Genomic DNA, 113,995 nt, shown 5'->3' on the forward strand with positions numbered 1-113,995 from the left:
GCATATTTTGGGAGATTCAGTTGTCGACTATGGGTGATTGAAATGTCAACTACAAATATGCATGAAAGTGCTGAGTCACACTTTGAACCTAAATAGTCGATAGCACACAATATAAACAAGAAATTAAAGGAAGCTCACAGCCAACCGCAACGAGTGAGGTTTAGAAACAAGTTCTCAAGCCTGTCGAGGCACTTAAGTGTGCGAACAAAAGAAGAAATAACAGTAATGTCTCGCTTCATGACACCAAACGAAGTTTAGAAAAGGCAGTCAATAGATACATACTCCACTGCAGTGAAGTAAAAATATATGTCGGGAATGCTTAACAGCTTCGTTGCTATTTTGATTTCTTCAATGTTGTCAATTAGTACTAGATTAAAAAATGGAGAAAGTTTATTTTCATTTTCTTCCTTTGAAGCTGCGTTTAAAAACAGACAAGATCTCGTACGCAGTCAGCAATGTAATTAAATCATTATAACAGCAGAAGCTAGCAGCAATTGCTTTGCGGCAACTCTTATCTTTTAGAGCGTTATCTCTTGTTAACTAGTTCCTTAGTTTCGCGCCATAACTGCCGTCGGCGTCTGCAGTGTCACCTGCCACCAGTATCTGATAGCAAGTGGCAACCAACCAGGTGGCACCTGAGGCAGGTGTCAGGTGACAACGTCGAGAGAGGACGGACAGACGGACGGACGGACACAGACGGACGGACACAGACGGACGGACAGACGGACGGACGGAGACGGACGGACAGATGGACGGACGGAGACGGACGGACAGACGGACGGACAGACGGACGGAGACGGACGGACGGACGGACGGACACAGACGGACGGACGGACACAGACGGACGGACGGAGACGGACGGACAGACGGACGGAGAGACGGACGGACGGACGGATGGACGGACGGACACAGACGGACGGACACAGACGGACGGACGGACACAGACGGACGGACGGACGGACACAGACGGACGGACAGATGGACAGACGGACGGACGTACACAGACGTACAGACGGACGTACACAGACGTACAGACGGACGGACACAGACGTACAGACGGACGGACACAGACGGACACAGACAGAAAGACGAACGGACGGACGGACAGACGGACGGACGGACGTACAGACAGAGAAGACTCAAATGAGGGGAATGGCCGCTAGCAAACTAAAATGCTAGCACAATAAAAAAGGTACTGCACACCCGTAGTGAAACGAGTTAGTGACAGCTAGGAAAGAGATCGTATTTTGTTTTGGGATCATGATTCACTGTAATTTAAATGGGCGCTGTGCATCTGATAGGCGCTCTTAGCGCATGAATGGCAACTTGCCAATATCCCGTTGGAGGAAAGTGGGAAATCCTTGTAGCTTGCCATTACTCACTTCCGAAGCAGAAACATGGGCGATTGCGAAATGGGTTTGAATTGTGCCCGGCACAGCGATCCGTGGAAAGGAAACTAATGAAAAGCAAAGGCAGGCAAGAAGACAGCATAAAGAAACCAAGGCCAGTAATATCCCAGCTTAAATAAAGAATACGAAGTCGTCAAGCGTAGGGTATACAACGCGGAGAGTAGACAACAGATAGCCCCTTTGCATGAAGCTCTCAGTTCTGAAAAAAAAAGGACAAAATACGAGCAGGCAGCAGTATATTAGGTGAGTAGATCAGTCTAGAAAGTTTGCTCATACGGATTGTCACGAGAACAGGGTTAATTGACGTCAGCGTGATAGGCGTACATGACGAAACGGGTGTTAGTGGGTTCGGAGTGAAAATAATGATAGTTTACGAGTCACGTGACCACTAGTCCAAGCACTGTGTCATATATACCATCCACTGATTATGGACCTACCACGACGTCACTGATAACGGTCACTTGCTAGTGACGTCATTTCGTTTCCAATGACGCGATGCCCAAACAAAAAAGGAAAAAGTTGCCAGGTATTCATGCTCTTTTGTACATACAACACGCTGAAGTTGACGAAACCTATCACCGCGCTGCTGCCTGTCTTTGGCTGGTGCCTAAGACCTACAGACTTAAGGAAACCCGGGCTACCCCAACTATCCCAAAGGGCGCACGGTCGTATGCCTGGCACTGGTCACGCACTGACACGAGAATAGGTGTTGACAGTCTACGCCAAGGAATCCGCCACGCAATTTTCCGTATATCATCATTCGCTGCGAAGGAAAAGCGCACGCTTCGCCATCTCCCTTGGGGCGAAGACAGGGACAGTAAAGAGCCTTGGAATAGAGGTCCCGTGGCTGGGATGGGCCCCAAGAGAAGAAGTGGTAGGGGCTTAACGTAGTTAAACCGAGTAGACGTACGAAAGCCGGGGACACTTAACTCCGCCTTGAGGGCTTTAATTGGTTAATGCCTATACGTATATGCAGAAACGATCATTCTCTACTTAACTTTCTATAGATCGCGTGGGGTCCTCATACAACTACCATCGCAGTAGCGCAGCGGTTAAGCAATGCGCTATCGGGCTGGCAGGTGGCCGTTTCTATCACAGCCACCGGTAGAGATTGTGAGACCCATGTTGCTCTTCCAGCGCAACCTCTCGGGACCAATCATTAATATAAATGCCACCTGCCAGAACAGGTTGTGATGACGTCACAAGGGTACGGACCTAGGTGGCGCGACGCCCTCCTCCTATCGGCTACAGCTGGCCCAACGTTCCTCCGAATTTACCCGAATTCACTCGGGTAAGCTCGGGTTAGTTCGGAACACAAGACAAGACAAGATTCTTGCTCGGTGGTGTTACGCCTGGAATAGTGATTTTGCACTAATAGCTAGCCTCAATGATATCGAGGAATTTTAGAATATGGCTTTTCTGTAAGTAGCAGCACCAGGCTTTGGTTCGCGGACTGCAGCACTATTGCTGTAAGAAGCGAAATGCTAGAAATAAAATTAAAGATATCAAAATGTGTCTGGTTTCTACATCTGGTATCTTTGATGCCGCACTGAATTCGGATTTAATAACCGAATGAAACGGAACATGCAAGGAGTATTTACGGCCTTTTTTGGGGGGGCTGTGTGCACCATCTCCGGCGGAACGCGCAAATTACTACATAAATAAGAAAACATTGTGTTAACAGAGTGAAAATTCTTTGTGTCTCCTTTTTCGATCAAACTTGTTAGCCTGTTAACCTCCCGCTCTTTCTAACGTCAGGAGATGACGCTCTCGCTAAGCCTAGCCGCTCTGTAAATGCGAAAGCAATCGGACAGTCTGGCGCGCTTCATCAACGGAATTCTGTGGTGCAGGCATCTGCAGGCAAAGCGAAAGCTGCGTGCGCTGTTAGTTTGCCGTGAACAGGAGTCTTAGTATAGCAGCGACGACGATTCAGCGACGAAGCAAGAGGTTCTGCTTCGACGTGCGCCGCCATGTTGGCCAAATGTAAAGTGACGTTTGGGGTGCAGGCTGTTTTGGCAAAATAGCGCACCCAAGACTCAAGGCGTGCCTTACGTTCTGCGCACGCGCATTTCGAAGCCTCAAACTTTTTTGGAGCCCCATGGCTTGAATAACACAATCTGCTGGGCTAGTTGGTTGCTTTTCATATGTATAAGCAGCGCGAACCCCATCAGGAAAAAGATGCAGATAGGACAGAGCGCTGAACTTCTAACTATATTTAAAAAAACTTAATCCCGCTCATGATGTAAAAAATAGCGCACAGGGAACACACGGGACGGAAAGTAAACGACGCAGACAAGCGCTAACTCGCAACTGAGGTTTATTGCTGACGCGCGCAATATAAGGTAGTCACTTTAAAAACATAAAACAAAAACAACCACAAACAGTCCCTCCTGGAAAGACGAAGTCAGAGGAAAAAATTGAAATTGAAGCATCAGGCGCCACTCATCGCTGTGGAAGATCAGTTAAAAAACCATTATCAAAAAAGGAATTCAATGCAACGCTGAGGCTAAAAAATCGATTTCACAGTCTGCCAAGTTAACAGAGGGCTCACTGATACACGGATTCCGACATTTCCTAATATGGTATGCCTCCATTATCTCGCGTACACGCTGATCTCGATGTCTGAAAAGTATGACAGTACTAGAAAAAATCGGTTTACAAGTTTTCCCCTTCTGCTCTTCTTTTTTGCTACATTCCCGGCAATGCTCAGGAAGATTGCCATAATGATCTTTTAGGGAGTTACGGTGTTCACCAAGCCTAACGTTGAGGCATCGCCCCGTTTGTCCTACAGAGACAGCTCCGCAGGACAACGGTAGTTTGTACACTACACCCAAGCTGCAGGGAACAAACGGGGCGCGGAGCCTAACGGTGCATCCGGGTTCTATCTTTCCTCAACCGTCATCGGATGGGAAGGAGGCTTGTTCATTCAACGTACAGGGGTTTGCATCGGTTCGTGCGTAGCCCCCATTCTTAGTAACATTTTCCTCGCACAGGTGGACCGAAACATTGAACTTAATTCACTAGGTTTGGTTAACAAAATTTGCAGATATGTTGACGACTACCTAGTGTTTTCATATCAGTGTGATCTAACTCATAGCATACCTGTCATTTTGAACGTTTTTAAAGAATGCAGCTCAGGTTTGAATTTCACCGTTGAGTCACCCAAAGAAGGGGTGCTACAGTTCTTAGACTTGTCGTTGTCCATGTGCAAGGATCACATTTGCTGGACTTACAGCCCCCGTTCTGCCAAGGCCCTTCTTAATTTTGCTTCGGGACACTCAAAAATCGTGAAGAATGGTATCGCGACGTCCTGCATTAAGGCAGCCATCACCAAATCGTGCATTCACTCCTTCCAAAAGAGCGTCTCTGCACAGGTGAACAGGCTCAAGGAATCAGGGTATCCCATGCATGTCATCTCGATGACGTGCGGCAAACTAGTGCGCTGGATTAAAAGTGCACAAAAATCCCAAGACGTTGGAAGGGAGCGGCAAAAAGTCGGCGTGGTGCCCTACGTGCATAGAATGGCACATGGGTTAAAGAAGGTAGGGAGCCGCTACGGCGTCCAGGTGGTTTTTTCCGGGCCAAGCAAGCTGAGCAGTTTATGCTCTCAGATACGGAACAGGCAAGAAGGTGTTGGAGATAAGCGAAAAAAGCGCGGATGCACCGTTAGGCACCGCGCCCCGTTTGTTCCCTGCAGCTTGGGTGTAGTGTACAAACTACCGTTGTCCTGCGGAGCTGTCTATGTAGGACAAACGGGGCGATGCCTCAACGTTAGGCTTGGTGAACACCGTAACTCCCTAAAAGATCATTATGGCAATCTTCCTGAGCATTGCCGGGAATGTAGCAAAAAAGAAGAGCAGAAGGGGAAAACTTGTAAACCGATTTTTTCTAGTACTGTCATACTTTTCAGACATCGAGATCAGCGTGTACGCGAGATAATGGAGGCATACCATATTAGGAAATGTCGGAATCCGTGTATCAGTGAGCCCTCTGTTAACTTGGCAGACTGTGAAATCGATTTTTTAGCCTCAGCGTTGCATTGAATTCCTTTTTTGATAATGGTTTTTTAACTGATCTTCCACAGCGATGAGTGGCGCCTGATGCTTCAATTTCAATTTTTTCCTCTGACTTCGTCTTTCCAGGAGGGACTGTTTGTGGTTGTTTTTGTTTTATGTTTTTAAAGTGACTACCTTATATTGCGCGCGTCAGCAATAAACCTCAGTTGCGAGTTAGCGCTTGTCTGCGTCGTTTACTTTCCGTCCCGTGTGTTCCCTGTGCGCTATTTTTTACATCATGAACGTTATCCAACTTGCCCAACTTTCCGCTTTACTTAATCCCGCACTTGCATACACACCAGGTAAAACACCCACCATAGGGAATAATCAAGGTAACGTGACAGTCAGAGCGGTCAACGGACTGCGGAGCGTACGCTGTCCAGGACATCAAAAGATAGCAAGAGGAACATCATTGCTAAAACCACACTGGACAATGAATTCCATACAATAAAGCACAAATGGCGTATATATTAAAAAAGAATGAAAAAACAGAGTTGAGGTCGTACGAAAGACAAATGAAAAAAAATGACAAAGGTGGAAAAAAAGATTAGAGGGCGCGATTTTGCTAAACCATGAGAAGGCGAGAAAACGGTAATAATCATAACACAGCTGACTCAATCATAACCATAACTTTGGACCCCATGTTTTAAAACTCTGTAGTAACCGTTTTACCACGCCCACACTCCAACATCCTTCCCATCTGCATGAGAGCATGTTGGCTTGTCTCTCAGCGGTGCGGCGCACTTGGCCAGCCATCTCTTTCAGCAAAACGTCAAGTGGGAGTTCATGGTTACTGGCGACTATGACGCTGATAGCACTCTGCTTACGCCGACGAACTCCCTAATGCAGCTATCTCCGTTAAAAAGAAATAACATAATAGTCAGTAGCGAGGAACCTAACTTTCAGTTCGCCACGTTTCGAGCTTCCCAAGCTCTTTCTGAAAGTTTAAAATAACAAAAGGAGAAAAGCACCGACAAGTGTAAACGACTGGCTTTCTCCCAACCCTGAAGCATCGTCCTAAGACGAGCCTCTAGAGGGCACCAGAGAGAGCTAGGGGCGCTCTTAAAGTGGCTTCTTTACGATCCTGCCTATCGCCTTAACTGCCAATTGCGGTGTCTCATAAACGCCACAAAAAGTAGGGTTTTTTTCTGGCTGTTTTAAGCCATGATTTGGAGCTTACGCTGATTTTGTTCTCTTTGGCTGCTTCGAAAGTTACTTTGGTGCCGGCTCAGAGTGTCTTGAATGTCCTTGGTCCAAGAAAATAGGGCTGTAAGGAGAGGTCTGCGGTCACGTTGGGAAATACTGGCAACATGGCAACATAGGAATAGCCAAAGTGAACTCTCAAACGAATGATCTGCAGAAACATATTAGGCAAGAACTAGAATTCATTATGATCATTAATGGCTGCTTGCGATCACTGTTAATTTAGTGAAACACTGAGCAGTAGCGAGGAAAACTAGTAAATGCAATCTAACATAGCTTGTTTGCTTAAAGGAAAATATGGCTACACGAAGTGACTGGAAAGGACATCTAGTGCGCGCCTCTTGGAGGTTAGCCATGGCGGCAGCCAGAGACTAGAGCAGGGGAAAAAGCTCAGAATTTGCGGTTTAAATACTTTGGCGACACTCTCTCAGCGTGCGGATTCACTCGAACTCCTCCGTTATACTCAGTGGCATGGGCTGGGAATCTTTTTTCCTAATATTTTTTCTTAGTCGCAAAACAACTTTTGCCTCTTACTGGCTTGTCCCCTGAAGCGCTCCATCAAGCTTACTTGCAGACAAACTAAACCAAGAAGAGACCTTCGTGTCATGCTCACATGATCTGTAGTGTGCTCGCTGCGTTGGCGTATCAAGTTCCTTTTTCGGTGTGCAGCTAAGCAGATAACAGTCATCAGGAGAACTCACTCACTCACTCACTCACTCACTCACTCACTCACTCACTCACTCACTCACTCACTCACTCACTCACTCACTCACTCACTCACTCACTCACTCACTCACTCACTCACTCACTCACTCACTCACTCACTCACTCACTCACTCACTCACTCACTCACTCACTCACTCACTCATACCTGCTCCCTCCCAGTATTCTCTAATGTTTTATGTGCAGGCACTTTCACTTACCCCTTCCCTCTCTTCTACCACCTACAGCCACACCCCAGCATACCTGTAGAGCGGAGACTTCCCCGCGGAAATAGGTATCAGAGCTCCTTTCTGGTCCTTGAGCCACTCCACGGAAAAGAAAGATGGATGATCTCCGTATTGTCGGCAGGCTCCCTGACTATCAATACGTATGAGTACGTTGTTTGTAGTAGGTGGCGTTGAGGTGATGGCTTTCGCGATGACCAGCCCATCCGCTGCCGTCAGAGAAGGCATTACTTCGCATTGTGTGGTGTTGATATAAGACTCTATGACCACCGCACTACGATCGTGCCCGTGTCGATGGTTGCGTCTATGTGGTGATGGCGTTGAATGGCACCGTTCTGGCGGGAAATATGCTTAACGTGGCCATCTCTGACGAGAAGGCGCCATTCTGCGGTAATGCTGTAGGGGGTGGAGATGACACTGACTCGAAGCTGCAGTTGCCGCGGTAGTACGTAAGATAGTAAGGAGGACACGAGGGGATGGCTCAGTGATGATGCGAAAAACAATAACACTTCTGCTCGGGTGTTTCGAGACTCAGTGTTGCCGGCATGCATGTGAAAATGTTCATCATCATCATCATAAGCTCAAGTACGCCAACTGCAGGGCTAAGGCCTCTTCCATATCTCTCCAATCAACTATGTCCTGTGCAAGCTGAGGCCGCCTTATATCCGCCAACTTCCAGGATAGGCTTGCACTTCGTCCCTGATTTATTTACATTTTCATTTATTCTTGTTGAAAGAACAAAACTTCGTCAACTTTATCACACGAATTTTTTCAAGAGAGCAGCTCGAAATAATAATGTACGAAGGAATGAAAATAAGCCTTTTTAAATGGCTTCACATAGTGCGAGATAAATTGCCGAGTTGTTAACTTTGGTAATAAATGTTTAGGGTTTTTTCCTTAGTGGGTCAGATAATAGTTGCATACAACGAAGAGCACACATGAGACAAACACAGCGCTGTGCTTAGCAGTGTGATGCGTAGAGCCATCTATATTCTTTTGCTTTTGTCTCCTGCGCTGCGTCCAGTAGGCTCCATTGCTTTCTCCGACTGCTTCCACCCAGCGTTGCCGTTCAGTACCAGAGCTTCACTTTTATAGAAAAAACATAAGAAGCTGAAACCAGACCGAGAATTTAAGTCAAGCGAGAGTGTCAGGATACAGCTTTCTCAGCCGGCTTATCCATTTCCTCAAGGGTCACTTTGCATTAAGGGCTTCAGTACATCGGAGCTTTAGAATCAAGTGAACGGGACGCAACATCAGGGCCAGCCTGTTAAATAAAACGGACTCCCTAGTTTCTTTTCTTTACCCTTCACCGTTAACAAGCGATGTCAAAAGAAATAAAACTGAAAAAAGAAACGGCGAGCATGAAAGCGAAAGAAAAAATTAACAATAACTGCGAAGAAAAGAGTTGCCAGCCTCAAAAGACGCCACAGAAGAAGCAAAAGATGGTGCGAATCCCCTCGGGATCCGCAGCGGAAAGCCGGCAAGAGAGGTGATTTTACAAATGAGCTTTTGAGGGCCCCATTTTGCCCCGGCAGCCGAGCCTAGTCGGTCGGAACTATGACTTGGCGCAAGGGCCGTAGGAAACGCGCTCCGTTTGAAACACCAGCGGTGAGCGTGCGGGCTCCCGAGGATCTCCTTAACGGGCCTTTATTTGGACGTGCTCCCTTTTTATCTCAATCCCTTACGCGCGCTCTTGCGTCGTAAGCGGAGCCCGGGGAAGTGCGTCGTTAGAATGAAAGACGCTGCCGTTGGCGGCGGAGTCGCTCTGCGCTTAGCCCCCTGACAAGGTGTGGTGGCGGCAGAGGAAAGCTTATTCGTCGGAAGGGTCGGATTTGCTGCCACTACATTCGAGACGGAAGAGGCGAGAAATTAAGGGGTGAGCTGCTCCTCGAGTGAACTCTTTCCTCGGCACATGAAGGCTGCCTTTAAAGTCCCTACTGCAAGGAGGTTTCCTATTCCTCCAAAACGGCTTTCTTTCGCAATGAGGGCATACAAATCGTCAATCTCTGAGGTACTTCTTTCTGTATATCCGCATACCAAGCAGGCCATGTTCTAGCTCAAAACAAAAAGATGTTTTTAAAAAATGTTAGGGTTTTAACGTAGTTAAACCCAGTAGACGTGCGAAAGCATGATCGCGTGAAAGCATGCGTGTGAAAGCATGCGAAAGCATGATTGGCTCACGGTTTTGCTTTGCTGGGCGTTGGCACGTCTGGCGACGATATTACACTCAGGTGAAGGTCTGATCGAGGTTAAGCTGATGTGTGTCGTTCGCGCCCCAGATGGAAGTTGATAAAGACGACGATGTGCAATGCATAGCGCGAGCAGTTTATCACAAGGCGTGACCGGCTGCGGTGATAGCGTGCCGCTCTCGAGCAGTAGTCAACGAAGCTGATCTGTTCGCACCCCCCGAGGTTCGAATCTCATTAGTGGCAGTATTATTCAAGGTCCAGACTTCAGCGAAAGGTGGATTTTGCAGCTTTGGTCACGAAGTAAAGCTTTCGCTCTAAAAAAAGTGCATTGGCGATCATTGGAATTCATGCAGTAAAGCTTCGTAAGCAGTTGAGAGCAGGCTGGTGGTGAGTGGGGTTATGGATGTCAGCTGGGGAGGTGGTTCGGATGTGAAGATTGGCGTGTGGGTGGATGGGTGGCGCTTCTGGAGAGTGGACTGTAGGGAATGGGCTTCTAGTGAAGGCGTAGAAGTTTTGGCAAAATGGCACTAATACTGCTGTCGCATTAAAATGTACATGCTGGACAACCAAACATGATTAGACGAGGCCAACAGTTGGCCGCCATGATAGCCTGTGGAAATTTTCAGTAACTTCTACCAGCTGATGGATCAAAGTAGGAAAGGATGGAGGTCATTGAGAGGGGCCTTTGCCTCGGCATGAAGTCAGCTCGGATGAGGATAATAGCGAGTGTAATGAAATACCTTTTTGGAGCTTTGAATATTACTTTTTCAAAGCGCTCACGCCGTGGGCAGAAATAAGCTACACTGATGTGAACTTTCATGTGTAAAGTTATCACTTTTTGCACAAGGGTGAATATCTTCACATCACAAATATGGCGACACTATGATATATAAAGATTATATTACAGCGATTCGTTTTGCCTTTTTATTAGATCAAAAATATTAAAATGAAACTAGCCTGTCTTATTATAAGTTGAATTTTCTTGCATTAGAAATAACTTTTCGAAGCTCGCTGAATACCTATGTGCTTTTCGTGACAATCAGTGTAAAGAAACTGGACATTTTTTTAAGAGAACCTTTGTGGCTTTCCGCGCCTTGATTTAGTATTCCGGGTACGACTATTTAAATCGGAGCAGTGAGACGCGATGCTTAGAGCTTCGCGTTTAGCAGGTTTTCACGGGAACCAAGCTAAATAAAGCTCAGCACTAAGGTGTCGAAAGAGATGTTCCTTGGTGTTCAAGTAAAGTAACTTAATTTTGTAAAATATTCTCGGCCAGCGTCAATTCCGCTCCTCACTCATTCGTAGCAATTGTCAAAAAGCTACGCTCACTCTCAAATCAATTTCAAAACTACGAAATAACTCGTCTGCAAGCTGCAAACAAACACACGAATCCATGAAACGCGAGGCAGGAAATTCGGAGCTTACTAGAACACACCTGAACGGGGGAGCGTATTTACAATTTCCTACGCAACATCGATGCTTGATCTGACAACGCAGCTGTCAAGACATCTATAGTTGAGGTATATAGCCACTCTATGAATGTCGGTAGATCTGAATCTATCGTACAAGGTACTACATCTTTAGTTGGAGGCCGCCGCTTTGGCTCAGTGGTTATGGTGCTCGGCTGCTGACCAAAAGACGCGGGTTCGATCCCGGCCGCGGCGGTTGAATTTACATGGAGGTGAAATTCTAGGGGCGCGAGTACTGTGCGATGCCAGTGCAAGTTAAAGAACCCCAGGTGGTCGAAATTTTCGGAGCCTTTCACTACGGCGTCTTTCATAGCCTGATTCGCTTTAGGACGTTAAACCACATGAAAACAAAACAAACAAAATCTTTAGTTCAGGAAGAAAGCCAATCCATGAATGTCGGCAGTCTTGAACCTCTCTTGCATGCCACTTTTCCCCTTCTTCAGAAATTAAAAGAAAGTTTTGGCTACTGAAAACCACGTTACACTCCCGCGCGGCGTTACGGGCGCGGCGATCGTCCCGAAGACATAACGCGCACCGAGAGAGGTTCCATAGACGCCCTTCTCTCATCCTCCCAAATCCGTGTTCTCCAGGCAGCGTCAAGTGACGCCAGCGTCGGCCGCGGCAGCGGCGGCGCCTCGCGCGCGCGCGCGCGCGAGGCGCTCACGCATGCGCAGTGGTGGCGCGGATTCCCCTCTCTTGAGCGCCCATCTCCCGCTTCCAAGAGTTCCCGCCGCCCTGCTGTCAACACAAAAGGGGGCTCGTGGGAAGAATATCAGCGAGGGCGAGCGGCGCCGCCGGAGCAGGCGTTCGGCACACGCGGTCTCGCTTCTTGCTGCGCGCCGGCCGCCGCTCTCCGCATCTCTCGGCGCGAGTTCTGTCGCTCCGGCTGGACGACCAGCTGCCGTCGCCGCTGCTGCTGCTCCACATCCTCGGAGCGGCATGCGACAGCGGCGCGCTGCGCGAGCCGCGGCCCGGCGTTGCTCCGCTCTGGGAAGTGCCCCGCCACGTGATAGCCGGCTGTGACTTCTCGCCGCGTGCGCCGCTTCAGGACGACCCGACGACGCGTTCTACTGAGTCGCTGCTTGGAGCAAGCTGCTTGGATTTACGCCCCTTTGGGTGTGTTGAGAGCGTAAGACAACTCTTAAAGATATAAAAGCTTGAACAGAAGAGTAAGCAGAGATGGTGACAGGCATGACTGTGTCATATCTTGCTTCGTGGACAGCTTCGCTGGGGCTCTGGTGGTGCTTGTGTCTGCACGCACGGTGCCTGCTCAACGTAGGCCTGGTCAACGCGGCATGGACCGTTGGAGGTGAGCTCTTTTCTTATTCAATGCACTGTATGTACGATCGGAAAAGCCGTTGTGCTGACGATGATTTTGCTTTCAAATGAAAAATTCGGCAAAAAAAAAACGACTCCCGGAGTAGAAACCTGAACAAGACGATGCCGGTAGTTCCCATGTTTCCTTCTGCTTGCCGGCTACCCTTCTACTTTTTCCAGTTGAATATGAACCACGAACTTGCCGGGCGAAATGCAATGCCCGTTGATGATTTCTTTTAGTGTGGTTTCTTCGGCACAGAAACATATGTTGCGGCTTTCTGAAGTGATTACTTCATTTGGTAATGTGCATATTTTAGCGTTTGCGCTTGAATGTCGATTAGTGCGTAGCTTGTAGAACTTAATATGTACAAAACGAACTTATCATTTAAAATGGTGGCTTGAACAGCGAATTTCTAAATGCAGTCAGTAGGATGCACTGCGAGTTCTAAATGTATACTATTCTTGATCTTCTGCGAAGGGTGCCGGGAAAACGTTTTTTGAGAATTCGGGGGAAGGATCATTGGCCGTATAATTTTGACAGAAAGAGTTGTCGTGAAGTCCTTGAGGCAACAAGCAGAAAATATAGGCATTAGGGGCGTTTTTCTACTACGGTGCCGTTAATATTAAGCCTTGTTACTTTGCTTTATGTCACCTGTCGCTTTTTCCCCCCTATCTCATGTTCAGAAACTTTTTGTGTCTTAACCACTGGGACAGTTATATGTAAGCTCTTTTCAATTTTGACGCCACGGTTTCAATTAGTTTTTAATACTCGTAATGTTCACCACACACAAACGCATGCATTACGATAGATGGCATTATTGTACAAATCTTGGCGCATGGTAATAAAGCCTAACACCCGCTGGAGTACAAACAGAATCAAAACTTACTTAATTTGTTAAAAAAAGAATTCCTAAAACAAACAAGAAGCGCTAGTTCGCACTGCGACAGAACACAAGATAGTTTAGACAGGGAGGGCAGTCTCAGGATTACGGTATTACTGTTTGTCCAACTGCACAATTTTCCTCCAAGTCTTGTTTTCTGTTCTTTCGCACAGGCAACAAGAGTATCATGCACCACCACCTTGGCCGGGTCTTCGCGCGAGAGAACAGCTACCTCGACTCCCTCTACAGCAGCTCCAAAGGTGAGCACCCTGACAAGCTTTGACAGGAAAACCACCAAAACGGCCCAAAAGTTGTTAGAGCTCAGACGTTTTGCACGTGCAAACATGCAAGTTGAGTACTGCGCCGGGAATAACGGTAAAACGCCTAATTGCGCTAATTTGTCGGCAGTTTCAAGTGAAGCAAGTGTACAAATGTGAACAACGCACGCGCACCAAGCTGTTATCGACCCATTTCCCAAGCAATTCACCCTAAAGAAGCCGAGCACTAGTCCAGGGGAAAGTTGTTCTCATTGTATCACCCATGGGCACTCGGCGGCACTGGGTATCGAACACCGCACCTCACGCAGGCTAGGCGAATGCTCAAACCACCAGGCCACTACTGCCACAAATTGCAGCATTTTATTGTACGCGTCCAATCTTCGAACACGCAATTCGCATCACTTACGATGAAATGAATCGTGAGAAGATATATGCTGTCGTATGTATTTCTTCGCGCGCAGTATCGCAGTGTAGTATCTACATGCAAAATTTTCCGGACAAGTACGGTCTGAGGGAGTCTAGTTGCGAAAATGACGTCATAATTGTGATCGATCTTTATGCTGTAATTTGAACGAATTCGGTCACAACAGTTTCTGCCGTAGAGTTTCTCATACATACCTAGAGGGAAAGCTGGGAGCTCTGCACCGTACCCACCCAGGGCCCGTCAGGAAGGTGAGTTTTCGTATTTGACTTGGCTAATGATTGGCCGGAAACGTGGATGCAATTCTAAGAATATACCACTCTTGTCGAGGCAACCCTCCGTGCATATCCCCCATAAATGCTTTCGACGTCAGCCTTACACCGAACTTTCGCTCCTGTTAAGTTTATTCAAGAAGTGAAAAACGCACTATTAAAATAATAATTATGATTAAAATAACTAAAGAGAGACTGATTCCGAGGCTGGATACGCACTTTTTTGGCCCAACACTAGCCAAACCAAGTACGAAACCTCCTGTTCCCGGCATGCCCTAGGGGGATGAAGTGCTTTTCAAAAAACTCGCATTACGGTGGCGACACTTTTCTCTCGGTAATTTTGAGAAACTCTACGGTTTCTGATAGCAAACTCGTGAAAAGGAAAGGCACGGCCGCATTTCTTCGACTGCCCAAGAACTGCAGGCAACTCGACCACACAGAGGGCATGCAGCGAGTAACGGCATGAAAGGAAGGTGGCTCACTCTTTCACTCTTTCATTTCATAATGCGGGCTGCTCACGACCAGTACATATGGGCACCAGAACGCGTAAGCTTGCTTACTGCGCAGAACTGCCTAGTTTTGAAATGAGTAATACCACTGTAGAACACAACGGACGAGCCGTTGCAACGTGGTTAGCGTAGTCGCCGATTTAACAGCTATGTTTTGCGTTCGTAGAGCTTTTCTTTCTGGTGTACTGCTCTGAAGAGCCGCAGTTTTTTAAGTTTAACAGCGCCACTTCATCTCCGCAGTTGCCTGTGAACGTAGCTACGAGCAGTAATTTCGCAGTACTACGGGAACCATTAAACCGTTGATGTTGCAATACGGGTTTTAAATTAAAAGTCGTTTGTTGATATTTCGCTTTTTTTTTGTTGCTCAGGGGAGACAGACAGAGCTGAAAGCTTTGCAGAACAAATTGCGGTTACGGTGTCAAGAAAACACTCCTCGCGCTCTCAAGGGAGCAAGTTTTGTTTCATTGTATGACGTTTGTTCCGGAGAACCAGCCGCGCTGAGTGTAAACGTATTTATCAAGCGTAATGTAAAGTAAGTCCCATAGTAGACGTGCGCGTAATCGATTCCCCGTATTTTCGAAAAACTGCGCCAGTAAACGCTTGCAATAATTCTTTCCTGTACTTTCAAAAAACTACGCCGGTAGTTTTGCCAGGCTGAGATGTGTTATAATTTAAAACGCTTGAGTGGTCTGTCAGGACAACTAACGCAAAACATCTTTCGAGTGAAAAAAAAAATGCTTCTTCATGTACTTCAAGACATATGTGCTAGCTTACTACCGTGCACGACTGCCGTTGTGTGTGCTTCAATGAGGCTTCGCCTGTTTTTACGGTTTAAAGGTGAAAAGCGGGCGTGAATAGGGGAGATGCAACATTCATTAGTGCTTTCCCACGTAAAAATGTTGCTCAAGCCAAGATCGAGGAGTTCTTTATAAAAAAAAAAACAGTGAAGACCACAGGGGACATGCTAAGGGTATGAAGGGAATGTATGATTCGTATTTTCGAAGAATCGAAGAAAACACTAATCCTTCTTGCTTTGTTTCCGCTGGAAATGCGTGGTTGGGCATCTTGTCTTGGACAACATACTTATGTGGCAACGTTCATTTAGGGAACTTTAAAATGGTAAATTGGTTTTTGAGGAAAGGAAACGGCGCAGTATCTGTCTCACATATCTCGGCGGACACCTGAACTTCGCCGTAAGGGAAGGGAGGAAGATAGGAGTGAAAGAAGAAAGAGAGAAAGAGGTACCGTAGTGGATGTCTCCGGAATAATTTCGACCACCTGGGGATCTTTAACGTGCACTGGTATCGCACAGCACACGGGCGCCTCTTGCGCTTCGCTCCAATCGAAACGCGGCCGCCGCGGTCGGGTTCGAACCCGGGTACTCTGGCTCGGTAGACGAGCGCCTTACCACTGAGCCACCGCGGCGGGTTACAGAATTTTGCATATCCACTTTTCCGGAAATGCATGCCATATTGCACCTGGGAAGCTTCCTTTGGTGGTACTACAAGTATGGCTCCATTGTTTCTATAAAGAACTCTGAGAATGCAGTGTACACCGACAAGATGCAGGCTTGGGAATGACAAAGGGGACATCTGTAAAAGTACTAATCGTCCTGAGCACGGGCTGTCCATGTTTAATTCCAAAAATATTCATTCTTGTAGTTAAATAAAGAACACTGATTCAGTGCAATTTTGATAAAAAGGTTGCTGCGTATCGTCTGCTGCGCTAGACAAAATATGCGTCGGTACGGTAACGTGCGATGAAGTTTGCCGCCTCGACCGCAGCGCCGTGAAACGCAGCCTGCCGAGAGAAGAGCAAGCATATTTTAGGTGTTCCCGTAGTGCTTCACACGCCACCTCGCTACGCTTACGGGCATTAGCTGCCGCGCTTTGTCAAAGCCACACGTGGCGTGCGTCAGCAAAGCGGGCTGCGGTCGAGAGCACCTAGGCGAGGAAATTTATCAGCCAAGCACGCGCCTGTAATCTTCCAGAATGTGGTTTCGCGTTTGTACCGGCCCTAGCAGCTGGCGGCCGCAGTTTTTAGGCGCACAGTGGAAGAATTTCAGCGTTGCCTGAGCACTGCAGGTTCCCCATAGGTTTGACATCGAAGAATCTGTGACCAATTCAACGTGCCTAAGCCCGCCCCTTAATGCAGCAGCTGTAGAGAAAAATCAGTACACACAATATCGAGGACAAAAAATAAATAAAGAACAAGTCGGTGCCGGCGTTAAATACATACGCGCCTTAAAAGAGAGCAGTGCCATCGTAGTGAACAAGCTACAGCAGCATATTTAAGTAGAGCAAAATTGCCTTGGCTTGAAGTGAACAACTGAGTAATCTGTAGAGGTTAATCTGTGTGCTGAAATAAATTTTGCAACAAAGTTCTCGTGATGCGTCCACAGCCAACTAGGTAATAAAACTGAATGAACTGAAACATAAAAACGCTTTCAGTGGTCCACAAGCGATAGGAATTTAATTGGCAGTAAAGAACGTGCAACTTATACGCGAGGAATTAATTTTAGGGTGAAGATAACATATTTTGGCTCTCAATAATTTTTAAAGAGTCTCTAGCAGCTTCGCGGTACAATACTGCGGGGAAATCTGTCAAAAGAGGACGTATTACGTCACCTTTGTCGTTGCCGTCGATACACCAGCAGCCTATACGGTTATCTGCTTTTGGGTGCTGTAGTTTGTCGTCTGGTACGTACAGCGAGTAAACAACACTTTACGCTGTAACTACAAAAGCCACATTACATTAATAAATAGTGTTTTTTCTGTTCTTTTTTTTGCGCAAAGGCACCTCTGATCTTAAGAGCGCCAAACACATGGTGGCTGGATGACTCAAGAAATTTAAGGAAGCTAAAACTTGCACGCCAAAGAAGTGCACGCATTAGCCTCACGCAGAGTTGTCGTACTCGTCCAACTTGAACCTATTCCTGCAGCCGCTTGTTTCGTGCGGCCGCGATGGAAACAAGTAAAAAACAACGTTTTTGTCGTAACTATCTTCAATCCGTCACTTGCAAAACGCCGCAGTATGTCTTTAGTTTTGGCATTTTTTTGGTTACCCTCCTGCTGTTCTAGTCGTGAATCCTTCGCCCTAAGGAGTAGTTGGGGCGATGCCCGCTACGCGGCGTTAGTGGCAGAGGAGAACACTAGAGCAGGTTCTATATAGTCGACAACACACTACAGGGGGTAAGTACATTATCGGAAGCACACAACCGCAGGTGCCACATTGTCGAAGGCACAATATTACAGGGCCACACAGTCAAGAGTGCCTACATCTCGTCCTGCAATTCCCTTATGGCTTATGCCCATGCAGATGGACCTCGGATATAAGTGGCACATGATACGACCACTATATCGGCTCTGCCTACCACAAAGGGTCTTCAATACAGCTGCAGCAATATAGAAAAATAAAAACTCTTTCACGGAGTAAATCAAGAATCAACCTTGACCGCGAAGTAGACACATCCCATTGCTTTACTCCGTTTTCTTCGTTTTCTCAATAGCAAGGAAGAATATGTTTGCATCAACATTGCGCGCACATGACAGGGGTCCTATATATGTCCACCTGGTATAGCGCCAGTTGCATGTACCCTCTACGTTCCACAAAGGGCCACGCTTTTTTTTGCGTTTTTTACAAGGTGCGGATTTTCACGAAAACGGGATTTTCGACTGTTAGCTCTCCTTAGCTCGTTCCGCAGTTTCTCGCCGTCAGCGACACCGGCGTGGTCCGCAGCACACATTGTGAGGGAGACGATAAAGACCAAGCGCCAGCCCCCGTTCTTCGTCATCGCTGATTCCCCGAGCACAAGTCTACAGCTTGAGCTGCGTACAACTGTTTGTGGTCCCTGCCCGATATGCCTTGGCTACTCCCGCGTGCTTGTCGTTTCCACATCAATTGAACCTCTCTTCAAAGAGAACATAGGTTTCAGAGCTTTAGCTCGTCTAAGTTGGTGCCTCAGTTTTGCGCCGTTGGCGTCGGCGCCGTCCGCAGCGCAGGCCCTGGCAGCGCGCCAAAATATTGTGCGCCAGTTCCTGCACAACATGTTTATGCTTTGATGGGAGCACCGGAGGCCGTGGCTCGCTCGGTGAATTTAGAAGCACACCAAGATGCTGCTGCTGCCGGCTACGTCAGTGCATGTATGTACAAGTGTGATCAGAAAGTCGGCAAGACAGTGCGCAAGAGTCTTGGAGCACTGACAGAGGATATGCATCCTGGAGTATGTACACTGAAGCATTAAAAAGGAGACGAGTAGTTTAAACTAGTATACATTATAAATTCATTCCTCTCATACCACAGATTATTTGTACCTGTGTGTGAGTATTTTTCAGTTCAACTTTCTTATATACTCCGGCGAAGTTACATTACGGCACTCTACAGCCTGATTCTAAATCTGGTACCTTTTAGGTTCCTTTAAGATTCCTTGAAGTACCTTCAAGGTTTTTAATCACTATCGCTGTCGCCGCTGCTCAGGCCCTGTTCTTCATCACCTTCATAAATGAAGTCATCTTGGGTTCTACCCACTGCATCAGAAATGTTTGAAACTTTAGAACTTTTAACAGTAATGTCTGGGCACGCCGTTCATCATGAATTCAAGATCCATTAGCAGAGCAGCTTGCCTGATGCTCCTCTTATCCGCTCTGTGGGCGCCATTTCTTAGTCAACGGTTGCTATCCAGAGTGTTATCTGATTTCCGCTTTGAATGGCGCACAGCTGCACAATGTAGAGAGAAGGCAGGTAGATGGATTTCTTGCAAACAAACTGAACAAGGGAGGGGAAAGGGTCAGGGTAGTTGCCAGCGTTTCGACATGAGTACTTGTTTCTGTCTGGGCGAGGACAAGTCCACAAAGTCTGCCGAGAGGAAGACAAGTCCTGTAGTCGGAATGTTTCCAAGCTACCTGAGACCGCCGCCCAATCCCCCCTCTTTACTTTGCGTATACAGCTGCATAGCGGCGCATACTGTAAGACAATAATAGTGATACCAGCAGGAAGCTGTCGTCATCTGGCAGCTCTTTGAAATTTTCACGCATGCAAAACGCAGTTGTTCCTAGAAAATTGTTTCCCCACATTGTCGGCTCTCAAGGGGAGGGGGGGAGGTAGTGACTCGTACACGGGCGTGGCGCTAGTAGAGTGTACTAACTTACTAGGGAGCGCAAAAATTTTTATCCTTGACCCTTCGACGACTTCAGTGCACCATTAGTAACTTTATCGCCTTTTGGAAGAAGGTGTGTGCGAAGGAACCTTGTCGCATTGTGCGCAAGCTCATTCTCTTTAGCGATGGAAATTAAACGCTCTTACGAGCAGCTCCGGCTAATAAGCTTCAGTTATTTTGACTCTGGAATGCTAATACTACCTATCCGGATTTGGCATGTGGGAATAATACAACTAGTACGACCTGCAAGCGCATTTCATCACCTGTTACAAAAGTAGAGTTTTCTAAGCATCTTTGACATAGCCACTAGCAAATTATTCTGATACCTTGAATGTGACTGACACCTCCGGCTTAGATCATTTCGAATTTAAATAGAGCTTTGTAAGGTACTGTTACATTCTGCAGTGATGCACGCTGCGGACAGTTCCGCAGGAGTTCCTTCAAAAAGAAGCAGACATCAATGTCGTAATCACAAACAACCCATAAGTACGGTTCAGTATAGAACGAATTTCAATTCTCATGTCTGTCTTTTCTTGCCCCATGCTATGCTTCTTCCTGTGTGTCAGATGAAGCCTATAGATTTCCAACTGATCCGTCGTTTAAAGCAACCAGACGCACGAGTACAGCTAAACAGATCGAATGTTTGTGGGCTCGTTTGTGCGATTCCCTTTGGGTTGGTCGGCTTGTACATATTCAGGCGTATAATGTCCCGTAACCACTACTCACTCTGTATATTTTATTCATAGTTTCGCCTGTACTTGTTTGAAGTTGAACAGCAGCGATCTGACCTACTCTTCTTTTACGTCCATGTACCAATATTTAAGCTGGTCCACCCAAACACCATTAAACATGCTGCCAATAGCATTGTTACTAGTCGGCCGTTTATGCGCCGCTGGTTACGGAAGGAACAGGTGCACGGCATGATAGTTATAAGATCAAAAGTGACTGATCAATACACGCTGCGAATAATTCATGACGACTACGTAAGGAAAAGCATGACAGAGCCAACAGCGCGAATGGATGCTTTTTCGTTATTGAACTGTTGAGCTCCGATCACAAGCATACACGAAGAAGCAACAATTCTAGCAAAAAAAAAAAAATTGGCTGCGGTTTAGCTCTCGTTAAAGCTGGTAGAGTAGCGAGAGGCACATACTCGTGGCTACGCTTAGGTTTCGCTTGAAAGTAAGACACACGGTTTACGGAACGGCTCGAACTTTATTGTTTATACTAATGAAGACGCTCCGTGGCCAGTAAAGTAATCAGACTTTGTTTCCACTTAGTCGATATTGAATCAGCAGAGTTTCGCTGAAGCATTAAGTCTAGAATGCTTTCCATTGCATGGCGGTAGTCGGTTGCAGTATGCGCACAACTGCCGAGGCGGGCGGCTAGAATTTCGATGGAGGCTAAATCATAGAGGCCCGTGTACTGTGCGATGTGAGTGCACGTTAAAGAACCCCAGGTGGTCGAATTTTCCGGAGCCCTCCACTACGGCGTCTCTCATAGCCTTAGTCGCTTTGGGACGTTAAACCTCATAAACCACAAACCATTCCTTTGATCCCACTGTTTATTTATTCCTTCCTATAGGGCGTGGTTCGGGTGTCCACAGAGATATGTGAGACAGTTACTACGTATTACCTTTCCTCAAAAAAAAAAAAAATTCAATTTTACAAAGGAACGCCGAACGGTCGCCACGCCTTGCCCGTTGGACAAATTGGTGGTGCCACAACTCAGCGCGCAGTCACGCTGACCTCGCGAAGCGGCTGGCGTAGTGTAGCTATCGCTACAAAAACTATATGTTTAAGCTGCACTTGGAGGAAGCCTGTTTTGGCATTCGGCATAACTTAAAGGCGTACTTTTCCATAAAACATACTTTTCTTTGAACTGTGGATTCGCGGATTATCGACTTGGAAACCCTATACAACTCTGTATGACGTCTGAAGTCTACAAACTTGCTTCCCTGTTTAGAGAAGGGTGAATGTTTTTGTTTGTTTCTTGTTTCCATGACCTAAACACTAGCGTCATCTTTATTTCCCTTTATCTCCCTAACAATGGCAATCAAGCATATGCCAGAGTAACTATCGCTGCATTTTTCTCTCGTACTATTGATTTCGCTAAGAAACAACTTTTCACAGAGGTAACTAAGGTACAGCTTCGAGGTGACATCATAATCGTGCGGAAGAGTTTACTTAAGGTTCCGATGAAAGATTATTAGCTATGTACGCCGTCGCAAAAATTGATAATTGCCTACATAATTTCTCTTCCGATGATACTGGTTTCAATACACTTCTGCAGTCACTCGCATTGAAGAGTCCACGGTAATAAAATCGGTGGGTGTAATACTCGCCCTTCTAACCCTTACAAAGTCGCTGCAAAGAACGCGAGATTGTTGTTGCACTCATTTGTTATCGAAGTAAACATAGCAGTTTGTGCGTGCATTCGTGCGAGGTAGATAAAAAGACATTTTCCTTTTCGAAACTATTGTTATTTTACAGACATCATTCAATGCACTTTAACGTTAATGAAAAGCTAGCTGACCTATATGAAATAAAGTAAAAAAAAAATATTGTTGTCAAACTGCAAAAGGCAGCAGCAAACATGTAGCAATCAATCTGTAAATTGCGGCTCTACTTAGTAAACTGTGATGTTATATTAGAAAACCCTTTTTCTAAACTCTTGTTATTTAAGAAATAACATTCTAGGCACTTCAGTGTTATTAATAAGCTAGCTCACAATTGTGAAATAACGAATTGCCAACTTGTGGATGAGTAGCCAGAGCGCGCATGATAACTCCGTAACAAATAAAAACAAAAATAAGCCTACTGATGGATGGCTGGTGCAGTTTTATTTTTGTTTGCGGATTTCCTGAGCCCCTATGATATCGCGTGTAGGGCTTTTTATCTAGTTAAAATGGCCGCGTTAGGAAGTAATGCTTCGCAATTTTCTCACGTTTCGTGATGATCAGACATGCGCAGTTCCACTTACGAACTTCACTAAAAGTTGTTCTTTTGTGAGTGCGCACGCGGTCTGTCTATTCTTTCCTTTGTCTTCTGTCAATTTAACACTGTTTCTATCCCGCAAAACCAACCTTGATACTTTACTAAACAAAAGAAGGTTTTCTGGGAGCGCGAAGCCAGGTATTGCATGAAACTGAAGTCTCGTACCTGCGAAAGCTGAAAGCATGCTGTGCCAAAACATCCCTCACACGGCGTGCCTTCGCTGATTGCAGAAATTTTCTACACTTTTTTTTATATTTCGTTCCAGACATCTTCTACAACAGTAGATGCTCTCACCAGCGGATTTCACGCGAAAAGTTTACGACGACTTGCTTCTGAGGCCAGCTTTTAGATGCCGAAACATATCGAGAAAAAAAACGCTGACCCAGCATAACGTCATTTTTTGGCAGCGTTCAATCATTTCCGCTATTCTTGTGCATTTTAAACGTCCCTACTGGCTTCTAGAAGGAATGTCTATCCAACTAGCCAGCTGTACACATTGTTGTATTGCATAGGAAGGTCGTTTTCGATAAAGATATTCGTTGTGTAAGCTTGCCTGCGAACATCGCCGTTCCATAACACATGCTATACATGCATTAAGAGAGTAATTATTCAATGACATCCACCCAAGCGCAGCCATATAGCTACAAAAAAAAGCTATATAGCTTTCTCAGAAACTTCGTAGTTAAAGAAAAATTCGTCCTGGTCTGCGGTTCGAACCCGCGGCCACCACTTCAGCGGAGCAGTCGATCTACCAATTGAGCTAACCGGGACGGCGAGCTTATGGTAGGGCGAGAGAGAATTGATGAAGAACTCGAAGTGGGAACCGTGTTGGTCAAATGTTTAGGGGAATCCCCCAAGGTGGAGTCGATTTGTAATAAGTGAGTAATTACTCAATGACATCCACCCAAGCGCAGCCATACAGCTACAAAGGAAAGCTATATAGCTTTCTCAGAAACTCCGTAGTTAAAGAAAAATTCGTCCTGGTCTGGGGTTCGAACCCGGGGCCACCACTTCAGCGGAGCAGTCGATCTACCAATTGAGCTAACCGAGACGGCGAGCTTATGGCAGGGCGAGAGCGAATTGATCAATAACTCGAAGTGGGAACTGTGTTCGTCAAATGTTTAGGGGAATCCCCCAAGGTGGAGTCGATTTGTAATAAGGGGTAATTACTCATTGACATTCACCCAAGCGCGGACAGATCTCTACAAAGGAAAGCTGTACAGCTTTCTCACAAACTTCGTAGTTAAAGAAAAATTCGTCCTGGTCCGGGGTATAGCTGCAAAGCTTTTCTTTCTAGCCGTATGGCTGCGCTTGGGTGGATGTAAATGAGTAATTACTGCCTTATTACAAATCTACTCCACCTTGGGAGATTCCCCCAAACATTTGACCATGCCATAGATGCGTTCAATGCTTCGTTCGTGCAAGACACACCTTTTTGGGACCCCGTCGCGGTGGTTCAGTGGTTACGGCGCTCGGCTGCTGACCCGAATGACGCAGGTTCGATCCCGGCCGCGGCGGCCGAATTTCGATGAAGGCGAAATTCTAGAGGCCCGTGTGCTGTGCGATGTCAGTGCACGCTAAAGAACCCCAGGGGGTCGAAATTTCCGGAGCCCTTCACTACGGCGTCCCTAATAGCCTGAGCTGCTTCGGGACGTTAAACCATAATAAACCAAGCCAAACCAAAGCACCTTTATGTGAAAAAAAAATCGAGAAAAGTAAATGACGCAAAAAGAGAAATATCTCAGTGGTGCAAGTGTTAACCATTTAATGCATCGTGCCTCGTTGAATAGCGCAGAAAAAAGCCAGCCAATTAAGGTTACTGAGCTGCGCTATTTGCGACCAATGTGCAACAGAGGTCGCACGCGATGAAAGCGTGCAACCGTAGTAGTTGCGGGACGTGAACGGTGACGCCGCGGGTGCACCGGCCGCTGGCGTGGGCTTCGTGGTATACGTGCCTTGCGCCCACTCCCCGAGCCACGCGCTGAAAGGTGTTGATGGCCGCGCCAAGCAGCCAAGGTCACCCCACGTCACGCCGGTGACCACTCGCTCGAAAGTCAGACGCCCTGTTTTGTTTGTCCGGTCGTATTTTACCTTTACGCTTCTATTTTACCAGATGGATTGCACGGCTGCAACGCCCCAAAGCGCGAAAACGTGGCACCACTTTCTGTCTGTACACCGCTTTTGTGGCACCAGACTAGGCGTTGCAGGAATTACTGATAGCTTTCTGCCACTTTCGCTACCTGCCCTATACTCCCACGCCCTTCGTCTAAACTGACATGATTTGCGAATCTTGATTGCTTTGTAATACAGAACTTTCTGCCCCCCCCCCCCCTCCCTCCCCCCCCCCCTCTTTTGTTTCCATCGTGCTCAGCCTTGAGTTCTTTGTTTCGATGAAAGCGGCTGATTGGGCAGCCAAACCTTACTAAACGAACGGATCGAATGGAGCACTAATATGTGAAATAGCGTGATTTTTTCATTCCGCAGAACAACTCTGCGGATTTTTCCTCAGTAGTAATATGATTGTAATGTAATAAGACAATTTGTTCTTATTTAGAATATTAATTAAGTGCAGTCAAATAGTTTTCACTTAGAAGTTGTTCCTTGCAGAAGTTCCGCAATAATAGTGTTTTTTTGTAGATTTCTGCATCTCGATTATATCCGTACATTAAATAAAAAACTGGCGACCCCGTACATCGTACGTAGGATTCGCTACAGCGATAGCTGTTAGCTAACACTTTTGAGGACCAGCTCTTTAGATGGGGCTGTCGAACATTACAGGGCCGGTCACAGATGCTGCCAGTCGCACAGTTTGAATCAGCATCGGTCGGTCGTTCAGGGCGGCGTTGGTCCTGTTTTGTTCTTCAGTATGAGAGAAGCGTTTGACCCATGTTTAGCTCATAATGCGGACGCTTGCTGGCTCTCATATCACCCATGCCCAACCACCGGTTGCAGCACTGCTGACTACGAGCGTACATACGGGGTTCATGTACAGATTCGTCTACCTTTAGGGTGAACAAGTGAGCGCATGGCCGCGCTCTTCGGATCACCAGTGCTTGCGACCCAGCTGCGCATCCAAACAAAGTGGCACAGGCGCACGGGATGTGGGGTTTCGTGTCGTATGCCACTTCGCTTTGATGCGCGGCCGCCGTATGCACTGGCGTTGCGAAAAGCGCGACCATGCGTTCACCCTAACAGTGAAAGACACTGCAAACAAGTACCTGTTAAACATGTCGTTAACTGCCTCACAACCATAGTCGAGCGCTCAATGAGGGCAGCCAAGCGGTCTACTGGCTCCAAGCAGGAGGATGTTGAAACCTTTCTCCAAACTGGCTTTTTTCTCGTATATTAAAGGACGCCATGCACTTTGATGCTCCTTGAAAGGAAGTGGACTCAGCTTGGCCGCTTGCAGAGCATCCTCAGTATCCATTTTGTAGTATACCCAGGGTTTCTTTGTGTGATCGCTATTCCCTTCTCTTCCTCAGTTTCGCACCGCACCCGACGCGGGTGCCCATTAGTGTAGGCCAGTTTTATTGCGAAAGCAATACTACTCCCACTTTCAAGCCTTCGCGTGACCCGGCCGCAGTTAGGTTTGACATTTAGCGGACTGAATATGGGCGACCAACTCGCTCCTTCAGATAGCCCGGCTTGAGTTACGCCGCGCCGCGCACCTGTGGCGCTGCTGCCGCTGTGACATCATACCAGCCGTAGATTATGGGCGACCAGCTCGCTCCTTCAGAGAGCCCGGCTGCAGTTACGGTGTGTGTTTGCCGCGCTGCGCACCTGTGGCGCTACTGCCGCTGTGACGTCATACCAGCTATAGATTATGTTTTCTTTCTCTCAGTCGCAACAACATAAAAAACAAAATATGAAAAAAAAATTTCCGAAGACGCTTTGAGTCGTCGCGCAGCGGCGGCCGCTAGCCACGCGTGACCTGTATACGCGGCGCACTGCGTTCCTTCAGTTGGAGGCGCTGCGCTTTTGCTTTCGCAACCTACCAGGCTTAACCAAAGCTAAGCCCCCGACAATTTTTTTTTGCTCCTCGCAGTTTGGGGCCGCGACCGCGGTGAGGCTTTTAGGTTTTGCGGTCGGACGGCTGACGCACCTGAACAGATGTGCATAGGTGATAGTTGTCGCTGTGCAATCAGCTTTGTTTGAATACGAATTCGAAGTGAAGTGCTCAACCCGCCGGACTGAAAAGCAGAAGTATGATGCGAACGTGATACCCGTGAAAATCACTGATATAAAAAATATACACAGAGAATTTCTGTATTTTTGCGAAAGGACATCTCTATGGTGCGTCGTTATTCAGAATTTGGTTTTTTTGGTATCCCTGGCTTACAAACAATCCAATTGTAGTTATTCTTTACACTTTGCTTCCTAAGTTAATAAAGCAACATCTATCTTATGACAACCGATAACAGACCGAACTGGCGGCGGATTTGGGTGCCAATTAGTTTTAATGCAAATTAATGCACTCTGGATGAATAGAACACAGCCAGTAATAAAGGAGGTGCCGCTCACGCATATATTCAAAGCATTTTTACAAGCTTTGATATCTGGGTGATTATTATTGTTAATTAGTTATTTTAAACAGTTGTGTACTAATATTTCGCCGCATTCAATTACGACTCCACTGTATTTCGACTTACCCACACTCGCATCTGTTAGTGAGTGAGTGGAAGAGTGTGGGTGGATGCGAGTGCGAGTGCATAAGATTGCAAGAGGATGTGAATATGAGCATAGGTGTGTGGATACGACGAAGAGTGAACTTGAGCGTGAGTGAGTGCAAAAGGTTGTGAATGAGTGGGTGGAGGAGAATGTATTCGTGAGTGGGTCCCCTGGAATGGTGCTGAAATAATTTGGACATACGTGAGAAGTTTTCACTACGAAGATTTATAGCGTCGTAAGAATCCTCGTTAGCGTCTCAAGATATGACGCTGCTACTGCAATACAACATGCCCCTTGCTGTTTGTCTATCTTAAAAGTGTTCCGCTGTTTCATCATGCCTTTAATTTGAAAGGCTAAACGGGTCTCCTTCTTTCCCCTGTTTGTGAAATCAGTAGCTTTTGACAAATCACTGACAAGAACGGGAAAATCTATGGCGTTTATTTTGCTTTGGTTCGCTAGTAGACATTTTGTTAAAGCAGACATATTCTATGTACAGGTAGAAGCAATATGAGAGGGAGCATGGGAGCGCTTGGGCTCCACGCTTCAAAAAGCGCTGCCGCTTACATACGACGAAAATGGGCCTCACCAGGGGCAAGCGCAGGAACTTACTGTGCATGCGCCTCTGCCCCGATTCTCGCCGCCTGTCGGCGACCGGCGGTCCGCTAAGTGCGGAGGCCGAATACTCCTGTGTTTCCTCTCATATTGCTGCTACCTGTACTCCCAGCAGGCGCTTAGTTTTTTTCTTCAAGGCAGAAAGCCTATTGGTTAAAAGGCCTTCTTGGCCATTGCTGCTCGCATTAGTAACTGCTTTCGAACGGCAAGATCCTCTGTCACATTATGCTGTGAGGGAATGCATTGAAATGACCTATAGATATTACTCATTAATATTAAACTACGGTATGGCTTCCCGTACTACATTATGGCTTGTTTTTTTTTTTTTCAAGCTTTGGCGAAACGAGCATAGAAATGATCCACGCGAGCTGAGTTGATGTTTGGAACGCTGTCACTATCTCAAAAACACTGTCGCTTGCATGCACTACCAGCTACAAGAAGTAAAAAGAAACAGACACCCAAATGCGTTTGCACATTTCAGAGGTAATATGTATTGTATACCGTGGCGTCAATTTGGTGGAAAGAGAATAAGGATTTTCTCTTTTTTATGGTTACTTTCATCGCTTGAGATGGTTCATTGAAAGGAAGAAAAAAGCAAGAAATTTAAACTGAAAGAGAGAAAAAGCAAGAGAAAAAAAATGCGCAGCATAAGAAGCGTCAGAGAATAGAGGCGGGAGAAGAGGAGTCAAGATGTCAGAATAGAATTGAGTTTTGATTGTAGAGCAACACCCCTTTTGTTTTAGACAAGGAAGTGCCGCAAAAGAGCCGAAAGCGAAGGACCGGAAGAGCTTGTCAATAATTTCATTTCGCAAGCTGTCACAGGGAATCGATTTTGTGCCGTATGGGCTGGGCGGGACTAGAACACTGTGTTTCTTTATTTTCTCCCTCCCAGTCGATATTATGCTATTATTGAACGAGAGCAGTCGCCGAAGCAACAAGAGCTAAAAAAAACGTAAACTCGATAAGAAGAGGAAAAATAAAACAAAACATGGGAGTCCGCCAGAAGCCTGGCGCTGAATTCTTAGCGCATCCTGGCATGAGCAGGATGGCTGGTGAATTCTTATGAAAAGCGAAGAGCACACCATCTTTTATTTAATTTTTTTTTGTTCGTAAGTAAAACCCAGGGTCCAGAAGTTAAGGCGGTGCCGATGAGGTCGAAACCTGAGCTTGTGAATAAAATATGCAACGGCCTTCGAAATGGCCGCTGAAAAAGGAGGCATGCTTTTTAGCCTTCAAAACTTCTTGCCTGCTAGACGCGTTCTGCGCGGATGCGTTCACCTTTTGTTCTGCGTGAAAGATGCAGCACTTCTTTTTGAAAGGGCAAAACAAACCTACGGTTTTCAGTGTCACGAAATATCGTCTCCATATAGTTATCAAACGTGTTATTATGCAGCACTTTGCAATAGGTAACTTTTCTCGGTGCATCCTTTCTTCCGACCACAGTGTTTACGGGTGCAATGAAGCAAACTCGTGCGGATGTAATACACAAGGGTCATTTTGTTGCGGCTGTAATACACAAGGGTGATTTTGTTAAGGACATGAACAATTCAAGACCAATCTCAGTGTTTCCTATCGTTGTGAATATAACAAAAAAAATATTCTACATGAAAGACTTGTTGGCTTTCTCAGGATAATATAACAGCAAGTGGTCACCTCCAATATCATGATTTTGTTTATGAGCGCGCCAGTTTGGGGCTAAACAACGGACATGGATCATCCGTTAAAGACCACTTCGTAGAGCCGCTACAGTTCATGCCGTATATCCGCCGTTCTGTGTGTTCGTACGGACGCTATGGCACGACTCTCGGGTCATCAACACTGTCTCTTAACACGTCGAACCAGTGGAGAAACGCTCACTACTTGAAGTTAAAGTTTTCGATAGAAAGCCGTCCTAGAATGTGCTACTACTTTCATGCTATGCGTTTTATACTTGCACCGAGTCTCAACAAACAGATAGATTACACTTTTGTTTGTATTCTGAGGAACGAAAGTACGCTTCAGGCAGTTAAACGAAGGATTTTCTTCATGGATTATGCTTCGCGTAACGTCCTGAGGAGTGTGCCTGCATTTCATTCGTCTACAACAACGTACTGTAAGTGTTGTATTCCTAGCTACTGAGGCGTTATTGAAGAGATGCAACTATTGAAAACTTGCTTAAAGCTATAGGATGGATACATTCGAACATAAAGCCGCATTATTGTAAATGTATAGCACCTAACTGCCATCGCGAAAATAAACTTTCTCAAAAAAGATGAAAAAAAGAAGCCTGACAGAATTTCGTACTCTTTTACTACACTGTTACGGTTCTGTTATAACTTTTATTATCACTTCGTTAGCACATAATAATTTGGATGACTTGATTGCATAAGACTCCTGGTGAATCTTTGTTCAGCCCCAGAAGAAGCAATAGCTTGTCCATATCAAAGCCTATGGCTACTGACATTTGGAGCATCCAATTCTCACTAATTGTGCGCTCTCAATACTCGGTTCTACAGACTCTTCGTCAGCCATCCGCGCTGCATTTCCCGTAGGCAGCTGTGAGTGTATTATGTTTCGGGGCTAAAATGTAGGGCTACACTATGAAGGTCTTTCACGTGAGATCCTTGATTAGATATAAAAATCTGATAATAGGCCAAAAAATTTATTCTGTTTTATTTACGCCCGTAGAGCTGGCTTCCAGTAAAAATAGCTGGTAATATTGGTTATCGCCGTCACAGTACTTCATTCGTAAAAACCAGAAATAACATGAACGCGGGATCCGTATCAATTGCAGAAGAAACCGTGCCTAAGACGTTCGGTAAAGAAACCGGCAGCGTTTTACCAACAAAAAGAAAGAAAAAATGCCTTTAATTTTATGATAGCCATTCCGCACCGGCTCTGCACCTTTACACAGCTGGTTTAGTAAAGCCGTTATAAATTTTACACTGGATTTCTTAAAGCTTGGAATGAAGATGATACAGCACCGCCACCAACGACGACGAAGCGCTAGCGCCGCCCGTAGGAGGCTCGTGCTGGAGAACTGCCGCTTGTGTGCCGGTCCCTCATCTCGCTCGTTCCTAGACTTCTTGCGCCAGGGTCTTCGTCGCCGGCGCTTGAACGTGCCAATAAACCGCTCTACATTTGGTGGAGGTTGCTGCGGTCACCACCGTTCCCCCTCACCGTGGAACTTCGCAGTCGCACCATCCCGATGTCCAAGGCCGGTCAGCAGCCCCCCAGTCAACAGCCAGCCCCCCCGCCGGAGCCAGTCATCTGCTCCGGTGCCGTCCGGCAGCGGGACCCCGCTGTTTTCAGCGGCCACAGCGATCAAGATGTGGAAGATTGGCTGGAGTCGTATGAACGGGTGAGCCGCCATAACAACTGGGACGACCGCGTCTAGCTCACAAATGTGATACTCTACCTGAGCGACGTCGCTAACCTGTGGTTCCGAAACCACGAGGCCGACATTCCCACCTGGGCCGTTCTAAAGACCACCCTCGCGGAGGTTTTCGGTCGTCCCGCCGTGCGGAAGCTGCGCGCTGAGCAAAGCCTGCGTGTCCGAGCTCAGCACACCAATGAGACTTTCACGAGCTACATTGAGGATGTAGTAGACCTTTGCAAGCGTGTTGACCCGTCTATGACCGAGGCTGAGAAGATCGAGCACATCCTGAAAGGCATCGACGACGACGCCTTTCAGATGTTGTTGGCGAAGAGCCCCACCACCGTTGCCTCGGTGTACACCCTGTGCCAAGGTTTCGATGAGTTGCGCAAACAACGCCTTTGCGCTCGTCGCCCTCCCCCGCCTGCCGACTCTATCTCCGGCCTGGGCATCAACAATGAATTACTCGCTACCATCAAAGACTTCGTGCGGGACGAGGTTGCCAGGCAACTCTCGCTCCTATCGCATCAACACCCGTCACCGCCCGTCATCAGTCCTGAGATCCGGCACGCCATCACGCGGGAGGTCGCCGATGCACTTCCTAGTCTTCGGCAACCGGCACCCTTGGCTCCCCAGGCCGGTCTTTTCCCAATCCAGCCCACTCCTGTTGCCGCCCCGTTGAGCTACGATCCTGCAGTAACAGTGCCGCCTGCGCCCGCACCCGTGCCTCTCACATATGCCGACGTTGTCAGAAGACCACCGCCGCCGCAGGCCTATGCATACGCTCCTCCTGCGGTGTCTGCGCCTGCTGCTCCCCGGCACCGTTTCGCGCCCGTTGCCTACAATCCTTGGCGCACACCTGACAACAAACCTATCTGCTACGCCTGCGGTCGTCCCGGCCACGTCGCGCGCCTCAGTCGACGTACTCTGCCTGCACCCCTACACCCCATGCCGGATTACCCCGCTACGGATCGCACCTTTCGCCCATCTTTCGAACCACCCCATCGGGGCACCTCACCTGATCGCGCTCATGGTTGTCAGCCCTACGTTTCCCACCGATCGCCGTCCCCTCGCCGCCGCTCCTTGTCGCCCATGAGGCGTCGCACCGTCACCGCCGATTCGGAAAACTAGCAGCCGCAGTTCCTGGGGCACGAACTGCGCTATCATCGCCCTGTTCAAGTCCTCGCCTTTCACCGCCAAATCTTCTTGACGTGTTTGTGGACGGCGTACCGACACTTGCGCTTGTGGACACTGGGGCCACCGTTTCTGTGATTAACGAAAACTTCTGCCGTTCGCTTCGAAAAGTTACGACTCCATCTTCTGGACTCTCCCTCCGTACAGCTAGCGCCGAGCCCGTTCATCCTTCTGCCGCCTGCACAGCCCGCGTTGTCATCGCCGATGTTTTCTACGTTGTCGAATTTTTAGTCCTCCGTGCAAGCTCCCATGACGTAATCCTTGGCTGGGACTTTCTATCCCGCCATAGCGCCGTCATTGACTGTGCCCGTGCGCACGTCGTCTTTTCTCCTCTCTGTGATACACTTTTCGACGCACCTCCGATTCGCTGTGATGATAAGCTTGTTGTTGCCGAGGACACCGATATTCCCCCTGAGAGTGCTGTGTTCGTCCCTGTGTGCGCCGCCTCTGTTTCTGACGCCACCGTTCTCTTCAAACCTTCCACCCTCCTTGCCTCTCGCCGACGTCTCTCTCTTCCCTTCGCCGTCATCGACATTCACCATGGTGCTGCCGCAATCCTTGTCTCCAACACCTCATTCTCTGCGTTTCCCCTGCTTCGTGGCGAGTGCCTTGGTCATTTTGAAACCGCTGACTTCATCTCTTCCCTGGACACCGATGCGCCCTCCTCCAGTCTCGACCTCGCTGCCCTCACCCCACGTGGCGCTCCTCCCGATCACCCACTGCCTTCGGACATTTTCGACCGCTCTATTGATCCCGCCCTCGACACAGCTCAACACGCGCAGCTTCTTGTCCTGCTCAATCAGTTTCGCTCATCGTTTGACCACCAGTCCTCTTCTTTGGGCCGTGCGACCACTGTCGAGCACCACATTGAAACTGGTACACATACTCCTCTCCGCCAGCGCCCCTACCGTGTGTCCCTTCCCGAGCGCCGCCTCATCGCTGAGCAAGTGGACGACATGCTACAACGCGGCATTATTCAGCCATCTGCCAGTCCTTGGTCATCCCCAGTTGTCCTGGTGAAAAAGAAGGATGGCTCGATACGATTTTGCGTGGACTATCGCCGGCTCAACAAAATTACGCGCAAAGACGTCTACCCGCTACCCCGCATTGACGACGCCCTTGACTGCTTGCAAGGCGCCGAGTTCTTCTCATCTCTGGATCTTCGTTCCGGCTATTGGCAAGTCCCGATGTCTGCGTCCGACCGTCCTAAAACGGCATTCGTTACCCCTGACGGCCTCTATGAATTCGCCGTAATGCCTTTCGGTCTGTGTAACGCTCCCGCCACGTTCGAACGAATGATGGACAACATCTTGCGCGGCCTCAAGTGGAACATTTGTCTTTGCTATTTAGACGACGTTGTTGTGTTTTCGCCCGATTTTCCGACGCATCTCCAGCGCTTGCGCCAGATATTGAGCTGCCTCACCCGTGCTGGCCTTCAACTTAACCTCAAGAAGTGTCACTTTGGCGCCCGGCAACTGACAATACTCGGCCACCTCGTATCCAAAGATGGCGTCCTACCTGATCCTGACAAACTCCGTGCTGTGGCTGACTTCCCTAAACCGACCTCATTACCGATTCATTAAAGCCTGCCCCCCAGCTCAATACAGTTTAAGCAACGTTCTTGCTTAAAATTGCCCTTATCTGCTTTGACGCTTTTTCTACGCTTCATATTTCTAAATTCGTTTTCTACCCAAGGGGACTCTTGGCTATTCTGCCATTATTGAAAAAGAAAAAAAAAATAATTTTAAGAAGCAAAAAGAACAATAGAAAGGGAGCACTGGGATGTCGGTTAGTCAAACTAACATAATATGGTTTAATTCTACGGACAGAATTACCAGGCTTGCTATAAATTAAAATTTCTTTTTTTTGTTTTTAAATACTACGACCGTTACTGCGCCCACATGAAGGCCTTCTTTCCGTCGCCATGCGCAAAACGAAGCGGTTTCCGTCGTCTTTTGCGGAGCTCAAAAAAGAAATGCCAGCGGATATATTGAGACACGTTCCCATTTTTTCTTTTTTGCAGTCCTCTTTTGTTTATGTTTTCTTTAAAATTCATAATTCTACTTTGTCATTCTAAGCAGCGCTTTATGACGTCAGAAGCAAGATCAGCCAATCGAACGCCTCCCAGGTGCCGCCTTTGTCCGTAAAGGCAGATGAGCAGAGAGCGGTAGCTGTGATATACTAACAACAAAGTGCGTTCCCCGTTCGTCGCGCTTTTTTGACAAAAAAAAGCATCCCTAATAAAGAAAGGAAAAAAACCTTTTTATTCAAATCGCGACCGCCTACGAATATTTTCGTATGCCGCTCTGCTTACGGTGTTACCTCCATACTTTTTCGAGAAGGAAAAGCAAGTTAGCAATCATCTCGCTGAACGCTCGGGCAACTTTTGTAATCACCGACCATGAGGGCGTGTGTTTTTATTCGCTGCCGCGAGTGCCTTCCGGCAGCTGAACAGATTCGGGCGTCATTTTCTCATCATGCGTGTCCCTGGAGAAAAAATGAATGTCATAAGAACGGGTAAACAATGGGGCGTCCAGGCTGGGTCACCAATTATACTGTAATCTGGGGTTGATTAAAAACTAGTTATTCACACATTCTAGCTTAGTGACTGCTAATTTGCAGGCGCCAAGGTTTTCCTTGATAACGCAAGTTTAAAGACGACGAAGAATTTTGTTTCCACGCTCAACTGCAGTATAGTGGACACTTCCGAACAGCGGTGGCCTACTAATTCTTTTTCAGCCAAACATAGTATGTGTTGATCACCTTGAGCGCAAAATAATTAACCTAAGTAACGACATTTTTCAAACGTTGATAAGCATATCTTTTTTTTTTGTGAGGTATTTTTCGTAAATATACTGTCCATTTATCCCAATTTCTTAGCATCGTAAAGAAGGCACCCGGAAGTCAGTGTGTCTTGCAATCCCGTCTAGTAAAGCAAGTAGTACAGCGTACGATAAAGGTGACTATTACATTCTATATTTACTTATTCTTGCATTGATCTTTGTATTTAGCACTATAACTACTGAGCCGCCGCGGTGGCTCAGTGGTTATGGTGCTCGGCTGCTGACTCGAAAGACACGGGTTCGATCCCGGCCGCGGCGGCCGAATTTCGTTGGAGGTGAAATTCTAGAGGCCCGTGTACTGTGCGATGTCAGTGCACGTTAAAGAACCCCAGGCGGTCGAAATTTCCGAAGCCCTCCACTACGGCGTCTCTCATAGCCTGAGTCGCTTTGGGACGTTAAACCCCATAAAGCAAACCAAACCATTGTATTTATTTCAATAAGTTTTGGAATCAAGTAGCAATGTCATCTTACGGGTTACCAGGGGTATCAATAAAAACTACTTAGAGTTTACCGACATTTCCTTTTCGTACAAAGTGGGCGCATAGTCAAAAAGAAGATTTTTGTGATTATAGTTAACAAGCTAGCTGATAAATGTGTAATATGTTCCTACCCACCACTGTGAATTTTACTGACGCTCTTTACAATCTAGTATTCTTAGAGGCTCCTTTTCTACCATTTCTGTAATGCATACTCCACAACTAGTGAGCACTGTTTAGAAGTTGATTTTTTTCCCGTCCGTGTAATTGTTCCGCGAAATGTAAAACCTTACGTTCTCACAATATTTTGGCATTTTTGCCGAATCTTCCGGATTTAGCATTGTTGCCTTCACCTACCCCTTTACAGGATCCAACGTCTTCTCACTTTCATCAACAAACAATAATAGCCCTTTCTATATATATATATATATATATATATATATATATATATATAGAGAGAGAGAGAGAGAGAGAGAGAAAGGGCTATTATTGTTAGTTGATGAAATTACATTTATATAATACAGTGATCTACCGGTGTGTGTAGCCTTTTACATAACAGCTCTACATAACTAGAAAAACCACGTTTTTTTGAAGCGTGAATCTAAATGTCATGGTGGTGCTGTTCACTGCTGGAAAATTTCAGCGCTGCTTTAACGTGCTGCTTTAAGTGCTGCTTTAACGCAGCACTTTCTCTGATGCTTCAACTTTTCATTGCTAAAATGTGCGCTCACGCACACAATTTAACCTCGTGCTCGCAACTAGTCAGATGTTCACGGTATATTAAGCCCATTCAGGCGGCATATACAGCAGGAGTGAGGTCTCGACAGCCTTCGTAAGGGGGCGCCCCCATGCAAAGCGGCAAGCTTCGGAACGCGAGGCGTGGTCTCTTACTTTCGCCCACTACTGTACATAAATCTGCGCAATGTTTATTCCTAGCTTCTTTTCGAGTGTGGTTGAGAGCAGTGATTCCTTTGTCTCAGACGAATTTGGTTTGGTTTGGTTTATGGGGTTTAACGTCCCAAAGCGACTAAGGCTATGAGAGACGCCGTAGTGGAGGGCTCCGGAAATTTCGACCACCTGGGGTTCTTTAACGTGCACTGACATCGCACAGTACACGGGCCTCAAGAATTTCTCCTACAAAGAAATTCTAGCCGCCGCGGCCGGGATCGAACCCGCGTCTTTTGGGTCAGCAGCCGAGCACCATAACCGCTGAGCCACCGCGGCGAATTTGGCAGTTTTCATTATGCAAGTGGGGTGCTCTTTCATGCTTGCCAGTGAATGCAGTAAATATTATTTCCCAGAACAGTGAGTTTGCCAGTGCGTTCTATTACATACTTTTCTAGACAGATTTTACTCCAGCGTTATATTTAATTTTCCTGTAGCATTTTAACCTTAATCTGCGCCTTTGAAAAAACTATATGATTCCTGTATTCTTTGAGCATTTATTTCACAAATTTTGCTGTTTCCATGTTGCACTTTCGAACTTACTCTTGCATTTTGCAGAAAGATTTTGTGCATGCGTTTATAAAAAGAATTGATGTGCCACGTTGGGAACCTGCATAGAGAATTTCTTGAGCACTGAGCAAAAATTTCAAGCGGCGCCTGAAAAAGATCAGCATGTGGGACCGTAAACACAGCTTTTCGTGTGAATGCCAGGTAGCGACTGCTGTGAGCGATGTAAACGCGGGAGTGAAAAAGGCGACAGAAAATGAGTCGAAAATTAAGCCATTTAGATTTATAAGTGACAACAATCCCAGTACAATAGTGGACAATGTTTGAGGCTTGAACGCATATTTGAAAAAAAAAAAAGAAGTCGGACTGCTCAATTTATATTTTAACTATTAGCCTAGGCCCCACCTTGCCTTTCTGGCTGGCATTACAGGTGAATGCGCCGACAAATATCGGTAAGCCTAAATTTTGGATACACTTCGAATGAATTGCAGTGGTTACAGTCATGACGAAGAGCTAGACAGCTAAAACATAGAAGCTGTAATCTATTCACTGAGGACCAGAATTTCGCGCTATCTTTGTATTGAAAGGACTGCATAGATTTCGCTCGTCCCACGTGGAATAGTGGATATCCGTGCAGTATCCATGCACTATCATGTATTTAGCGGTTAGGGTGAAATTCGAGAATGCCTCCATTGGCCATTTCGTTTCGGTCTAATAAAAATCATTTACTCCCCTCCTACTGGATACAAAATTTCTTGTATCTTTTTCTTTGTTGCGTATTCAAGAGCAAGTTCCCGCTAATGAACCGTATCCTCGTGGGAAAGACTATGTTAGGTCAGTGTTGGACATTGCAGACATATTCAATAATCAGTGCCGGTGATTGTTTTTTTATGTTCAGTATGCCATTTGAGGTGTCTAGCAACAACATCTATCTTCGCGGGCACCACCTCTTCACGAGATCATGAGCAGCCTTTTGAGTAAGTCGCTGTCATCGAGGTTGCGGGGGGGGGGGGGGGGGAGATTAGTTGTCCGAAGTCGATTATCTCTTTTCTCGGTCGCACCAAGCCATTATCTAAAAAGAGTGTAGTTTCTCTCTCATATTTATTGATGAACAAAATTCATATCAACGTGTGTAAATTTATTGCTGCCACAGGCCATGATAGACGGCACGCGATAGCGGATGCAAAACAGCCAGACAGGAGAACGCATAGCTCTGCGAGTATGGTGTGTGTTTCTTCAAAAAGCATAAGCAGAAGATATGTCCTTATAAAGGCCATGTGTTCATTTTTTCATGCACGTGCTTACGCCTCCCACCGCGCATTAATATTAGCTGTCCTTCAAAACAAATCTCAAACCCGGTAAAATATGGTGCGCCAAGCAACACTAAAAGCAAAGAACTGGCTTCACCGCACATACAATACAATAACTATGGGGTTGGACGTTTTATTTTTCATCTGAAAAGCCCAACCCCTCGAAATTTCAATTCATAAGGACCAAATTCGTTTTCAACCAAGAACGCTCAATATTTTTTTTATTTCATACCTCAAAGGCCCCTGGTATGGGGCATTGCAGGAGGGATTCATGAGATAGAGGCTTCATCTAGCTGGCTATTGCGTAGGTGTTACACTCAGGCAATGGAAAAAATAAGAATGCACTTAATCCAGTGATGTGGTAGAACGGTGGTACAGTCAGATTAGCCTGGTTGTGCGTTTTGAAGCATTGCTTCCGCTAACTTACACGCCTCTGCAGACTGGACGACTACCTGTCCTCTCCATCTGCTGCAAAACACCGTTTGTTCCCTCTGTCATAACGTCCTTAGAGCAGTTACCTGGTTAAGCAGGTTTCTGCTGCATGTAATCACACTGACGGGAAACCATACACGCGAGTAAGCGTCAAGAGAAGGTGTTAAGTGCTGGCGACCGCGCAGGTTCAGCGGCAGTTTCGTACCGTTGCCGACAACGCGCAGAGCACGGGATGCCTGACCACTTCGCTCAACCCTGCGCAATATGTCAACGATCATAGGGCAACCTAATTTTTAGAAGAAAAATTCCATGTGTTTTTGTCTGCGGCACGATTAATAAAGTTTAGTTACTTTTTTTTTTAATGGCGACGGCACTACCACTTTCAAGCACAGCCCTAAGTATGGCCATTTTTTTTTCTGCGTTAATGACTAGTAAATCGACTGCTTGTGATAAGAGAAACGACAAGATACACTCCAAGTGGCATTTGACCACAGAGAATTACTATATTGTGTCACCGAAAGCACCAAGTATTTCACCCGTAGAATGCAGTACTCACCGAGAAAAAAAATGCCCAGGCTTAGCTTGGTTAAGCCAAGAATGCGTTGCATATTGCGCGGTCTTTTTGCGCAAGGTATTGCTTGGCGGCACTCGATTTTCTCAGCAGCTTTTCCTCCGTGACGTATGGATGGATGGATGGATGGATGGATGGATGGATGGATAGGAGCGCCCCCTTTGAAACGGGGTGGTGGCAACCGCCACCATGCTCAGCAGTTCTTTTTTTTTTCTTATTTTTTTCTTATTTTTTCCTTTCTTTCTTTCTTTCTTTCTTTCTTTCTTTCTTTCTTTCTTTCTTTCTTTCTTTCTTTCTTTCTTTCTTTCTTTCTTTCTTTCTTTCTTTCTTTCTTTCTTTCCTTCTTTCTTTCTTTCTTTCTATTTTTTGTTTTTTTTTCTTTTCCTTGTTTACTGTGTTTGCAATTCTCACCAAGAATCGCCATCATCTTTACCTACGGATTTTCCTGCGGCTGTCGTGACGTCACGTCGCGTGGTTTGGTGGCTGCCCGGCCGCGCCCAAGGGCTGAACAGAGTGATTGCGATATGCTACGCATAAAAAAAAAGACTCCTTCGTTGTGAAATGAACAGAAATAAGAGGTCCCTTTCCCCCCATATAGCACTATGTAACAGGGACACGCATAAAACCGATGACATATAACCTGCATAAACTGCCGCGGCATAAACTGGGCGACATTCCGCGCTGGCGACCCTAGCCGCAGAGCGACGTGACAGTCACGTGACTATCAGTTGTCCTGGGGCGCCCTCTTGACAACATGTCACGCCATTCTTAATAGAATCAGAAACGAAAATGATGGGCACGGATAACGGCTGAATTTATGATTTCTGTTCCGATATTTCTGAATTCCGTTTTCTGCTGCGCCTACTACCATGGACAACATTATTGGCCAGCAGAAGAAAAAGCAAAACGACACAAAAAGTAACCGACTAAACCAAAAAACAAAACCTGAAAATTTATGACAGGAATATATTCTTGAGTACAGCAGGACATCAAGAATCGCTTGCTCTCAGCTTAGAAGTTGAATATTAGCATGGCCTCTGCACCTGCTGCACAAGTCAAAATGGAACCACAGGCCCTGTTGAAAAACTTTTCGAAGGCCAGAACGCGTGGAACTTATATATTGCTTAGAATAAACACCGACGAAGCGCGAGAGTCCCAATAACAGCTTGCGCAGGTGAAACCATAGCACCGCCGTAGTTTTCGTTTAAATTTCCGGCTTTCAATCAGAACAGCGCTGAATAGGTTGCAAGAACTGACCACGATAAAGTGCTCAAAAAATACACTACAAATAAAACACTCCGTGGTTGTATTGTGTTATCAGCTTGGACTCTGAGCTTCTTATTCAGAACTCACTTCCTATGCAGCTGGGAACAACTGCTGGGAAGAAGCAACATCTCTTAAGTTTAGGGGACGCTCACGACTTACCAGTTTAGTCATGCACTGGCAGAAAACTACAAGACAAAAGCATTCAGAGAAACTGCAAGGAAAAAAAAATCGTGGCCAGTATATATTCAGTCCTACCCTCAAGAAGGCGCAAATTGTCAAGGGCTGTGGGCATAACCTCACGCATAGTGGCATTGGTTTCAACGTGTCGACCGTGCTTTGCCTGCGGAACAGGGAAATCCTTTGCACTGTTCGCGCACGACAAAACACTCGTCGGGCACGTTCAGTGCGCCTAGCTTTCCCCAGCCTCCTTACCTTCCCTATCTCCCCGCTCCTTCCTTCCGTCTTTCCCGCCAAACTTATTTTCCCCACGCAAAGCTCCGCACATTTCTCCCGGCTTCGAGCGGCCGAGTCCTCTCGCACCAAGAAAGGAACTGCGTCGGAATCACTTTGTTTTCGAGAGCATCGAAGCCGATGGCAGCATTGCCACGGCTAAGACCCAATGGAAATAAAAACACTCGAAATCGGTGACAAGAGGCTGAACGAAAGCCGGGCCAAACAAACAGGCCTTCTTTTGTTGCCTTGAAATCATACGCAGCGCGCACGACTGGTTTACAAAGAAACCGGGTGGCGCAGAGACAGAAGCTTACAAGCGTGGAAATCTACAGCCAGAGCGGGGCTATTCCCTTTGCCCCACTCATCGCTATGGAAAAGAAGGAAGCAGGGAGAAACAGAAAGAAAATGGAGAGAAGAAAGGCGTGAACTGAGTGTTTTCATTTGGCGCTCGGGCAGCAATTTACATAGTGAAACCGGACCAACAATAACCCGAAAGCGGAATAAGGGAGTAAACGGTTTCTCGCGCGCGCTGAAGTAGCTTGCAAATGATCCCCAGTTGAAACGGACGGCGGCCCAAGGAAGTGGGATTTCGCACCACCGAGTCTTTCCTCTTCGTTTTCTTTTTCTAGCCTCTCCCTCTTTCTTACTCTTCTCGGCTGCTTGAAAGCAGTGTCAAAGGCGATTTCTGTCGTTCCCCCTTTCGGCGAAGCTGTCCATGTCAGTCACGCAGCGAGTCCACCTCCCTAGATTTCATCTTGTCCTTTATCTTCTTTTTCAATTCTTCGTTGTCCGAACGCACGCGATGTAGTACTCGCAGGAAGTGGGATTTCTTTTTGTCGTATACTTTGTGTGAATTTTGTACATTTCTCCTGACTGTGCCTGCGAGCTGCCGTGTGTAGTGGAGGGTAACCGGCATTATTTCTTTTCTTCCCCTGGCCGAGTATTAGAACTTCTCGCGGAAGAATTGTTTGTTTTGAAACAGAATGTAAAGGAAACGTTTTATAAGGAAAATGAGCTTAAGAAGCGAATGTGTATACACTGGTACGACAGTCGGCTTGTATTGGTCTATTTCCTCCTTTTTTTCTCCGTATGACATACTAGATGTACTTGTTGGCCGTCCATTACACGGTGTGTGGAATACGTAGGTCGGTGAAAACCTCGGCGGGGTCGCCTTTTTCTTGTTTTATCAAAAATATCAAATTCGCTGCTTTACAGTCCCGGCTATCGACTCATTTCCGGGTAGCAAGGTGTATTTTTTTATTTACTGAATTGTCGAATAATAAAATCAATGCCAGAATAAGAAATGTGGTAGTATCTGAAGCTCTAGTGATGGCAGTTAATGAACAATAAGAAAGTAAATAATCAGCTGCAGTCGCAGAGAAAAGAGAGGCCACTGGGGAGGGCAGAAAGCGAAAATGAGCTCCCTTGTGTTAATTTAGAGTGCTGTCTAAAATACCTTTACAAGCACTCGGAAACAGTAATGCAAGTAAGTAATACAAGTAATCAGAAACAGACTTGAACAAAAGAACATAAATCCGAAGCTCGGTCACTAAGAGGCAGTTATAAATTGAAGTGATTGGACATCATTACGTCCCTGTAAGCATCGGAAGAGGGTGAACACGTCAAAGTAATTTCGGCGGGGAATTAAGCCCACTGGGGACAGCATTACGTCCCGAAATGGCCGCCGCCTTAGTTGCTGAGAAGGTAGCTTATCACGGACAACTTCGTGCACTTCTTGTTCCGTGACGTGCCGAATGCAGAAAAGCTGGATAAAGCAACATACCGAAGAGCAAAAAGCACGTTCCCCGACGAACACAAGAAGAAAGTTTTTTTCGCAAATACGCAGGTGGTGCGGAAGAAGCAAAGGAAGAAAGAAGGAAATAGAAAGATGGAAAGAGGCGGCGAGACCGTTCACCTATAGGTTGGCAGAGCTGAAATTAGAAAGAAAATAAAATAGGTGCCCAGCGAACGGAGGAGAGCCTCGGCAAGGTAAGGAAGATGGGTACCGGGGCTGGAATTGTTCAACACGGTACGCTACTCGGCCTCGGCGTTCCATCACAATCAGTGTCCTTCAGCTTTCGTTTGGTCGATACTCCTTCATTTGGTTCCTTGTCTCAGACCTCCCGCATTTGTTGGTCTTGGTTCTTTCGCACGACTTATTCTTCGTCCTCTATCTGGGGCACATGATCCATCCTGGACGGCAAACAGAACTCACCTTTGCTACCGGATAGAGGGCGAACAAGGCGGCCTCTTCGCGCCAGATGATACCCGAACCCGGCACGGGAAAAATAGCAACCGGCCCGAACTGGGCGATAGGGAGGGACGGAGCATTGCAATTTGTGTTCCCTAGAATCGGTCTTCATATGCCGGCTGCGTACTTTTGAAAATAGCAGTAGCGGAAAGGAAAAAAAGAAACGACAGTGATAGTGTATTTATGGCCACAACAACGACTCGTGTGTAAGATCATGAAGTACCTAAATATCGGAGCGGGTTAGACCTGAAACCTGGCTAACCCGGGAGATTGGGCTTCAGAGCAGAGATGAGTGACGTTTTTGAGTAAAGGTTTATTTATTTTGTAAGAGGGCATTTGGGCTGAGTTTCATCTGCGTGATTTGCGATGTTGAAAACAGTCTAGGCAGTGATTCGGTCTCGAAGCGAGCCTCGCTCTTCGGGCACATCATATTCTTTTAAAACATAAACGGAGCACGTCGGTTGCACTAGAGTTACCTCCCGGTAGAAAAGCAGACATGCAATGCTCACAACAGGCGTATCGTAGTATGGCTGGAGGTGGTAGAAATGCACGCTTCTTACACTTGATTCCGTACTTTCCTTCCTTTCACAACGGAGCTTAATAGCCGCGCCTCAGCTACGGTTTCCGCCTTGCGCGAAGCCATCATCCAGGCTACTGTCCATCCCTTCATGTGCCAACCCTTGTTCCGGCAGGCCCCGGCAGTGCGACCTCAAAATCTTCACCGGTACTGAAGACAACAGTGTCCGCGACTGGTTGGCGTACTTCAAGCGCATCGACACTACAAGTGGGACGGTGCCACCAAACTCGCTAACGTCCTGTGCTACCTCACCAAAGTGGATGACTTGTGATTGTGCAATCTGGAAGCCAACCTGCCTACCTTGTCTTCCTTCAAGTTCAGTTTTTCGGAGATGTTTGGCCACCTTGCGCGCCGAACCATGCCTCCACGCTCTCAGGACGCTGACGAAACTTTTACGAGGTATCAGCAGTCTGAGGGAACTTTTACGAGTTGTATAGATGTTGCCGATTTGTGCGAGCGCTTCAACCCGTAGATGCTTAAAGCCGAGAAAAATGTCATCCTGAGAGGCACATCCGACGAAGAATTTCCCATGTTTGTCATCAAGAATCCGCAAACACTCGTCGACGTCATACAGCTTTGTCAAAGTTACGATGTCCTCAAGAAGCAAAGGGCTTCTACTAAACGTTCCGACGTGCACGACATGTCACTACCAGCGCCGACGGATTCCGGTCGGTCTCGCAGTTTACCACACCTCACTCCTTCCCGATCATCAACGCGTTCATACGGGAGAAAAGAGCTCGCTAACTACCGCTCCTGTCTGTGTCTGGAGACTCTGCGCCATCCTTGAATCCCATGCTTCCACATGCTATCCAGGCGCGGGCCTCGAGCCCAAGGCATCCCCGTGTGACGGCTCCACTTACCTACGCTGATGCTGCCGCTATACCACGGTGCCACCCCCCCCCCCCCCCCTCTCGTGCGAAGAGCCAGAGGCTCCAATATTGTGATTGTTCAAAGTAAAAAAGATAAAGAAAGATTTCTCTGTCGCATGGCTTCACACCAACCTTAAAGCAGCACTCAACACGCTCGGAAATATAATTTGGTCGAAAAATAATTTCATTACGGAGGTTCAGGTGGTAGAACAGTCTATGAAATAACTTCAACCGAGAATTTTTTCGCCGTGATGCTAATGACGGACGGAGAATATTCGATTTCATTAATGTTATACTGGCAGTGCGGGCATAGCAGGAACAGATGAAACAATCAGAGTCATGCTGTAACATTTCCAGTGAAGTAGTCCAATTTTCAGTTGCGTATTCAAATTTAGATCGGTTGAATGTTATGTGTTACAGGAGCCTTAAAGAAAATGCAGCCCTAAAAACATTACTGCGCGGGTAACGAATATATAAATTATGTGTGACTGGAGAATGGGAGCATTGTTATCAGCAGCAACATCAAGAAAAATTGCAGTCATCATAAAAAGGTGAATATTAGACGAAACTAAAAAAAGAAGGTTGTTAACGTAAATGAGGGCTGTACTGAGAGGAATGACCATTGACTGCATTATATTTCCAAAGATTAGAAAGAAAGTCTTTAATCTGCAAACAAAAGACTGCCGTCAATTTTAAGCCGACGAGGTATGTGAAATAAATGTATGTAGAAAATCTTCTGGAAAGGTCTAAATATATATAAGTATATAGAATCAGCTAACGAAGAACGATCAAGAATACGGTGTAGTCTATTGTGAATTATATGAGTTGGGTGTCTCGTGAAAATGATCCCCGAAAGCCATGTTGCGTCATGTTGTCTGCGCTTATTTTATTTCTCGTTTTATTTATCGGCGGTTGAACTTCTTTGGAGGAGAAATTCTAGAGGCCCGTGTACTGTGCGATGTCAGTGCACGTTGAAGAACCCCAGGCGGTCGAAATTTCCGGAGCCCTCCACTACGGCGTCTCTCATAGCCTTAGTTGCTTTGGGACGTTAAACCCCATAAACCAAATCAAACCAAACCGTTTTATTTAAAAGACGGCGAGGCCGAAAGTTCACCTATGCATCGAGAACATGAACTTCAACATGAATGGTAATACACCTGATGGTTCACGTCCGTTCTGTCATGAAAAAAGGGATGAACACACAAGTGCGCTGAACTCGAATACACTGCAGTGTAGTGCCACAGAAAAATAATTTCAGCGAGTCTTCACTCCGTCTTTTTTCGCTTGGGTCATTGGTTGCTATCTGGTCACATTGCGTGTTCGTGCAGAAAACTCGCCCCGGTTTGCAATTTCCGCTTCATCAAAAACGCAAAACTGGAGAAATTAGTAATATCTCGTGAAAAGCAGCAACCTTTAGCTGAGATGGTTACAAGTAGCGACCGTGACTAAAATCTTGCATGAGAAACATTCAGTCCAAAAACAGCATATGGCGATTAGCAAATGCAAAAAAAAAAAAGTAGAAAACGAAACCTCACCACGGTATGACGGTGCTTGTAAAAAAATCTATAAACGCGGAAGGTCGAAGTCCGATTGATATTGTTTGGCGTGGCACCTAACAATTGCACAGTGTTGTTGTACATGAAAAACGCAGAGCGAAAGTACAAGGACAGAAAAAAAATGGCAGTGGCTTAGTTCGGCTATGCCAGGATATACGTAGCGAAAGCGAGCGCAACGACGAGGCGCGTGGTGTGACGTCATACGAAACGGCGGCGGCGGCTCCGCGCTGTGACGTCATGCCAGATGGCGCGGCGAGTGCGCGGCGTCCGCCAGCTGCGGCGATTGCTAGGCAACGGCTCAAGGTCGGTCTCTGTGACTCCGCGGAGCACCGCCACAGCAAAACCGCAAGTTCGTGGCCAATGTAGGTTTCGCTACAAGAAAAAAAAATGCTGGTGGTTTAGCATAGCTAAGCACGAAAAAAATTACGAGGAACTTTAGCGGCTAAAGTGGTGAAAGGCGAAAGCCTGAGTGCTGCCTTCTGCTGCGCAATTATTCACTTCACATTCTGTTGGTGCATTAATTAACTGCCAATTAATGACGCTTAATCTTTGCCTTTAGAAGTGGAAAGCGACGGTGTCTTGCAGCGCTGCCAGGGAGTCCCGTTCGGCGCGATGCATTGTCCTTTGAACGCAACGCTTTTTGAGGAAAGGAAATGGTGCAGTAACAGTCTCACATATTAAGGCGAAAGCCTTTAATGCCTGATACTGTCGTTAGCAGACGCGTCGGCAGCCGTGTCGACAGACGCGTCGGCAGATTCGTCCGCCTTTCGGCGTCACTGCTTAAAAGGTTCAAGGTTCCAGCACGAATAAAGGCGCATCTAGTGAATGCATGGGCTTCATAAATAAAATAAAAGGAGTAAAGTCAAGAAAAGGAAAATAAAAAATAAGAAAGAAAATAAACAAAATAAAAACAAAATAAAATTAAGATGTGAAAATAAAAATAAAAACAATAAAAATAAGAAAAGGACCAAAAAATAAAAACCAAAATATGAAAAATAAAAAAAAAACAAATAAAAACAAACAGTGGTCAGGAAACGCTTTCGCCTTGCAGCACTTTAGAGAGCCAAAGTGCCCCCTGAATTTTTTCTGTGGACACCTGTCAAAATTCGCGCGCAGTGACGTCACGACCATTTCGACCAACCTGAAGCATGGGAAAATTTGCTAACACGTCTTGGTCACGACAGTGTGAGCCATTAAAGGCTTTCGCCTTAATATTGTTCGCAAGCACGTTTTTTTCAGGTGGATACCAGCACCATGTACTTCAAAGCGCGATTGTAGTTTGGTTTGGTTTACAGGGGTTTAATGTCCCAAAGCGGCTCAGGCTATGAGGGACGCCGTAGTGAGGGGCTCCAGAAGTTTCGCCCACCTGGGGTTCTTTAACGTGCACTGACATCGCACAGTGCACGGGCCTCGAATTTCTCCTCCAAAGAAATTGTCCACTGATCCACGGAGCCAGTTATGCGCCTTTCCTCAAAATCACCGGAGACGAAACCTTCCACTGGTTTTCATAAAGGGAAAGGCGCATAACCGCCTCAGTTTGTAGGTGGACGCCACCGCCTACTCACAGCGCGATTGAGGTTCCCTCTTCTGGCGTCCCTCGCCGGTTTCTGCATCGTCTCTCAAACGCTGCTGTTTTATATTTATTTGTTTGTGATGCTGGTGTTCTTCCTCGTTCTCACGTGATCGTTCTTCACACACCATAATCACATTGCTAAAACCCGGGGAGGGCAGTTAGAAGTCCCTTCGCTCTAAAATACCGAACAAAATACGGCGCTCTGTCTTGACCTGAAATGCACCATCACGTCCATATCGGCGCCGTTCCAAAATGCACCAACGCCCCTTTCTGCTGTCGCCCTTTTTCGCTACGCTTTAACGCGTTGGCAACAGAACTCGGTCCGTCTCAGGAGCCTTGGTTGGCAGGTGACAAAGTGGAGAGAGAGGTAGTGGTATCCCCCGCCTCAAGCTTACAGCGACCGCCTCAAGTGACTCAAGCTTACAGCGACCTTTTGAGTTTTATTCCAAATAAGAAAATTAATTACTAAAATTATGTCTGAAGAGAGAGAGAGAGAAGCTAAGTGAAATACGTTCACACTAATCTTGTGATTACTGCTGAAAACTGCTCCATCAAAGCGACTCTTGAAAAAACAGTGTCACCATTTGTGGCACGGTGTCCTCATGTATCGTGAGAGCGCCTAGGAGTGAAAAGGGCTTTGGCTGCCGTTATTACCACTAGTCTCTCAGGTTTGTGTCACAGATCGCTTTGCAACCTTTGCAGCTTCGACAACCCCTGGAGCTTTTCAAGACTGTAGGATTTTAAACTTACTCTAACTTCTCAACTGAAATATTTGTGCTCAGGTTTTATCTTATTTTTTATTGGAATGTACATTCTCTGTTATTAAGCGCATAGCTTTTGTTCCAAATGCGCGTTATGTGGTATTTAATGCAAACAAATCATGCTGTTCCTTCGCTATGTCCATTGTCCGACTGTCATTCTAGTGAGCTTTGCCGCAATAAGTGTTTAAATGCAAAGAAACAAGCTTTACAGAATATAAGCTCGAAGCGGTAGTAGTCGGGAACAACCAAAGGAGCAATTAGCCAACCTGCTCACTCACAGCACAAAGCTTCAGTACAGTCAAGGGAACATCGTTTATCAGATTCATTTATATTGCATCATTGTAGATAGCATTTGTTACTAACTAATGAGCAACTCTTTTCGGTCTTGTCTTCGGACTTATTTCATTGCTGAGACAGCTGTTTAACGTCATTTTAAATACACAAATTGCAAATGCTGTCACCGATAGCATCGCAGTAATCATTTCGAATGCTTCCAAATGATTTATTAGTTCAAGCATAGCATTGTAATTCTTCAAACAACGGTGCTAGCCTGACGCGCTGCGTCGTGCTGCGGATCCCTCGCGTTGTCAGAATCTTTTAAATATGATGCGCGAACGCGATGGTGCCCTTCGCAACTAATCGACATATTATGAGATTAGCTAAGTGGATGCCAGTAAATAAGGAGGTAATGAGCTTTCCCGGATAAGGAATGAGCCAGGCAAGACGTGTAAGGGTCCTTAGCGTCAAGATAACGCGCAAACTGTTTGGGAGTTATCAGCGAACAATGTTTCATACGTAAATTGCTAAAGACGAGACAGAAGGAACACACACACAACAGAGCGCTGTTTTGTGACTTGTGTGCGCTTCTTCTGTCTCGTCTTTAGCGCTGTAAATATGGAAGTGAAAAACCAACTCGCCTAGCATATTGTATAGCGAACAAAGGCACGTTCATGATGGCTAACAAACTGTTCTGTCAAGTGTTCAGGTAGTAATTGGCCGTGAATAAGCTTCATGAAACTGTAGCAATTGAACTCCCAGGTACTCAGACAAGGTCAGCGTACGTATAGCTTTTTTTTTCCCCCGCTTTAATCACGCTGTTCTCTCTTTGGAACTCGCGGTTCACGTAATCTGGAAAGATTGTTACGGTTCGCGTTGCACGTGACACCTTCTCACCATAGATGCCCGGCAAGTATTGAAATGGGTGAAGTTCTTACTTCCGCCAGAATACATTTGCCTCTTTCTGCGCAGCCCTTTTTTTTAACCAAAATGTGGAACTCGCAAGTATCAGGTGGGATAGAGACTTTTGATGGGACTGTCAAGAAATCACAGTGGGTTAAAGGACAACATGAGTGCTTGTGCACAGCTCGAGAAATAATAATTAAGCAAAGAACGAGAATTTGGGCCAAATTGATTTGAGGTCAAAAAAGGTGTTCGCTATGCAGGTTGGCGAGTGCTGCTTGTACGCCTTCAAACAAATAGATAAACATAAAAAAGTCAACGCTGATAACATAGAAGCAAATACCCAACGGACGCGCATTTTCTTTTTAATGATTTTGGCACACGTTTTGGCACACGTCTTTGACGAGTGACGTAGAGCACCTATCCACACTTTATTTACCGCTGCAAAATATCGCCAATTGCTATATTAAATTCGTAAACGTTGAACTCCGAAGTTACGGGCTTAGGCAGTCACTACCAGCTAATGAAGCATGCTCTAGTAGTCTGATTTGCAGTGTAGTTGCGGCCTTTGGGTCGGCTTTTTAATGTTGTTGTAGAGTGATTTGGGGTATCAGTAATCTACGTCAGTAAATATATTTACTAGGCTCCTCAGACTCCATCTCAAGCTTTTTTTTTTCCTCTAGTGCGCGGATGTTACTCCGGTGTTATTCGCAATGGTAGAAAAAAACTGGCGCGGAAATTAGCACGCGGGAGGAGTGCAACTTAGTTTACATGTTTACCAAAAGGGAGTTGCCATGACCAAAATCACGTTTCATGTTACCCCCACAGCATGAAATGAAGAAAACCTGCGCTTAATAACATTTATTAAAAGATACCAAGAAGATTTACCGCGGGACAGGTACCTAAAATGTAAGGCCTGTTCCCAGCAGATTTCCGACAGAAAGAGCGACTTACAGAAGTATGAGTGCATAAACACCAGGCACGTTTACGACGCCAGTCGGCTGAGCCAGCGAACGAAAAATGAACAAGGCAGGCAACAAAAAGCGCGGGAAAGTTATGATAAGAGCACTAAAAGTGGGCGTGACGGCCCTTCTTATTTCAACGGCCCTTGTTTCATTAACGTGAGCGTTCCCAGGGGCCCCACAATCTACGCCCGGTCCACTTTAGTCTTTTATAGGCCCGCAGACGCTTCGTTTCACTCAGCCGATGACAAGCAAGGGCTCCGTGAGACCCCATTACTTTGAGAGATACTTTTTTATGGCTCAATTAAAGTCTTGTTAGTGCGGTCAGTAGCATTAACGCTTGCGGAAGACCACTAAGCCTCTTATGCACTGTGATACAACATACTTTCCTCTCTTTCTTTTTTGCTTTTGGTTCTCTGTCTGCTTAGATTAGATAAAAGACACATAAAAACGTGCTACTGCTCTAGTGCTGTTGATGGGCTGCTTACAAGTGTGTTTTTGCATCACACGTTTTTTTTTTTTTTTCAGCGGAAATTCGCACTGCATGGGAGACGGCATTCGCAGTGTGATGGGAAGAAGCTATTCACGACACCACACTTAAGATGTGAAACTTTGATTTGAGCTAGTTGGTTGTAGCATGACATGTTTACGCAAAAGGCGTACTGGCGCTAAAAAACGAAGACAACACACACAACAGGACAGGACTGGCGCCAGGAATGGCGCCAGTCCTGTCCTGTTGTGTGTGTTGTCTTCGTTTTTTAGCGCCAGTACGCCTTTTGCGTAAACATGTTAAGATGTGAAGCTTGTGTTACAGGCTGAGATATTGGAGGGCACACTGAGAGGTTAACTGGCGCTGAATAGGTTCCGAAGCTTCAACTTGAATGGTTGGATAAAGTTTAGAAAGTATTAAGGCAAAAAGGAAAGAGACGGGGTGCGTCAAAGTGATCGTGATGGCGAGAACTGTTGTTCAAACCTTGTATTTAATACTGTTCCAGGAAACCTTTACACCATGCACTTTTGTTAGTTGACGTGTAAATGTGTCGGCTGGCAGCATATGAATCGGTGTGAAGTTCACAATAATTAGGACACAAAAACACCCTTTTTTTTATCAGAGCGGCCTTACCGCAATTTCATTGCATCAAGGCTCAGAAAATTGCTACTGCAGTGAACGTGTTCACATAAAGAACGTGTTAAAATTGTCACAAAAAGTGCAAAGACTACAGAAAAATTCTGACATCGGTCTCCATGAAAAATGATTATTCCTGGCGGCATTTCGTGCAAAGTGCTAATACTGAAGTAGGAACTCCATCAGCTGACAGCAGTTTCACTTGCAATGACGCATGACGAGTACTACTGAAGCAGAGCTTAATCTTCTTTTTTCATAGTAAGTCCCAAGCCTCGCATGGGAAACATGGTGTGGTGTTCGTGCGTACAGTTTAGAAAAAAAAAACAACTGCTGCGTTAAAGCGTGATTTTATAAAAGAAGGTGCGATTTCCAAGCCATGGTGATACTAAGTGCTGAATTTACTCGCACATATTTCTATACCGGCGAAATTTTTTCTTTAACGCTGCGCAAATTACCTGCAAACATAAATGCGCACTATCAAACGTGTTTTTATACTCCATGAAATTATACAATAATTCAAAGATATTATTGCGAAAGCGTTAATTATTTCCTGAATAGTGGTGATAATGTGCACTTAATTTCGACGTATATCACCACATTTTTCTTTCTGGTCCTCTTGAAGATATCTTTCCATGTTTTTTCAAGGTGTGTGCACATTTTTTTTCTTGTACAGGACGCTATTATGTATATAAGGATTTCATGCTAGGATTATATGCGTCACATGATGTGTATCTTGTGGCAGATAGCATGCATTCTCTGTTGAAGTAATCTATGCTGCATGTTCAAGCAGGTAAATACAAGTGTACTTCTACAGTAGAATTCTTAATTTCATTTCGATGGAGGAGAAATTTTATAAGCCCGTGTATTGTGCGATGTCAGTGCACGTTAAAGAACCCCAGGTGGTTCCAATTTCCGGATCCCTTCACTACGGCGTCCCTTATAGCCTGAGTCGCTTTGGGACGTTAAACCGCAATAAATCAAACCAATTCTTAATTTCATAGCTACTCTTCTTCTTCAGCCGCCCGGTGGCAGCTTCTGTAGAGATGCCTACGAACAATTTTGCCAACACGTTCACTTCCTTCAGAAGTTGCACGTACGTCATCCTTTTTTCCTTTATTTTGAGAGTCCGGTGTCAATTATGCTGCTTACTAAACCCTAAAAATATGCCATGCATATATAGAGCAGTTGTATCAGACAATTCCCAATATCGCACAACCGAACCTATCTATGTTTTATCCTGTTTAACATGGAGTGCGAGAGTCTAACCACGTCCCTATGAAATTTTTAAGGCCCAATTAAAGCTTTTGAATTGTCTGCTTGATCTTATGAGATGCTTTCATAGTTTCGATTTCCTTTTACCATAAATCACCCGAAAAAAATGTATAATCAGGTTTATTGCGACCACCGACCCATTGATAGAGAACGCGAAGATTGAAAAAAAAAAGCGATGCAATTCATTCAATGAATCTTTGCCACCACTAAATCTTTGTGGAGAACAGCGGCGACATATGCCGCTTAGCACGTTTGCTCTGCCGTAATGCCTTCGCCGTCATTGCACTTACGCTGCGCTAGCGGCAGCGGCATTGCCGTGAGGACATCACACGACCCCTTTCAACTTTCTCATCACACTCTTTCTTATCAATATTTAAAGGGAATGCAAATTTGAAACTCCTTTGCCGAATAGCCTGACGTCACGCTGTCAAAGCGGGGTGGCCCGCACAAAGAACAATGCGTGCGAGATATGAAAGCGTAGCAGCGCGAGCGCCAGGTCTGCCCAAGAAGTCACGTGTCAGAGGGAGCGTCCGGGCACGAGAAGGGGAGAGGAGAAGGAACCGCGATTAATCTCCCCAGCCTCGGCGTGACTCGCGACCGCCGCGGAGGCGGCGAGCGTTGAAAGGTGGCCCCGTACGGGGCCGGCACGCATGCGGCGAGGCCTTAAGCGATCATTTTCCTAATGGAAGGCCGAAAAACTGCTTCTTCGCACGCCAAGCTGGACGACGTCCTCGGCAGCGTGGCACACCGAGTCGCGCGAGAGAGCTCCCCTTCCTGTTTCTGCCACTGCGGCAGGTTTGTGAAAACAAGAGTGAAGTTTTCTTCGGTTTTGGTCGCCTTCTATTGTGGTCTGTTCACGAGTCGGGGTTAGAGTTGTGTTCTGAAAGAGCGTCGTTGAGGCAAACAAACTGCGCCTGGTATGGATGCACCAGGGGCTATGGTGCCCGACTGCTGACCCGAAAAACGGGGGTTCGATCCCGGCCGCGGCTGTGGCATTTCAATGGAGGGTAAATGTTAGAGACCCTTGTACCGTGGGGCGTCATTCATTGCAATATGCGCTGGGTTTGATACTTCTTGTGACAAAAATTTTTGTTTTAATACACTCTAAATTGGCCATTTTTCCGCGGTAGCGAAAGAGTTAAAGAACCCTAGATGGTTGAAATTTCCGGAGGCCTGCATTACGGCGTCTCTCATAGCCTTAATCGCTTTTGGACATTAAATCCCATAGGCCAAACCATAGATGCACCTAGCTGACGTCCTAGTGTGTTGGCGCGTAGTGGTAAGAGCACTCACTCTACGGCTCAGAATTGAAGATTCTGCGAAATGCTTCTAACATACTGAGTTCACTGCATAAATCAGGTACAGAGGTCACTCTTCTTTTTGGATAAATTCGAAAGCCGTCTGAGCAAGCTAGGCTGGCGAAGAAAGAGCGGTCGACCTGGCTGGTAATAAGGTGCACTATAATATTCAGGTGGATGATGTGCACGTTTGATAGTTGAGTGTTAAACGAAATGGCTAATGAGGAGAGAGAAGCTCATATTATATTACTTCCGTGTAAGACTTGATTGCCTTCTGCCCTAAATGCTGTTCTGCGCTTCGAGATATTATTTTGTGTCGTAAATGTTAAATGCATTCTTCCTAGTCCTCGAAACATTATCCTCGACCTGTGCGTCACGTACAGCAGCAAGGCAGGCAGATCTGAAAAAAAAAAATCGTTCCTTGGTCGCACATCTTACGGTGAAGACGTGACCATTAGCAATGCTTTGACAGCTGGCGCGTCAAAAATGCGAGTTTAATAAGTACGTGTGAAGAATCTTGCTGTTATTCGTGGTAGTGAAAGCTGAACGCGGGATTTTTTCGTAACGCCCTCTTACGACACTGCAGACGACACCGTTTGCCTCAAGAACTATCCATCCGGGCCCTGTAAGATGGACACCCAAAACCATACAGGGAACTTCACGGACTCACCTCACTTACAGCCAAATCATCACTCATTACAAAAACATCGGCTTCACTCTCCCACCAACTCACCGTAAACTAGATTCAAATTGCAGTGCGGTTTGGCGTCAACTACAGACAAACTGCTACATGTCACCTTCCTTCATCGTTACCACCCTAACTTGATCCTCCTACTCTGCTAAACATGTGGGGTGGCCAAGGCCACCCTCATGCACTACCTTTGGGAGTGCCCCCAACCCATGGCAGTACCCCCCTACCCAACCCACCCCCACCCCTTCGGAGGCCGCTCTGCGAGCTGTTCAACCAGCTGGCCAAACATGGCTAGTGGACAGAGCTCTCCGTGAGGTCTAGGCCCGTGGACTCTTAGACAGTTAGGAGCCAACCCTTGAGGACCTTTTCTTCTTTTGTTAAAACAAAATTGTTTCTCCTCATCCTCCTCCCCGAGAAAGTTCCTCGTATGGTTAGGGCTGTAATTATTATTTATCGTAAAACATCGCGTCAAGCTGTCTCATCTTCATCGCCAACCTGGCTACATCCATTGTGGACTACATTCATTGTGCCACTTATCTTTTTGTAACTGTGTCCTGCGCCAAATGCTGCCATCACCTCCCTGCAAATTTCCTTATCTCATAGGCTCACCTGATGTGCCGCCCCCTGCGGCGCTTCCATTCCCTCAGAATCCACTCAGTTACCCTAACGGACCATAGATTTTCTGGACTCCGCATTGCATGTGTCAAGCAAGGTTATTACCTCTGCTTGATTCAATCGAGGCTGTCAATAAATTATATTTGTTACCCTAACCCACACTGCTCTCTTACTCTCGCCTAAGGTTACCCCATATCATTTTGTTTTTTCACAGCTCGCTGCGCGCTCTTTCAATTTATTTCTAGCATTTTCAGTACTTTATTTTCGGTATGTTTTTATTATTTATTAATGTAGACCTTAAGACCTAAGCAGCAGTGGTGCACAACACAGCAAGCTAGCCCCACAAAAGGCGAAGTGTATGGTTCTGTACAAAATAAAAGTTATAGCTCAAAAACTCGATCAATCAAAGCAAATTTCCAGATGCAAACACCGGAAGGGGTAGCAGGATATATCTCTGCAATGGGTATAGTCCTAGAAAAGAATGAATGTTTAAAGCTCTTTGTGCCGGCGAATATTAGATATGATTTATGAGGATGGTGCCTTGGGACTAAAAGAGGAAAAGGCTGCAAGTATGCTGAAGGGTTAGGACGGAACTAACAGTGTTGAGTTTAAACGGGAATTTGATTTTTATTGTCCTTTTTTAAATCTGGGAGGACTCTACGTCATTAATTCTCGTTAAGTCAGTGAGGGAAACACCTCGATTGTAGCGAATGTGTATGAAACGAACTTCTGGCCTTTATATCTTCTGAGCCTTGTTAACGCCTTTCATGGACAAAAGAACCCAGATTTCGCAAGCATATAACAACTGAGGTCGGATTAGCAAGCGACAGGCCTGAAGTGTTAATGCAGTGTTTAAATGTTAGGACTGAAGAGTGATGAGATCACTATTAACAGAATCTTACCTGGTGCCATTGCCAGTTGTGGAAGTAAACCTCATAGATTGTTCATACGAGTTAAATGTGGCCGCCGGATAATAAAGCTAAAATATATCTCAGAGCTAACTTATGATCCCGAAACACATATTCATACACGTCCGCGCATACTGGCAGCATTAGCATTCATGCTAATTCTGCCAGTATGCGCGGACGTGCGTCCGGTTAACAATGCGTGCCTTTTCTTTTGTGTGGTGTCTCTCTCTCTTTCTGTATTCTTTATCTACCGACGTATCCAAAGCATCCAAAATGAATAGGGCAGTAAGGGTGGATGTAAATGCAACATGGCTTCGGTTTCTTTTAATCCAAGAATGCATTTGGCGCGTAATCTTTGCATTGCCGTGTCCGTGAATTTTAGTCCGTCCTTTCACATAACTCGGAAACACCAGAGATAAATGCGCCGTAAAGGATTTTCTTAATAGCTTGCAAAAATGTTCTGTAAAAGAGAGTATATTCTTCAGAAGTATTTTTTTCTAACATCCGGTATTATTCGCCCAATAAACGAAACACCCGCAAGTACAATCAGTCTATAAACACCTTTAGCAATCCAGAAATGCTCTCGAGCACCACCTGTGGCGAAAAGAAGTGAGCCGACTTCCTCGCGGAAAGCTAGAGAGAAGCGTCCGTCTATAAACAGCACGCGGAAGGCTTGTAGCAAATCTCTGCGTCAACAAGCTCGAATCCGATTAAAAGAAAAACCGATTCCTCTTTTCATTCTTCTTATTCTTATCCCGCAATAAACCACCGGAGGTCTCTGGGGTTCCATTTCGCTCGTCGTAAATCTTACAAGGATTAAAGCTACAAGACCGAAGAATTTCCGCGCTCCTGCGCGCAACCCCACCTCCCCTTCCCCTCTCAAGAAAGCGCCTAAAGAAAAAGTGAGCGCCCAAAAAGAAGCCCGCGGACTAAAAGACGCCGCCACTTCAGCGATGAGGGTCGAACAAAAACCGAGACATTCTGCCGGAAAAAAAAAAAAAAAAGAAAGACCGAAAGCTTTCCGTAGCAGTCTTTACTTTCGCCTCTTGTTTCTATTTTCGCTCGCTGGAAAGGCCGCTCCCGCTATTGTCTTAACAGGGTTTCCTCTTTCCTCTGTATCTGTGTGCGTGTCTTTTTACAGGCTTCTTGAGATAACACCGTTTTGGGGCTATAAGCCGACATGACGAGGAGCTTCGATCTGCTTCCCTTTTCATTTTTTTGTTTCTTTCTTTCTATCCTCTTTGCTTGGTCCTCGATTTGGCCCGGCGGAATATAAAGGCGCGCAGGGCGGACGATCCTGGCGCTGCCCTCCGCCGCTACCTATGCCCGCAGCAATCCGCTTACGACCGAACAATCCGGAGCCCCAGCGGCGCGGTGGCGCTCAGCGCGCGAATCGCTCGCAGCCGGGATCTTTGCGCCGCACCGACCGTCCCTATAGCTGCTGCTCACGCGGGCTCTTCGCCTCTCTCTGCTCCCGAACTGTTGTGGCGTCGCTCGAAACTGTATCCGCGCTTGTTTTGCAAATTTTTTGTTTCTCCTATACGTTCGTCTCCTTGTTTTCTCTAGTTGCGTCTTCTCGCCTTGTCTCTCCCCCTTTTCTTCCTCTCTCCCCTCACGTTTTTTGTCCTGGCCTTCCTATCAGCCTCTCCGGTGCACAACTTTCGTCCGAAGAGAAAAAAAAACCTAAAACAACAGACAAAATGCGAGACAAAACAAAACACGGAAACACCCGTCAGCTTGAAACTTCAAACTCAGTGCGGCCAGCACCGCGAAGAAGTGGGAACGGTGAGAACCGAAAAGAAAGTCTCGCCAAAGCGGTCAAGAGAAAAAAAGGACGAGCCCTAAGGTAGTATAAGCGAGAAACTACGTTACCGCGGAGGAATTGTTTTCTCCTTGTTCCTAGCCAGCTCGGCAAAGCTGCCGCGCGCTACTTCGAAGCGTATATACGCTGAGAGCTAGCGGCCTGCTGCGTTTGGCATGTAATGGCAGTCGCAGCGGCGCGAGATTAAGCAGCAATGGATGAAGTCCGCAGTATCAGTGCTCAGCACATGGGTCGCTCAGACCTACCCTCCTCCGCCGCCGCTCCTCTGTTCCCCGCCCACATTCCTCGGCTGCCCGCGTTGCTCTCCTATTCCTCGTGGCTCGCCTTTCCCTTTGTCTCTTCCAGCGAAGAAAAAGATTCGCTCTCGAGACTCAATCCGAAGAATCCGTTCCTTTCGGGGCTCCCTATATTTCATCGTCCATTGCATCACCATTTGTTTCGAGATGAACCGGCGCCGTATGGATGTTTGTGTTCCGGAAAAATGGAAGCACTAGAGGCGGCGTGCTCTTGCGAAGTGCTGCGGTGTGGGCTTAGCTCATCGCAATGCATTCAGACGGTGCCCGGAGGCGGTGTTTTGTTTATTTGTGTCGGGCAGTAGTCTTCGACGGCTCTGGGTTAGTTCCTGCGCTATCTTGGCCCGAACATCTGGGTGAAATCCTGAGCCAACGCAAAACGGCTATACTAACCAACGCCCGCACCTTGTGATCAAAAAGAATAAGAAAAAAAATGTAAGCTTCGTTTATCTAGGGGCAGCACAGCTCCGGCCGCTTGCTTCTACGACGTCGAGAGCCCGAAACAAACGCTTAGTGACTTTTTATCGAAACATTTCGATTTTTATTACCTTCTTCATATTAGAAGGCTGTAATTCTTTCCATACTAAACAAAAGATGCAGACCGAAAGAAACCTCTTTTTAACCAGTTTGCTGAGGCTTTACTGGGAGTCATTACTAACGTATTTAGTGCATACTCTTATAGAAATTTTCCCTGAGACCAACTTCAAGTGTACTTGAAATCATTGCTGTTCAGGTCGCCTGGTATTAAAAAATCGCATTTGGAGCCTACGATAAAGAGATCTTATACTTTGCAAGAACTTTTGAGATTCCCTCAGTTTCAACACTCGTAGCAAAATGGTTTAAGGAGCTTCACTGATGCTTGTGCATATTGATCAAGTCTCTCAATGTGTCCTAGTCGAAATCATTATAGCAGCAGCTACGAGTTTGATGGCGCAACAATACTTTCAAAGGCCAACGTCAAGTACTTAAAAAGAAAAAATGGTTTTAATTCTTTTCGTTCGGATGCGGCTGCAAGGCAATGACACAAAAAGACTGGTGCGAGACCTCAAGATGCTTCTCGTAGCCGCAGAATTGGAAGAACACACATTATCAACGCAAATCGCCGGCACACACAACCTGACACCACGTGATTAACGGTCTTGCGCTTGCTGGGGTCCAAAGCGATAGACAAAAACTTATCCGCTATATCGCATCAGTCATTTCTGCTGTCTCGTCAGGCAATGATGAACAACACAGATGCACAATGTGCTCCAAGTCAATATCATTTAGTCGATTGCTTGACTCCTTAGCGGAAGCAAACTGGGTTTCCTGAGCAAACTGCCAGGCAGAGTCTTCGTGTTTGCTTACCGGCGTTACCATAGCAATTAGCGCAAGATAACGCAAGACAAATTGCGATGTCGCTGTCTGTGACGTGGTGCGACGTACTTCCGCGTGCTCAGTTAGACACGGACTGCTGGTCAAAATAACAGATTGTAGACTAGCTGAACAAGAAAGAGAGAAATGTGGGCTGGAGTTGGCTGTTGTTTCTTGGGGACCGCTGGTAAATGAAAGAACAAGACGGCTGTGAAAATAATGTAGTACTGCCAATATTGAGAAACGTATAACGATAAGCTCGAGATTACCGCGTCGGGATAAATTAAACATACACGTTTAGTTATATTTAATTATTAGAGAATGTTTTGTGAGCCTAAAAATTACAGCGATAATTTAGAAATGCTCTAGACAGCGTTTTAAGTTACGTTGCCAAAAGCGCAAGTTACTTACTCGTCTGTTATAAAGATCTATACAACTGTGGGTTCTGTTGTGCAGGTTCTTTGGTATTGCATGCATGGGTCTGTATGTGGGTTCTATGGTTTGGGCGCTTACCATATGACAGAACCCATGCAGAATTCCCGTACAATAAACAGGTTCTACATGGCAGCGGTTGCGCTGTGCAAGGCGTTTTGTGTGAATTGAGCTATTCCGTTGCAACAGGGGCAATGGTCTATTTGTGATCACATATTGTTCAGTAGTTTCATATACAACAAAACAGAGCTACGAGCTACGCTGCAATGAATCTTAATTAAGAAAAAAAATAAGCTTTATTATTTTGCCCTTGCTGTCACACCGAGTCACGCTTTCATTCTTTCAAAGAGGCAGAAGGCACCTATCATGGTCTAATATTACTCTTCCAAAGAAAAATACGCGTAGTTTTTGAGATGAATCTGGATCGCAGAACTCTTCAAATTTTGACACGTTAGTACAGACAGACATATTGATAATGCTGTCACGTGCTGTTTCATTTTATGCCGCCACATATACCTAAAGTTACATGCTGTATTTTTATAACTGAACTCGAGAGAACCCGATAGTGCAAACGATCAGGGGAGAAGCTCCAAAAGAAGGCGCGCACTAATTCGCCTTTTCATGACGGGACCCACTTCAACCTTCTTACGAGGTGCAGAACTATTCGTTCATGAGATTAGCCATCTTTGAGGACTTGCACTATTACGGTTTTCAATGGAATCAACATGCTACGTGTATACATAGTTTGCACGTGACGTTACGTGAGGGAGATTGCTACTACGGCTGCCATGTTTACGAACCACATGGCTACCGCGTGCGCTTCGAGACGCGGATAAACTGACGTAACCCGTAATGCAACTGGCTCATTCGCTCTTTTTGCGTGAAAATGCCTTCTCTTCCGAAAGTTCAGTCTTTTCTCGTGGAATGTAAGTCGCAGCTTATCGTATCAGTGTACGTTCGGCGCGGGTAAAAGGTTCGCCATGATGAGAACATCCGCCTCTCACGACTGGAAGTAGACAGTGCGCGGGCCTTAACCTGTTCGCATACATTCTGACAACACCGCGGTCAGAACACGTACAAGAAAGACTGACACAAAACACAGGCGCTGTGTTTTGTGTCAGTCTTTCTTGTACGTGTCTTGTCCGTGTTTCGACCGCGCTGTTGTTGTCAAGATGTGTAACGAACAAGCCAGCCACTATATATTGCACACATTACACGGTAAAATTATCACCTACTCTGCTACCCTCAGTTAAAACTGCACAAATCGCTATATCCACGCATTTGCTTCACTAGTGCGTGAGAGCTTTTCGGTAATGCAGCTCGCTGTAGACGAAGTTCTTATTTAGAGGTCCCGTTTTAATAACGGTCTGTCGACAGTCTATAGAATACTTATAGACTCTATTGCCTTGCTATAGGTATTTCTTTTTTGTCTGTTCATAGTCTATAGACTGCCTATCGAAAAAGTCTGCTAAAATTGTGTGGCCATAAATCTGTAGATTGTCTATAGACTGTCTATAGTATTTGTATTGCCTATAGACAGTTCTCAAGGATCTGTCTATAAATGGTCTACGGACTTTATAAACAGAAGTCTATGGACATTCTAAAAAATTTTTTAATTGTCAGCACAAAACTTTTTCTTTACTTTAAAGCTCTTTGAACTGGGTGAACTTAACTAGAGAGGTTAGTGTTGCGCAGCCAGGAAATGCTAATTAGTTTTTTGCTGCCAAAACAAAGTTCACAGAAGCGTTGATTTCTGCTGTCTGCTGGGACGGGATGAAGACGATCGGCCCACAGCTCGATCGGTGTCCCCGCCACGTCGGCCTCGGAATGCCGTTTCTCTCCTCAGCTCGCCACTTTTTGCTGCATAATATCGCACTGTGCGCCGGTGTCGTGCGAAATCTTCATGCTCGCCGCTGTACCCAAGAAGCACGGGGCTCAGTCAGGATCTGTCTCCTCTAAGTACATGAGTGGTCACCATTGCAACGAAAACATTCAGTTAACCAGTGATACTTTCCTTGTTTCGCCATTAATTATCACATACACGGCGTGCGAAGTTGCAGATTTACCTATTATGAAGTGAGCACCAGATACACGATGATAGCGGTTTACACGGTCGAAGTTTACACGCTTAATGCGCGCAAGAGCTCAATCGCTGTGTTCAGCGCTTTCGTTCAATCGCGCAGGGAGGAAGTTTGTGTTCGTCGCCTAAATATCACGCACTCTGCCATACTGAAGCGATGCGAATGCATACTGCGCGAGCTAGTGGTTCATAAACATGGCGGAAGCATATTCCAAGATTTCCTTCACTGACGTCAGTGCTAGCTATGTATAGAGGCTTCCTTGACCCCTTCGCAATGAGGCTAACGAAATGGGAAGTGCGATGTAGTTTAAGGATTCGTTTAGCTCGCCACTGTGATTGGCCTTTCATCTTGCCATTCCTGAGAAAACCGGGGACGTCAAGGCAGAGTGAGTGCCGGCAACACTGACTGATACACGTAACCTAGATTCACCTAGAGACACCACCATCTGCATCTCCACGAACCCTCCATGTTGATAAAGTTGCTTTGGCGTTGGGCTGCTGAGTCCAAGAACGCGGTCGCGGCAGCCGCATTTAGGCAGATGCTAATTGCGGAATACGTCTGTGTGGTGTGTGAGGTCGTTTTAAGAATCCCATGTGGGAAAAATTATTCCCTAACCGCTAATTTGGCGTCCCTCATAGACCACGTCGAGCGTCAGGACGTTAATACCCACTACCCACTTATATCTTCGTGGTGCATGCGCAGTAAGGCGGGAGGAAAGCACCTGGAGCCAAATTTTAAAAATTTGTCTCCTCTTTTAAAATTACAGCATTTACCATCCAGAGTAGCAGGCCCCGCAAGAAATAAGGCAGATATCTACAACTTTTAAGAAAATCTCTATCTTTTCCCGATCACCATCGCACTCTTTTTGGCTTGGATGGTAATATCGCCAAATACGAGGAATAGTTTATGTAACTGGGCTTCCAATAATCCGATACCGTCAGGGCTATTAGTACGTCGAGCCTGGGCCAAAGTTTATACAGAAAAAGTTCTCTCATTTCCTGCGCGTGCACAGGTACTTATATAACCTCCGCTACGAGTTCCACATACTCCGACTGAAAAACAAAATGAAAACATACGGAGCGCGTGAAAAGCAGGGATGGCTAATTTCACGGTATAAATCCAACAGCACCTCGCAAAGCTGCCTTTTGTTTCCCTCTCTCATTGACATTCTCCTGTACCTTCTCAATTCTCGTCTTCATCCAAACCACCGTAGTTCTTACCTCAATATCTCATTAATTATTTGTCCAAGAGCATCGCCGATGTGACCTTTGCCTTCTCCGGCGAAACACAAGCAAACAAACAAAAAACGTCATACAAACCGGTCGTTTACTTGTTCGCGCTTATCGCGGTGAAAGCTCAACGGAAATTCTGAAAGTAAAAAACGGCGATACGATAGAACGAAAGTCTGGTCGCATATACGTACAGAGGAGAGTGCAACGCTAGCCACTGCGAAATCAGCAGCAACGGTGCTGCGTCTGGAGGCCGCCGTGAGCGCCGATGTCGTCGCGTCCGAGCCAGGCCAGAGGCGGGCAGTCACGTAAGCAGTGGACGCGAGAGAGCGGACCGTTCGTCACGCCGCATTAGTCTGGCGCGGCTCACGTGCTCAGCTGCCCGCCTGCGCGGCCTGTTTTCTTTTGTCCCACCCTTCCCTCCCCTCTCACGTGCCTGGGCGCTTCCAACGCCCGCATGTGCCCCTGGAGTCCACCGCTGGCCCGGATGGTCGCCTGTACGACCGAAATCGTCGGCGACAATCGTCTCTTTCTCTTTCGGAACCTGGCCGGTGTGCGATTTGAACAGCAGAGATTCGGTTCGCGCTCCTCATTAGGTTTCCTCCTCTCCGTCGATGTTTTTATGGCCGTGTACCTAGTCCCGTATTTAGGGGAAAGTGAATTTAATCTAGACTGTTTTCCTTCTTTACTTGCTTCGGGTCTCCGAAATTGGAGAGCGCTACGACATGCCTTCGAAAGCATGGAGGCCTGGTGCCTTCATGTCGATGCCTGCTGTCTGACCTTGGCGATGTAATTGAATTCCAAGGAAACTGATTGTTCGTCCTCTTTTGAAGAGCGAGCGCTCATAAGAGAAAGCAAAACAAATTTGGCAGTTTCGCCTACATTAGACTGTGTTACATTAGATTATCAAATCTTACATTGCATTAGATGTCGAAATTCCTTCGAGCATTGACCGTGTTATCTAATGGTAGGAAAAAAAATTAAATTTTGGGGTAAAATCAGGTCGTGCAGCCACGGAGGTGCATTAAAACCTTTAATCCGTTTAAAGTGGAACAATCTGGCTCCAAAACCAATACTACCAAATTAGAGCCCAAAAGAAAGTAGTACGGCCTAGTTATAACAAATGTAGATCTCCTTGACCTCAGTGGCCTGCTTCCAGTCGCTCACAGAAATCGCATTTGTCCCTTCAAGACAGAGAGAGACTTCAATGAATAAAGGAGAGGTCTGCTTGGTTATTAGCCTATCGTGCTACTCCTCCAAGTTCATTCAATTAATCAAAGGTCCCTGCAATGTTAATACGTTCAACATTCTACCTTGCTTCGCTGGATAAAACACAATAAAATGGCACGGATTTACAGTAGCACCTTTAGACGCACGCATTAGCCTCTGTAAGTAATCTTATTTTCCTAGAACAAGTACGCACTGAGATAACTTTTGTAAGATGTTTTAACACAGATTTTGTAGGAAACGCTTGAAAGGCACTGGTAATTCCTTTTTATCTCTGTATTGTATTCTGTCCTTTTACAACATTTGCAATTTCCATTCCTGTATCTATTTATTATTTCGCCAATCACTTTTGGCTTAATTGTCTTAGAATTACGTATGTTATTTCCAGCCCCAGTTACATTTATGTCTTTGTGCACCCACGCCTGCAGAGGTCCTGTAAAATATCACGACATTTATAACGAAAACATTTGCTACAATATGCCACCTCGCAAATAAAACACAAATTTAGTAAAAGAAAGAAAATGACCAGCAGTTAAGCACAATTATTAAACCTGTCCAGATTACTTTTAGATCATCTCGCTGATAGAAACTAAACTTCACAGGCGGTAAAAAATTTTGTATAGTATGAAATTGAACGCCGCAGTTAATGTATTCATCTTGTTGAGCATCCTGTAGCTACTGCAGTAGTGGCTGCCACTTTTTTTTGTTTAAATTGACAACAAATTCCGCTGACACACAAGACAGACACAGCAGAGAAGGTTTGCGCGTCTAGCGGAAAATTGCAACTAATTATATTGCCATGAAAGTAAAACATATACATTCGCTGAAGGACAAAAAAAAAAACGCCACGAAAATAGGGATACAAGTCAATCCAGTGCGCATTTCACGAGAAACACTGCAGATATTTTCATTCAAAATGATACAAACAAACAGATGCATCTTTTAAGTATGCATTACCGGTTCACTTGATGTGGTACGCTTCCATCAGATCACGTGCTAAGCTGCGCCGCTTGTTTTTTTCTATCAGTGCCTGTATTAGTTTTTAGTTTCAAGGCAATAAAATCACTTGCAAGTTTGCGCCAGTCTTGACAACCTCGCCTCCTGGGTGTGTCTTGTGTGTTAGCTCAGTTTGTTGTAAATTTAAAACCACAAGCCAATCCGCCCAGCAAGAAATACTGCGCTGTCAAGTAAGAAGTGCTGTTTCCCTCCCTTTGTGTCATTGTTTGCTAACGGTTTAATTTTCAACAATCCACTTCTAAGAAGCTTGCAATATTTTTTATGACTAAACAGTGTTCTTCTGTACGGGGAAAGGTATGAAATGCTTTCTGCAAATTGACTTTTACTATTTTAACTTAAATATATGACCGCATAATCAATACATTAGGTGCATATTTATGGCCTATAACTACCTCCTGCAATTAGTTTGTGGAAAATAAAGGGTGATGATGTCATTTTTACCGCATCTCTTCTCACTAGAACGAAATAAATAGCGTCTTAATATTGATAAAGATGCAGCTGAAGTTACGCCTGTTTCTCATATTGCAGCTTCTCCAACATTCCAGACTTGCTCTTTTTTAAATTTTCGCCCCGACCAACTGTACTTTGGGACCTGCTTCAGTAGGAGGTGTGACAGAATCTCGAGGCAGTTGATAAAGACAAATCTGAGCCACTTGTGCTGCCTTTGCATGTTTTTTTCGTTGCCCTGAGGATTTTATTTATTTATTTATTTATTTATTTATTTATTTATTTATTTATTTATTTATTTATTTATTTATTTATTTATTTATTTATTTATTTATTTATTTATTTATTTATTTATTTATTTATTTATTTATTTATTTATTTATTTATTTATTTATTATACCCTCAGGACCATTACGGCATTACAGAGGGGAGTGGTTACAAAAAATGAAATTTAACAAACAGGAGTTAATTTAACAGGCAAAGTACAAACATGACTCCTACACATAATAAAAGAAAGTAAATTATAACTCGCCAGTAGAACGTCGAATTGTTGTAAACGTTTCAGTATAGTAAATAAATCGTCCTTGCAGCAGGTTTCGCGAACGAGGTATCAGCACCTCGCGGTTGTGATGAAGTCGTGTTTTCTATTATCCGACGAAAACGTAACAAGTGTTAACGTGTCGCAACACATTGCCTTTAAAACACTTTACAAAGAAGGTTTCGAACTTGAAGCTTGCTGACCCGGACTGATATACACGATGCGCCTATGCCACCAATCATGGCAGGCAAATAGAACACAGCCTTCCCAATTTATTCTTGAACACATTCTTCCTCTAGCTGCCAGAAAGCCAGCACGCCGGCTGTCGACACTCGGAAGGCTGTCGACACTGATGTGTTTGCGAAAGGGTTTGTGTTGACTTGTCTGCGGGCGCTTCTCGTGTGTCAGGCGACCCCCGACACAGACATTCGTTCTTGTCCTGTGTTTCTTGCGTCAAAAACGATCCGTTGCCCTGCCGTCTCAGAGATGCGCTTTTCGCCTCTTTCATTTCTTCTCCTCTGCTCGTTCTTTCAGACCACGAAGTTCTTCCCGAGTTTGCCGAGCCAGTGCCAAACGTGACTGCTATCGTGGGACGAACGGTCAAGCTTCCTTGCGTGGTCAACCACTTGGGCCTGTATCGGGTGAGTGCGCCTCTGAGCGGAATAACTGTTTGTTCCGCTCTTTTCAGTGCCATACCATCTCTCAGTGCTCCTAGCAATCTTTCAGTGTCATGTCAAGAAACAAAACTTTCTTCTTTCTCGCTTTTATATTCTATTTTGGAATATAACATAATTACACGTGCATTAAGTTAAAAAAAACAGCGAAAAGAACGTGCTTCATATGAAACTGCGAAGACAAATGCAGCTTATTCCGTAGCTGAAGGCAGAATTAAGCCTTACCTAGTTACTAAAGAATGAACCGTTATTCACTTCCATTCAGTTACACCCTTAATACACCGGTCAAATGTTTAGGAGAAGAAGTGTGCCCCTAAACATTTCACCAACATTGTTCCAACTTCGAGTTATTGATCAATTCGCTCTCGCCTTACCATATACTAGCCGTCACAGTTAGTTCAGTTTGCAGAGCGACTGCTCCGGTGAAGCGGTGGTCCCGGTTTCGAACCCCGGAAAAGGACGAATTTTTCTTTAACCACTAATTTTCGGTGGAAGCTGTAAAGTTGTCCTTTGTAGCCTTATGCCTGCGCTTGGGCGGATGCCAATGAGTAATTGCTCCCTTATTGCCCTTTATACATCTTGCAATGAGCACATCGGCATGTACGAGGGAAAATGAGTGGGTGGTTTCTGAATACTGTAGGAACACATCTGCCCTGTAATTCCTTCCCATTTCGGGCTAACACCTACCCACATCTGTGACTAGATGACAGATCGTAGCTTCTGTTTTCTGTTTTTGGCTGCCACCAGCGCAAGAAGTGGCATTACCTCACTTCTTTCTCCACCTGAATGTATTTCTCTTTTCTATTTTAGTACTAGAAAATCCTGCGCAACGTCAAATTCTGCATGTTTCGCGCTTCTGACGTTCAAACAGGGCGTGTTGCATAACGGCATTAATGTTCCTTTTCGGTTGTCGGCTTCTTTATGCCCACGGTTTTCGCAACCATCCTCCTCCGTATACTCAGAACATGACGGCAAAGAGTAACACAACCCGCAAAATAAAGAAAATACGGATAATACGAGCGCACCTCGCAGGGTAGAAGACGCAAGGGAGCATAAAAACATGCAGAATGTAAGAACGTTATTTCAAGAATATTCTGATCACGTCGTAGGATATCGTAACGCGAGTATCGCCAATAAAACTGTACTGTGTTCGAAATAGCGCTCCTAAAGCCTGCTGCTCAATATATTGCATAAAAAAAATGAAATGTGCCTCCAGGGAACAACACTTAGATAAAAAAAAAATACAGCACGAGACCATCCGCCAATGGCTGTGGCTGACCTTTATATATATGCGTTCGCATGCCGTCAGAAAAAAAAAAAAGAAATCATTAAAACTAAATGTGCTTTTTAAAGTACTTACGCCAATTCAGAACGCGACTCGCAAGAATTTTAAGCAGACATAGTCCTGCGGTTTTTAGGTGCCTCTGAATGCAATCACTGATATGTTTTAAGTTAATAACTTGGGGCCAAATTTTAATACGCTCCTTACTTTATACGGTTTCCTTACCTCAAGTGAGGTGCCTCCATGCTTCCCTAACGTAAGGAAGCATCCAAAGGAGCTACCTTCCCAGGTAGCACCGAACATTAGAATAGTGTTATAAAAATGTTATGTAAGTTGGAGTAATGTTACATGTTGCATTGTAACTTTACATTAACATTAAAAATTAACATATAACGTTATAAGTTACATAGGAAACGTTACCTTCACATTCTAAACAAACGTTGTTTTAATATAATCTTCTAAATTTTATTATAATGTTAGAGTCGCAACTATAAAACAACATTGCAAATATATTTCGAGCACGGATTTCCAGACATTTTCTCACTGTTCTTAGAGTAAAGATGTTTTTCAACTAACAGTACCTTGTAACCACATCTCTTAGATAGTACTCGCCATAGATTACATGAAGAGCCCCATTATTTTGTCACAAAACTTTAGTTATTACCCATTCCCCACTGTCACTCATGGGACATCCCGCAGTAGCGAGTATATAAGCTCGGCGGCATATGACATCCGTTTGGAGGTGAGTGAATACGAGTTGCTGTGCTGTAGTGTAGTGGAGAAGGTGTCGCTCTTGTTGGTTCTTGCAAAGTGTTGTAAGTTGTGTGCCGTCACCACTGGCAGGCCTGCATGTTTGTGCGGGGCTGCTTCACCATTTTCGAGAATGTTGCATTTATGTTGTTTACATGTTTCATGAATGTTTGGGGAAGGTTATTCGAACATTTATGTGTAACATTACAAAAACATTAGAAAAAAAGGACATTAAGGACATTGACATAACATTTGAGCGTAACAAAAATGTAACATTATCGCAATGTTTCAGTGCTACCTGGGTTATTTTCCACCGACCTTATCCACCCCAAATTTGATGGGCGCTGCCCTCACTGTGGGGGAGTGTCCGATAACTTCCACATGATTGCGGCCTGTCAGGAGAATTCTTTCCTTCCCCCAAACCCTTTCCCTTCCCGAGAGACATGGTAGGCAACCCTGCTAAGTGCTCAAGGCTGGAGTCTCAATGGGCTGTAGTCCAGCGGGCACGAGCAGAGGCCTCGTCCTGCGGGGCCTCGGATTAAGGACTGACTCCACCTATGTAATGGACCATTTTTGCCTGCAAACTCTCCTTCTACTGGATAAAATGTTTACACCACCACCACCCTAGCCGCCCCTTAGGTTTGGGGGCACACAGAGTGAGGAGGAGACGCTTATGCGCGTACGGTGTCGATACTATGTGTCTAATAATGGAAATGTATTTCTCTGTTGAGTTACCCGTGACCATGTGGGTTTCTTTGCATTTTACGCTCACTGTTTCAATGCTTTAAATGTCTTGGCAGGAGAGCGCACGTGCTCCGGCAAAATCGAATTGTTTGCGTTACAGCGGCAGCAGTGAATTTTCGCACGTCACCGTGGGAGACGGGTGCGTGTACGCGTTACCATACAGAAACTCATCAGCACGCAAAACAAATCGGGTGCAGTACAAAGTCCAGCATAGACTAAACCACCATTTTGAACTACGCAAAAGCTACTTCGCAAAAGCAGAAAGAGTGATTGTGCCGTGAAGCATGCCTTCAGGTCGAGGATCGAGGTAAGGAGGCATGGAAGTAGCGTTGTGTTTACCTCAAGGAAATGAGGCTCCAAGGAAGGCCTAACTAAGGGCTCCTTAGTAAAGCGTATTTAAAAACTGACCGGAGGAAGGTGAGCTGTTCTTAAAAGGACGCTGAGGAATATAAAAATTGAACATTATCGATAAGGTACGGCGTTCTTATCACAAAGAAACTAATGTCACCGAAAATGAAACTTTATAAAGCTAGAAAAGACCAAAATATGAAATACAGGTGCCGTCACCACCAGCCGATTTCGCAAGCAAAATGTGTGCGTCCATAGAAATTTTCGTGTGCGAATCACAGAGGCTACGCTCCGTCGTCATTCACTTTCAAAGCTGTGGCAACCCGTCCTTTTCAGTAAGGACGTCAATAGTTTTAATTGACAGGCGCGAAGATTATTCACTCATGTTTTCTCAGCATTAAATGCACCTTTTGCCTGCCGTATAAGCGTCAACATAGCCAGAAAAGGCAAGAGAATAAATGTTTATTGAGGATAATAATTCCATGGATTTGTTTTGTATTCGTTAAACTATAATCACGGAGGCAAAGAGCGTTCTAAAATTTTGCGATTAGGGTAAGCTCATTTGGTGTAAGAACTTCCCCACGTGTATTGCGCACCATCACGTTGACTGCAGTTTCGCTACAAAACACAGCTTGGAAACTAATACTAGTACACTTATTCCTAAGGCTTCGAAGCAGTGGAGCCGTAAGTAACAAAATTCTAAAAAAAACATTAGCATGGCGGGCAGTGAGTGTTTCGCGTGCCAGCTTGTCCGACCGCGTCGGACCTGCACGCGTCGCTGATCCTGCCGTCCCAATTCCAGCTTGAGTCCGTTTGCTGGAAAAGATTATGTATCTCTTCACCGCGAAACGCAATAAGAGCTTCGTGATCACCCACCACACTGTATCGAAAACAATACTCTTGCGCGTCGATTACGTCCCCCCAAACGTACCGCAATAACAAAATCCTTCTTCAACTGCGCAAAAAATAAATGACGAAAGGAAGACGTTTCCAGGAGATAGAGAAACAACCCAGCGAGATTACTAATCAGGCTCGACTTTCCGCTCTTCGCGCAGCCGTTCCTTCCTCTTCTTCTCTTGCCTCCGTTATTTCCTTCCTCGTCGTGTCTAGAGTCTGACGTTGTTGGCTCTTGTCGTCTGACTGCGCTCTCGTTAATTAAGAATCGCGACTAATTCAGCCCTAGCCTTGTCGGCTGGGCAGACGTCGTGGAAGCTCAGCTTTCCCCCATAAAAGAACCTTGCCTCTTCATTTTCTTTATTTTTTCTCATGGGAAACTGATATCGGACAGCGGGACAGCGTCGTGCCCTTCCCTATTCTCCCTATTTCTCTCCCATCCCTTTTTTCTGCTCTTGTTTCAAATAAGTACCCTCGAAACTTTTTGTAAGGTTAACGTCGACGTGACTTTTCTTTGGGTCGCTCTTGTTGTTCGCCCCGGCCTTTAAAACGCTTCGAATGCAGTGGAATTAGCATTCGGGCCCATTCAATCTTACTTTTCTTCGTTTCAGCTCGGTAAGCGAGTGCTTCAGCGGGTCAGTTTACACAGAGAGAGAGGCCACCCTATTTGAAGAAAGTTTAATTATCTCGGGGGGCGTCACAGGAGTGTCTCGCGAGGAAGCCGTGAAGAATTTCACAGCAAGTGAAAGAATCGCGCTTAATCTTGATGGAGAAATTAGGCGTATTTAATAGACGCCTCCGTTATGCCGCGTGCTAGTTGTCATAATGTGTAGAGCATTGTACGAGCACGTTCGCTTTTTTATTTAGTTCGAGAGAAAAAATAATTGTTTGCTTGGGTTTATATTTATGGAGTTTAACGTTCCCAAGCGACTCAGGCTATGAGGGACACCGTAGTGAAGGCCTACGAATAATTTCGACCAACTGGCGTTTTTTAACGTGCACTGACATTGAACAATACTTTGGCCTCTGACATTTCACCGCTATCGAAATGCGACCGCCGCGGCCCTGTGTCTCGCTGTTCAGCAGCCGAGCACCGTAAGCACTGACCAACCGCAGCGACAAAAATTATTGTTTTATTTGTTAACAAAATAGTTAATAAAATGTTTAAAATGCAGTGACACTGTATGCGCTTATGGTATTTTTAACTAAGATACATTCCGTGCACCTGCTGGAGGGATCGATTCGCGTATCGACGGAAAGCGCGGTTATACTAGCAGCCACGTACGGCTCAAAGTGTTCTTTGTTTCAATATTCAATTTCTCACAACAGAGTACTTGGGTCATTTTTGCTGCAAACGATGAAAGGAGTAGCTATGTGTTTCTAGGGTGTAAATGCTTTTTTTTTTTCGGTACATGCGGTCGTATCTACGCCTGGTGAAGATGAAAAAGCTCTCTCTGACTATATTTAGTCGACAATGTCCCTCTAGCACTTAAGCGGCGAAAGGAAGGGGTCAAGAAGAGCGTAGAGAAAATGCTTCCAATGCGACCAAAGTAGACAATATTTCTGCATAGGGTGTGGCGCACTACTTGACCTGAAGGGTTGAAAAAGGAAGTCTTGCATGTTACCAGAGGGTAGCAGCTTTGTTGGAGATGGTTCGAAAGAAAGCAGCAGTGTCATTCCAGTGTCGTTATTTTTATTCCTGATATTAAGAAGGGACCTTTAAACTCTGAAGTTTCAGTTGAAGGTTAGCGTGTTGTTCAAATAGACCCCAATTGGCGAAATTTTTGCCATGGCAGCCTGATTTCTAAAGCTCTTCTGCAAGATCCCGAATTGTTCGAGAAAGGAGACCATGTTCTGAACATTTCGTGCCTGGCCGAGCTCTCGCAGTGTCGGCCTTGAATGCGCACTCAAGTTCGCCTGGCCGCTCTCGCTATAAAAACATGCGAGTTGTCAGTCATGTTCCCCTCCATGCTCCGAAGACAGGTGCATGTTTAAAAATATTGCTTCGTTCATGGTTCCTTTCTGGCTTTTAACTTCCCACTCAATCATTTTTCAATGTATTCACGACTTAACATCTAATGTACTATCTTATCTTGTAACTGTGCAAACATTACATCTGTTTGTTTGGCGACCACAAATAGTTTTATTCCCATAACGTACGCTAGTCTTCTGGTGTCAAATGAGACGCCCTGTATAAAAAAAAAAGAAAAAGAAGAGGCCATTCAGAAGCCAAACTCAAGAAATAAATAGCCCGGAAGGCAGAGTAATACTGTAGCGACACGTAGAACATACTTACTTAATACTACAGACTGTTTATAAAATGTAGCCGACACGTAAAGTCTGCTTTCCCCCCAGTTTTACCACGAAAAAAAAGTTTAGCAGAATTAGCTCGCCTGACGTATTTCACAGTGCTCGCGGTTCAAGCGCGTTTATAGAACACGAAACAAATGCGCGCTGTCGGTACGCAACCCGAGCCGCAATAAAGTTGGTCTAAATAAGGGCCTTTCTGGCTCACTCCATACTTTGTGACCGCGCACACGCCGACCGCGGTGTCCATTTGTCTGACGCTCCCTAGTAGGCGTAAGGAGGGCAGCGTTTAGCGATGCACAGCGCCGGCGACGGTGGGCACGGGCAGCCCGTAATTGGAGCCTCCTCGGTTCTCATGAATTATTCTCCTCCAGGACCACCATTAACACCAACCGTCTTGATTGTTTTTACCGGCGCCCCACCCGTTATTTCCTTCTTTCTCGTTCGTACAATCCGAGGTATGGAAAGGCAGCGTCGCTTGTCAAATCTATATGCCACACTCTACCTAGGACCGCGGCGTACATGTAGCGGCACACTTTGGCCCATCTACGAGCCTTGCATCCAGAAAGAGAAGAATGCGTAGGAAACATCTTTTCCGGCGCATTAGGGCACTCGCTCAGTGCTTTGGGAGACCCAGTGGCGCCCTCTGGGCTCCCAAGCGCCATCATATATATTTCCTCCACCTAAAACGTGTCTCTTCGCATTACGCAGACCACCGGCATTATGCACTGTTATCTAATGCGGCGTTGCTTGTGTCGCATACCGTTCCTGTACACGTGATGAGTTTAATTTTTGAGGCAATGTTTTAGGACAAGACAGAATAAGGGAGGAGGAGCGAAGTAAGCAAGGTTCTCTTGTACGCTAAATATTTCCACGGCAGCTGCAATAAAACGCGCCACTCTGATGCAAAAGCACAATGCCGTCTTTTATGCGTAACCGTACGTAACTTGTCTTGCGCGTTACTTATGAAACTCGAAGCATGCTGCAGAAGTTCTTCAGCGAAGCTTAAGCCTTTGTTTTTTTTTTTTCTTTCACTTTCGAGCGCAGGATAGGATGAGGGGGTATGAAGAATGTCCGGCATTGACTCAAGACGCAATGTCTATGCTTAACTCTAAGTAACGTGCATCACGCGTTACTTATGAAAGCCGAAGTATGCGTCACAGTTTGTTCTGCAAACCTTAAGCCCTCGTATTTTTGTATTTTTGTATCGAGTCGAATCCTGAATGCGACATAAAAGCACAAGTACTAATGTGGCATGTGTAGTTCTGGTGAAAATCCGACTACCTTGTGCGCAGCTTTCCATCCGCGCAAGGCTGCGCCAGACTGCTGGAGCTTTCCTCAGAGGTAATCAAGCTGCTTCGTATGATTATATGGATAAAAACTTTCTTTGGAATGACTAGAAGAAAACTAACATATTATATTAGTTATTCAATATGGCGGGAAAACTTCAAAGGCAAACATAGTAAGCAAACGCGGTATTTGCCCTAACCACTATTTAAGGCTTTTTCGAGTTGCTTGTGAGGTAAACTGCATTATAGTTTCTCTTTAAGCTTTCTTATTGGTGAAGCGCAGCAAAAAAAAAAAGTAACGTTGAGGTTGACATAAAGAGATCACTTAAGCAGGGCGCATATTGCCGCGTATCTTTGTAGCGTTCGTTTGTAGTATTTGTTTGTTCATGCTTCAACGCTGCCGACGCGCCGCTTTATCGCTTCGTTTGTGACGCAAGACGCGCCTAGATTTATCTGGATTGATCGCATGCGGACGGAGCCGGTTCTAGTTTGTTCCAGAAGGTTCTAGTAACTTCCTAAGCTTTATCTCGAATGCTCGCTATCAGCTTTAAAAAGGAGCACGGCCGACAGCGGCGGGCATTCTGTTCGACGACCGCCGAGCATGCTTGTTGCTACGCCGCCGCCGAGTGATTCAGTTCTTTGCGGGCGCAAGTCAGCCCGAATAAAGAGATTTGTTTCGAAGACATTCTCGCTGTGTTCCGGTTCGCCGGACTTCAGTCACCACTACGTGACATCTTAAGGCTAGATGGATATTAAGGCTAGATGGATCAAGAAAGTTTTCTCAAAAACGCAGCTCCTCTTTTCTCAGTGAAGTGTCCTTTCTCTTTTTGCGTGTTATGATTTCAACGCTATGAGATGCCTCGCAGCGTACTTGCCTGAGCAAATGTAATGTTATTTCGATTCAAAATTTAGGCAGCGCGATGATTGCAAATCCTCGTTATATGTGTAATTATTCCGGCCTTAAAATAAATATATTACAAATTTCAGTCTTTAATCGGACGACTCTAGGCCGGGGGTGCGGTATTGCGCAGCAACGTATTTCAGATGTTTTCGGAAAAAAGTTTAACAATGAATGTTTCCTACATTTAACCTGCGGTCATAGTGCAGGGTAGGTCAGACGCAGAGATAGTACATTCATTAATCATACAGTAAAATTAACTTCCACATCTCAGCTGTTTATTTCGTCAGGAGTGGGCATTAGACTTATCCTCATCACCACCACCAGCAGCAGCCTATTTACACCGATGGCCTCTCCCATATCTCTCTAATAAGCCTTTACATGTACAGTCTTCGTAAAAAGTCTTAATTCCAAAGGCTTTTCGCTTCAGCCCCATAATGGAGCCATTACGGCACTATTAAAAACCGAAGGACCTTCAAATGCTAGCAGAAGGTTTCTTCTGGATGTCGAGAAGCTTCCCACTTGACTTGCGTTTTGAATGATCCACTAGACTGAGCATTCTAGGGACAATCATTTCGCTGAAGGTGAAAGCTGTGACCTTGGGACTTTCGACCAAGACTGTACCAGTTGCGACCACCTTATCCCCGCAAGTATCCTAATCTCATCAGCCCAACTGACGTTTTTGCCGCCCCCTACTACGCTGTGCTTTTCTTGAAATCTTAGTCCGTTACCCTTAACGACCGTAGGCTACCTCGCATCCCTGTTACACACCTTGCCCATGGTCAATTTTTCCACTTGACTTCGGCTAGGGTGACATTAGCTCGCGTTTATTCCCTGACCCACTCTGCGGTCTTCCTGTCCTTTAACGTTACTCTTATCATTTTTCTTTACATAGCTCGCTGCGTTAGGCTGGTGTCTATTAAATAAAAGCAGTTTCTGGGTATTCCAGGCTCACCCAAACAGTAGACAGTGCTTGAGCATTTTAATCTAAATGTAGATATTTTTCGTAAAGTAACACAATCCGAATCTACTTATAAGCATACCCAACTAACTGTACCGTATAGAATAATGCATTATTAACAAGTACGGTGATCTGAACCCCCACGACGCAGCATTAAAGCGGTATGTTAACTTTACTAGTGTGTGTTGTGTAACCACGTTTATTTAAGGTTAGGGAAATCGAATCGCGCTTGTAGTTTAGTGCCTATTTTTGGTGGACACCACGCAAGCCATGCTTTCCTCGATTCTGACGGCATAAAGCGACCGTCTCAACATGAGGAGCGCTTGGTTGTCTTGAGGGGCCAGAAACGTGCGCTGTCAACATATCAAACATGCTCATAACTGGAATTATGTCAACAAGAATTACGGTATTTCTTTGATTACTGATACTACATATTTAAGGCCCGATCACTCACATGTCAGACAAGCGGTATGCTTAGTGCTGATTTCTAAATACAACGATAAAATTTGTAATGCCATGAAAGGTTATGCGCAAAAAAAAAAAAAAAAAGACGACACTAAGACAAGACACGACAGGTTGAGCGCAAACTAACAAGTAGTTTATTTAGAAGTTGACACCTCTAAATATAAGAAAAGCAGGTGCATAAGCCGGTGCAGACTTCTGAATAAACTAGTTGTTAGTTTGCGCTCGTCTTGTCGTGTCTTCTGTCTTCGTGTCTTCTTTTTTTTTTTGCGCATAACCTTTCATGGCATTACAAGTATCAAGCCAGCTAGCCCGACAACATCTCTTGCACAACGATAACAGTTTTTTTACACCGAAGTTGACACTACAGCTCTAGTCAGTAAGTCATGGGACAAAACGATCAAAATATCTCGCACGCGAGAACAGTTCAAAACTGGAACGTGCTCGGCACTTCGGCAATCGTGATGTGACCGGCGTACGATAACAAAAGTACTGGCCAGTCACACGCTGTTCCGTTGCGCCATTGGCCTCTGTTTTGTTGTTGCCGTTTAATTGCCACCGATTTACCCGTTACCTGCTGACTCTCATTTGCTGCTCCTGTCTTCCTGCCGGTGATTTGCTACTCCTGATTTGTTGCCTTGATTAGCTAGCATCTGATTTTCTACAATCAGGTGTAGCTCGCATTTAAAGGGCTATGAAATTTTAGACAATAACATAGGAAGCCTGCCTATGCATATCTAGCCTGTAGCCTTTGACATTTTTCAGGAGTATTCGGCCAGTGTGGCACGCTACTTGGGCACGCCAATTTCTCATAGAGAATATCTGACTTCCAGGACGCACTGAAAAACATTTAGGAATAAAGTTTCGGAAAGACGAGAAATAACCTTCCACTGTACAGAACCGTACGCAAACTATGAAGATCCGTATTCTCCACAGAGCAGTAGTAGCCACCGGTTGAACATGCACGTGGACTTCGGTTTCTCTTTCTGTTTTTTTTTTCTTACCGGAAGACATCTTTCAGGACAAAGCAGGAGCGTACGCGAACTACTACAGGTCAGCAGGAGGACACCGAAACACACGCACAAATGATGCTGAGAGAAAGACGATGGGGGAGGGGAAGGGGCGCAGGGAAGAATACGGGATGCTTCCGTGAACTTCCCCCGAAGCACCATTATCAGAATCGTATCAAAATCCACAACACCCAAATACCTCCCTCGTTCAGTCCTCCTGTCCGTTTATACTACTTTCCTTGTGTTGTTTTTTTCTTCTTCTCGTTGCCCTCTTTCACCCGTTACTTGGTGCTTGTCAATCGAACGCCCACTGGCCGGCGGCGAAGGAAAAATGGGGCTGCCTTGCAAAAGAGCTGAAACGGCAACAATGGGTGATCGAGCTAAGGTAACAAGGCACGCCGCGGTGGCGGCCCAAAAGCAAAAGGCAGGAACAAAGCGAGCACAAAGAAAGCGGACACGGCGCTAGTAGCGGCACCAGCAGAAGCAGCAGCAGCAGCGGCCGCGGCAGGAGCGGCAACGAATGGCCACGCACGCATCCGGTCGGGCACGTCTGAGCCTCGTTGTTGGTCCGGCCGTGCACACCGCGCTCATCGATCCATGCACGCGTCTCTGAAGCCAGCAGGAGGGGACTTTGTGCGAGGAGCCACGGATAAAGAAAGAAAAAAATATTTGCAAGCCAGTTGGGTGGTACAGGGGAAGGAAAGCCCACCGGTGGATCTCCTCTGTATAGGCGTGCGGTGGGGCCCGTCTATAGGGGCTGCTATATTCGCCATATTCACGTCAGTGCGCCTTATGTGGAGGGAATAATGGCACTTAATTGTTCGCACGTGTCTGTGTGTGGGTGTTAGGATGTACGGGTGTGTGTGCGTGTTTGCGAAAGGAGGTTAGGAAGGTATCGCCCGGTAGGACTTAGGTGGGCGAGCAAATATGATCCCGTATACGGAGGAACGTGGCTGAAAGGGGCGGATATTTGAGTTCTGACTTTGGAGTGGAACGGAATTCGATTTTCGTTCAGAAAAAAAATTATATGCGCTTAAAACTTAGAGATATGAGTGAGTTTAGTCAAAGGGCAGTCTGGGTTCAACCAGTTTGGAGAGAAATAAATGCCAGCACAACTTCGGGATCGAATAAAATAACGGGACGCCGCAAAAGTTAAGTATTGGTCACCAACTCATGCGTATACACCATTGTATTTTTGTACTGATTTTTGCAAAACTAGTCAATCGTAATACAGGACCAGAGTAAGCTACGGTGATGTGCTAGAAATCGTAAGCTGTCTTAAATTTGGGTCTCTGTTTTGAAAGCCGGTGTCAATGCAAAAAAGCCCTAAGTCCACACATTTCAACAATTTCGGACAACAAAAATATTTTAAAAGTTACGAAGGGCGTAAGGTCGAAGGTTAAGACTGAATTAGGTCCTTAATAAAGAATGAAGATCTGCAACGGCCACAATAAGCATTTTGTTATCTAATTACCAGCTGAACACAGCTGTTTAGCATTCTGTTGAAAGGTACATTAATGTTGGAGCTTTCTAGATGTTTTCGGCTTTTAGATTTATTTTTCATTCATCAGTGAATGAAAATTATTTCGATAAGTTTTTTTGTAGTGATAAGGTATATGTACTAACATTGACTGTATATGCGCAGCGTGAAAGGAATCATCGCGTGAATTCTAGTATGACGATTGCACACCTGCTTTGTACAGTCGTCCACGCAACTAACTATAAAGCGCTCGAGCGCTGCGCTCAGTTTTACGTTTATGACTATTGACATTTCCTTCTGCGCCGTATACAGCTTTCAAAGACAAGAACCTAAGAACAATCCGTGCCAATAGGTATGCACAAAAAGGTCAGGTTTGTAGCCCTACACTATTTGTAAATGACACAAGCGTACTTCCTAGTGCTCCAGGAGAGCGCTCTAGACAGGTCTATGGGCGACTGTACACAGTAATTCCAGTTGCTCTTGTAGCCAACTTTTGAATGCGGGAACAGGCTGCGAGCATAAATCATAGACGGCAAGCTTCCTTGCTCGTTGCACGCATGGTAAGGTGGCATTATCATTTCGGGAATTATGAAGCGGAACTTATGGGAACACCCCGCACTGAGGATCCTTTGTCAATTCACAACCACGCTTTGCGCGTTTTAAGGACACGTAGCAAGTTACAATCGCGGTCGGGCAGTGCAAAGCCATGCGTATAACCCTGCATATCAGGCCTAAGGCTGCGCCTACGGAACAGTTTGATATCTTGAAAAAAAAAAGAGAAGAAAACTTACGTTTGCTCGAAAAAAAAGAGCGCTGCAAGAGGCGACACACTTCGCCAAAGCTTTCCTGACTTTTTGGCAAAGTGTACAAGTTCTCTACTGCTCAAAGCTCCACAAATATATCATGTTAGGACGCAGCATGTAGAGGCAATATGAACCTTTTGGACAACGTTTATAGAAAAGATAAGTTGGGGTATTGGTTCAATTAACGAGTTAGTGCCGTGCCATCTGTGGTGAAGGTGGTGTGTGGGATAATAGGAAAGAATGAAAGAATGACGACGTGGAAAGAAACAGAGATAAGGAATAACGAAAGAGGAATCACACGGAACAAAGCGGCCAAATGCAGTTAAGGACAGTGATTCATGCGGCTTGAGGACAAAAGGAAAAACACTCAGGTAGTGCCCGTTGAACCTTTAGGTCAACCAAGTGTAAATGCTGTGACATATCCTCATTACTAGCACAAACAGGAAAACCGTTTTCCATCTGGTGATCCCAGTATTCCTTTCTGCGGGTCCTAGTCCTGGGTATCTCCTTAGAGAAAGAAAATGAACCTAAATTTTGTCGCTATTTCAGTAGTATCTTTTCTTCGAACCAATAGCACATTTCACCAGAGAGAGTAATCGCCTTTGAATGTGTAAGCCAAGTCTGTCCTCCCCGATACGCGTAGGCATAACATAAGCCCTCATTTAAACAACATTGGCGATAATGAGAATGCTTTTTAATGTAAACTGTACATACGCACCTCGATTCTTTTACCCTGAACAGACTTCATGAAAATCCAATTAAACGTGATGTCTGCCTGATAATCGGCCCTCAGGCAACTGTAGTTCAAAAGTTCACAAAGCTACAGGAGCCATACGGAGAGTAGCTGATGTCATATACTGATGACTGGACAATGTTTTTATTTGGATGGTGGTGATCTATAATTCTCTTCTAAAACTTGCTACCCTCGGCGTTACTTAATCTGAAGATAAGTTTCAAAAGGTATGTTTTAGATGCGATAGGAAGGAGCACTGGTAATGACCGGCACTGTCATTGGCTGAACTGAACCCATGGTGTTGAAGTCCTGCTCCAGAACTGTTGCGAGTTTAAAGTGACCGCTGTAGTACAGAGTCACCATTTGCACAATGCACAAAAGTAAACTGATCTAAGTCAGACGCGCAAGCTCTTCACATGGGAAGCTAATGATACAGCAAAAAGTAATTTTAAGAAATTAGAAAAAAATGTGTTTGATTCACTACAGAGTGTGTGTGCGCGACCTATTTCAAGACGATTTACGCAAAGATTAATCTGAAATAAGACCATTATATGTCCTGCTATAATAGCAGTGCTAATAGTTAAATATATTTTTCGAGACAAAGAAACCAGAAAAAGTCCGAATATGGCATTTTTTCTGAATATCCCAGTTCGTGCCCGAATTTCAGCGGCAAGAATAGTGCCCGATTTTTACTTCAGAAGTCAGAAAAAAATAAAACGTAGAAACGAAGAGTCCTAGCTATACAGCTTGAAGCGTGCGTGTGCTAGACCTCCTTTGGCAGAGGCTTAAAATGTAGGGTGTGAAGATGCATCGTTAGAAGCAAAGCGGCAGCCAATTTTAAAGATGTATTGTACTCCATGGTAGCGAGCAAATTTCATACCGGTTTTCTGCCTCTTTCAAGTTATGAAACTGCGTCTCAGAAAAACTGATTCGTATAGGGCCTCTAAAATACCTATATCCTTTTTCTGTCCTGTTCTATCCATCTTTTGTGTCGCCAGGTGGCGTGGCTGCGCGTGGAGAGCAAGACGATCCTGACGATCCACAAGAGCGTCATCACGCAGAACTACCGCGTCCACCTGAGCCCCTCGGACCGCACCTGGCTGCTGGTCATCGACAGCGTCCAGGAGACCGACCGGGGCGGCTACATGTGCCAGGTCAACACGGTGCCCATGAGGAGCCAGGTCGGGTACCTGGACGTGCTCGGTGAGTGAGGCGCTGCTGCTCTCTTCCCTTTTAATTAACGAACTGGCCTTCAGTAGGCTTTGCTAACTAAAGACCAAGAAGCAAGCTTGGTTGCTCGTTTTAGCAAAAAACCTATGGTTTCGTACACTTAACGCCATAGGTAGCGTAAGAAGATTCTAGTACAGCTATCACCCTCACCATTTGATCACGTTCCACGAGACACTCGCTATATCGCAGGACTTTCTCCGCCCGCCTCTACGGTCGAAGGTGGCGCTTTTGAGCACTCATACTCAACTATCCTGGCCAAAGGTATTTTTGAACGGGAAAGAGTTTATGAGCGCAGTTTTTTCATGCATTCTAAGATTTCACTATGAGAAGAATTGAATTTTTTTGCTATTATCGTTTTTACAATCGTCAAAAGCGTTCTCCATTGCTTTTCTATGGCAGTCTTAACTGCTCGATGCTAGAGATGGAAACACTATAAAAGAAATATTTTGGCACATACCGGAAGAATGCACCATTGCCTTCAGTATTTCTATACCCTTACTATACAGTTTTTCAGTATTCAAAATTTTTTTCTAAGAACGTTGGAGATGTCTAAGGTTAGGTCACACAGTGCATAAATGCACTCGGAAATAAAATGTTGGACAGCCGCTGCTGTAGCGCTATTGCTAGAGCACCGTGCACAGCATGCGAAGGTAGAGGGTTCGGATCCCGCCGGGAGCATGTGGTTGTCTTTTCTATGTTTCAATCAATAATCTTTAATGTAAACTTTAGTGATCAACGTTACTAATTTTCCACTGGTCAACTCCACGAGTAAAAAAAATTGTCCTAGGCCTTCCTTGCTTTCAGTGACTGTTGGCTTCATTCATTAGGAGCCATAACATAATGAGCCCCTCATTTTCATTTCCTCATCTGTTAAATAGCTTGGACTTCATGATTTTAGAAATCAAAAGTCTAGTGACCCTTCTTTACACTACACCCCCGAATTACCCGCTGCTCTGAGCATAAGGGGATTGTATCTTTTCCTACATGCAGTGATCGTATGATACTAGCCCAACCGAAGCTGAAATGAAAACACTCATTTAATCGACGAAGAGTACATCTTGAACTGAATTATAAAAGGAGTCGCTGAAAGACGAGGGACTACAGATATTTTTTAAGATATATTTGGTTAGACTGCGCACAAATGAAACATTTAGCGCTGCGAACAGCTCATTTCTGTGTTTATTGCCTCCGTTGGGGCTGTATGTTTTGTGGTCGCACAGTAAAACCAAATATATAGTCCACGTATACCAGCTAACTCAAGCCCTCGCTGTTCTGGCGCTGGAAGAATTCGAGATACGACCAACCCCCATCTGATAAGCCTCTGCTAGCAGTCTAGACGAGACGGAAAATACTGTCAAGATCCAGCTTATGTAAGTCAGTTACCTTCCTTAATTAAACTTACCTAATGTCTCATAACCAACGGTCAAGTTACGTAACAGTAAGCAGCCCCTATCAGGAGAAGTCGACGAGCAGGGTATGACAGCAACGACGTCAGGCAGGACATTTAAGTCGATAAGCTATTCTGGCAAAAAAATGAGCCAGCAAACGTAGCGGATCTAGTAAATGGTCGAGCAGCAATGAAAATGATGGAAATTGAGTGGGATATGCCTGAGTTCGGATTATGTAAGGGGGATAATTGAGCGAGTGGCAAGGTTCGAAATTACTGAGTGAGCTTTTGAAGTTATTACGTTGCTATTAAACAAGTAATCAGAGTGAATTAATCGTAGAGCGCGATACTGCAAAGCTTGAAATGCGTTAGCTGGATAAGTTTTACGTGTGCCAGATAAGAGTTGCATATTCTAGCCTCTACCTGATGAGCGATTTATATGCTGGTAATTTAACGCCCCATGGTACATATCTTAGGTGACGCTTCAACCGAGAAATCTGTTGGCAGATGATGTGATGTTAGCGATATGAGTACGCCAAGAAAGATCGCTGCTTATGGTTACGCATTGGTTTGTATAAATATGTACAACTTAACCGCAGCGGTGATTGTCATGCCCACTGAATACGAGGGGCTCTTGGCGACATTGCAACATGATAAATGCGCATTTGGGAGTTTTTGAATTCATGAACCATTGGTTACACTGCCCCTGAACGTAATTAAGATCATTTTTAAGAGCTTCTTTGTAGGATATGCTACTCACTTTGCAACAGATTACATAATCGTTCGCAAACAAGCTAACTCCACATGTTAGATGGTTTGGTAAATCATTATTCTATATCAGAAACAACAGTGGGAGAAGGAAAGAACCTTGCGGGAAGACGGATGTTGATGCGAGGGAGGTATAATTTTCGTTGGTAACGAAAACAAACTGGGAGATTAGGAGAACAAATTGAGGATTAATTTAACTGCTCTAGCTTTAGTCGTAAACGTGCGTACGGAGTCAATTCGCAACATAAATCTAAAAAAAAAGGATAATCCAAAAAAATGGCATCAGTTTGGGTGCGAACGTTCAGGTCATGTTCTTCGGCAATGTTGCGAAGAAGGCTTGCGGCAAATGTGTCAACCCACACCGGGACATTGACGACCAGGCCATTGATGCCACAGGAGCGCGAAGCAGCGCCTTCCAAACTTGCCAGATCGTTTCACGAGTCCGTGAGAGCAGCGCGACTGCGGATGCCGCGGCCTCGCGCTCACAGTGTCCACTCCACTGAGAACAACTTGCCAGATGGAGCAGAGATGCCAGAGACTCCTGAACGCCGTACAGTGAAGGCCTTATCGTCCCACACAGATTTCTCTAATCTGCATGAGCTCCTTTTGTTAGTTCGCACAACAGAATGGTTAGAATCCTTAGTGGAGCCCACCAGTTATTACACTAACTGAAACAGCGCATGAATCACGCGATACATAAAGATACTAGTATCGAAGACGCAAAGGGTGAGTAAAGTTAATAGGCTCATGAGAAATAGTTTATCACGCAATTAAATGACAAGAACGTGTAATGAAAGATTCGCTAGGGACGAAGATGCCGAAATTTTGCCAAAGAGCTTCAGGAGTGAAAGCAGCAGCTGCATTTTCTGTATCTAGCATGCGCGCATAGGCATACAAATGCTCTGAAGCACGCATGTGTGCAATGAATAAAGAACTATATGACAAGAGTAGCACATAAGTGTGCCTAATGCAGATAGGTGTAACATACTGCTCTAGGCTTTTTCGGTGTAGAACCGGATGAAAAAGAGCTGTAATCCACGACGCCGAATCTGCAAACTTCGCGGAATTAGAATCCAATTAAAAGACGAGGTCATGAGAGTGAAGACGAGTAAGCATCTGTGTAAGAAGTTGTGACAGCATTTGGACAACATGTGGTCTTCAGTATCCGTCAATAACTTGAGACTCAAGCAATTACAACTTTTGAAATTAATTTCTCACGGGAGAAGAGCATTTTAATTCAAACCAAATCACAAGGAGTCTTGGCATCTGAAATCTCCAGTTACAACCTTCTCTTTTTTTGTCTTGTGCAATTTTAAAAACCGCATGTGCAATTATTGGTTGATTACACCAAAAACTATGTGCAAGGTTACAGCCAATGTGTACGTTGTTCCGCATCATGGTGAGATGTCTTATCAGTGGCATCTATCTTGCATGTCTTTCATGTGAGTAATATTTATTGCATCACTGCGTAATAAGATTTGGTTAATCGGATTCAATGTCCCAAATGACTCAGGCTATGGGGGACACCGTAGTGGAGGGCAACACATAATTTTCACCACCTGGGGTCTTTAACGTGTACTGATATCGCACAGTGCACGGGCCTTTAGCGTTTCCCCTCCATCAATATGGGACCGCCGCATTCATCGAACCCGCGTCCCTCGGGTCAGCAGCCTAGCACCGTAACCACTGAGCCACCGCTGTGGATCAATGACTGTGTAATAAGGATATCTTAAGACGCTACCAGCACATTATGTCTGGGCTATTCGCTAACTGTCTGTGCGTTCAAATAAAAAGTTCTACAATCGATGCTTCCCGTAATACCGAGATATATATTGTCCTCCGCAACGTAGAAATTTCTGCTTTAGCATCCTCTGGCATGCCTGTCATGCCGAAGACAGCTGCATCTAACTGTCTTTTCACGAGATCTTCCGAACTAATTCTTATACGCGACGCTGGGAATAAATTCCATCGGAAACCGCCACATTGCGCATATTCTTTTCAGACTGCTCAAACACGCCCTTGCGGGAGCGCGCTCGGCTTCACCGCCCACTTAACTGCGAACGAAAATCCACCGCGTAAAGGCAAGGCCAGAATACTCGGGCTCTTGAGCACGATCGGTCTGCTCAAGCGTTAGTAATCTGCGTCGGCGCTCAATACATCGTCTACAGGGCCATCAGAGACAGCTAAGAGGGTTAGCGGCCAGTTATTGCCGTAGAGCAGACCAAATATTTGCTCACCTCGCAGAGTTTTTTATCTTGAGAGCTGAATAAAAGGGCCAACTCCGCTTCCTTTTGCCTCTCCGCGACCACCTAAGAAATCGCGGCTAAGAACACGACGTGAGAGAACTGCTAATGAAAAAAACGCCCAAATGAAGTGGCGGTACGCATTAAAAAGAGGTAAAATTCAAACTCTATAGAGACCTCCCAAGAGGCAAATTAGCTTAAATTGAATAAGTCCGTGGCAGCCCACGTTTCGTGGGCCCTAATCTGCGCCGCGTGTCCCCACTGTGTTTATTACTTCCGCTCCAATTAAAGCGGCGCGGCTCATCTGTGGCCTCCCCTCTGTGCGCGGTCCGTCAAACGGAGCGCAAAACCAAAGACACGGAACCGAATTTGCGGCGGCCACGGCGCAAGCCAAGGGGAAGAAGACCCACGCTGGAACGCCGCGTTTGACTTTTATCTTTTTTCATTCTCCGTTCAACTCCGCTCCAAGGACAAAGATAAATCAGTAGCGGCCCACTCTTTGCCAGCAGAGAAGACGACAAGATAAAGTATCCGAACCACAAGAAAAGAGGTACTGCAGGTAAGAATAAGAAGGAGAGCTTTGCTTGCTATCCGGAAAAAGAGACTCGAAGCTGCATCGAAAGACAAAGCGGCCATTATACCTCGCGAATCCTTCAAATAAATCCCTCTTTTTGGTTTAAATTATTGTTCCCGAAAGACGACACCCCACTGTCGTCGTTGTCCCGCTCTCTCGCGTCCTTCCGCTCCGCCTTCCATTTTCCTCTCTCCCCATCCTTCCCCACTTCCTTCGTTTCCCTACGTCTCCTCCCGTACCTATATACTCCCTAAAGGAAGCAGTAACAGACGCCACCTCTTTGCCGATCCACTTATAAGGAACAGAGTGAGAGAGAGAGATGGGGAAGAAGCTGGGGACGGGAGGACACGCACCAGAATAAAATTGCCAAAAAAGGGAGGCTGAGACAGGGTGAGCGGGAGAAGCGTATAGCCTAGCGAGGAGCGCGGTGCGGGAAGATGTGAATCCCAAATTAGATTGTCTCCTCGTCTTTTATTTCTTTCCCGTCTTCTCTTACCCTATCACTGCGCTCTTGGTTTCCTGCCCCGTCTCTCCCTCCATACTTTTTTCTTTCCCTAACTCCCCCTCCTCCCCTTTCAGCTTCATCCACTGCACCCCGCTTTCCCCACACCTCCCGCCGTCCCGCGCTCTCCGCTCCTCTTCGGGTTCGGTTCCGCTCCGCCTGGCAGCGTCGCGGCCAGAGACACAAACCTTTCTTCCCCTTTTTTCCCCAGCTTCCCCAGCCAATTCTGAGCCTTCCTCCGTGCGGCGTGGCGCCGCACCTTCGGAGGCAACAACTGGGGGAACCACTTCATTGCGGATCCCTAATTTGATTTGGCTAACAAAGATGGCAGCACCCTTCCACCTTCCCATCTCGGCCATTCTCCCTTGTGCTTGCAACGAACAACGGTCCCGATCTCGCTCAGCCATCCTCCGTGGTTTCCCCTTTTTCCCCACGCGCGGCCTCTTGCACCCGTTTCTCCATAAGCAATTCCGGTCTCTGTCGGCGTCGCTGACGCCTTTTCGGAAACATGGGCACGACGGCTGGCTGGATGGCAGGGCCGGGCGATTCGGGCGTGTTTGTGTATTCTGGATGCAAGGGCTACAAACGGGGCCCCTCTGTCGGGCTCCGGTTGAAAAGCGCTTGCACCCTGCGCCGCTCAAGCCAGCTGCCGCGTCACGCCCGTTTCGCTGCAGGTGACTTGTATCTCCAGGCCTGATACGCTAACGTTCACAGCTCTAACGGTAGCGCACTGATATGAAATTGGTATAAAATTCGCACCATTGTTCCTTGCTCGAGCGTCTGGAGTTGAAGATTTTGATCAGGATGCAGCGCGGATAGTAACGCACTGAACATGGAATTCTCAGAATAGAGATCGAGCCGGAGATTTAAAATTGGCGTTGAACATTTCGCACAGGCTTCTCGGTACACTAAACACAACTGTTCTGTTGCTTAAGTATGGTTAGTGAACGCTCTTTGCGGCGAATAGCTCGCATTATTATGCCCGAATTCATTCTATCCTTGAAGCCGCCCTTTTTTACATTCCATGCATAAAAACTCTATTTGGGGGGCACCCTGAATTTTTACTGAAGCTCCAGTGTAGCTCGGATCCATCTTACCACGGCCTCCAGCTTCAAAGGGCGTCTTGTGAACCATATTGCAACCACCAAGCTCACAGAAGGGCCATTTTCTCTCTGCAAGGGATTATTGCGTTGCGACAGCAATTCGCCTAAGCCCTTGTTGGTTGTAGTTTTCAAGACCATGCATGGTTCAGTGGTACTTCGAACACGGCTTTTTCCGGAGAGCCGGAGGCGAAGACACCGTCCACAATACGTAGACACAAGTTACTCTCTTTTCTGCTGACTGTATTTCCGCCTTCTTTCCCTATCTGTAAGGGTTATGTTGGCAGTAGCTGTTGCAAGAGCTACGACAATGATCGAAAATTCTTCATTTCATTCCAATAGCACAGGCATTTAGGAGCCTCCTTAATGTCTTAGGTACACAAGACGTTGGCGATGTGTACTTTATAATTGTGCTCGTCTGGTTACAGGATAAATTAGCCGCCGAATTCTTCATCTTGCTATTATTTTTTTTCTTTAGCACTGAGCTTCAGGGTAAAATAGGCCCTACCAATGACTACCTGTTAACATATCTAAGTTATTCCACTGCGAGTTTTTGTATGGGAGCATTTATTGCAGACATCTGGTGAAATGAAAGAAGGTTTATTGGCGGCACCAACTTGATATCTCTTTTCATTTAGTTTCGTGCTTCACGGTACCACACTGTCAATGTTAAGTGACCGGTGGCCCCAGAGTCCTCTTTCTTCTTTTCTCTCAGGACGGGCGCTGTGTTTCGGATTTCTTCTATCTTGTCCTCGTTCCGTTGTCTTGCGTTAATCAATTGCGTAAAAGTATGAACCACCTAGCATACACCAGAATCCTCTTAGAAAGCAATTCTTGCATATAGAAGATCTTACGGCTGTCTGCTACGAGCACAAGACATGTACTTGCATTCCGGAGAAAAATACCGGCAGACGTTAGAACCTGAAATTACTTTTCGTAAATATCCCGAGCTTGATATGGGCAGGAAAAAAAACAAAAACAAAACTAATCATACCAATCTGACATCAAGAACATCACATGTCACCCCCATGTCACCCCAGGGGGTGACATGTGATGTTCTTGATGTCAGATTGGTATGATTAGTTTTTTTTTCCTGTTTATATGTGCATGTGTTTCGGAATAAATCTTGATATGGGCACACGAGATACCTGCCGCTGTTCAATCATGTCTATCTGGTACCGCTGGCGATAAGGGGTGAGGAATTCCGAAGCACTGAAATACGTCATCATTCTTCGCCCATCGTCATCATCATCATCGTTAGCCATATTACGACAACCGCATGAAAGAGACCTCCCCCCGTGATTTCTAGTTGTCGGTGTCTCAGGCTAGCACTGTCGTAACTAATCCCCCCCACCCCCCCCCCCCTAAAAAAAATAAAAATAAATGTGGCCTGATTATGCTAGGCCTACAATGCCCAACTATAAGAATGCATGCGTGGCTTTCAATGTTTCGTTGCCATCAAAAAGAGCAGCTTCTGCCACTAAACAAACCTTTATGCACTCGTTTCGTTACGTCGGTAGTACGCACTCAAGCAGCAAAAAGGATGATCTAGCGTCCACGTCACATCTCGCCTCGCCTGTTCTCAGCCTTTTGGCGCCAGCATTTCTTTTGACTTTCATCTTCATTCCAACCGAAAAGTGCTCGCTGTTTGCCTTTACAAGCAAGAACATGTCTCATTATACCGTATGCATAAACGGCACAGCAGGACCCTACGTAAAGAGCCATCAGTTTCTGGGAGTATTCATCGACCGAAATCTATCATGGACCCCCATATCTCATGCAAGAAAAAGAGACTGGCAGCGATTTCTCACGTCATCATCATCATCATTTATTGACCCTTAATGACACCTGGGTGGTGGGGCATTACATAAGGGGGGGGGGGGGGGGGGGAGGCGTTACATTGCAATAATACAACAGGTCACAATCAGTGCCATATACGTATACTGGCAGTATATAAAGAAAAAATGTGCATGAACCCATCACAGAGAGTGGCCAAACATATATGAAACGGTAGTGAAACACAAAGATAAGAATAATCAACATCAGGTTTTTCAGTGTGACAGCAGCAATTGGCGGAACTTACATGTATCGCGTTCGATGACAATGAACTCGGGTAATGAATTCCATTCTTCGATGGCAGCAGGTAGAAAAGACTGGTTAAATGCGTTAGTGGAGCCGTGCACGCGTAGAATGCTCATGGAGTTGAAGAGACGGTGCGACGTTCTGAGGAGCAGAAGCAAAATGGAGTCCCGAAGTGACTGAAAACAATGGTATAGTTTGTGGAACAAAGACAAATGGACAATTTTCCGCCTGTGCACCAGAAGCTCTATGTCGAGAGACAATTTTATATTTGTAACGCCAGAGTGGGTGCGACAGTCGGATGAAATAAAGCGAGCTGCACGGTTGTGAATAGCTTCTACGGTGTCAATTTTGGTAAGCTTGGTGTGGGTTCCAAATAGGGAAGTCATACTCTAGTTTAATGCAGACGAAAGTATTGTAGGCTAGTTTTCGGATAGAAGGTGGGGAAGAACCAAGGTGCCGTCTGATAAACCCGAGTGATTTCGAAGCATCAGCTGCCAGCTTCGTAATGGGCTCGGACCACGTGAGGTTGTTGGTGATATGAATTCCGAGATACCGGTATGAAACGACTTCGGAAAGGGTGGTTGAGTTCAATGAATATGTGTACTTGACATTGGTCCGCTTGCGTGTTACCTGCATGTACTTACACTTGGAAACGTTGAGCTGCATTAGCCATGTGGAACACCAATCTTCAATTCTGCTTAAGTCATTTTGAGGTATTAGCTGGTCTTTTTTGGTGGTTATGCGACGGTACAAGACGCAGTCGTCTGCGAAAAGACGAATGGTAGATGAGATGCCTGCAGGAAGGTAATTTATGAAAATTAAAAATAGAAGTGGACCGAGCACCGAGCCCTGTGGGACACCGGACAAAACCTCAGTTGCAGGCGACTGATCATTATCGATAATAGTGTATTGACAACGAGCAGTTAGAAAACAACGCAGCCATGTTAAAACCAGAGGATCGAGGCATAAGCATGAAAGTTTGCCTTGAAGGCGCTGATGGCGTACAGGATCAAAAGCTTTCGAGAAGTTCAGGTATATGACATAAGTCTGAAATGACGAATCCAAATTTAGGCTGAGATCGGTAGTGCAATGAAAAAGTTGGATTTCGCATGAATAACCGGATCTGAAACCATGCTGATGGGGGGAAAAGAAGCAGTTGTAATCTAGATGAGAGGCCACGTGCGAATATATAATGCGCTCTAGTAGCTTGCAGGCAATGCGTGTTAAAGAAATCGGAGCGTAGTTAAAAGGATCGAACTGCTTACCTGCTTTAAAAACTGGAACTACTCGACTCATCTTCCAGTCATCTGGAATTGAACCTGTAGCAATCGATTGCTCGAATATTATTTGCAAAAACTGGCTTGAGATATCCTTAGTGCATTTCAGTATCTTTGAAGGCATATTATCAGGTCCTGGGGCGCTTGAAACCTTAAGCTTATATATGAGATTTGCAATACCGTTGGCAGTGACAGTAACAGGCGGCATCTGAGAAAATGGAAGCTTTTATAAGGGGGGCGGGGGGGGGGGGGTTATTTAAGGAAGGTTCATTGGTAAAAACAGAAGAAACGTATGAGTTCACAACCGCACGGCGTTGGTCCGGTGGAACCTCAGATCCATTATTATCAACTATTGAGGTATTGCGTGATGGCCTGTCCCCTGGAGTTAGAAGTTTCCAGAATTTTGCGGGGTTGGAGTGAATGATGCTTACCAGATCTCGACGATAAAATTTCTTTTTTTGATTGTCGAAGAAGTTTAGTCTATTCGCGAAGACACGAGAAATACCTTTTCTACTGTTGTGGGCAGCCTGAGTGCTTTGCTACACAAAAGAGGCGTTTCTCTTTCCTTGCAGGTTTTCTTGAAAGTTCCTTTCTTGGGGGAAAATCGTGAGGAGCGTCAATGCGGTCGATGATGCAGCTCTACAACGCCTTATTCATGGGATTTCTTCGCTGCAGCCTCCCTGCACTTGGAAACATTAGAAAAACAAACATACGAAGTCTGCAAAGCATTCAAGCTCAAGCTCTCTCGACTTGCCTAGGATTGCCGAAATGTGCCTCATTGGCCGCATCTGCACTCATCGCCCAGGAACATCCAATTCCTACCCACCTAAAAGTTGACGCACTGAGGGCACATTTTTCACACCTATTCCGGGTTCCCTCTCACCATCTTGCCAGTCTTCCTATTACCAGGCCGCGCACATCGTTTACAGACATCATTGATGCACATCGTGCCATTCTGCCGTCCCAGTTTACACCCGCCTTTAGACCGTCCTCGCCACTTTGGAGCCTGCACAATCTCCGTGTGCTTCTTTCAATACCTGACATCAGGAAGAAGATCGACGTGTCGCCGATAGAACTAAAACAAGTCATTCTGGAATATTTCCATGAGCACCATTCAAACCGGGTGCACGTCTACACCGACGACTCAGTGAACCCTATCATTTCTTCGGGCTCCGTGGTCACCCCCGCAAGGACTACCGAAATTAGAGTTAGGATAGCTCGCCAGGCTTCTTCGACGGGTGCAGAACTCAGCGCTCTTAGTGTCGCCATTGAACACATCAATCAGCAGCGCCCTCAGCAGTGGTCTATTTTCACCGATTCCAAAGCTGCCCTCCAAGGCTTACAAGGTGCTCTTCGCCGCGGAGCCCAAGAACAACTGGTAGCGGAAATTCGACAACTACATCACTCTGCCAACAATAAAGGACATGACATTATCTAACAATGGCTACCGGGGCACACCGGCATAGCAGGCAATCACCGCGCGGATGAGGTCACTCGAACTACTCACCACGACGGCGATTTTGCGTCGATCCCAATTTTGAGATCAGACGCAGCGGGCAGGCCTCGCTCACTTGAGCGGGACATCACGCTTCTACGGGCAAAGACGGATCAAGAGACACCTAGGAAATTAATTGCCACTTAAAAAAATGCACATGAAGATAATCCTAGAGCTCTTAATGATGTAAATCGACTTTTTCCTAGCAAGAGCATTAAAGAAGGTCCTGAAAACCATCCCTGGAAGTTCCTGCACCAGAGATGAAATTTTCCAGCTACCATAGCATAATCCGGTGCTATGAAGAAGTAGCCGTTTTTAACAAACTAAGCTCAGCAAACTAACAAATCTCGAAGACGTATTGCACTGTAAATTTGTTGCAGCTGTACGCAGGCACTACATGTGTCATCACTTAAATGCTTGATTATCAATTCGAAGTGAGCCGGTGGTATAGAGCATGCTTTTTACACCCTCTAGGGTGCTAAAATGCTCATTCTGAAGCTCCTCTTAAGACCCATAACCTAATAAATGTTAAGATTTTAACATAGTTAAACCGAGTAGGTGTGCGAAAGCATGTTTTTAGCCTGCTTGCTTTACCGTTTTGCTTTGCTGGGTCGCCGACACGTCTGGCGACGATATTAGACTCATGTTAGGCTCTGATGGAGATTGAGTTGAACTGATCTGTTCGCGCCGAATATGGAAGTTGATGAAGACGACGATGCACAATGCACAGCGCGAGAGTGTGTTGCAGTTTAACACGAAGTGTGATCTGCTGCGGCAATGACAATTGCCAGCGAAGCCGATATGTTCGCGTCGCCGCGGGTTCGAATCCCTTTTGAAACAATATTTATTTGTTCGGCCGCAGCGGCTGAATTTCGATGAAGACGAAATTCTAGAGGCCCATGTACTGTGCGCTGTCAGTGCCAGGTGGCCGAAATTTCCGGAGCCCTTCACTATGGCGCCCCTCATAGCCTGAGTTGCTTTGGGACGTTAAACCCCAACAAACCAATAAACCAACTTATTTATTCATAGACAAGGTCGATGGCAGGGCTTCAGGGATGGCCCAGATTTTGCAGCTTTTATCGGGAGGTAGAGCTTTCGCTCAAGAGTATACTGTGTTTACGATTTTCACCCAAGATGCTGTTGGCTTACGTACAGTGCGTGTCACTGCATCGCCTGATTTTTGTTTAGTTCCCCCGGACATCGTGGGGAGCGAGAGCAGCTCTGACGTGCTGGTGCGCGAGGGCTCCAACGTGACGCTGGTGTGCCGCGCCAAGGGCTACCCGGCGCCCCGCATCACCTGGCGGCGGGAAGACGCCTCACCCATCGCTGTCGGCAACTGGCAGGAGCAGTTGGGGTCAAGCATCACCGACAGTGAGTAAAAACAGTTTGCTTCAACACTGACCGTCGAACTGTAGTCCGTGGCCTGAAAAAATGGCTCGGGAACCACTTATTAATTTCCGGCCCTGGCAACAAGAATGTGTAGGTGCACAAAGAAAAGTGTTTTCGTGTCTAAGGCAAAAATTTGTTTTTTGCGCAGCCCACAGGTTTGTGAAGAATTTGAAAACAAACCTGTCTACCTAGTTTTCGAAAACAGGCAAAACGCGGCCCCTCGATCGTTACTTCATCGAAAGGACGCAGATATGTAGACTTCATGGATGCCATTCAAGGGACTCGTGCGCTATGCGAGAAGTGTGACGCCTTTCTGCGCAACCAAGGGAAAGACAGGGGTTAACGTTGCTTTCCCCAAAGTCTAAGTTCCTTTAACTGGCTTTTACCGATGCTCTCGCGACAATTTGATCAATATGTGCCGAATCCACATATATGTATGGGTCCTTGCTTCGAATGACGATTTAATTTCCTAAGACTTTCATACTAAAAATCATGTGCGCCAGCCTTAAAGAGTTTAGTTTAGTTTATGGGGTTTAACGTCCCAAAGCGACTAAGGCTATGAGAGACGTCGTAGTGGAGGGCTCCGGAAATTTTGACCACCTGGGGTTCTTTAACGTGCACTGACATCGCACAGTACACGGGCCTCGAATTTCTCCTCCAAAGAAATTCAGCCGCCACGGCCGGGATCGAACCCGCGTCTTTCGGGACAGCAGCCGAGCACCATAGCCACTGCGCCACCGCGGCGGCCCCAGCCTTAAAGAGCAATAAAATAATTTCTTGAAGAATTTAGAGCATCAGGGCATGTCTGTTCATGGGCAGGAAGGGGTTATGGATGTAACTACACGATACGTATCAGAATCAAAAAGTTTATTCAAGCAGAAATTGATACAGAAATTGCTGTGTAGACATCTGGATCCTTAGCCGCCAAAACCATAGTCAAAATATGGGAACTTATCTGAAGCAGTATTAGGACTTTAACTTGAGAAGATCCTCTTGGCATGGCGAGCTTAAAACTGGATGGATTGTTTCTTCCTCCTTAATGGCAATATTGATGATAAGATTCAAAATCACGAAATAAAAGAAAGGAAGACCCTCAAGCATGCGCATATTACGTTAAAGCCCTGCGCTTTTCCTTTCAACGTGACTCCTGCTCTTCCCATGTTCGCCGCTCTTCTTCGTCTGTTTCTTGAGTGACAAATTGTGACGCTGCTCCTCGCCGCTTCTCTCTTCACCTTTTCACCTTTTCAATCACCTCATCCCTCTCCCCCATGCAGTGTAGCCAACCAGACCACCCTTTTGATTAATATCTCTGCCTTTCCGCTTCCTCTCTCTCTCTCTCTCTCATTTATCGCAAACAATGGCTGCTGATGCTGCCCTCCGTAGAAATAGGAACCAGCATCCACGTAGCATAGGCTTAGTTTCTTTCTACGTTTGCCCAGCAAGGAATCTGATACGAGTTCAATAGAAAAGAAACCTGGGTGAGTTGGAGGCTGTTCATGGCGTAATTGCGGACGAAAACTTCGACGCAACCTGATACAAGCAAAACACTGATACAAGAGCCACATAGCTAAGGAACATAAAAGCCACAATCAGTAAATGGTTGCGCTTGCGAGATGAAAAACGCGGTTGCATAACAACACGTGGGAGCTTGCAGGGAATAATCGGCGAAGCGAAGAAAATCAGCAGCCCTGAGCTGCATCCTTACGCAATCTCTTCATTTACCGTTCGGATCATTCAGGATATATGGGTAGATTGCCAAGAAGGCAATTTTCTGGTGTGGGGCACAGCTATCGAGCAATCTTGCAACTACACGTCTGCATGCATTGCGGTATGCGGATTCTGAGCCGATAACGTCGCATTAACAATCGGAGCGTTTCGTGTGTCGTGCAGTGTAGTAGGTAGCCGCTGACGTTGATATCTTCCGCGACGCTATGCCTAATCAAAATGTTTCCTGTAATAATCCTCCAATTAGCTTTGTCGCCAAGGCGCTTCGAAAGGCTGGAAAGGTTGCTACCGTTCTCTAACTTAAGCTAAGACAAAAAAAAAATGGAAATTTGACTGTGATGTCACGTAATCCGCACGCCTGTGCTTTATATTGGTCAATCCGGCAAATGCAGGGTTTCGTGTACACGTCCGCTCACTACGCTAGCTAACTATGGTTTCTTCCTTTTTTAACCTGCGAGCTGGTCTCTGCAGGTTATCCTGACGGGTCATCCATTTACTTTCCGAGCTGGGCTATGTGAAATTTTTTTTCCTAACAAGTGCTTTTACCTTGCGCATAACCGAGAAAAGGAAATTTGAAAAAAAAAGAAAGCGGACAACTGAACTAGCTGCAAGGGTAACTGAGGACATAGGATCGTAACTTCTCTTATTTAGTCATGTTGTCGACCTCACTGTTGTTAACTACGAAAGCCTGATTAATTGCTTCCAAAGACAAGCTTCCACAGTCGGGAAAACAGGCCCCGGTTAGCATAGCTTGATATTGAACTAGTAGCTCTGCGTTTTGGTGAGCAAAGTTGCGCGCAATCAAGGGCACAGGTGGTATGTAGGCAAAGGCAGACGTGTAAAATGAAGACCAATGTAGAAAAGAAAACTTTCTAAGATGTTCGCGCCATGTATAAGCTCAAAATGGCCACCGAGCGTGCTGACACGGAGTACACTGCAAAGCTCACCGAGCCACGCTTTCTTCTGTACCGACAGACCAAACCCTACTCCTTAGCGGCAACTGCTTCAGAAAGAGATGTTACTTTTTCTACGCCCTTTTAAAATTAGAGCCCGCTCTGTTAGCTTAAATAATCGTTGATAAAGGGTAATCCTTGATGAATCTTGTGAACCTTCTCGTGGTTTATGAAAGTTTCATGCATATTTAGATGCCTCGTACGAAGGCGAAGAACTGAGCATCACCAAGGTGAGCCGTCTCCACATGGGGCCCTACCTGTGCATCGCCTCAAATGGTGTCCCGTCGCCCGTCAGCCGGAGAATACTGCTCCAAGTACACTGTGAGTATCTTGCAATGCATTGCGCACACGTGACAGTTATCCGAGTTTATGCTAGCTCTATGAACTCAACAAGCGCCATTTGCAAATTAAAGAAAGCCACCAACTAAATTTACCTAATGAGAACGTTCTACGTCCAGTATCTCCGGCTCTTTCATTTCTTCTGTAAACTTACTGGAAAAACACGATAATTGTATACGCCAGAGCTTAAATTTTCAGCTTCGTATTATCACAGGCACGTCATTTATCTCTCGATGGTATTGCCTTTATGTGTATCATACTGCTTAAGGTCGCCGATCTATATTTGTTTATATCACTCTGCTTATCGCTGCAAAATCCTTAGCACTTCAGCGCTATACAGTGTCTTTCCTTGTACCAGTAGGATGCTCAATGAGTTGTGCTACAGAGAGTTTCTGTCGTTGTACTGAAAGACTACAACATAAAGAGAGGTAACTGGAGACAGATCCGGGCTATATAGCAAGTGCAACTGCAAGATGCAGCCGCAATCTCAACCTCCGGAAGACTTAGTGCAAAGTCCACTGCTTGCAACACCTATCCGTAATAATTTGTTCTAAAGGGGCAGATACCATCAAGATCTTATCAAGGTTTCTTTCCTGTATATTCGTTCTTCACCGTCACCGGTGTCAGCGTTACTAATTTATGCCATCTAGTTCATTCTCGAGAGTTAATAATAATAATGCTTTATTTCCACCAAATCAAATACAATTTGATGGAGGAGGGGAGAAAAAAAGCGGCTATCCGCTTGACAGAGTTCTCCTCTCCTGTTCAGACGGCAGTGACAGAAAACGAGGAACTAAATTGAACATCAAGTCATCAAGTCATTAAGAACATAAAACGAAGAACTAAATTGAACATCAAGTCATAGATGAACAAAAACATCAATATAAGCAATGTCTGTAACCGAACAGAATACACAGAAATCAAAGGGGGGTATCAGCAACGAAAAAGGGGTATCAGCACAGTAGACGACCAGTCATCAAATAACAAAAAGGGTGGAGAGCAATTCATAAAACAGGAGTTGATGTATTAGCACTTAACCAAATGAACAATCATACTACGCAGTGAGGAGATGGTGATTTCACGGAGGTTTACGCCTGCTTCAATTAACTGGTTTTGTAAATACGGTAGTTGGTAATTAAGTCTTTGACGACCGTAGCTAGTTCTTGTGAATGGTAAAACCCATTGTGGTTTGTGGCGATGCGGATATGGTGAATCGGACAGATGTAAAGGAGCCATAGAGGAAATGGTGTCAACATGGCGCTTTTGCTCAACTGTATACACGCGGAGCAGTCTGTAAGCATAGAGGTTTAATATGGTGATAATGTTGAGGTTAGTTACCAAATCCTGAGTTGTGTGTCTAACGGGCAAGTCATAAACTATACGAAGGACTTTTTTCTGAAGTACTAATATCTTGTGTAAGTTAGTATGTGTTGTTGTTGCCCACACTAATGTGCAGTAGTTTAGGTGTGAACAGAACAGGGAATTATATAAGAGAAGTTTGACTGTCTGTGGTAAAATATGTCTGTGGCGTGATAGAAAACCTATAACCTTAGATGTCTTCAACATGACATGACTGACATGGTCATCCCACAGCATATTTTCGTGAAAATAAACACCAAGTGATTTGATTGATTTTACTATTTCAATTTCTTGTGATTTATAAGAGAGAGCTAGTTCTGCACTACAAGTTTTATTCTTCGGACGGAAAATTGCAGCTTTGGATTTTGACACATTTATTGAAAGAAAATTTGAGTCTGACCATTCCTCTAGATTCTTTAATATGCGATTAGCATGCATGTTTAGATCGTCACAGGTATCACCAGGTATAAGGATAGTAGTGTCATCGGCATAAATGATAAAGCGGCATAAATGATAAAGTTGACATGAAATCATACATGTCCTTCAACCCTGTTCTCTTTTTGCACAGACATTCAACGCCTAAAACCAATGTGTGCATTGGCAAAAGCGAGGCGGGTGCCTAAAATCTGTACTTTCAACACTTGTCGCAGTTCCTCCAATGATATGGATTCCCAACCAACTCATCGGGGCTCCACTTGGGGGTGAAGTTGTGATGGACTGCAACACCGAAGCCTTTCCGATGTCCATAAACTACTGGACCTTGGAGAGCGGGGACCTCATCGCCGAGTCGGCCAAGTACTCTCTGAACCGCACCGAGAACGTTTATAAGGTCCACATGAGGCTGCGGATAAAGCGTATTGGTCCCGAAGACTTCGGCGCTTATCGATGCTTCGCCAAGAACTCCCTGGGCTCCACGGAGGGATCCATACGATTGTACGGTAAGCGTGAATCTTCCAAATTGCTGCAATTCGGACCCTGTAAAGCCCTATCAGTCTGTTGCCCTTGAGGACCCTTTAGGGAAGAGAAGCGTAGCAGGGGGCGGCTGAAAGTTAGGGGGGCGGATGCAATTAAGAAGTTTGCGAGGATAGGGTGACCGCAGCCGGCACAGAACAGGGTACATTGGAGAGATATGGAGAGAGATGTTCTGCAGTGGGCGTAGTTAGGCTGATGATGATGAGGATGAAAACGCGACCAGTCTTGCGTGGATTCGGCAGTTTTACGTGCACTGGGCTTCTTGATTTCCTTAACTTTCAGATCTGCGGAAACTTCAGGACTAGCTGTATAAAGGGAAAAAAATGAAATTATATAAGAATTGGCATTTGGAGAAGCTACCAACGAGCATGTTCGCGCCTTTTAAGCGGGCTTCAGAAGCGTTGAGGCCCCTATATCAAAACGGTGCGTTATTGAAGCGAAGCCCAACAGTGTTAACGTGTTGAAATTTCACGTTGTGTTAGCGCTGCATATGGGGCGATAACAAAGCGTGATTACTGATCTGATGGCGTAGCACGATGCACTATGTTCATTACACTATAACTAAGAAATAGCAAGTTGGAGGTCCCAGCTAACATTGTACAGTGCTTTCACATCTGTCCATACGAAAGGTTTGCCTGCCAGCTATGCCAACGAATGATTTGAAACATCGTGTTTCGGCGCTGCTCCAGACATGCAGAAGTGAATCTAATTCCGGTCTTTTACAGAGATCCACGTGCCGCCACCGCCGAAGGTTAAGGAACCATCAACAGCTAGGATCCAGAGCATTGAAGGTAAGTAAGCACCGGCGTGCTTCTCGGAATAGTTTTTTGGTTCTTGCAATAGTTTTTTAAACAACTTAGCTTTTATCGCTTGTTTTTGTTTCGGTTTTCCTGTAAAAAAAAAAAAACATGATTAGAATAAGCTGAGCTCAAGGGCGCTGCTGCTAAAAACGGCTCTCACAGCCTCTGCATGGTCATACGTGCAAATCCGTAGTGACGCGTAGTACCGCGGGCGGCTGGAGTTTGCTATCAGCAGATGACAACTCCAGACTACGAATTTCACAATTCGAAAATAGTATGATTTGTACGATTCGAGTACATCGAATTCGCTACGATATGGACATTCCTTGGTACTTTAAAATGAATTCAAAAAGGTCATTTCCTAAAATCAGTGAAGGCTTATTTCTTGCAAAAAAATTGAAATTTTCTATACATTTTTTGTTTCAAGGAGACAACTGTCTAGCAGATGCTTGCACTTCTGTCATGCTGTGTCTAAGAAAAATTGCACCGTTTATCGTGAAGTGTCGACTGCACTAATTTCTAAACCTTTGTGTTAGCATGCCTACGAGAAGGAAACTAGCGCTCCCGAGCAAATTTAGAGTTGCAACTCTGGAGTAATGAGCACGTTTTTCTTTTGTTGTTTTCTTTTCCCAGAGAGCAAAATGGAGCTTCCGCAAGACTCCATGACGAAACAGCGCAGCTTTCCTGTCAAACCACAGATTCCAGGCCTGCCGGCGAAAACACAAGGCGAGTGGAGTGACCCTGAATTCTGGTATTGAAACGTCGCTTGCCCACGACCACTCAATACAGCTTACCTACACAACGAAAAAATACACAAACAACATATTTTCAAATGCGGTCGGCGAGGATCAGATCTTACTAACCGTGTAAGGAATACTACATTATACTGCAATTATTTATATTCTATTATTTAAAGTGTCATATTTTAACTTTCCTGCCACCACAAGCAAGATGTGCTTTTTTTTTTAACTTTGTGTCCGTTCACACGTGTGTTTATGTTGTGTGTGGTTCTTAATGATAATTTAGTTTTAATGTCTTGCTGCGCCAATTTTCTTCTATGCAGAGCCAACGGACGTCTCCAGCTGCCTTGCAAGCAATATCCCGATGCTGTCGATATGCTTCATGACCACAGTTAGCCTACTCACGTGATAATCTGCACTCCGTGCAGCGGGCATAATGCAAATGTGAGTCACTCATAGCTTGTAATGTTTGTGTGACTTGCTAGCTTTTCATTGCAGTATAGTTTTACAGCATTGTGTTCTTTAGGTTGCCTTGGCAGGGAGGTTCTAGACTTTGCTTAATTTTGTCTAAGCTGTGTTTATGGGCTAACTTTCGAGATTTACAGAAAACCAAATGCATTCTGTTGAAACAAAAAACTTCAGTAGTCAATGACACTAACCTATAAATTAGGTTACTAGCTGTAAGCAGCAAACTGTTGATACCTTTTCGTACCTAAAGAAAGTAAAAAAAGTGAACCATGAAAATAAACGTACTTTTCACCCAATGAAAAACTTATCCATTCGTTTGGCATTTCCCAAAGGTTTTTAAAACATTTTGCATTTATAAGGCAAGCCCACAAGTATAAAAAAAAATGTAGGGTGTCCTTTATTTGACAGAATAGAGGTATATTAAAGCTATATTATACGCCAAGACCCCGCCACTATAAACGGATAACAGTCCCAGGCATCCTCGATTTTCTTTGAGTTTTAGTGAATGCTGGAAGCCACCACGGCATAGCCCCTGTCCTATGCTCTGCGGTTCAACTCGTGGCCCCGGCATGCTGTGCGACCGAGCCTCGTTTCTTCCGTCTTTCTAAAAGAAACCAAACAGTAGCCGTTAATAAGCGAAATGTAGACGCATCGACAGTTGCCTATATATAGTGTAAACGAGTGGTACTTTAGGGGGCTTGGCATCCGGGAAATCAGCGGCCTGTCTCACGACTTCAGCGTCTTTGTCGATTATGTACCGGAGGGTGTAGTTTGTAGCAGTAGATACAGGTGGTTGCAAGGGCCTGGACGAAGAAACTTCCTTCTCGAAATACAACAATTTCAATAAGGACAATGTACTGTCCTTATGTTTTTTGCGCAGTCCTATCTTTTAATGAAATGAACCAACTAGCCCGCAAGAACGTTCTACTGCTGCTAAGTCCTCTCTGCCATATTTAGTACTAAGTTTATTTGAAATTTGGAAGCCACTTTTTGTTCCTTACCCATAAATACCGCTTAACATACGCGTCGGTTATGCACACTTTAAACCATAGGGTCGCCCACTAGTGCAGTCAACACAGGAGAGCGTGGTGAAATAAGGTCACAACTCTACAGGGCATAACCCGATAGTGACGCCGAGTGAGAGTGACTCTGTTGTACGCGCAAAAATCCCGGGAACTATAGAAGCTTCCCGCGCAGACTGCTCATTAGTTAGCAAGCATTCAAAGCATGCCGCATTCGTGTTTATCCTAGGAGGCAGCAGCCATGTTCCATCAGCGTCAAATGGTGCCCGAACACACTAAGTGCAACTAAAAAATATTACATACTGGAGAAATAATAGAGGTGCGTCCCTTTAACACCTCCACGTAGTGATCTTTGTTGCATTGTGGTCAAATTCAAGTGGACCAGTTCTTAATTTCCCCTAATTAAAATCTTTTCGTTTCGCAATGTCCTGTTCGTTTATCATGTTCGCGTTTCATTCGACGCTGACAAGGACTGCGCACATCCGTACAGCTAGATTCACTAAAAATATAGTCTGAGTTCATTTTATGGGTCATTCCACATTTTCTTTTTTTTTTCAGTTTTTTACCGAAATTTCAGGTTACCTCTTTTCTGCGTTTCACTTGTCCCCGCCCCTGTATTCACAAAATCCCCATTTCCAATCGTTTGTCATTGCAGACGTATTAGTCGGCGTCTACTCCTAGAATTGGCCCATCTGTCTTTTTCTCCTAGTTCTCACGTACGTGTCCGCGCCTTCCATCTTTTTTTTACCGAAGGACACGGCGTCTGAAAGCCTGCCATTTCCTCTCCCCCGACGACGGGCCCGTGCGAGGAGGAAAAGCGCCAGCGCAAGTAACACCGGCTCTGCGCTCCACCGATGCCTGCCACGTCGCTGTTCCCAGACTTGGCACGTCACCTCGCGAGAGCTCCTACGCAGCATCCAAACCCGACGTGTCCCAGGATCCTCCATCAACGGGCTCAGTAGCGTGCCGGAACAAGTCAAAGTTGTCTGTACAGTAGAGTAAAGTAAACGAAGCGCGGTTGCATTGTTGCCCTTTCTTTATACGGGTGCGCGGATTGTACATAGACGTATAGATGTGGCTGTCCGAGATTAATTGTATTCGACCTGATATACCGGTTTTCGGCACTACTGTTTGTCATTTTATTGTAGCCGAAGTTTACTCGCTTGCATTAGCTTGCAAGTGAGGAGATATCTGCGCTACAACAGGCAACGGGCAGAAACTTAAAACCGATCACAAGATTGATGTAAAGAGAACAAAGAGAAGCAAGTTTTTCGTTGCCAAGATGGTGTATGGGCATTTCATCAACGCTTTGCGCGCCGATTCGCATTTTGCAGATTTTATTCGGACATTTTCCATCAGATCTCAGTATTTCCTGCCACCTCGATTGTCAGGAAAGACAGCGTTTACTTTTTTCTACCAATAAGTGAGGTATACTGGAAAGGCCCTACTTTTACGCTTGATTGGAAAGCCCAGTTTTGTTGGCGTGTGGCACGTGTTTTGTTGTGTTTATGACAAGCCATCAGATAGTAAGTTTCATCTCAGTGAATGACCGACGTTTACAAATTTCTAAAAGCGTTATGTGCTAAGAAGTCCCCAACCTTGCGCATGGTGACAAAGTTTCTCGACTGAATATTTGTTCAAAACTTCACTGACAGAAGCACCCATAGTTGTAACTGCTCTTCGGCACCTAAGACAATAGCGCATTTGTGACAGCGTACGCTGTATACTGAAACGTAAACGAAACTCGTCAATCTCTTTTAGCAAATTTTAGTTGTAACTTCTTAGTAGTACCTCTGTGAACACACACTCAAGCAATGCAAATATATAGAATGAGGAGAAACAAATCGGCACTGGCCCGTGTCTTTTCATCTTCGATCTACTTGTGTTATCATCGTGTGAAATACTCATGTGTACATAAACACATCGTTCATCATTACAAGCTTCTTCATTACTGACTCGTCGGCTTCGATGTTGTCAACCTAATGATGAGACGCGCTCTGTAAAAAGCAAAATAAAGGTCGTCAAGGTTGTCATGTTGTGCAACTGTCTTTAAGAAATTGCTCCATCTTTACACTTAAGAACAGATCGCTTTATTTGAAAAAGTTATCTCGTTGTAGCTTCTGCAGCCCTCATTTACAAATACTGTCATTCGTCTCGCATAGTCGCTCTCACTGTTTCCATTAATGTTATGCTCCTTTTTCGTAATGCGAAGCTCTAGAACCTTCAAACCTCCGTCGGCACCCAGACAACAACGAACTCTGACTTATAGCACCTAAGAATGCAGCAACAAACTTCCGACGCGATTTTAGCAGCCAAAAATTATGTGGGAGCAATATTAGGTGATTTAGACTTGAGTGACTTTGTGCTGGCAAAATGACTAGTTCCTCTTCGTAGCTAAACCGGATAATGTGGAGAAAAAATTACTCTGTTGCCACGGCTGCGATTGCATCTGGAGGCCTTACAGCTCCAAAATAACTGCCTCCAAACTTTTTATTGCAGCTTGTATAGGTGGGAGGACACGCGGTGGAGTCTCTCCTGCCAGCGCCCCTTGATATATTACGTGCTGTACTCTGGCGTTTGTAGCTGAAAGGTCTGCTTCGGTGGAGTCTGATTTGTAGTTTTCTTTACTACTCGCGTTCTATTTGGGGTGCTTGCGCAAAAAAGTTTTTTTTAGTGTGCGAGTTTTACCTTCAGTGTCGATGCGTCTTAATATACGACATATGTATAGGCTGTCAAGAACGAAAACAAAATATATTTGGATTGTAGACATAAATTCTACATACAAAAATGAGCAAAGTCACTTCAGGTCTTTTAAAAACGTTTTCGTATGAGAAATGGGACGCAACTCATGGTAAGAGTTGGAGCGGATTGTGTGCGAATAGCGCTGAGATTGTGTTAGTGCTTCGGTGTCTGATCAGCTTTAAGGGCAAAACGGACCTTGCCATCACGTTCAAGCTTATCCTAAGCATATTTTACTGGTAACATAAATATTAAATTGTAAATATTAACTATATATTAAGTTCAGGTGTACACTGTGCATAAACGTGCATGGAGATTGTCGTATGCGTATCATACCAGTGGCATCCTATTGAAGCTGCTTTTCGTGTGCTTGTCCCGATAACATTCGGTCTTCATCGTCTCCTGTGAGATATTCCAAATTTTATCGGCCATAGACTTAACACTGTGGAGATCAGGCGGCATTTTAAAAAACTGCTCTACAACTGAGATCGTTCCAAATGCCCCGCTCCTATTGGTCGGCGGCCGGTGGCGAACAATAAAAACGGGGCTTTTGAAGCGAGCTGAATTGCAGAACGCTATCGGAATACGGCTCCAGGCAGGCTGTAAGTACCTGTCTTCAATAATTCGCTCAATACATTCAAACAACATGAGCGATCGTCCCGATCGTTTACAAAGAGACGCGCGAAATGGTGATGGGTTTGAGAGGATGGCTGAACAGGAAGGAGAAAGTGGTGAAGTGCTGACCGCCACGATAAGAGATATGAGTGAATGAGTCCCGGTCGGGTGCACGTCAGGTCTAAGTCGGGTGCAGTTCGTCGTGTCGAGGTGTCTCGGCGGCGGACAGGCGGGGGAAGCAACGGCGAGGTCGGTTCGGGTCTGAAAGGCTGGGGCAAGCCGGGCGACGCTGGCCAGGAACTCACGGCCGAAGCCCACGGCTGACGCAGGACGCCGAAGCTTCAGGACCAGCATGCCGATGATTCCCTAGCACCTCACGCCAAAAGTTACGAGGTGGCTAGCCGAAGAATGACACGAGATGACTGATGGCTATGAGATGATTTAATTACCGCTGGCCTAGCGCGAGCGCTCCGTCCCGCGCCACTGCCAGCTTCTCTTCTTCGTCACAATATAACTGCGCTGCAACACCGCATATCACGGTGTAGTATATATGGCACTCCGGAGCGCAGCATGGAAAGTATACTGCTATTTCGCAGTGAAATGAGCGACACGCACAAACTATTCAGATTCTACAACAACGCGAGTAGCAACATCGCAAAAGAAAGAAACGGATGATCGACTTCGTCAACCGATATCATCAGACGAAGTCTATTTTCAACCCGTTTCTAAGGGCTTACTTAAAATTAACAAAGCTAATAAGCTTCGGGTTTTACTGCGCAAATAGTACTAGTATCACAATGCGAAAATGCGTATGTCTGCAACACATTTTCGTATGTCTACAACGCATGACACATCTGGCCTCTAAAAGCACCGCCCACAAGCTACCACTCCAGCCCAATCCCTAACTATAGGGCTGCCCACCCACCCACCGTCACACATGATTCACCTTCACCCTAGAGAGGTGCTCCCCACCACCCACCCAACTCTACCCTGCAGAAGCGCCATACACCAGCATACCACCTGCCTTCAACCATCACAGTGCCTCGCCCGCGAGAAACCCATGCAGCAGCGAAATGAAGTTTACCCCTGATTTAATTGGTTCAACTCAATGCAATATAGGTGGGTTAGCATAATATGTATGGGCCCTTCGCATAGGTTACCAATGACGGTTTTACCGGCAACGTAAGCGGCAGATGGCTCGACGAGGTTTCGGGCTTTCCACTCGGCTGCAGCTGCCGCGAAGCCGCTTTGCCTCCTTTTCACTAGGCCGCAGCAGGTGGGCAACGCTCCGTCACACTTGGCTGCAGCTGGCGGGCACGGGGTTTCATCTTTTCCACTTGGGCGCAGCTGCCGCGAAACCTGCTTCCCTCCTTCACCAAGACACCACCATACTTCACCAGTACACATAATGGCTTCTTCGCAGTTGACCAACTTAGTGGTAGCGAATGAAAAGAAAGGGAAGATTTTCCTCTCCCTTTTGCCACGCGTAACCCGTCCCCTGTCACCCTAACCGACTTGGGGGCAGATGCTGGCCAGGGATGACCCTGCCGCCCAGGCCTACCTAGCAGACAGAGCAGAGTGGCTGGCAACTCCAGTGGAGCCCAGGAAAGGGGGCCCACCTATTGAGGATTTATAAATCACCGGTAATAAGCATTTCACTCTATCTCTCCCTTCGTTTTCCCTCTCCTCTAAAAGTGGAGAGAGGGAATTCTGTCTCTCCATTTTGCACACCTGCCGACAGTGGTATTTCGCAGCTGGCAAGGCTAGACGCGCGGGCAGGACGGTTTTTTCGTTAGCGAGGCATCTAGTGCTAGATTAATAAAAGCGATGGCGAAATAAAATTCGAAGACAAGGTGGAGAAGCCAGTTGCCATCTGGAAGCGCTGCCCATCAGCCACCTCTCCGCCTCGCCCCTAGCCACTAGGTAGCTACCCTCTATCGACCACATCCTCCACAGACATACCTATCCCACCTCCATACTCCAGAAGCGCTACCCACTACGCATCCGCCCTTCTCCGCCCACCTCACCGTCCACAAATATTATGTCGCGGGTGTGAAGCCTCGGCTTAGAGCAAAAGTACTGAGCAGAGTAAAAGCATCAAAGTACTCCCCAAGGTGCTTACGCAGAAGTGTTGCACCCGGGGTCTTATCGTCCCGTAGATTTCCGATTCCCACCAATGTGCTAACACAACACATTAAACACTTTTTTGCTTCCTTAGCACATCTATGTCCATTTAGTGATCTGATAAATAGATGACTCTTATATGATAAAGAGGAATATTCGAAGGGCCTCGTGTCCTTGAGTTTTGCATTTCTTCCTTCCTTTTAGCAACAGTAGAGAAGTGCCGTGATAGCTGTGCATCGCGACATAGAAAACGGGTTGTGCGGAAAAGAAAACCGAAATCGACATGAGTCTACCGAGGTCACAAGGACACGTACAAGCAATCATAAAAAAAAAACAAATAGAACTTGCCAGTGATTAGAAAACGGGTAGAAGATCGAGGGGCAGCAGCAAGCCTTCTTCTTCACCCGCAAGGAAGAAGAAAAAAAACAAATTGAAGAGCGAGCAAAATCATCACCGAGCCAAAGGGTGTTCTATTTCCCGAAGCGAATTTCCTCCGGATGAATGGCGAGCCAATCTTCAATCAGTTTCCACCCGATTCACCATTCATCGCTTCGAGAGGACGGCTGCACGAAACGGAAAATAAGAGGGCACCGAGAGCAAGGAGGAGACAGGGATGAGAGGGGAGAAGAAGAAGCAGCGGGAAATAAACGATTTTGATCGACGACCATCGCCTCGGAACATCCCCGGGGCCGAATTCACGCCGTCTGCCGCCGCCGCCGCCGCCGCCGCCGATGGGCGGCCTTTCAATTCACCCGTCTCCTTAGGACACAGAAGCAGATGCCCGACCTCCTCATCCTCCTCTTCCTTCACCTCCCTCGCCGCCCTTTGGATCCGCCGAGCTCGCCCCCGTGCGCGCTGAAGAAGCGAACTGGCAGCAGGCTTCGTTTGCTCGGCCGAGAAGCTTTAAGCTCACGTCCTTGAATCGGTCAGCCCGAACAAATATTTCGTCACAGTCTATAGACTGTCCATAGACCTTGGTTATAAAGTTTTTCTATCAAAATTCCTATAGAGTAGTATATAGGAAATACAAATCTTTGAGACAGTCTATAGACAATCTATAGATTTATGGCCATGCACTTTTACTAGACTTTTTTCTATAGACTATGAATGGACACAATTAAATACCTTTAGGAAGGCAATAGCGTCTACCAGAGGTTGTAGAGAGTCTATAGACCACTTTACCAATTTCTCCACGCAGACTATAGACTGTCCTTAGACCGTTCTCTATAAAGTCTTTCTATCAAAATTCCTATAAGGTAGTGTATAGGAAATACAAATCTTAGAGACAGCCTATAGACACTCCATAGATTTATGGCCATGCACTTTTAGTAGACCTTTTTCTATAGACAGTCGATAGACTATGAATGGACACAATTAAATACCTATAGGAAGCCAATAGAGCCTATCAGAGGTTGTAGACCGTCTACAGACGACTTTTGTAAGGGAGGTCAGCTTTGCGCTCAGGACGTGAAAGTCTACACTCTACCAGACCATCTGAGATTTGGGCCGTTAACCGCGAGATCCTTTATTGAAGAAAACTATAAGAATTGCAACCACGTTAATGATTCACCTGCCACGCGCGAAAAAAATACTAAGTTTATATAGCACAAAAGTTGCACCCTGAGCTACGAAGAACGCCGTACTTTTGGAGATTCCTAATTGGTTTCGAGCCCCTGAACATTTTTCGTATGCCGGCATTTTTGCGTTGTGCCTTCGTGCGGGTGCTGCTGACGCAACCGGGATAGAAATGGTAGTCTTATGACCGGTGGCAGAACGACATGGCCCGTCAGCCGCCGCGACGATTATCAAGCAACCGGACTTATGAAAATGTATTCGTAATAACCTCACACGCGACTGCGTAAAAACGGCACCCACGCACAACGCGGTGGAGCAGAAAGCACTGGCGCGCATAGTTAATGCGCGCTCCAAAGCGCTTCTTGGAATTATAATTTAACACTCCCAATCCCACTAACCTTGAAACAGTGTTAAATCTGAACATACTTGCTTTTATAATCAGCAGCTACAGTATCGTTGCGTTTGTTACAATTCAAACGCTACCCAGGCCGATCTTCGCTTATTTAATTTTTACTGCAAGTTGAATGAAGAACAAATGAATATTTATTCAGCACCCTTTCATCAGGAGCCCTTTCAGTGCGTTGCCGCAGTAAGTGGTGCATAATTTTATGATTTAAATTTTCTCTCTTTCCACATTTAAACAAAGACTATATTGGGGGCTTAAGGACATGCGCATATCTCTGTCTCGCAGCGTGTTTTTCTTCTCGAAATTTTTGCAGATGTTGGCGCTTGACAAAAAACTTTTCACTAGGCGGCAAAGGTTTAGAGTTAGATGGTTTTCATATAATGTTTGTAATCTCGTTTAACGCATCGCATAGTGCACGGAGGTTACTGCGGAAATAAGTCAGGTGTCGAAAGAGTTCTCTTGTAAAAAAAAAAAAACAATACAGCCCAGTTGAGGCAAGTTGGAAAGAAGATTTTATCAATATAGCCTAAGGAAGCAGAAGAGCAGAACGCTCATATTTTACGCGTGTTTTCCCAGCGTCCTCGCTTTCCTCACTTTGTCGCAGTCATAGGAAGAAAAAAATTGTAACATTTGTATGCTTTTATTTCGATGGTGCGGTGCACCTCAATTCAAGGTTTCAGCAATTAACGTAGTTCATTTTTTTAGTGCTGTGAGATAATGCGTCACAACCTGACGTCTTCACCTAACAACTTTTGACCCCGCTTTGCTTGCTGACAGTACTGCGAGTCGATCGCACATGCGCACGCATCAAAGTACGTGGCAATTTTTGCTTAAAAATTGAAGGAGACACTTAAGCCGAGCTTAAGGGTTTGACTGGATAGCGAATCCTGGCTAAGTGGTGCAGCGGTTAAGCGGTTAAGCGATACGTCACTGCCCTGCGATGGCAAGTTCTGCCACCGTGGACCTCGTGGGGTCCAGATTGCTCTTTCCAAGTGACCAATTATTAATTTAACTGCCACCTGCCATGGTGCGCAGTTTGCTCACAATCCGATGGGCAGGTTGTCATGACGTCGCAAGGTCACCTGACCTAGGTAGCTCACCTGCATCTTAGGTTGCTCTCAGCACCACCTCCGACAGACATGCTCGTGATTTTTCGCTCCCAACGCCAACAACGCCCCACCAGATTTTCTGGATAGCGGGCCCTTTCACGCTATCGGTTAATATTTTAATCTTACGAAATACATTCATAATAAAGAGGAGTCCTTATTCTTAGGGCAATCTATTAATACGCGCCTGTAATGTGGCCTCCTGAAAGTTCGCCTGCAGAAATAAGCGTGAACTACAGCACTTACAGGATTTTCTCGACAGGATAGAGAAGACAGGAACGCTGACTCTGCTGATAAGAGCACGCGACTTGTGCTTCACCAGAAGGGAGCTTCGTGGTGCATTCGATAGATGGCGCCGCGACATGGCGCCGCGGATCTCCACTTGCCTCTCCATTCCGGTTTTTCTGGATGGCTCCCTCTCCCTACCGCGAGTGTTCGCATGCGTCACGTTTTTCACCTGCTTGCAGAATCTCCGCTGTTTCGTCGTGATGGCAGTGCCATATGTGCGTTTTGCATGCAGAGAACACACTCCGTGTCAAACCCAGTTGCTCTCTTTCGCG

The 113,995-nt window shown here is 45.7% G+C and overlaps 1 protein-coding gene across 1 annotated transcript; it reads left to right on the forward strand.

The window, feature by feature from the left end:
- Nucleotides 1-12,030: 12,030 nt before the first annotated feature.
- LOC149342899 (lachesin-like) lies at nucleotides 12,031-105,878 on the forward strand. The gene is made up of 11 exons (XM_089542258.1): nucleotides 12,031-12,581; nucleotides 13,644-13,730; nucleotides 68,345-68,451; nucleotides 83,444-83,648; nucleotides 96,292-96,474; nucleotides 99,363-99,491; nucleotides 101,519-101,806; nucleotides 102,566-102,631; nucleotides 103,274-103,366; nucleotides 103,704-103,824; nucleotides 105,624-105,878. The coding sequence occupies exons 1-10, from the start codon at nucleotides 12,452-12,454 to the stop codon at nucleotides 103,787-103,789; spliced, it is 1,374 nt and encodes a 457-aa protein (XP_089398384.1). The 5' UTR covers nucleotides 12,031-12,451; the 3' UTR covers nucleotides 103,790-103,824; nucleotides 105,624-105,878.
- Nucleotides 105,879-113,995: the final 8,117 nt, after the last annotated feature.

Source organism: Amblyomma mixtum, chromosome 5 (assembly GCF_055824585.1).
Source record: "Amblyomma mixtum isolate Tamu chromosome 5, ASM5582458v1, whole genome shotgun sequence".
Classification (NCBI taxonomy): Eukaryota; Metazoa; Arthropoda; class Arachnida; order Ixodida; family Ixodidae; genus Amblyomma; species Amblyomma mixtum.

Coding starts and splice junctions, on each gene's coding strand:
- LOC149342899 (XM_089542258.1), top strand. CDS start 12,452: ATGGTGACAGGCATGACTGTGTCATATCTTGCTTCGTGGACAGCTTCG. Junction 13,731..68,344: donor CCTCTACAGCAGCTCCAAAG/GTGAGCACCCTG, acceptor TCGTTCTTTCAG/ACCACGAAGTTCTTCCCGAG. Junction 99,492..101,518: donor AATACTGCTCCAAGTACACT/GTGAGTATCTTG, acceptor CACTTGTCGCAG/TTCCTCCAATGATATGGATT.